General features: G+C 40.3%; 1 protein-coding gene, 1 long non-coding RNA gene and 1 other non-coding gene across 3 annotated transcripts; 1 reads left to right on the top strand and 2 right to left on the bottom strand.

Annotated features, from left to right (window-relative positions):
* Positions 1-26,591: 26,591 nt before the first annotated feature.
* GHR (growth hormone receptor) lies at positions 26,592-117,570 on the top strand (the record flags this gene model as incomplete). Its single annotated transcript, NM_001310347.1, is given in 9 exon segments — positions 26,592-26,676; positions 47,181-47,260; positions 101,795-101,924; positions 104,368-104,528; positions 105,599-105,777; positions 110,745-110,916; positions 113,088-113,178; positions 115,796-115,865; positions 116,139-117,570. Coding segments are annotated over 8 exon segments (1,836 nt in total). The 3' UTR covers positions 117,102-117,570.
* Positions 57,600-60,713, bottom strand: LOC140000831 (uncharacterized). Its single transcript, XR_011806063.1, has 3 exons — positions 58,890-60,713; positions 58,494-58,535; positions 57,600-57,870 (listed from the first exon to the last, which is right to left on the bottom strand). It is a non-coding gene; the product is annotated as an uncharacterized lncRNA (long non-coding RNA).
* A 6,738-nt stretch (positions 117,571-124,308) lies between the features above and the next one.
* On the bottom strand, positions 124,309-124,390 carry TRNAS-AGA (transfer RNA serine (anticodon AGA)). Its single transcript has one exon. It is a non-coding gene; the product is annotated as a tRNA-Ser (tRNA).
* Positions 124,391-133,556: the final 9,166 nt, after the last annotated feature.

Consider the following 133,556-nt stretch of genomic DNA (forward strand, 5'->3'; position numbering starts at 1 on the left):
ATTATTTTTTCTAAATCCTGGCCCTGGAGGTTGGCATGGCTAAGAAGTGTTGTGTAAGGTGTCCTGCAATATCATCCGGATTGCTGCTCGGTGTATCTTGCTCATGTACGTAACATTAAGGTTAGATTGATGAGAGGACTATTTAATTAAGAATGAGGAGTTGGCTGCTGTTATTATAGCCAGTGATCATCTGGGCATTTTCAACTAATACCTAATTTTCTCTCTATTTTTGCAATTCTTTTTCTTGGTGAAAGTAAAAAAAAAAAAATCTTAAAAACAAACAAACAAAAAAAAGGACAGTGTGCCTTCAATCTCATCTGTACTATTCCTGTTGATTAAGTTAAAAAATTGAAGTTTTAAAATCCTGCCCAGATTTATTCTGCAGCAATCTTCAATACCCTGCACAACAAACATATTTTTCTTTAATGAAAGACAGCATTGTTCAGTGTACTTTTAAAATATATTTCCATTTGCAAGGAGATCATAAAGAATGTGATTATGACACAAGAAGTTCCCTTTTTGGAGTAGAAGTACTTGAATACCTGCAGTTTTTTAAGTCAGTTGTTATACAACAATTTCCTAATCACACAAAACTACTCTTTTTAATGTCTTTCCAATAGAGAAATCACCAAAGATTTTATTTATTCATGTATTTGTTTTGGTGCATATTATACTGTGTAATTGGTTTCTGGTAGTATCAAGCCAGTCAAAAATATAATGTAACAGTAACATAATTAATCCCTAAATGTTACAATTCAAGTTTAGCAAGATCAGCTTTTATTGAATCTCATATGTAACAACAGTATGCTGTGAATTGTGTGCTCTCTTTGGTAGTGTGCTGTAGTTTTGCCACTCAGTGCAGCAGAATCACAGAATCATTTAGGTTGGATAAGATCTCTAAGATCAAGTCCAACTCTTACCCTGGCACTCCCAAGTTTACCACTAAACCATGTCCTTAAGCACCACATCTATATGGCTTCTGAGTACCTCCAGGAATGGTGACTCAAGCGCTTCCCTGGGCAGCCTGTCCCAATGCCTCATAACTCTTTCGGTGGAGACATTTTTTCTAATATTCAACCTAAACCTCCCCTCACACAACTTGAGGCCATTTCCCCTTGTCTTACCACTTAGTGCTTGGGAGAAGAGACCGACCCCCAGCTCCCCACACCTTCCTTTCAGGCAGTTGTAGAGAGCAATAAGGTCTCCCCTGAGCCTGCTCTTCTCCAGCCTAAACAACCCCAGGTACCTCAGCTGTCCCTCGTAAGACTTGTTCTCTAGACCCTTCATCAGCTTCATTGCCCTTCTCTGGACACGCACCAGGGCCTCCATGTCCTTCTTGTAGTGAGGGGCCCAAAACTGAACACAGTACTCGAGGTGCGGCCTCACCAGGGCTGAGTACAGGGGGACAATCACTTCCCTAGTGCTGCTGGCCGTACTATTTCTGATCCAAGCCAGGGTGCTCTTGGCCTTCTTGGCCTTGTGATCACACTGTTGGTTCATATTGAGCCAACTATTGACCAATACCCTCAGATCCGTTTCCACCGGGCAGCTTTCCAGCCACTCTTCTCCTAGGCTGTAGCATTGCATGGGGTCGTTGTGCCCAAAGTGCAGGACCCGGCACTGAGGCTTATTGAACCTCGTACAGTTGGCCTTGACCCATCAGTCTAGCCCATCCAGATCCCTCTCTAGAGCCTTCCTACCCTTGAGCAGATCAACACTCGTGCCTAATTTGGTGTCATCTGCAAACTTACTGAGTGTGTACTTGCTCCCTTTGTCTAGATTACTGAGAAAAATACTAAAGAACACTGTCCTCAGTACTGAGCACAGGGAGACACTACTGGTGACCTACCTCCAACTGGATTTAATTCCATTCACTGCAGCTCTTTGGGCTCAGCCACTCAGCCAGTTTTTTACCAAGTGAAGTGTACACCCTGCCAAGCCTGGCGCAGCCAGTTTATCCAGGAGAATGCTGTGGGAAACACTGTCGAAAGTGTTTACTAATGTCTAGTTTACTAATGTCTAGTTAGACAACATCCACGGACTTTCCCTCATCCACTAAGAGGGTCACCTTTTTTGTAGAAGGGGATCAGGTCAATCAAGCAGGCCCTGCATTTCATAAATCCAATGCAGACTGGGCCTGATCACCTGTTTGTCCTATATGTGCCACACAATGGCACTCAAGATGATCTGCTCCATAAACTTGCCTGGCACTGAGGTCAGACTGACAGACCTGTATTGCCGTGAGCCCCCCTTCTTGCAGATGGATGTCACATTTGCTACTGGCCAGTAAACTGGGATAACTGATGGAAAGCAGCTTGGTGAGCACTTCCAACAGCTCCCTCAGTACCCTTGGGTGGATCCCAGTGATGGATTCAAATTGGAATGTGTAGTGCTTGCATCACTTTCATTTTGGTTTTCAGCACTGTGTCATTGGACAGTATTTACATGTAGAGTTACGTATCATAACTGTACCCAAAAGCTTATATAAGTACATAGCAGCTTCCTCAGAAGATTTGTGGTGGTCCAACTTATATTAATGATTAAATAGCATCTAACCATTACTGAGATATTTTTTTTTTAATTAAAAAAAAAAATAAGATATTGTTTAGATATTAGGAAGAAATTCTTTCCTTTGAGGGAAGTGAGGCACTGGAACAGGCTGCCCAGAGAAGCTGTGGATACACAAAGCCAGGCTGGATGGGGCTTTGGGCAACCTGATCTGGTGGGAGGTGTCCCTGTCCATGGCAGGGGGATTGGAATTAGATGATCTTTAAGATCCCTTCCAACCCAAATCATTCTGTGATTTCAGTGTGTGAGCTTTTGTGTCTATAATTGGTTGCTTGCATGTCATATCAGTTACTAGTAATAGAAGAGATTTGTGTAGTATTTATATGTAGAAACTTTTATGTATGTTGAATTTAACAGGATGCTCCTTAAAACATCATGGCTGCATTAAGTGTGAGTTGTATTCAGCAGCCTGAATGTACAAAGGAAAAATACCTGAAATCAAGTTTTGGAAGCAGACGTATCAAAACTCATTGGAAAATTGGGAAGAAAACTTACTGCGACTTACATTCTTATATGCTGTTTGTAGGCCACTTACTGTGGAAGTTGCTGCACTCTTGATGTCTTCTGGCACTTGATGCAAGTGCTATCCCTGCACCCAGAGGAAAGAGACAGTGCAGCTACCAAATTTTGATCCTAAATAATTTGGAGGATGGAGCAAAAATAAAGAAATTGTGCAGTTCATATTCAGTTCATTCAAGTTCATTCAAGACCAGTAATTATAATTTGGTGATAAATCTCTGGCTTTCACTAAACCAGTTCAAGTTTTGCAAAAGGTAAACACAAGATATGGAAGTCTTGAATGTATTCATGCTAAAGACCCATACTTAAAGAACAATTCTCAGTTTAAATAGAAAGGGCTTTTGTCATTGTTTAGCTCTGTTGAATTGTAAATTAATAGGCAATTTGCTGTAAGCAGCAAACCTTTCTTAAGCTGGCAACTGGCATGTAAATCACTTTCAAAGCAGGTTGGCCGACCTGAAAAGGACTGTCTAAATAAAAGAAGCCAATTTACATTAATGTAATCCTGAAATACCAGGATTTTTGAGGGAACAGAATACACCTGAAAATAACTGTGGCTGTTATTAAACCAGAGGATAACCATTTGCACCTCTGTGGAACTAGAGTAGTTCTGGTGCTAGAAATAACTAGCCCAAAAAATGCTCCAAGAATTTTAAGTATTGCTTTAGAAAACCGCTCATAGTTCCATGAATGTGAAACCTTTGCCTCCAGAACACTAAAAAGGGTCCTTCCTGGCCATACTTCTGTGGAGTGAGAGGTTTGTTTTTTACTTGTCAGGCTCTTCAGAGATGTACCTAAATTGTATAATGCGTAACAGTTGTGAGACATTCTCGTTCTCAATATTACATGCTATTATTTTTATTTAAATACTGTCTAAGGAGATTGTGGATCTCCAGTGCTCTCAGTCAGATTTTAAATATTTTTAAATATATTATTATATTTTTAAATATATCATGGGTATACAAGAATAAGAAAAGGGTAACTCAGGTTGTGCACCTTATGGCCTGATGCTGTTCCTTTTAAGCCAATGGAAATTCTGACGTTTCCTTTATCTTAAACCACTGTGACTCTGAGCTTCAGCCTTCCACATGTCTCATTAATGGAAAAACAAACTCCATTTTCTAGCTAATAAGGGGACAGTGATGATTCAACAGTGGGATTATAGATTACCTCAACCTCATTGAAAGTTCATTACAATGATGGAATTGCTTAACTATCTATTAATGCAGAAACATAATGTAAAATTTGCGCTCATTCGTGTTATCTGATTTGCTTCCAGTGCATAATATTCTGTCTATGCCATTGCTGACAAGTCTTAGAAGCTGCTATGGTTATGCAGAAGAGTTTGAATTAATGGCACTGTATAATGAGGGATGTTTTTCATGGTTGTGCTAGACCTTTTGAATCTGGAATTATTGCAATGCACTCTGACCCCCCTTCAAAGCACGGGCTAGAGAAACTTAACCCTGGGGCATTCACATCGTGATATTGATGTGTTACAGCTGCCGTGTGTTATGCACTGCACATGCAGAGTCAGAGACAGCAAGCCCCAGCACACTTGGTCCAAATAGGACAGACCAGACACAGGAGGAGGATGAGGTGCAGATGAGGGGACTGATAACTCAGTATCACACAACAGATAAAGGCGGATTCAGTGCACAGATGAGCTGATGCCTGGTCTGGTGAACAGTCAGTATGGTACACTGCTGAAGGCAAACATTGAACATTTTGGGTCTGAAATGAATTTCTGATAAGATGCTGACCACTTATGATACTCAAATTAAGTATTAGTCTGTATTGTTTTCTCCTTAATGTAGAACAGTTTTATTGTATAATTTTTCAGACTTCACCCCTCCTAGACAAAAACATCCACAACCAAGAAACAAGTGTCTTGTGTTAGTATTAATATTTTTCTTGGGATCATATTTAATTTGGTTCTGTGTCACACAGTAGCTTGGCATGTATAAAACCAAATCCCAACTCAGTGACATTTAGTTTCAATGTGTTTTTTAAATGTATGTGATATTTGATTTCAAGTTTAACATTCATTATAAAAATAGAGAGGTAAATTTATGTGACAAATAGTGGCTCTGCAGGATTCTACTCAGATTTTTCTGGTTTTTAGGAATTGAATTTTTATTGATTTTTTTTTCTTTAAAAATATTTTACTTTTCAGTGAGAATAATGGTGTCTACCATGGGATTAGACTTCTAGAACCAATTAAGCACTTCTGGAAAGGAAAGCGAGAAAAAAATGTCTACCTGTGCAATAATACAGGTGTTTTTTTTTTAATACGGAGGGGAGGGCCATAGCTCATGAGCTACTTCACTTACATTTCACTTTCTGCTATTATATTGAAATAAATGTTCATTTTTGAGTGCACCCTTTTGCTTGTTTGGTTTTTGTACTGGGTTTGGACATAATTTCTGCAGGCATGAACAATTTTTCTGTGTTCTGTAAAACATCTGGCATGCTTGTGACTACCATGACTTACTGTGACTTACCTCAGCTTCTGCTGAGGTCAGTGAAAGTAATCAAAGGTACTATTGAGACAAATCCTTTGAAAATATTTCCCACCTGCAAGCAGTGATGATACACTTTGAGGAAGGTTGTGTCTCTTGCCACATATAAGCCTGCCTTTGAGTGATGGGAGTACTACAACCTTGTCTTTGGTGCCTACAGACCAAAGTTCCCCCCTCTTCCAAGCTTTTTGCCCACCAGTCTTCTGGACTAAGCACTACAGTGGGAGTAGTTACTTCCTTGGCCCTCTAGATCTGGTTCTTAGTGGAGATGTGATATGGCTTTGTAGTGTAAGTCAGTTTTTAAAGTGCTCCTTACCCAAGGCAAATGCATATATAAAAGCTATATGGTTCTCTGCAGTGTCTAAGATTAAGGTTCTTCCATTAAAGTGTAGTGAAATGCGGCTAGTCATTTTTCTCATTGTAAAAGTATCCTTGATATTTTAGTCAGTAACCAAAGGCATAATGTGTGTCTAATAACTTATTATTAACTATTGGAGTCATTCAGGCACGTCTCAAAATCCATGTCTTGATATCATCAATTTTTTTTCACCACTGCATTGACTGATGATAATATTTAACAATTTCTGCAAGTACAGTCATTTTATAAGAAACTGATGAGTTTTTTTTATGTTTTTAATGACTTGTCCATAGTAATTGTGTTTTTATTTAATTTATTAGAAAATTGTATCACTATATTGTTCAATTTTAAATACCATTATTCTATAATTGAGTTGTCCTGCAGCTATCTTTTTTCGTTTCGTACCAGCATTTATAGATATGTCTCCATTTTCTGTAGCTTTTTGTAGTCATCCCATAGTTATGGCTCCAGGTAATTACATACTGATATAAATAGAGTCTGACTGTGAAGCTAACCTTTTTTCATGTAGCTTTGTATCTAACCCACTGCTAGACTGCTTATTTTAGAATACTGCAGAGCCACCATATAGTTTTAATGGGAAAAAAATAATTAGAATGACAAGCTTCCAGTAATGTGAAGATTAAACTTTGAGTCAGGTTAATCTGGGAAACAAAGGGTGGTAATAGGCTCAAAACTGTCCTCATACTTATTTTTTTTTATTGCTTTGAGGACAGATAGCTTCTCAGAGGACTGACATGAGCTATGAACTGAGAGCTGGTTAGAGTTTATATCTTGTGTGTTGTCATTTTATTGCCTTTTCTCCTCTAGTAAGGGTAGTAGCAAACAAAAAGTGTTGTAGTAGGACTACTGAGTCCAAGGACTCAAATACTGGTTCCAGGTCTATTGCAGTACTCCTGCTGTAATAGGACTCAGTATTGTGAAATTTGTCAAGTTACTAGGTAGACACAATGTTTCTACAGGTAATTTTCCTGTTTGATTAATAGCTGGAAAAATAGAATGTAACAATATTACAAGAATCTATGAAAATTGAAATATGTTCCGAGGTGTTTGTAGTAAAAAGAAGGTATCATGACTGAATTAAGGCTTTTCTTATTACATCCTAGTTCTTATAACTTCCTACGTTAGAATTTGTACTTCTCTGTTATAAGTAGATTTTATGAGCAATTAAACTCATTTGTGATAATGGAAAGAAAACCCATGTGTATCCATGGCCAAGTGACCATCCTGGCATTTCTTTTCTGAAGCAGAAGTGTAAGGTGTATGTTCATCTTCTGTTATATATTTCAACTTTAGAGAAATTAAGGAAATTCACTTCATTTCTTTTACATAGTAAAGCCAGCTAGGTTTGTATGATGATGTATGACTCTATTATAAACTCAAGTGAGTACAGATCTGGTCACAGCACATTTGTCCTCTAGCTTAGCCAGAACACTTCCAGGCTGCTAGCGAAGTTAAGACCAGATTCAGTATCCATTGATGCTTTGAAAGATACAAACGCATTATATTTTTGGCAAATCCTAGGTGGTTTGTACTTTAGTATAAATAATGTGATGCTGCATTGTATTATTTCAAGTACACTTAACACCATACACTTGGAGTTAGGATGATTCGGGGAGACCATCTCCAGAAATAGCTTTTGAAGTCTGAAGGTGTTATTTTCCATCAGATGTGATTGTTTGAAGTCTGTGTGTTTTTTTTCTTTGTTTTTCTTTGTTGAGCAGGATGCTTTTCTATGTGTTTTACAGAATCAGCGTGATCCAGGATTAGCGTAGTCTAGTGTTGTCTTTATATAGGGACTGTGAGAGGCTAAGATGCAGCCTGAGGTACAATTCAGGGATGTCCCTATTAGTCAGTCATGAGATACTAAAAACACATTAGGATCTACACGAGTACATATAGCTTGTACAACTGCAGGTTGGGGTTTTTTAATGGTTGGCAAGCAGTGTATTGCACACCAGGGTGAGCTGATTGTCCTTTGTATGTAGTTGGAGGGATGAGAAAGGCTTTGTCTCATCTTTATTGTCCTCACAGGTTACTTTTTCGTAATTGCTGCTGAGGTTCATATTTCCTGTAGATTAATGGATGCTCGGGTTGGAGCGAAACACGGCCGGCCTTCAGCATTCATCAGTTTGTAAGTAGCCTGTGTCTTTTTACACACAGTAATAACTGTCAAACCACTGGATCTTGATGAATAAGCTGTAGGATTTTTTTCTGTTGGTGCCCAGCTTGGAGCCCATGAAGATCGGTGGGGCCTTTCTGCCGATTTATCATTTGGATGAGGCCTCATGTAACCAGTGGGAAAGACAGAGGAATTATAAAACCATCAGGAATAATCCCGAGGAGAATTCCTACCACCACCCAGCCAGGGGCTGCCCCAGCCTGGGCATTGGGCACCTCTCTGGGGACAGGATGGGACACAGGCCCATGCGTGAGCCCAGCTCACCAGGGCCGGGCTGTGGGGAGCGGGCAGTCAGCCCTGCTGCGGCCATGCTGGGGTAGGGGGGCTGATGTCCCTAGGGCTGATACAGGGTGATCCCTGGGGTGTTCACAGGTCTCTGTGCATTAAGTAGTGAACTTAAAATTAATTAAAAGATTTTATTTCTTCACACTGTGTTCTATCATTTTTCCAGAGTTTTTCTGGGCCTTTTCTTGCCGTTGTCTTAAGAACTTGGAAGGCAAGAGCCTTCGTCTCTGTTGAACATCTCCATTGTTAATAAATCACCTGCTCATTACTTAGAAACAGCATTATTTCATTCCCTGCTAAACGTACTTGAAATAGTTTTATTATTTACTGTAGCTTTTAGTTCAACCTGTTGAGTCCCCCACCTGTTATCAGTATTTGCTCTTACTCTACATACAGTCTCATTCCTGTTCTTATTATTCAGCTAAAGACGTGTTAGGCTGTCCATGCACACCAGTATTGAATGTGATTATTTCATTGGCTCTTTAGATGAACGCCTTTACCATTTCTGTTCAATTCCTCCAGTTTTGTATATGGCAGGCACAGGCATGAGCAGGAGCAGGTATGCTTCACACCACTAGCTGATGCTCTTTCTGTGTTCACACTGTGATTAGCACTGGGGAGGCATGTTGTTACCTTCTCATGGCAGCAGGGTAACTGGTCATGAGTGCTTGTAGTCTAACTAGAAGGCAAATTTTTAAGAATTACAGTAGCAGTTGCATTTAGGTGGTAGCTAATAGTGACACTGCTTCCTTACTGCAAGACATGCTTCAGCAACTGCAGTTGCCTACAGACTGGTTATCTTGGGCTGTCTCCTTACCACTTTAGGCAGACCTAACTCCGGAGTAAGGAGAGCTAGCCACAGGGATCACTGGATAAAATCTCGAGCCCAGAGTAAACAAGTAGCAAATATACCTGTGAGGAGTCAGTACCTCTCCAAGGTCAGGACTAACCTGATTGTGAAGCTAAGATCTGAGAACAGTGAGGGAGGATCTAGATACAACATCCAGCTCATTTTTCATCCACAGCAGCACAGAACAGAATGTGAACACAGCTGATACCTGCTGATGTTGTCATTTCATTTAGGGTTCCCCTCACGTAGATAGGATTTCACTGAAGTATTAACATCATTCACTGCCTATTTGAAATTCTTAAATCTGTGTTTCATTAAACATCCAAATTCCTTAGTAAAAATACCAGAGGATGCTGTTTTTTTTTTCGTTTTTTTTCCATTAAGTTATTTGAAGAGTAAATACAGCTAGGCTGCCCGCTTGGTGTGATTCATCTTTTATCTCAAGGTTGTGTATAAAGAAAGCTTTTTTCATCCCTCTTGCTGTAATATCACAGTGCACAGAAGTCAAGTGATGTTTGTCATTATGTTCTGTATACTTCACAGCTGCATGTTAGTCATGTGGAGCTAACTTGTTAATGTTGGTGACAAATCTCTCCACAAAAGTGAATGTAAGATAGGTGTACAAAAAGAATGACCTTTTATAGTTCTCTCTGATGTGTCACACTTGCCTATAAAGGACTCCTACCATAATTCACAAGCCTAACTTGGGAAACAAGTGTGCATGTAGCTGGCTGGTATTAGTTTTGGCAATAGGTGTCTTTGTAGCCTAGAGTATTAATTAAAGTTCTAAGGGCCCTAGGGATTATTTAAACATCCATGTGATTATCTTAGTGTTCAGGAATTTTATATGTTTATTTTTAAAGACCATCCCTCCTTCATTTTGATTCCAGGAGTTGGATGAGAAAGATCAGAATGCCATAAAAGTTTCTGAAGTCTATTTCTGCATTAAATATGTATTATGATAAAAGGCTTATCACTGATGCTCAGATTAGGAATTATATTCAGAATATTGTTCCTGTTGTGATTCCCTGCTGAATTTCTCCATCTGGTAATGTTACTACTTAGGAAGTGATAACATATGCATGTAACAAGTTAATTGTAAAAGCTCAGAATGGATAATTTGATTGTGCTACTAAAACAATAGTAGTGAAGCATTCTGGTCTGTGGTTGCCAGCATTAAATTACCATGATTGTTATAAATCATACAAGAGGATTGTGGGAAATAGAGCTTTCAGCTTTTCATTACAAATCCCCCATTTTCTGTCCAGTGATCTGAAGGGGAACAGCGCTCAGCCATCTGTCTAATAGGCTGCGGTGGCACTTTACAGACCATTACTCTCAGTGCTCTGGGGGAATGAGAGTGGGAAGAGGCAACATGCGTGAATAATGTAGTATCCTTAGGATCACAGTGCTTCTTGCTCTGCAGATTCATAGCAAAGAATTGAGTGTCTGTACAACTGCTGTACAGGGGGGCCCTGGCACGTTTCCACGTCAGACTGTGCATATGTTAAACAACCACAATTCAGAAAATGTGGGGGATGAATAGGAATTACTAGGAAATGTGCATATTTATTATGTTGCAAATTATAAATAATAATATGGTTATTTCTGAGATAGTGAAAAATTTGCCTGGCAAATATAAATGCTGTCATGGGCAGTTTCTTTAGCAGGCCTATTTCTCAAAAGCCTGTAACAACAGATAGCTGAACAGTTTATATAGGTTACTAATAGGAACAGTTGGGCAAATCCTAAATAAAAATTCATTAAAGCTGGTAGAAGTGCATGTCACTGTGATTTAAAATCACTTCAGATGCCCATACACTTGAAGATTGGCTAAGGTCAGGCTGAAAGGGTAAAGAAGACCTTGGTAAAAGGGTTTGGGCCAGAAGGCTTCTTGGCCGTTCCTTCTGAAGTTAAGCCAGCAGAAGAGGCAGACTGATATAAATGGGCTGCCATTCCCCCTGTTTTCTCAAACTATGAGGTTCATTTTCATACCATTGGGCCTTTATTGTACTCAACATGGATGACAGTTTGACCAGACAGACTCAGATGATACATCCACGTTGCCACTGATGATGACTCCATGTCCTGCTAAAGCTTGGAGGATGTCTACTATGTGAGATTTGTTTCAGCCCTATCTTTTGCGTCCTTAATCTTTACCATCTTCTAGCACTAACAGTGCAGATTCCCCAAGGCTCAGAGGTGACATCTAGGCTGACACAGCTGAGGTGCTGTTTGGGCTGTAGGATGGAGTGGTGAGGCACAGCTTGCGTCCCTATGGGCACCCTCTGCCCTGGGGTGGCCACGTTCACACCCTCTATTGACAGCAGCTGTGGAGCCCCATGCCAGGGCATGGGCAGTGGCTGGGGCTTTGCTGGTTATTGACCATTGTGTAAGGATGATAGATGCCAAGAATTGGGCCCATTCCCTGGTTCTTTTCAGTTTACTAGTAAAAACATAGTCAAAATGTTACAAAGGCCATGTGATGCTTCTGGCATTTTTTAGCGTAAAAATAGCTAGTCAGCACCAGGAACAAGTTGTATTTTATATACGCTTTTCTCTTCTGTATGAGGAAAGTTTCTCCTTTTTGCTTTTAAAAAACAGAATCCAATTCCAACATACGTCAACTAATGTATTCTCCACCCTTTTGTAAGTACAAATGCTCACGTAGGGGAAAATAATTGTTAATTTAAAACCGAAGCTTTAATACATTCAAACTTTTTGTCTTATGTCTTCAGAATCTTCATTTGATGTTACCCATGGGACTGGGACCGGGATGCAGGCTCTTGACTCTGAGCCCTGGTCCGGCTGTGGATATTCTGCGCTTGGTCTGCAGCAACAATGGGGGTTCACACTGCCTCTCAGGGCTCATTTTTTTCCCATGGTGTTTAACAGACCGGCACTAAAAGACAATTAGTTCTTGATTAATGAGTTGTGAACTCAGAAAAGGGAGGAATTTAGCTGGTAAATGAGTGTGTTGCTTGCTCAACGTATAGCCCTACTATATTGTTTTCCCTATCCAAAAATCACAGAATCACAGAACTGTAGGGGTTGGAAGGGACCTTGAAAGATCATCAGGTCCAACCCCCCTGCCGAAAATGAGTGAAGAGTACAGGAGCAATGACAAAATCACTATTCGTGTGGCCTGAGGGCATGGTATTTGGGTTAGTGTCTCTTGCCAGTTATGAGACATACCTAACGCTTAGCTCTGCCTGATCCTTCTGGTGACGTTGTACTATAACTGCATATCATATGGCCATGATGCGTGTATGAGCATCGATATTTCTGAGATGCCAGTATTCGCATCTGTTGCAAATATGTGGAAAGTCCATGAGTTCCTAGTCTCTTGTTTCTGCCTGCCACACTTTACTGTCACTTCATGCCACACATATTTTTTTCCTAAAATAATAATAATTAAAAAAAAAAAGAAGAAAATCCAGGTTAAAATAGTACTATACAGAAACTGTTGTCTACTTGAGTACATAATATAGGAATATTTAGAGGTTGGACTCGATGATCTTGAGGTCTCTTCCAACCTAGAAATTCTGTGATTCTGTGAATATGTCCATCTCTATCAGACAAGAAATAACGACAGATATTCTTAAAGTAAATGTAAATTATTACTAAAACAAGACAATTGTGATCTTATTCATAAATGTGTATTTGGAAATTACATCCAAAGAAACTATAACTCAGTTCACTAAGCAAAACAGAGTCTGATGTATTTTAATTAATCAGAAGTCAGTGTGATTTTGTTCTTACTGTGGGCAAGGCATTAAAAAGCATTAGCTATTTATGCTCAATCAAAAGATAAGTAGTGGTGGTGGAATCACTTCCAATTGACTTTACTTACTATTATTTTGGCATCAAATAAAAGTAACATGATACTTTCAATATAGTATTCCTGATTTCAGATAGAGACTATTCAAATTGATAGTGCCTGTGATGCGATGCCAACCAAATTTGCCTTGGTGTTCTTTTGTGTTGGCATGGTAATAAAAAAAAAACAACAACACTTATTTGCTTCAATTTTATGAAATCTTTTGCTAAAATGATAGGTGGATTATGAACTCTTATATCTGAAGGCTGTTTGCTTTGAATAACTTCAAGAACTGTTCCAGTAATTTACTTATCAATCTAGTGAGAATTTTAAAACAGAATTGCATGAACAAAATGGCTGAATTGCATGAAAGAAATACAAAAGAAAAAAAAAAAAGGTTTGAAAAAAAGGTTTGATTAATATTTTCTTTGGTCTTTACAAGTTGTCTCACCTAACTTTTTGAACCTTCTACCTTTTAAATTTAGATTCAGGTGAGATTTTAAAGATAAAACGCTCTTTCAGCAAAACATTTTCTTGTGTAACACTGAATTGGGTACTAACTTAAGGAAAGAAAAGCTTTTGAAAATTTTGCATCTCATTTCTGTGAAATTCAGTTTGAATTTACAGCTGTTTACAAGTTATCCCAGACTGTGTTTTTCACTGGGACAAGAGAAATGGACTTGGAGCAAAAGGTAGAAGGAGTATTCTCAGAGGATTTTATGTGTCATTTAAGTTGTTGTTTTGGTTTGAGGTTTCCTGAAGATACAGGGGAAGGAGAGAGCATGGTGAATGGAGGAATGAGAAGCTCTATAGAAGCCATCAAGTGAGGCAGGATTAGATATCAGTAGTATGGTCAGAAGAATAAATGAAGGAGACTGATGGTGGGATCAGATTCTGACTTTTGTTCAAAAACAGATCCTGGGATGCTGTGTAAAAGAATGTGGACTTGAGAGTTTGAAACTCAAAGTGGAGTTTGAAACCCAGAGTGGAAGATGAGTCCTCCAGACAGTGACTGAAAGAACTGTGTTTTAGTTTGAGACAAAAAATGGGTGGAAAGACACATAATGCTTCTAGTTTAAGGAGGCAGAGGGTTGTTGTGTTGTTGTTTGTTTTGTGTTTGTTTGTTTTTTCAAAGATGAGAAATACTGAATACAATTCTAACATGGGAGAGGTGGCATATAGTGAAAAGTTAGAGGAAAGCTTGAAGGAGAGGAAGAGAGGAACAGTAGGACAGAGTGCAAGAGGAGAAAGCCAGAGGAGTTAGAGTAGGCAAAAAAAAACAAAATTGATGCTCACTGGGGAGCAATCTTCAGATTGTTTCAGCATTAATTCACCCCTTTCTTCCTTACTAAAAAATAAAAGTAAGCAAAGGGGAAAAGTCACACAAGAATCCCTCTGTCTGGGGACCTTGTGGCTGTGTCGAGGCAGTTGCTGTTACTGAGAACTTGATAGGCAACTGCCTAATATCTGTTACGCATGCTCCTTGGAGATCTCTGGGTTAACAGAAGATTGATTTGGCCTGTAATTACCTCTTTTCCTGGATTCATGCCTTGGAATAGCTTGAATGTTTGGACATAAAAGTGAAAATGAAGTTAATTCAGTTCTCTCGATGTAATCTCAGTGTTATCTGCCTAATGTTCCCTAAGCACATTTTGGATACCTGGAAAAGCAGCTGGGCCTCTTACAGGCTGGTCTGGCAAAGGAGGTTTCCATGCTTTTTGGCAAAGCAATGCTACCCATTCTATCTGAATGATGCCACCCGTTAGTCATTGCTTTTATCAGCAGAGCCAACCTGTGGGTGGGTGCGGAGGCAGGTTGTTGGTCGGCATAGGATGTGCTGTCCTGGGAGCTTTTCTGTTCTGCTTTGGGCCTTTCTTTGTTAGTTTGAAATTTTGCCTCAGACTGTCTCCTGGCTTGTGGTGAATGAGATGTGGGTAACTGAGATACAACCTTCTCATCATTGTTTCTACCCTACCAGGCTTTTCTTGTCTTCCCTCTTGCCCTGACTGCACAGTTGTTCTCGTCTCTTTGAACTAGATGTACGTAGTGACTAATGCTTTATTAATCTCCAATTTCTCATTTCTTGTTTCATTTCAGCCTCTTCCTGAGCTGTTTTAGACCTCCACTTACATTTTTTTCTGAAGCATAGTGAGCTCATTCTTTCACTGTCACAATTCAGTATGTATCTGTGCTCAGCCAAGTATGTCTTTTTTAATGCACCGCTTTCTTAGCGACAGGTGTATTTCTTGGAAATACGATAGGTCCCAACCCGCAAAAGTCATATTTATCCAGCAGCTGAAAGATGATCAGAAGCCATTCATCAGCAGTGTGAACTCCTCTTGAAGATAGGGCTGAAGGGCATGACATTCAGCTATACCTGACGTATCAGATAATCATTGTGGCAGCTAGGACATATCGAAGTAGGGTATCTGCATCTGATTCAGTAAAAAGATGATGGGCTTTTAGACGGGTACTTGAAAACTGCTTGCCTATGTAAATTATCAAAAGGAATTCAGTTCTTTGTTGGGGTGAAACTCTTCTGATTTCTCCCAGCGGTCCTCTTTTAAGCCTTGGCTACAGAAATGGATTGCTAGTAGCAGGAAAAGCTTGTGCAGGAGAAGTACAATAGATTCATGACACAGTAACTATAGCTTGCTTTGGTCTTTGAGTCTGACTCTATGTGATAATTTTCATACAAAATGCATGAGGTGTTTGGAGAAAAGCACTTACGCGGTGAGAAGCACTCTATTTCTCACATCTCTATTGCAACCTGAGTCACTGGGAACAGTTTCTTTCTTTTTTAGGTCTCTGAGTAATCAGCTACCAAAGTAAGAAATATTTCATAAAAGGGCCAAATCATGGACCACTTAGAGAAGCCCAAAAGTTACGGGTCATAAAGTCATCAAAACAATCCAACATTGGCAAATCATCTAAGGACTAACTGTTACCTGGTTTTAGAAGAAAACAAAGCATGATGCACATTGCATAAATCTTATCTGCACAATTTTATTTTATTTTTTACAGATTTGTGAACAAATACTAAAAAGATACTTGTCTCTTATTTATATAGGCATTGTATTTTTCAGTCTGAAGATGATACCTAATGTATAATTTGTGCTGCTCTGGCAGTCTAACTGCTGTCCACTGTTCTGATACATTCTTTTTGTGAAAGCAAAGTAATGTCCATCAGAGTTACAGAGAACAAGTTCAACTGAATTTTGTTTGATTTTTTTTTTTTTAAGCAATGTTTCTTTTCAATATGGTGCTTTTTTTTCTGTAAAGATCATTTCAAGTTTGGTATTTTATTTATGAAAGTTGTGTTGTGGTTTTGTTTCTGGAAAACTGACTTTGTTTTTCTTTATGCTCTCAGTATAGAACTGCTTAGAAATAACTGCTTGTCAGTAATCTTTTCAGAAACTTACAGTATAACAAAATGAAACCCTTGATCCCTTAGTTGAGCTTCTTAAACACTGACAAGATAAATTAGAGCTTCATTAAATTAATGATTTGATAATTAAAAAGGACGACTCAAAGGAATGGCTTAGAAAAATGGATAAAGTATAAATGAACTCTGCATTAAAGTTACCATTAAATGAAAGAACAATGAATCATAAATTGCATCTGTATAAATGCACATGCTTTCTGTGGGGAGACAGTAATTATTATGCCCAGGAGCATTCTCTGTAACGTCTCCCACTCAGCTACTGTCAGCCTCAATTATTCCATTATGATGAAAATTTCTGAAATGATCTGAGGTTAAAGAAAAATAATAATAATTAAAAAAATCAAATCTCTTCGCTTTAGTTTTTCTCCTGTTTTAAAAAGTTTCAAGGCATTGATAACTTTGAGTTCTTTATGCAGGGGTAATTAAATTTACAAACACACTGGTAAACATACCTCAGAAATGCAAGAAAATTGCAAGTCACATTCACTTTTTAATGACGTCATTTACCAACAAGTTGTAAGTGTTTCATGAGGAAGTTATTAAGGATTATCTGATTTGGCACACAGTGGTGTCTTCAGGGATCCCTTTTGATATCTGCACACTGAAATGGGAGGAAGAAGCACTCTTCATTTCTTTTCATTGAAAGTGCTAAGGGAATTTTGCCATTACTCGGTATTTTTGTCATGTAGTGTATAACCAAATCTGAGAGAACCACTGAAATGTAACTATGTTACAAAAGCGTGTATATGTAAATACATAAGTACATTTGTATTCCTAATATAGTCTCATACTGGCTACAGGCTGGAAGCTGTCTGAATACTGCCATCAATGGTGCGCCTGCCAAGCCCTGAAAATAGGCCTCTTTGAATTCCTGAGTCTGATTTAAGATTGTTGATTTAATATTTTTAGAAGAGAAAACAAGCCTAAATCAGTGGAGAAATAATTGGCTGAATATGTGAATTGCACAAGATTCAAGTTCTCACTTGGTGCCTCAGAGAAAACACTCTTTGAAGGAATTCTCCACACCAGTCTCCGGTGTTGTGACACACAGAGAAACACCCAAAACATCCCGCTGCAGATACTTTCTGTTCCCTAGTTAGCCACACGTAAAGAAAGCTTAATTTGAGATAGGGATGCTCTTATAGTTGGACTTTGCTTTGCGTCAGATAGGGAGCACATTGTTTGCATCTCTGCTGAGATGTACCAAAAAGACCAAAACTAAAGAGGCATTTACTGAGCTTTTACTGAGGCATCTGGTGAATCCACAGTGAGTCCACACAAGTGAGCTAGACTGTCTCAGCTGCAGGTTTGCTTTGTGATTTTAACTAAAACTACCCACGTTTTTAGAGACAGAAAATGGTGGAGTATCATAAAGCCATCAAAATTCACTGCTTAGAGTAAGGTAATTTCTGTGATCTGCTGCAGTTTGGTCACTAATGTGGTGTGCTGCTTTGGTTTATTAGATGACATTCCTGTGCCTTAGGTCATCTATTAAAACTGAATAATGAAGAATTTATATTAAAATTAGGTGTAGGACTTACAGTGAATATTTAAGAGTAAGTAAAATCTGAGACAAGAACTCACGACAAAAAACGATGTGTGATGTAAACCTATCATATGCAAAAATCATATAATTTAAATATATACATGTATACAAACCTGTGCAGTATCACAGAAGATGGATGAATAGGTATGGACTCAGATTCCCCAGATGTTTCACAGTGGTTGATTTGTAAGGAGGTATTCTAGAGGTGTGTCCTTCTGTTATTGATTTAAGATTAACAAAAAACAAATGAGGACTGCTTTTAAAGTAGAGCTGAAGAAATATGTACAGTATCATTGCTGTATAGGGGCCAAAGTTTGTGACACCAGAAATCTCTTCTGGTTCTCTGTCACTGTGAATATTACAAGCCCGTAATTCTGTGTATAATCTTAATTGAGAGTACGGGCTGAATTTGAGATCTTCCCAAATGAAATATTTGACTCTGAAATAAAATGCTGAGTGCCTTCAGCTGGGAGCTTTAGAAGAGGGTGTGTTTGCTGATGTAGTACGATTTTTCTTATTGGGTCGTCCTCTATATTCAGCTCTTAGAAATGTGAATGTTTGGAAGTGTGAACAAAAGGAGCATAAAATCAATGAGAAATGTTTCTTCTCGAGTAATCTATAGTGTTTGGAAAAACACTGGTAAGAGTTGTTTGGACTCGCATAGAGCTCCCACGGCTTTGCTAAACAGACAGTTCTTTAATATGAGGCCTCTTTGTTACCTGAAATTATGGAGCAAGGCAGACGAAAAGTACATTTAGAGTATGAAAAGAAACAAAGTACGTATAGCTTGCAAATAAATCATCCAGGAAATGGAAGGTAATAGTAAAAACCACAACTAAAATGTAAATCCAGTTAGACACCATGCCTTTTTTTTGCTTATTTTTATGAAAGTAGTGATTGTTGATGAACAAAAGTGCCTGATATTAGTAAAATGTTTATTTTTAGAGTGATTATTACAATTATTCTAGCACTATTTGAAGCCACAGGTACCTCAGCACATTGCAGGAACAGCTGAGGACTTTAGGATCCTATCTAAAGGAAGAGCCCATGGCTGAGGGTGTAGAGTGGATAAAAGGGCCAGTTTTAGGGCTTCAGCCCTACATGCATAGGTACCTCCCAGCTGCACTTTTCACTCCTGGCTGACTTCAGCTTCTTTCTGCATAGCAACTGACTTCTGCAAATCCTTTCTTTAATGCTTTATCTATTCACTTACTTTCTGTTGTTGGCACCAGTGATGTTGACCTTGGAGCTGTACACTTGGAATTGCATATAACTCCATTGGTTCTAGGCATTACTTTGCACAGCCCAGCAAAGTCCTGATTTCTTCACTTTACAAAAGGGCTGAAGAAGTACAGTTCAGGACTCCAAAGCTTGGAAATTCATGTGTTAAGAAAATTATGGAGAGATGAGAAGTTCAGTCTCTTGCTTCATAATTTTGAGTGCTCATCAACAGTTGTTTTCTTCTTGTATTGAGGAAACCTGATCCCTGCTGAGCTGAAAGTGAACCTATACAATGATAAATGTTAGTTTTTCTGGAAGAAAAAGCAATGGAGCAGAAACCGGGCAGTGAGCGGGGCTCTGAGGCAGAAAATGAAATAGCTGTTTTGAAATAACAATGTGGACTCTTTGAATTTTTTGTTGAGAGAAGGTTGAAACAAAATGGCCACCATCTTAGTTTATGGGTAACACTTCATTTGAATTACAGCCATCTGAGGAACTCATAAAGCCAGTCATTTGTAAATGAAGATATATAATAGTACTTAGAATAGCAGCTGCAACACTTCATGACCAAATTAAATTCAAATGTAAGTTGAATTAAATTCAGTTTAGGTTGTGTCAACAAATTTACCTCATCTCCTTCCTTTATCCTCAAGAACACTCTCCTAAAGTGTGGATTACCCAACTTCCAAAAGTAGAAAGGAAATGAGAGCCACAGAGGTTTTAACTTTGCCCAAGTTACATACTGAGACACCAATAAGCTTAAAATAAAATTCGTATTTCTCCATTTTAAGTCCTGTAGTTTTAAGCACTAAACTGTTCACCACCTTTGCTGATTAGTCATGAGCATTTTTGATCCTGTAAATTTTGTTTGTTTCTGTATTAACAGTTTGCCAAATGTTCCCATATGCTATGTTTTTTCATAGATCAATGAAGACTTTGGCATCATGCATTTAAGAGGTGATTTTCTTAATATTTTATATTTCCTTTTGGAAAAATGTTTTCTTGTACCTTCTTACAATCCTACAGTCCCTTACAGTTTTACAGTCCATAAACCACTTCTTTTTATCCTTGCATTAATTTTAGTCTTCAGTTAAAATTAACAGCTTTGTTTTCCTATATCTTTTTATATTCTATTTGCATATTTAGAAATGTTTAATCAAAAAGGAGTGGGAGATGATCAGAGGACAGGGAATCATATTATTCAGAAGACAAGCTTTCCAGTTTTGCAAAAAATTATCTGGAGCTGGCTGATCATGAGTCAACAGTGCCATTCTGTTACAAAAACATAGATATAGTAAGATGTATAAAGCTAAAAGAGAACTACATGAGGTAATCCTTTCAGTTTGTCTTTGGTAAAATATCAGATAGGCTGCTATTTCAGACTTTGGTTAGCTGGAGAGAGTCTAGAGGAAAGCTCTGGGAACAACCAGCAGTCCGGAAAACTTGTTTGAAAGAAATGGTTTTGTTTTATCCAGGGAGGGAGAGGAGAGAAGTGTAATGGTCCTCAGGTAGGCAAAGAACTATGATGACAAGTAAAAAAAAGTAGAGGGACTGAAATACTTAAAGACTTGCAGTGCCCTTCCTAGTAGCATGGATACTCATGCACTAGCATGGATTCCTTGGGGACGTTGCAAAATCTTTGCAAGTCCTTTGAAAAATGCATGCCTTTGTCAGTCTTTTGAAAAATCTAGTAGACAGGCTTGAGAGTAAAGAAAGAATTAATTGATCTGACTGTGAAGAATGGGAATAGACTAGCTGATGTCTGGCAGTCTTTTCCAATGCTATCTTCTGTAGGTCTGTTATACCTACAGTCATTCTTTCTAAATTTGTTTTAAAGTAATTTGTTCAAATCCAACCAAATCCTGGGATACATCAAAAGCAGTGTGGCCAGCAGGTCAAGGGAGGGGATTGTCCCCCTCTGCTCTGCTCTCATGAGACCCCACCTGGGGTGCTGCACCCAGTTTTGGGGCCCCCAGCGTAAGAAGTACATGGATCTATTAGAGTCCAGAGGAGGGCCATGAGGATGATCAGAGGGCTGCAGCACCTCTCCTATGGAGACAGGCTGAGAGAATTGGCTCAGCCAACTGAGGGGTCATTCAGCCTGGAGAAGAGAAGGTGCTGGGCAGACCTTACAGTGGCCTTACAGTACCTGAAGGGATCCTGCTGGGGAGGGACTCTGTCAGGGAGTGGAGTAATAGAACATAGAGTAATGGCTTTAAACTAAAAGAGGGGAGATTCCAATTAGATATAAGGAAGAAATTCTTTACTCAGAGGATGGTGAGGCACTGACACAGATTGCCCAGAGAAGCTGAGAATCCCCATCCCTGGAGGTGTTCAAGGCCAGGCTGGATGGGGCTGTGGGCAATCTGGGCTGGTGTCCCTGCCCTTGGCAGGGGGGTTGGAACTAGATGAGCCTTAAGATCCCTTCCAACCCAAATAATTCTGTGATTCTGTGATATTCAGGCTTGAAAAGTAAGCTTTAGTAATGGAGATTTTTTTTTTTTTAAATTCAGTTTGTGGTAAATTCCAGTTTTCACTTCATTTCAGCCTTGTAAAATATTTTTTTCTATATATGTGCTCTTGATTCCTCGGTATCTGTTTAAGTTTGTTAGTGTCTTAAGTGTGGACATGAGAACTGGCTACCATAATACAGCTTTCTTCTCAGCTTGTACTTGGTATGTCCCGGTTAATTTATCATGGAAGTTTCCCTTTTAAGTTACTGATACATCAGCAACAGTTTCATCTAGTAGAGTTCTGTATTTCAAGCTGCCCGGATCTCCAAATATTTTGCATAAACATTGACTGAACAGTTCTTCATAAAATTCCTCAAGTTCAACTTCATAATTAACTGTCGCTGGGAATATGACATGCTTCACTCGTGGAATACAGCCTGAATTCTGCTTTCATAAGGCAGCACAACATCTATCTTGTGTGTCAAGTGAAATTTTAATATCTACTTAAGAAGTTTAGACCTCTTGTCTGTTTACATACTTTACAACGCTGATGGCTTCTTTTACATCCCAAAGAGGTGTACTAATTCCTATTACTTGTCCCTGGGCTGCAGTGCTAAACTCCTGAGCTCTCCTGTGCACAAGCTATACTTGTGTAAGTGTAATGCAGTATAAAATATATATTCGCCTTTCATCCCTACTGTGAGTGCCAAAACAAATATCAATTGTTACTTAGCTTAGTGCTGCTAAGAAGATGTTCCGGTTATTGTTATGTCAAAGAGACAAAGGCTGCCAAATCTGTAAGAACAGAAATGTGGTTCAGTGAAGTATGTAAAATATGAAGGACAAGATTTATTCCTAGAGCCCTAAGGGGTTGAAGGGAGCAGGGAATAAAGGCTCTGTTTGGAACAAGAATGTGATCCCTCATAAAGGGAATGCTGATGGGACAAGTGGAAGGGTTAAAGGAGGAAAGATTTAAAAAAAAAAACACAAACAAACCACTGGCTGTCTGTACGGATGGTTATAGGGGAAAGATGGTAAAAGATTCTGATGTATTTTGTTAGTGTTTCTTTGAAAGAATTTAGGGAATCCCCACGCAGAGAAAAAGTTGATGAGAGAATTTAGGGATTTGGGTTCACAGTGGTAAAAAGGTTGTAGAGCTGGGGGTGTGAAACCTTAATGTATTAAAGAAATAATTTGAAGCAGTAAGAAGTTTGAAATTAAGAAGGACGGAATGACTTAATAGTGCATGAAAGTTTATTTGAACAGAATATTTGCTACAGGTGGCTCACAAAAAAAATGTCCTTACAGTGACATTGATCATGTTCCTCAATGTTCATATGTGCATCCCTTTAGGTCCCATACACACATATATATTTGTGGCTCATTACAAGGATTCAGATGTAGTTTTTCTAACTAAAGAGGAGGGGTATACACATGCCTTCTCTGAATCTGAGCAATAAGCTGGTTTTGCTTTTTCAAGGTTTTATGTGCATATGTATGTAAGTGTGCTGTACCTAAGTCACTCTGAAAATATTTCAAGTCAAGTCTCTGTCAAGTGCTCTGGAGAATTCAAGTGACCACAAGTTAATGCTGGGCTACAGCCACAGTAACCGTGTGCATTTTCAGCCCAGAGTCACTAGATCATTCGTCTTACTTTTTAGACTTAATTTTGGTGGATGTGTCAAGTGTCCACCTGAGGTATAGCCTTAGGATGTTTAATTTAAATGAATACTGTAACATATTGTCAGCACGATTGTATAAGCATGTATATATGCCCATATCTGTAAAAAGCAGGTATGTCACCTTGTGGTGCATATAGAAATGAAGTGACAGTGCTTGGTATTTGTCTAGTCCCAGGCCACTGTCCCTTCCATTTCCTTTGTTGGGAGATCACGCACAGTGGAGTAAGGCAGTTGCAGTGAACATAAAATTACATGCTTGTATGTTACTATATGTACCTTAGCCATTCGGTTTCTGAAGATGAAACAGCCTTGATCAAGTCAACGACTAATGGGAAAGTTTGAGCCTGCCCTGCTGCAGCATTTCCCTTCTGTCCAATGACTTCCAAGTCACAATGTAGAGTTAATGCCATCTCAGCAGCTTTGCATTGGAGCAACTCACTTGAGTTACAAGGTAAACATCGAGCTGTATACACAGTAAAATGTCTACCTTCCTTCCAGAAAGTGGCTGAGATCTCCTGGGAGATCTCATACACTTCCCAGGCATTCTCTTCAAGCACTAACTTAATTCCGTCTAGCTCTCTCTCTCTCTGTGCAGTTCGGTATGCAGTTCCGGGCACCACAGTACAAAAAGGACATGAAACTACTGGAGAGTGTCCGGTGAAGTGCTGCTAAGATGCTGAAGGGCCTAAAGGGGAAGACGTATGAGGAGCAGCTGAGGTCAATGGGCCTGTTCAGCCTGGAAAAGAGGAGGCTGAGGGGAGACCTCACTGCAGCCTACAGCTTCCTCACAACGGGGATTGGAGGGGACGACCTATTCTCGTTAGTTGCCAGTGATAGGACCCAAGGGAATGGTGTCAAGCTGCAACAGGGGAGGTTCAGGCTGGACATCAGGAAGAGGTTCTTCACTGAGAGGGTGGTTGCACACTGGAATAGGCTCTCCAGGGACACAGTCACTGCACTATGCCTGTCGGAGTTTAAGAAGCATTTGGACTGTGCACTTAGTCACATGGTCTGAATTTTTTGGGTAGACCTGTGTGGTGCCAGGAGTTGGATTCGATGATCCTTGTGTGTCCCTTCCAAGTTGGGATATTCTGTGATTCCGTGGTTCTCTCCCTGGGGAAGAGGTTCCTGCCTGCATACCCAGTGCAGCACCTTGTCCTGCCTGCCTTGAGATCTGCCTTTCAGATACTACCTGAAAACACCATGAATAGTTTTGCAAAGATGGGACTTTTTCCCAGCACTAGGTCATCATTTGAATACTGTTTTGTAGAACTTTTGACATGTTTGGTCCGTCTCATCCTCTTCAGTTTTTTACTTTTTATTATGTGTGTGGGGGAGGTACTGAGGAGGTGAAATGGACACAGATCATGACATCCCAATTAAGAGTTGCATCTGATCTTTGTTTGGAAGCAAAGAAGTCTTGGACGGGCTCTATCTTATAATTCAGTGTTGTAATCCTTTCATTTGCCACAGAGGTTAGAGTAAACAAGTTTGTTTCTGAAAAGAACTTATCTCTGGAAAAAAAAAAAAAAAAAGCCTCACCTATACAGTTTATTCCTGTGAATCTATGTTCTCCTTTTGCTGAAGTTGACATGTTTCCAAGAATCATTGCAAATGTGGCTGCTTGCCATTTCAACATCCAGCTCGTTACCTTGTGTGTGGTACTGCCTCTTTTTCACACGTAATGAAGCGTCAGAGCCAAGTGCAGAGATAACTGGCTTCGTGCTTGTGTGGCTTGTTCTCAACTACAGCGTTGCAGATAAACAGTGTCGCTGCATGGAGTCTGTGCTATCAGCACTTGCTACCAAGAGTGAAACAAAATGTTCTGAGTACAATTAGGTAATCAGAAATTAGGACATTTCCCTCGTGTTGCCCATAAAGTAGCTGAGATCTTTTCTACTGTTGAGCAGGATTTCAAAATATTTTGGAAAGACTACTGGAATAATTTCCCCTTTGCTTTTGTAGTAGGATTCTGACTTTGTCACATGGAGATGATTTCCACTTGCTAATATCCTACCAAGTGTTTGGAAAGAGGAATTTGTCAGTAGTCCTTGTTAGCTCATTTCAGTCAACAGCTGCCTTAGACTTTACAGCTTTGTTTCAGTCTAAGCTGTCCCTTTATTTTTGAAAAACACAATTGTGGCTCACAGGTCAATTAGTCTCTGTGAAATTAAGAGATCTTTTGAAAATTCACAATTAAATCACCTTAGGACTCCTTATTGAATTACATAAAAGTGTAACCTCATAAAATGTGAGCAGGCTGTTTCTGAAAAGTGGGTTATAAGAACTTGATTGTGTATATTATGGGGTAAAAAGTAAAGCCTTACCATGTATGAACCTCTCCACTAATTTTGTTCCATGGTATATATCAATGGAACTAATTGAAGATTTCACTTCAGCTAACAATATATAGAAGGATTTTTTAAGCCTAATTAGTATTTCATGTAATTCTTGTTTTGCAAGGAAAATTCCTTCATTTATTGTCAAATGTTAGTTTAATTTTGCTCTATATTCAGTTTAAGGATTTTCTCATCTGGTATTTTTTTGTTATTGTTGCTTTTTTTTTTTTAACATAGTTACAGAGGTGTCAGCCTTTTACACATTGCACTGTCCTTTTAATGAAAAAGGCAGTGTTACTTTCTTAAAACTAGCAGTTTATGAGTTTCTACACTGTAGTTTATTCGCTAATATATTAGGAGTGAGATACTACTCATCCAAACCCTGTTTGTGATAATTCTGATTTTCCTTCAAGGCTGGCTGATTTACACTGAAATGTACATTGAAAATGAGTCTTGATCAGTCTTCCTGACTTCCTTTTGCCATTTGAATCTGTGTTCATCTGCTTTAATGTCAAGGTTAGCATAGGGTGCTGCTGCTTGGCAAGCCCCCAGTGACAAAGGGGGTTTCAGGCAGCCGTCGCTGTTTGAGTGAGAAGCCCAGGTGCACCTCGCAGTGCCATTGTGGAGGCTGCCCAGCTGGTGGCCTTTCCCAAGACCGCCTTCCATAAAGAAGGACAGTGCCAAGGCAACTATACTTAAAATTATGTTATGTCATCTCCCCACCACTGTGACCTTCATCGTTCCAGAGCTCATGGTTTCTCTGTTTCCCCTTATTTTGCATAGGTGCTGGGATGGCTGGAGAAGGTCGCACTTCGCAGCTGAGCTGAGGGAGGCGTGAAGCATCATCCATCCCCTGCTGACATTTGAGGTAGTGTGCTAACTTTTATCTTAACTGCAGGAGACTTCATGGTGAATGTTGGGTAAGCAGAGTGATCAATAGAGCCCTGTAGTGCTCTGCAGGCAATCCTCACAATTTCTCTATTTCATTCCTACAGAGGACAATAATGCTGTAAGAATTCTGAATGAGATTCCAATCATTATCTTATGGCATACCCCCCAAAACAGAAATATTTGAATTAAGGCTATCAAATTCCATCCAGCTGTAAGTTGATGGCTTCATTTTTTGCTGAACTCCAGTGGCCGGCATTTGAGACAAAGGGCTTAGTAACTGATAGAAGCACTTCAAAGCCATTTTTCCATGTCAGAGAAAAATTATTTTACTGTGTTTTCATGAAACACTTTTCATTCATGAAGTTAACTAAAATATTAGTTGCTTAGTTTTTTGAATGCAGAATATTAAAACTAATGGGATAACATTCTGTGTTTTTCCAGGGAGAGTGAGCTTGGAAATGCATATTGGAATATAGTAGATAGAAAGTCTTAGTTTAAATGACTCTTAAATGGGATCCAGAATGAATTCAAGTAGTTATTCTTGTTCATATCTGGAGTGCATGTCTGGCAATTTGATCAAATTACAGTAGGGGTAAATCTGAATCAAACGTCATAAAAATACACTGTGGGTACAGGTTCCAGGCTCATGATTGCTTAGGCTGTGGAATTGGAAAGCTGTTATCTAGAGTTAAATGATTACATACTGCTTTACTGCTGCTATCTGTGTGCAATAACAGTTTTATGAGGCTTAATTGGTTATTCCTGTGTAAGTGTACACAAATGTAATGTTACTAAAAAGAATAGAAATTCTTTGGCTGTGATACACTAGGTAGAACTTGCCACACTATGTCCATATTTTTAATGTTTCTAAAATTAGATGGTTGAACTCTAGATGCCTTCATTGTACCATGAATCTGTGCTTAAGAGACTTTTCTAAGGTTATACTAAAAAAGTAAAAAGGTCAGAATAGTGAAAAGTTGTTTGTGAAAATGTAACATGGGCATAATTTACCATCATAAGGAACCTCCGCAAACCAAACCTTCCTTGTGGTGGTTACTGTGCCTTCTCCTATTAAGATGAGCACCCTTGAAAGTCATTTATGAATGACTTCTCTCATTTTACAGCTGAAGCATGGCAATACAACCATACAGAAAGCTGTTCTCTGCTCTTTTTCTGGCTTTTTGTGCTGAGCAAGCTGGTTGTTCCCTAGCTAAGCTGCCTGGTCTTTGTTCCCCTACAAGCAGCAGTACAAGGAGTGTGTCTCGCTCTTGGAGTGCCCAGCTTGGACACAGTCTCTGGACTCACTTCTGAGCACCACCACTGGCTCACTCTGTGGTTCTGCCACCTTGTTTAACCTCGTTGTGTTTCTGTTTCCTATTTGTAAATGGAGGCTAATAAGCCTTAACTTTCAGGAAGGACCAAAGCACACTGATCCTCAGGAAACGCTGTTACTCACACAGCGTGTATCGCATTTGATCCAATATTAACACCACGTTACCAAGGGAGAGTTCAAACCATTTGCATTTAAGTGTGACCGTGCGCTTGGAAATTTATAGTGGATCCTTGGGTGGTAAAAATCATTTCTGTGGCGCTTTCTCGCTTGGTATTTTCCACTAACTAGTCTAGTCTAACTAGACAGAAAACATTTTGGCACAGGGAACGGGAACTAGCTTACTCCAAGGATAAGGGAGGGGAGATTATGCTGGCCAGATATCTTGAAAATTGCATACCTGTAATTTATACTATCTATGCCAAGTTAGTTTTAGATTAAGAATTGAAATGTGATAGCTGTTCTCATGTAGATCAAATAAGAGCCAAATCTTTATATATTTACTTTGTAATACGGATTTGACAGTACCAGCTCAATTATCTGGAGGCAAGTTTACTTCTCAGCTCTTGGTGAAATTGAGACATTTAATGCATTATGCACAGTGGGAAATGTTCATCTGCACATTTTCTAGACTGAGATTAATAAAGTGTTCTGCTCTGAATAAGGATTTTGTTTATCCTAAATGAATGTGTTGCATTCTTTCCTAAAAATTAAAAATTAAACAGATGCCTTGTTATTTCAAGTCTGGGATACTGAAAGTGACCCATAGATGTGGCGAGAGTAAGTTGTGCCTCATTGACATTTACAGCCCCAATGGAAGATAACACGAGGCACAGCTTTAAATAGATTTTGAGAGTGCTGGTAGTTCTGCTGAATATGCTGGAAAAAATTTTAATATCTGGCCAAAGGTAGCAGAGATGTTTGTAAAATAACTGCTCTAAAATATTCCAGTAAGTGGCATTTCTTTAGCTATTAACACTTACCAGCAACCAGGTCAGCACACTTCTGTCTTTTAAACAAAGCTCTGCTAAGTTGCTTGCATACAACTTAGGGAGTAGGAAACCATTCATGGTGCCATGAGTGCCTGAGAAAAGCTAAGGGTATGGAAATAAAATTGGCTGTTCTGTGCCTCCACAGTCTGGAAAAACTTACAGGCATACAGGGCTTCTCCTTGTCAATGGCCTTTTAACTGCAGGGAAGAGCTTGCCTAAGCTGAGAATGTCAGTTTGTGCATGTTATGTTGACAACAAGTGTATCCAGCAGTTTAATACCAACAAGATGTAATACTTTGCTAATCAGGCAACTTATCTGGTGACGTTAGGCTGCCACAAACTAGCCACCATCTGTGGATCATGTCTGCTAGTTTTTGACTGGGATCAAACCCAGATCAGAAGTGTTATTAGTAGACAAAAAATACATACATGCTTAATTACAGAAAAGGAAAACCATCTTATTGTTTAGCTTTATGGTTATTCTTCATACCTTCGCTTTATCAGTTCATCATACAATCTGAAGTGTTTGCTTTTTACCAGTTAGTGATACAGTCATCAGTAGGACAATTTAATTTGATGTTAAATAAATTGAATTAAGTTCTGCTGCTGTTGAGTCATGTGGTACTGCAGATCTGAAATCAAAGTTAAGATTCAGTTTGAATAAGTCTGGCAAAGTCAAGCATTATATCCTGGCAAATGGCTACAGGCAGTCATATTTCATTGACTAATATGCCTAAAATAGAAAGGAAAGTAAGAATGTAAGTATGAAAATATACTGCACAAAATATTTACTTGTTGTTGTTGTTTTAGTAAAGAGAATACTCTGCACTCCTTGGTAGCCACTTTTATTCTGACTCGTGGCTGCTCAGATTGAATTCTGGGTACAATATCTCATACATACGCCATTTAGGAATTATTTGTGAAAAGCAGATTATCCAGGCTAAATGTGCTACACTGAACCAGTGAGAAGAATCAGGTAAATCTGTGGAAACCTATTCTCCCAGACACTACTTTGTGTGCTTTAAAAATACACACCAGCAAATCGGGTCTTACCCTTTAGATACCACTCTAGGGTTTATTATGTATGACTAGTAAAAATACATCAGTATGGTCCAATCTTTGCTGAAGCATTTTGTAAGCATGGATTTTGGAAAGGCTAGTCTCAATATTGCCTTTTAGCTGCAGCTGATCTCCTGTTAGCTGAGCAGCAGCAGACTGTTCTGCCCCATCCACCCTCTGTGCCCCTCTCCCACGGGAGGCAACTATTCCCTTTCACCACACTTTTAAGCAATTCTCCTCCTTCCATGTTTTTCCTTAATGAAGGCAGTTGTCCTTCTTTTTCCATTGCCAGCAGAGGTCAAGAAATAGGATAAAGGAAAAGAGGGGAGCAAGGGGCTGCTCCTGGAAAAGCAGCAGCTCCTGGTATCTCCCTGCAGCTATGACAGAAAAAACAGGGGGGTTGGTGCAGCCTTCATGGCTTTAAAAAACATTTCTCATCTCTTCCAGGCACAGGTGGCAAAAGCTGAATAGCATCTTTACTTGGGCAAGACCTGCTTTATTAACTACACACCATAAATAAAAACCTACTTAGAGAATCCAATTTTCCATACAGAAGGAAAAGCTAGTCCTCGTTTTCAGATGTACCACCATCTCCATTAATTTGTGCTACAGCCTAGTAACATCTGCTTGTTACCATATCAGATGACTTTCAGTCACACCAGTAAATTAAATGTACTATTCCCATCAGGACAGATTCTTCTTGGAAAAAGAAAAATAGCTTTCAGGTTGTTTCAAATAAGCTAGTTGCTTAAAAAAATCACACACCACGTTACAAGTTTCCTACCGCTATGATACTTCATATGGCATGATACTTCAACAGTTCAGTCTCAAATCTGTTCTTTAGATCTTTTATCAAATATGCTTACAAGTATACCTAGCACCATTGATAGCAAGATGTAGAATAAGTATCCGTATCACTGAATGTGAGCCCTGTGCATATTTGAATTATTTGAGACTTGAAATCTAACAAAACCGTTTTCTCTAATATGGAGAAAAAAAGACACAGAGAAATTAAAACACAATTACAAGCTCTTCACAACTTCTACATTCTGAGGACATTCCTATTCTGTAAGGGTACAGCTGTTGGATACCTCCCTACCAGCTGAACTATTCAGGGGAAACCTGGCTGACCCACAGTGTGTGCTTTTCTGTGAGATTTGTCTGAGATTGGAGGAAAGCCTGCTTGCCAAGGGAAAAATAAACTCAGTTCCAAGCCAGCCAAAAGCAGGCCCTTCTTAGCCAAGAAACTAATTTATAGACCACCGAGTAATCCTGCAATTAATTGTTCTCTGCAACCCATAGAACAGCTGACATCTGGATTCACTTTCTAAGCTCTGAAAGGACCACAGAATTTGAGGGGCTTGGGACTTCAACATGTGGTTAAAGCACCCAGTACCAATTTATATTCAGAGCTGGCTGAGAATATGGCTGATAAGCTCTCCAAAATCTTTGCAGGCTATCGCTTATACAATCTGTGAAAGCAGGAGCAGGAAAATATCTTATTTGAATGAACTATACTGAGTCATTATTCTTTATAGGATACAAGTCTAGTCACCTGTTCGCAGTTCTGGTTGCTGAAGAGAAACTTGTGTGCAGTAAGTGAACGAAAAATCAGCACTGATTTATACATCATGGCAATTCAAAACTTGAAGCTCCATCCACTGCAGTATTCTTCAGTATTAGTAATGTTGGCAAAATGATCATCTATGGAAGTGTGACTTACCTAAGGCCACGCTGTAGTGTGTAGTAGTACCTATGAGCAGTCAGTCAGACTCATAATGCTCGTTGTGATTGCTGTTGCTTCCATGTGATTCAGGTGTGATTGCTAAGTGTCATACGTACTTTGGGAGCAGATGCTATCTTTAATGATTTCTAAACAAACAGAAAGGATCTATGAGCTTACATGGTAAGGTGTTTCTAAAATGGAAGCCTTTTATTGCTCAAAATTAAGTTCTCTGTGATATCGAGAACCACAAAAGGGACCGTCAAACTCTTTCCCTTCCATGCAGGAGGTTTCCACACATGATCATGCTGGTGAGACTAAAAGCTGCAGCTTAGTCTGCAGGGCCAGCAGTTGAGTACGGTGGTTCCTGATCCGCTGATTAAAAGGGAGACCCAGTTGCTTGGACTTCCGTTGACCATCTCATGTGAATGCACTCTCACTGCCTGTTTCAGCGTGGCAGTGGCTACAGAGGCATGGCTGCTGTTCAGACTTCAGATGAGTTAATTGCCATCTTAGGCCAGGAGGGTGCCCAGTAGGATTGTACAAAGCTCTTTGTGGATACAGTGCAATGTCCTCACCCGTAGTCTGCTCATTTTTATTGTACTATGTGTGTAACGTGAGTCCAGAGATCTAGCTTGGTGTGGGATTTATTTTTGTGGATAGCCCTCATGAAATAGGTATGAGCATGAGCAGTAGTTCTGGTAGTAGCGGATGAAGGATCTGGCTCTCAGTAGCCCCTCGAGGCAGGTATCTCCCAAAGCCTGTCTGTGAACACCTATTTCTTTCTGGTCCTTTGTAAAATAACAATAACTGGAATGCAGAAAGGTGAATACTCTTCTCTGTTTTCTTTAAAAAAAATAATTAAAAAAAAAGTTGTATCTGCTCCAAAGTTTCACTTTCTTAATGACAGTTTGTACCGTGTTGGTCTTCCTGCAGGGGAGGTGGGGAGTCTTCACGTCAGTGAAAACAGACATGCTCTCATGTGCCAGCCAGCTTGCCTTGCAGAGTATCCCTTTTTAGCTGATGAGTGCAGAGTTCGTCTCTTTTATCTGTGATGTCCAAAAACAAAGGTTACAGTGCAGAGCTGTGACTATTAATCACTGACATTTGAGAAGTGGTAAACATGGAGGGGGAGGTTTACATCAACTGCACTCTTCAATGCACTCTGGCAGGTAAATCATTGCACACGGCTGCAGTCCATGCCTTACTCTGCTGCAGGACTGTGGTTTAGATGCAGGCAAGCCACTTCTCCCAGTGTCTCCATTCCCCTGTCTATAGACGCATCATGACCCTGACCCCCACTGTAGACTGTGTATGGAGAACACTGTCTGAAAGCACTGAAAGATCTCTTTACAAATAGATACAGTAAATTGGCTTAAAAATTGGTATCCCTATTTCTATTGCTTATTTGCAGACATGCCTTAAATTTTTTATTAATTGAGTTTTCTTAGAGAAAATGTTGGGCATTGGCTCTGACTCAGCTCTTTCAGTTTCAAATGTGAATTTTTAGTTGCAAGCTGCCATCATCCACTTCTGTCATATTCGCCTTCCATGTAGCACTGTGCTAGCTGCAGGTTGCCACTTAGAAGATTAACTGAATGAATTCCATTCACTAAACCAGTGACTGTTAAGTGGGTTGCTAAATAGAGATTATCAGGCATGGCTGTTCAGTTTATTGCCCTTAAATGTCATGCTGACATGCTCCCTGCCTCAGCAATCCACTTGTCTCCACTTTCTTAATAATACTGTCATCCCAAACTCACTCTCCAACCTGTGCTGGTCCCCGGTCACAAATCCTCTGACTTCTCCAAAGGAGGGGGACAAAAAATTTTCTTCAAGGCTTCCCATACTTCTTTCTCATCCAGTCTTTTTGTCTTCTACTCACCTTCTTCCTGCAGTGGAACCTCCCCTCATCATGAGGTGGCAAGTAATCAGCTGAAAAAACATTTTCAAATTTCAGCTGAGCAAAACGCAAGTATGTCTGTGTGCATATGTGTATATTCAGTGTATGCAAGTGCACACGTAGACACAAAACCACATACACATACATACAAACTCTTCTGTTCCTTATAAGGAATTATTTCATGTCCTGTGCTAATGAAAATGCCTCAAATAATGCCAGTGATAAAATTGAAAATATGATCTAGAATAAAAGTTGGTTGAAGTTCTTAGAAGATTACAGGACCCAGTACGTCCTGTACACTGACTTGAGTAAATTCACATAATGATATGAGCTGATTTCACTCTCTGCTTTGAAATACTGGATGCACTGATCTTGGAAAAATCTCCAATTAAGTATACAGTGATTTAACAGCATACATCCTAAGTTCTTGGTTTAAAAGGTGTCTTTGATAGCTGTATCATAAAAATGTGTATCAGAAGTGTTTGATTTGTTATAAAAGTTCTAGACATCCTGTTTGGATGTATGTTTGGTTGTAAATAAAAATGGATGTGTTTGTAAACCATTGATGATGGACATGGTCTGTTTTGGTATGTGAGATGCTTCATCAAAGCATACTTTAAACTTCATAGTCAGATTTTATAATTTCCAGATCTTACCACTGGAATTGGAGGGAGAATTTAATTGGCTTTTTAAAACTTTATAAAAGGTTTGGACAGCAATTCACCAGTTATTACTTAACTAATTAAAATTTGTTTGACAATGCTGCATGTAAAAATACAAAATAGTCTTTTCCCCATGCTGGTATCATTTAGTCTCTCATAACTATGCGTTGACTTAGACAATTAAGAATTAAGGATCTAGCTCAAGATTTTCTATACGGCTATGCAAAGTGTTCTGTGTGTGTGTGTGTGTGTGTGTGTGTGTGTTCAATGCAGTAAGCTGGTTTTTGGTGAATACACACAGGTTATGTGTTCAGATTTGTGTGCCCCTGAAGCACCACATCTGTGGAGAATAGTCGCACAACAGTATTGATATGATCTTAGACATGAGACATGGAAAGCAGTTGCAGTCATGGTGGTTCTCATTACAAGAAAACTTCTTAAACAGAGAATTTTACTTTATATTGTTCTGAAGAATAGTTTTGTTGAAAAGATGCAAATTGATTTTCTAACTCAACATCAGCTTAAACCATAGTTAAAGTAAATGTAAATTAAATCAATATAAACCATACTTTAAACTGATACGAACTTCAGGACACACAAAGCTGCACCAGTTTAAATGCACTGCTTATTGCTATGCCTTCAGTCGAGTTTATTAATCTTTACATGTTCACCAATGATTTGTAGAGAAAGTTGTTGGCAGTGTGTGAGGTGTGAAAGTTCTCCTGCTCGTTTCAGCAGATAACCAATGTGAATATGTGAGTACTTTTGCATCATGAGTGGTCACCCAGAAATCCTGTTCATGTCCTTTGTCTGTCTTTTACCAGCTTCCATTTAATCCAGTATTTAAATCAAAGACTTCCTTAATGCCTTACAGGCTTTGTTATGTAGTCTTTAATCTGATTAGCAGTACATGAATAATTTAGCATGCAACTGAACCATGTAATTCATTTGTCCCATAGTAATGAACTGTTAAGTAGTTCCATTAGTCTAGGATAAATACCAGAGTCTTTAACTTAAATTTTACAGCTTTTTGAAAATGTTTTCCTTGAATGAGAAACATTTTTGTATAAATACAATTAAAATTGAACTCGTTGCTCCCAGATGTCCTGAAATTACTCTTTGACATCTGAAAGGCAAGTTTGGATTCAAGATGATTAACACAAACTGAGGATGCTTGCTTGGCTATAACCAAACCCCATTTCACCTAAGGTCAGCAGGAGCTGCATTGTGTATATCAGTTTCTCTTACAGCACCCGTCTCTGTCCGTGATCAGTTGATCCTGTTACAGAAAAGTGCAAGAGATGAGATATGTATTTCTAACAAGTGTGCTGAAGCTGGCTTTAGTAACTGGCTGTAATTGCCCAGATGTTAGCTACTACGCTTATCGTTTAATGCAAATACTAGCATGCAGAAGAGGGCTTGCAAGAAAATACTAACTAGAACAGTGTAATTGGCCTGCTGTATGGTGACAATCAGTAGCACATACAAGAAAGTGCTTTAATATTAAGCATGTAAATAATCCTGTCAATTCCAACCCAAACTCCCAGTAATGCCACATGGGTTGCTTGCCAGCATCATTCCCATGTTCACAGTCTTCATCATTTCTGCAAAGTGCTAAGAGCTCTGGTTGCATTAGGGAAATCACTTAGCCATGTTCTTGTGTTAAATATATATATTTACCTGCTTAAAATCAGATGTCTATAACTGCTTTGCTGGATTGGGTCTAGACTACTGCGCCCTGCTGGGATTTAAACTTTACTGATAGCTGAAAAGCTCATAGCTGACACTGAAAAGCTACTTGTTTTTTGTACACTAGCACAAAATTGTTTTACAGCACTGGGAATATCATTTAATTTCTTTATGTAAATTGAGAATAATTACCTTAGTCAAATGTTTTTCTTTCAGAAGAGGCAATTTTTTAGCACAGATTTCTAGGGGGTTGGTTCTAGATGCAGATTCAGACATTTCTTTTCCTTTCTTGTTACAATATTTGACATTAAGTTGATGTGATACATTTCTTTAAACAAACAATATACTTTTTGCTCAGAAAAAAAAATTTATTTCCTTTTGCAATTGTACAAATATATATTAAAAAAGGCAAAAAAAAAACCCTGAACTTTGTGTTTTGGTTGTCTGCTATCTTAATAAATAATAATAATAAAACAAAGCCACAGGAAAATTACTGCTGTTGTGGAGGAGAGTGTTTATATAGCCTGAAAAAACTACCACCTTCATACACAGGCTGGGGTGCTCTTCCTTAGTGATACAAGAGCGTGTAAAGCTGGATATCAACTCAAGAATTCACATCAGCATGAATGCAGCTAGATGTCATTTCATTCAGCTGATATGCATCTACTTTGCTGCTTTGTTTTCATTTGGGGGATAAAAAGCAAACAAAGCAGCTTAGACTTGTCCAAGTTGAAAAGTTTCTTTATGTGTGGTAGACAGAAATTTGATTGTATTGGTTCTCTTTCAGCAGATGTCTTCCAAAGGAGGTGACCTACTAGGCTTCAGGTTAATATCCACCCTGTATGTACCTGGTCCATCAGGTTACTGTTGTCAAAGCATAACAGACTGTGTTGTAAATAAAGAATTGATATGCCATATACCACAGCCATCCTGGGACTTCATAGCCCTGTTCTTAGAGTATCCCTTTAGAGCTGCTTTAACCTAAAAGAGCTTTCAGTGCAATCCCAGCACAATGGCTAAACTGCAGATTCATTGAAGGTCTCCTTAACAACATGTAAGAATTGATTATCATTTGGCCTGTTACCAGTTTAATTTTGGTTTAAATCAGAGTAATTATCTGACACATGTGTCCACGAGAAAAAGAAATCAGCTCTGATCAAAGTATTGAAGTTGTCCATTACAATAGAGATATAAGTAAATTAAATCAGGACTTGTTGAAATATATCAAATGTGGTCTTGAAATGGAGCTCTCATATAGTCTGTATTCCAAAACGAAGTTTGTTTAGGTGAAAAAAAAAAAAAAAAAAGGATTTTGGAAATGTGAGCAGTTTTTTTCATAGATTCCATTTCCAACTTGAATACTTCAAAATCTTATAAATGATTTGACTTATGTAGAGCTCTAATTAATAACACAAAATTGCCTCTTTTCCATTCTTTTACTTTTTTAAGGAGATTTACCTCTTAATATTCATCAAATTTGCATGAAGCCATGCATAGTTATTGTAGCCGTGTTCCAGTCCCTCATTCTTTCCCAGCCTTCTGTTTATTTCCTCAGAAATGCACCCCTTATGGGATTTTTATTATTATTATTATCTGTAGTTCATAATTTCTGTTTCTGTGGTGTTATTCCATGTCCTTTTCATATCCTGGCTTACCACACACGCTGGGTGAACGGTGTGTTGTTCATCCCAGCAGAGACGGTTTGTTATTTCTGTTTGTTAACATAGAATCATAGAATCATAGAATATCCTGAGTTGGAAGGGACCCTTAAGGATCATCAAGTCCAACTCTTGACACCGCACAGGTCTACCCAAAAGTTCAGACCATGTGACTAAGTGCACAGTCCAATCTCTTCTTAAATTCAGACAGGCTCGGTGCAGTGACCACTTCCCTGGGGAGCCTGTTCCAGTGTGCAACCACTCTCTCTGTGAAGAACCCCCTCCTGATGTCAAGCCTAAACTTCCCCTGCCTCAGCTTAACCCCGTTCCCGCGGGTCCTGTCGCTGGTGTTAATGGAGAAAAGGTCTCCTGCCTCTCGACACCCCCTTACGAGGAAGTTGTAGACTGCGATGAGGTCTCCCCTCAGCCTCCTCTTCTCCAGGCTGAACAGGCCCAGTGCCCTCAGCCATTCCTCGTACGTCTTCCCCTCCAGGCCTTTCACCATCTTCGTAGCCCTCCTCTGGACACTCTCCAACAGTTTCATGTCCTTTTTATACTGTGGTGCCCAGAACTGCACACAGTACTCGAGGTGAGGCCGCACCAGCGCAGAGTAGAGCGGGACAATCACCTCCCTTGACCTACTAGCGATGCCGTGCTTGATGCACCCCAGGACACGGTTGGCCCTCCTGGCTGCCAGGGCACACTGCTGGCTCATATTCAACTTGCTGTCTACCACGACCCCCAGATCCCTCTCTTCAAGGCTGCTCTCCAGCGTCTCATCGCCCAGTCTGTACGTGCAGCCGGGGTTTCCCCGTCCCAGGTGCAGGACCCGGCACTTGCTCTTATTGAACTTCATGTGGTTGGTGATCGCACAGCTCTCCAACCTATCCAGATCCCTCTGCAAGGCCTTTCCACCCTCATTCGAGTCCACAACTCCTCCAAGTTTGGTGTCATCAGCAAACTTGCTCAAAATACCTTCTATTCCTACATCCAGATCGTTTATAAAAATATTGAAAAGTACCGGCCCTAAAATGGAGCTTTGAGGGACCCCACTGGTGACCGCCCGCCAGCCTGATGCAGCCCCATTCACCATAACCCTTTGGGCCCTGCCCGTTAGCCAATTGCTCACCCATCGTATGATGTTTTTATTTAGCTGTATGGTGGACATTTTGTCCAGTAGGATCCTATGGGAAACCGTGTCAAAAGCCTTGCTGAAGTCCAAAAAAATCACATCCGCTGGTTTCCCTTGGTCCACCATATGGGTGATCTTATCATAAAAGGAAATCAGGTTAGTTAGGCAGGACCTACCCTTCACAAACCCATGCTGGCTGGGACCAATGACTGCTTTGTCCCCCAGGTGCGCCTCAATAAGTTCGAGAACCATCTTCTCCATGATTTTACCAGGCACTGACGTGAGACTGACAGGCCTTTAATTGCTAGGGTCTTCTTTCTGACCCTTCTTGAAAATCGGCACAACATTTGCCAGCTTCCAGTCTACCGGGACCTCTCCAGATTCCCAGGATCGTTGAAAAATAATTGAGAGAGGTTCCGCGATGACGTCCGCCAGCTCTTTCAGCACCCGGGGATGAATCCCATCCGGACCCATGGACTTGTAGGGATCCAGGTGGAGTAGCAAATCCCGCACACGTTCAGGGTCAGTTGGGAGTCTGTCATCCCCACCGTCCCGGTCCTCCAGCTCAGGGCACCCTGGGTCCCGAAGCCCATCATCGGCATTGAAGACAGAGGCAAAGAAGGCGTTAAGCGTCTCTGCTTTGCCTATGTCATTGTCTGTGAGGAGACCTTCCCTATGAAGGAGTGGCCCTATGTATTCTTTAGTCCTCCTTTTTCCATTCACATATCTAAAAAAACCCTTTTTATTTTCTCTCACAGACACAGCCAGCTTCAACTCTAGGTGTGCTTTAGCCACACGAATTTTCTTCCTACAAACACAAACAGCATCCCTGTATTCTTTCCATGACACCTGGCCCTCCTTCCAGTAGCGAAACACTTTCTGTTTCCGCCTAATCTCCATTAGAATGTTCCTGGTCAGCCACGCCGGCCTCCTGCCCCGCCTGCCTGACTTGCGATATTTAGGAATTGCCTGATCTTGTGCTTCTAGGAGGCATCGCTTAAAGAATGACCAGCACTGGTGGACATCGAGACCTTCAAGAGCAGTTTCCCAGGGGACCTTGCTGACTAGTTCCCTGAGCAGCCTGAAGTCCGCTTTCCCCATATCTAGGGATGAGGTTTTGGTGGCACTTTTCCTTCTGTCATCGTAAATTTTGAACTCAACCACTTCATGGTCGCTATGACCGAGGCGGCTACCGATCACCACATCTCCCACCAGACCCTCTCTGTTTTCTAGCAACAGGTCTAGGAGGGCCCCTTTCCTAGTTGGCTCCGTTAGCACCTGCGCCAAGAAGTTATCATCTAGGTGCTTCATGAACCTCCTGGACTTGCTCTTGTCAGCCGTGTGGCACTCCCAGTTAACGTCTGGCAAGTTGAAGTCCCCCATAAGGACAAGGGGAGTTAATCTCGAGGCCTCTCTTAGTTCTGTAAAGAATAATTTATCGGCGCTATCGTCCTGGCCAGGCGGTCTGTAATAGACTCCCACAATGACATCCCCTTTATTCGTTCGTCCCTTGATCCTTACCCAGAGGCTCTCAACTTTGCCATCGCCGACCTGAAGTTCCACACAGTCCAGCCCCTGCTTCACATACATCGCCACCCCACCACCTCGCCTACCCTTCCTGTCCCTCCTGAAGAGCCTGTAACCATCTATCGCAACACCCCAGTCACAGGACTCATCCCACCAGGTTTCACTTATGCCGATGATGTCGTAGTTGCGGGACTGGGCCAGTATCACAGAATCACAGAATTTCTAGGTTGGAAGAGACCTCAAGATCATCGAGTCCAACCTCTAACCTAACACTAACAGTCCCCACTAAACCATATCCCTAAGCTCTACATCTAAACGTCTTTTGAAGACTTCCAGGGATGGTGACTCCACCACCTCCCTGGGCAGCCTGTTCCAATGCCTCACAACCCTTTCAGTAAAGAAGCTCTTCCTAACATCTAACCTAAAACTCCCCTGGCGCAACTTTAGCCCATTCCCCCTCGTCCTGTCACCAGGCACGTGGGAGAACAGGCCAACCCCCACCTCTCTACAGCCTCCTTTAAGGTATCTGTAGAGAGCGGTAAGGTCGCCCCTGAGCCTCCTCTTCTCCATGGTACTTCTAGCTCATCCATTTTATTCCTCATACTCCGTGCGTTCGTGTAGAAGCATTTCAGGTGCATCTCCTTACACTCAGCACCTTATGGATCTAACCGAAGGACCTCACTGGCACACAGCCCCTCTGATTCTAGCGTACCATCCCTTAGGTCTTCACCGGCGTGCCTGGTTTTAGCCCCTTCCCCCTTCGACTCTAGTTTAAAGCCCTATCTATCAGCCCTGCCAACTCCTGACCAAAGATCCTTACCCCTCTCCGAGAGAGGCGCATCCCATCCGGTGCCATCAGGCCTGGTGTAGCATAGACCTTCCCGTGATCAAAGAACCCAAAGTTCTGCCGGTCACACCAGTCTCGAAGCCACGAGTTTATGTGAACAGCACACCTTTCAGCTTCAATCCCCCCTATCGGAAGGACAGAGGCAAACACAACCTGCGCCCCTGATCCTCTAAGTAGTCGCCCCAAATCCCTAAAGTCTCTTTTGATTGCCTTCGGACTTCTCGTTGCTACTTCATCGCTACCAGCCTGAAAGACCAGTAGCGGGTAGTAGTCAGTGGGCCGTACCAGGCGCTTGACTTTCTTGGCAAAGTCTCTCACCCGAGCCCCAGGGAGGCAGCAGACTTCCCTACGGGTAGGGTCAGGCCGACAAATAGGGCCCTCTGTTCCCCTAAGGATAGAGTCTCCCACAACAATCACCCTCCTGTCTTTCTTGGTGGAGGCAGTCCTGAGGAGTGGAGTCGACCTCCTCGCCCTAGGCATCCTCCTGGGAACACTTGCTACCTCTTCCTCAGTTGCTGGTCTCTCAAGCTCCAGGGCCTCAAACCTGTTTCGTAAGGGCACCTGGGAAGGTGGGGCTGGAAGGGGAGGGCATCGCCTGCCGTGTCGAGCAGGGACCTGTCTCCATTCCTCCTCAACTCCCAGGTCCCCTCCCTCTGCCCGACGGTGACAGGGCAGGGGGTCCACCCCCATTTGGAGTGTCTCACGTCAATACCTCTCCTTGAGGCCCTGCAGGGAGTTACTCCACAAGTCTATCTCCCGCTCACACTCCCTGATGGCCCTCAACCTCTCCACCTCCTCCTTGAGCTCCGCCACCATGCGGATCAGGTCATCCACCTGCTCGCACCTCACGCACGCAGTGTCTCTGCCTCCCACCGATGGCAGCAGCAGGCTCTGACACTCCCTGCATCCGGTGACCTGAACCGCTGCATTCTTTAACGGGCAGTCGGTCTGGGTGTATACCGACCTCCTGGAGAGCGCACCGTGCCTGGTGGACACCATTATCGCCTAGCTAACGGCTGTCAAGAGGTGTTCGTGTGGGCAGGCGGTTGCTCTCCGCCCTTCCTGCGCGAACTGACGTGCCACGCCCTGGTCGCCGCGCTCCTGGTCGCTCGCGCTCCCTAGGGGCTGCTTTTGAACGGCTGGGGAGGGGGTGGCTGCGCCTTCGCCTCGTCAGGCTCCCTCACGAGGGCTGCCGGGTCCTGGCGGCTCCCTGAAGTAGGCTTGATGCCGGAAAATTAGCCCTGCCTGGCCCGATCCCAACATGGACGAGTATATAGCACTGACAAGGACTCTATAAAAAACAGGCATTCATCCAAGTGCTGCTGATGACTCAATCAAGCTGTAATATCAGCAAGCAAGCAAAGAAGTCTTTAGGTCTGTGGCAGCTTTAGATTGTGCTGATTTGAAAGGCTATAACTCATTTCATCTGCAGAATGACTCTGTCCTGTTGGCATTTAGTGAAATGAGGGTAAGCAGGCAAAGTGATTTCAGCTATGCATATTGAGCCAAACCTGTGTGAAATATGTTATGCAAGCACAGAAAGATTTTCTCTTTGTGTCACTGATCTTGCCATGAGATAGCTTGTAAGGAATGTACACGCTGCAAAAAAAGAAAGGTTCTTCCCCAAAAAAATTCTGCAAGGGTATGTACATACATATTTTGTATTTGATTAAACATGCTTTAGAGTGGTGCAGAGCTTGAGAGGCTGGACTTGCATGCCCTTCTCCTCAGCACTCATTCCTACTTGATGATGGCTGTATTTATGTGCGTTTGCATGCGCTGCAAGCTCTTGTGTCCTTGCCTGTTTGTGATTGATGGAATGATGAAAGGTAGAAATATAAAGAAAAAAAATATTACATCTTCTCGGATTAGTCCTTCACTCAGTAATGTTGTTCAGTTTGCAGCAGAGAAGCCACCTTTGGTTCTGGAATAGTTGCACATGTGTTATTTGGCAAGCAAAGTGAAACTGAAGGAGGTTACAGGGGAAAAAAAAAATCTCATGTTTGGAGTACTTGGAGTCCAGTGAGTTAATGGAGATGGCAAAAGCAAGAATTCCTTCTTAGGCATAATTTAATGAAGTGTAATATCCTTCTCTTTCCTTCAGGTCCTGTCAGGTTCAGGACCCATCTAAATGTAAAGATCTCGCTTCAAACAACAGTTTTGTTTATAAGCAAAACTCTTTATGATTTGCTTCGAGTGTCAACATAGTTGTTTGTCCAGAGTAGATGCAAACCACTCAGTAGGCTGTAACTAAACAATTTATTTTTTCATGGGTTTTCTTAGCCTGGTTTCCCCTGTCTGTGCTGACTGTGTTCACGTCCCACTGGAGAGATGTGTTTAAATTCACTTGTGATTGACCTTACTCCAACACTGCTATAGAAAAGGGCCAGGAATTTTTCTATCCTTTTATAACTCCTGGCTCCCTTTCTCCACTGAAGCAATTAGCCTGAGCTGACCTCTAGCCAAATGTTCCTGTGGTCAAGTTTCAGCTGCCTTGAGGACAGTCAGCTGTTGTAATTATTTTTCTGGTTTTAGCTCTCTTCGTTCTTACGAACTGCAGGAGTTGGGCAAGACACAGACTATTATTCTTTAGAATAGCAGGTATTAAAGACACTGAAACGTCTTGTTCTGCTCGATAACGGGAACTTTATTAGTGGTATTTGTCTTTCATACAGATGCAGGGAGGCAGAGATTACTAGATTGTGAAAGGTCAGGTTTATCCTAAAGCAGATCAGAGGAGAAAAGCTGTCTCTCACTAGGTTAACACTGCAGCCTCTGAACAATGCTGTTCTTGTGAGCTTGCACAAGTGTTACAGAGGAACAAGAGCAGGCTGTTGCAAACCACACATGTGAGAACTTCGTGCAAGGTGGTCGTCTAATGGTGAAGCAGATGGTGCTCCAGAGGAATCTTCTGTCTGAAATTTTGTTCTGTACCGCCAAAATCAGTATCATGGTGGGGCAGCTCCTGTTGTGCTGCAGATTTTCTCCCACGAGCCTACAGCTGTGGGAGCTCTTTGTAAATGTGCTGGGTGCAGAGAGGCGACAGAGACCCTGGTGCTTCACACAGCATGCAGAGCTCCTTCTGCCTTGGGTGGGGGGGGGGACCTTGAGCACGAGCCCTGTCCCACGGGCTCTGGGTTTGAGCTCCAAGGGAAGAAGCACAGTTTGCCTTTTCCAGGTCCTGTTGTACAAAGTGGGCAGTGTGGCCCTTCTGTATTTTCACATGAGAGCAGCCACCATGTTTGACGTCAGTCTTGTCTGTACTGGGTATGTTCAGACTACACCTGTTGGCTTTTTCTGTTACAATTTATTACAATTATTTGTTAAAATAAATGTTTATGCATTGATTTCAACTGGAACAATTTCCTGATGGCGTTCGCTGCAGCAGGTATGTAAACAAGACCGCCAGCACACGAGGAAGAGCAGTGCTGGAGCAGGATTGTTTTTATCTGCAGCAGCAAGGCCATACTGAGGTTTAACGTGATAGTTGACCTCTGGGATATATTTCCAGACTCCTGGGTTAGTGCTCCATCTGTCAAACCACTTCTCCTTGCAGGAAGCTGAGATAAGTGCTCGTCCCAGCACACGAAGGGGACTGCCCTGCCTGTGGTGGCTGCGCCTGGGAGACGATCCCGTTCTCAGCACGGTGCTGCTCGGCGCGGTGTGCTTGTAACAACCTCTGCTCACAGATGTGCTGTGAATGACCGACTGTGCTGATCATTTTGCATGGAGAACTCCCAGGAGGGTTGTGTTACTTTTTTTTCATGTCATGTCATTAAGCAGGAAGAGGTAGGAAAGTTTGGAGAAGAGCAAAATGAGCAGAGGTTGATGGACAGGAGAGAGCAGGCAGGTGTGATCAGAGGCAAGCATGGGATGTCTGGGTGTTAACAGCGCAGAGGGCAGAGCAGAGTTGTAAATAGTGATGTGCTCAGGGCTGTGAAAGAGAGAACAAAACTTCAGGGAGAAAGTGGAGAGGCTGTAAGGGGTGGGGGATGTCTGATAGGGCATGAGCTGTCTAAGAGGAGGGGAACTGGCAAGTACAGTGAAGCATTTCTGTAGAAGATTTATTAATAAGAAACAATAAGAATCCTCTAAACATAAGTACAGACAGAGTTGGGGGAACAATTGAGCTAGCTGAAAACATCACTGTTCTGGGATGAACCTCATGCTGTGCCAGTGTAGCTCCTCTCTACGAACAGGATCACTGCCCTGTAGTTGCTTTGTAAACTTCTTCCCAGCTCTGTGCTGCTCTCCAGCAGCTGCAGCCTTTCGCTGCTCCTCGGTTCTGCTCCGCAGGCTCCCACACCAGCCCTAATCCTTCACGAGCACACATCCAGCCCTGCCATACAGCTCCCTTCCTCCCTGCCCACAGGAGGACAGGCTGCTGCCTTCGGGCAGAGCCACGTCTGCTCGCACAGGGTGAGTGCTGCAGCCAGGCAGCCCTGCAGCAGCCCCTCTCCAGTGGGAAGCATCCTGGGTTAGGCTCCGCAGGGTGGTCCGGATACATCCTCCCTGTGCTGGGCATGAAACTGAAGAATTACTGAGCGGTTGTGTTAATGAGGATGTGAGAAATATCTTCAGATTTTCAAGTTTTATTCTAAACTGCGTGAATGAGGAATCTGGAGTTTGTAATAATTGTGGTGTGGTTTTTTTTGAAGCGAGTCAATCTGTTCTCTTGGTGAGAAAATTAAGAGGGAAATATCTTTTAAGTTTAATGTTAAGTTTTCCATATTCAGCCTGCTTGTGTTTTACAGTTGCTGACTAAATTCACACCTTTTTGTGAATTTGTTCACAAAATTCGCAAAAAATGTGAATTTTTTTGCTCGCTCAAGGAGGACTGTTTCAATAGCCAGATTTTTCAGCATTGGTCATGTTAATCGGTAGCACCCACTTAAGAGGTTGTTGCTCTGTAGTGGGTTAGGTGGCTTGGACACTGCTGATATATTCTGTCAGATGGAGACAGAAAATGTCCAACTGAAAGCACTTCAGTGTAGAATCAAGGTTTGCTGTACCCCTTTACAGTCATATGTAAAAGTGCTACCCTAGCACATATCCCAGGTCCTGCCCTTCCCCACTGTCTCCAGATGCTAATGGTAACAGCACAAGCAACATAGCATCCCTCACACAGGGTTGCAGGTTGTGATGAGGTTGAGGCACAGGTAAATTAGGGAGAAGGAGGAACGTGCTTTCTGGGGAGGTTGCAAAGGCTTGTTGGGTTGAGGACTGTCCGTGTGGTGTGCTGCATGGACATGCCTGAAGGTGCCTTCTCAGCAGTGAAACGCTGACAGATTTTCAGCACCAGACATCTCCCGTGGCAGACTCCTAAGCACAGCGCTGCAGAGCAGGGCACCAAAGCACGTGCTTGCAGCTGTGTGGGAAGCCAGGAGGAATAGACCAGAGAATTAGCCTGGGTTACTTGTTGCCTACAGCTGCTGCAGCATTTATCCTCTGCTCGCTCCTCCCGTTTTTACTGCATGTAGTTGTAGACTCAGAAAGCATTGTACATGTCCTGCAAAGACGAGCACAGCTTCAGGAATATGCAAGCTGGAAAGGCAGTCATCGTGTCTTTGTTCCCTAAGAGAGAGGTTTTTCTTTCCTACTTTCACATTTAAACTAGGCTAGTCATTGGGATCCACTCCCCACAGGCTGCTTTGGAGGGGAGTGTGGTTACTTGGTTACTTCCTGGAAGCAAGCTAGAAATTGACAATACTGATTTTTTTCCTCTGTATTAAATGAACTAGAGATCCCTGAGCTAGTCTTCGTATAAAAATACTACACGCTATCTGTCCCAGGCAGCAGAATGATGATGTGACTATATGAGGCAATAAACCGTAAACTAAATATGCTTCTAGTTTAAATTTAATCAGAAGTTCAATAAAAATAGATAATAGTTTGTGTCGTGTACCTGTAATAATGTTAGTTTATAAATAAAGTCTCTTGTTGTCCTTTATTATTACAGAATTAGAGTTATGGATCTTCGGCATCTGCTGTTTACTTTGGCGCTGGTCTGTGCAAATGACTCACTTTCTTCAAGTGATGGTAAGTTTTATGGTAACCTTTCTGTGCCTTTGTATGTGTATAGCTTTATATAAGGAGTATTTTTATATTATATGCGTCAGGACTGTTGAAAGGTCCTTGATTGTGGTAAGATAGGTGCAAAATGTGAAAAATATGTCAGCTAGTCTTACTGTGAAGAGAGTGGATAATGTTGAGGCTATATGTTGCAGAATAAATGTGAGTTTTGTAGACTGCATTGTGTGCGTGGTATGTAATCAGACCAGATCAATGCTGGTGTTAAATGTTGAGATGCACTCCTCTAAGGTACCAAAGTTATGAAAGAATTGCATGAGGTTAATTTTTTGTGGAAACTTTTCCTTTCCTTAATGAGTCTATTTAGTATATTTCTATGGTAAATGTAGAACTATTTGGAAGTATAAAGGAAGGACTTCAGGGCTTCACATACTTGGTCTGAGGCCAGTATGAATAAGTTTCATAAGAAATACACTTAGAAATTCTTAAGTAGAGGTTATAAAAGGGATTTGAAAAGAACATGTAACCTCAGACAGCCAGATGGCTGTGGGTAGCCAGCAGAAAACCTCTTAGCTAGGCGAAGCTCTGTTCAGGGTTTGCATCCACTGAATGTGCCTTTGGCTTTCCACAGTTCATCCCCTTCTCATCCTAATTCACCTCAATTTTTCCACTTGTAAATTAAATGTAGGGCTGGAAATTACTCCCTCTAGCTGAGCTTTCTCTGATGCTTTCTGTTTCTGCAACCAGCAATGATCCAGAGACATTTCTGTGTCACCCAGAGGCCTGCCTTGACCCTGTTTGGTCCTTTGGGATGGGTCTTTTACTCATTTAGAACAAAAAGTTCCTGTTAACTTCATTGGGAGTTTTATGTTGTGTCAGACAGATCCGCTTACACGGATTATGATCTGCTCCTGTAAACAAATACAAAACCTAGTCTGCTCAGTCTTATTCTGGCTTTTGGAGAGAACAGTGAGTTTTCCATAATTACTAATCTTACACAAACGTGTTGCCTCTTCTCCCAGGACTGCAGAGCAGCATCACTAGAGTGGTTCCTGAAGCAGGTGCCCCTCCTGACCTTCTGACCAAAACCAATGCAAGCAGGGAAAGTCACAGAGGGCAGCTGGCTGAGTGATTTGGAAAAAAGTGGGGTGGAAACAGCTTCCACAGAATGCTGTAAACAGACTGATAAAATTTTCAGTGAAAATTTCTCACGTCTCAGTTTATTTTTTTTCTTCACTCAGTGGCTCCAGTCCTACCTAAGTAGGACAAAATGCAAATTAAATACATACAGAGTTGCAAGGCGTACTTTGTGAGCCCTTCTGCTGTTAACTTTGGAATATGATGCTAAATCAAAGGTCTATGACGTAGTTACCTGTAATCATAACTATCCTACAGTTTAACGGTGTAGTAATCCTCCATCTCCCTGATGGAGTTTAGACACCCATATTTGCAAAATGAATGGAGAAATACAAGGGCTATTACCTTGTTGTTAACGAAAACATTACGCTGAAATAAGATATAATTAGAACTCAGATGATCAGTTTTCAGAGAATTCTTCCATAAAGTTTGTTTTATTTATTAAAAAGAACACCAGTGTCTTTATTTACTTCTATGTTTGTGAGATTCTTGTCCTCCGCATTATCAGGCCACGGATCATCTGTGAGATTCTCTTCTCCCTTGCTAATTCAGGCATTTTCTGTAACATTTACCAAATTTCATCTGAGTTCCTGATGTATCTGGCTGTTGAAGGCAATGCATGAGTCCAGTTTTCACTTTTGTTCCCTGCTTTTAATTCCTTCTTAGAGCAATACTTTCATTCTGCTACATGCACGTCCCATGGGAAAAGAGTTTGCCTGTTTAAGAAATGCATAAGGAAGTATGGTGTAGTGAAGTGTTTGTTTTCATATTAAAATTGTGTGGCTGAAACAATGTGGGGCTTTTATATAATCTATTCTACATCCTTCTCTGTTTTCTGATTTGGTTAAAAGTATAGATAAGTTTATGATAGGAATCTGCTCGGTAAAGCTGTACACTGTTTTTCCCTGTTGCATACCGCTCCCTTTCATTAGACGTGAACTGAAATAAAATTTGGAAATTCCTCCTTGGTTCTGCTGAAATGTGGAAAGTCAGTGTTCCTCAGTGAAATCTGATACATGTACCAGCTTCTATTCACTGTCTCTTTCAAAATGGCCAGTAGAACAGAAATGAATGTGTCCTGATTTGATCCTTTCCCCACTGTGTCTGCATGTTACAGTAAATTCATTAAATGGACCAAAATAATTCCTGCTCAGATGCTGCAGTCTACTGGACCATCTGATTTCCCTCTCAGTGTTTAAGGGCACATAATGATTTTTAAATCCCTTCCAGATGAGGTGTGGTCCACATGTCCTACGTAAAAATCACGATACAAATAAAACTTAGCTGCAGTGTCACCTTTTATCTGGTGACTTTATCTATACTGATGAAATAGTAACCTCTATTAGTTAACCTCCAGAATCAAAAAAGAAGTATTTTAGTTGTGGTCCTATGCTTAAAGCTAGGACACAGTGCTATAAACCTATATGTGTCCTGATGTGCAGTATTACTACTACAGGATTGTGTATATGAAATAAACAGAGCTTTGTCATCCCCAAAATAAATTTTGAATCACTAAACTGCTTTTAAGGTTGTAGCACTTCTGTTTTGAGGGTGGGGGAGATGGTCAACTGAAGAAGTCCAACAAGGAAATAAAACTTGAACAATAATCTTTGAGATAACATGGGAGAACATCCATGTGTCATTCTTGAGTAATACAGATGAAGTAATAATAATACAGTTTTTAGCCAGCCAGTGCTGTTTTGTTCTACTTTTTTGTTTTTCCATGTGAGTGTGCCTGCATCTGCAAATGCTTCTCATGAGCATACGGCCCCTCTCTTAGCTTATTGCTAGGTGATGAATCCTGAAAATCTTACAGAGAGCTCTGCCCAGCACAGTCTTGCTGAGGCCTTCCTATAAACTTAGTTAGATATACTCCATACCTGATATGTTGCTACAGGGGTTGATCTGCGGTGTCAGAGCTCCTGAAGAAATCCACTGCAGTAATTGTAATTTTCATCGTAGCACAACAAAAAAAAGGACACAAATTTGCTAGTCTTACACCAAATCACACTGCTGACACAGTGTAATATTGACTCGTATGTAGAGTGATTCACAGAAGAACAGCATGTTTTTACGTCTTGAAAGTAAAGCTTATATTCAGCTGTACAAGCGCCTGTGCTTCGAGCTGGCTCTGAGCAGTGGGGTCAGATCCACCCTTGGCACACAGTTAAATCCCATACGTGTTTCCTCCTGGCAGGGAAAAGGGTGTGAGGCCAGCAGCTGGCCGGAGAACTGCACAGCATTCAAGACCAGATCTTGGACATTTAGTCACATGTTTGCTGTCTGCTCGTTCTGCTGGAGGCTTTCCACTGATTTAGTTTTTGTGCTCTGCTTTTGCTAAGAGCCCAGCTTGCCAGCTCCTCAAGCAGAGGCTTTCGCTGGAGTGTGAAGTCACCGGGCTGCCCACCATCACTGAGATGGGGGAGCTGAATGGGACCAAGTTATGTCTGCTGCATTGGGCTTGGCAGGGAGCTCGGAGCCACGCAGGTCTGGGACGTGCAGCCTCCTGCCAGCTGGATGCTGAGCCGCACACTGCCCGCGTCCCGGAGGTGCTGCACAGCAGGGAGTACCCGGCACTGCAGAGCCAGTGGCAGACAGAAAACGTAAAGGCCACCACAGTGGGAAAGTAATTTCTGAGAGGTGTGTAACTGGCATAGGTGGATGGGCCTTGTGCCACAGAGATTTAAAAGCAGAAGGCCCATTTTCACAGCTCTGAAGGCATTTTTGTCAAGTCAGCAGAACTAAGGCTCCTGAGAATTTCAGTTGCTTTGAAGATGAGGGATTATGTGCTTTTGAAAATCACACAGCTTTGTTTATAGGTAATGTGGCACGTGAACAAGAGGCAGGAGTGATTCATGAGTATCTCATCTACTTCAGTGCAATAGTAATCATGTTTCAAGGAAAAATAAGAACTTATGTTCAAATGCACATAAGCAATTTGTGTTTGAGATTAATGTAACCATGGTGCTTCAAATATGTCTCTAAGCATATATGTGGGTATTATGTTTTAATATACCAGCTGACATCAAAAGTGGCTGAATAACTCCAGGCACGGGTTGCAAAATGTTTAGGAAGCAAAGTAAGTTTTGTCCACTTTTTCCTTCTTTACAAGTGATCAGTGTAGGTCACGTAAGGACACAGAGGAATAAACAGGGAATTAGACCCAGTTAATAAAACAATACTTAAGCTCAAGCAGTTCCAAAACTAATTTCTTCCCAGTGAAAGAAGTAGGAAATGTCTTTTATCATTTTTGATACTAAATCAACAGTTATTTTAGAACGTTACAGCTATGTTAATTCATTCTCTGAAGCAGGTTTAGGGAGATATTTGTATTTAATGACACAACAGTGAAAATATTTTTGAATGAACTGTTTTTGTATGATAATTTTAGGAGCTACAAGTCTGAATTTACTGTTCCTTTTATCTAATCTGATTTCAGAAAATACTTGAATCATAAGTTTTTGTGTGTGCGTGGTTGTGGTTTTTTTTTACATTGTTGTGTGAAACTTATGTTCAAATGCTCAGTTTTCTTCATTTTTATAGAAGTATGATTAATTATTTTCCCTTCTGACATACATCAAGTCTAGTTTTGACTTGCATCAAAATGTCCCTCTGTTGTGCTGGTATGTGTTCCCTTGCTGTACTTGGATGCTTTGTATGCATTCCATATCCAGATTAAACCATCTAAGTTTAGGTGTGCAGTAGGTGTCAAATCTGCCAATTACAGATCTAGGGTTTGAATCCATCAGCCATGACTAAAACCCTATGGTTTTAGTGTCATTAGACACTCCCAAGCACCTCAGGTACCTGCACAAGACTCAGAGGTGGCACAGAACATGTAGGATGTCTGCATCCTCTTGGAATGGCCAGAAGCTTTTTGAGCTGTATAAAAAAGCTTGAGGCCAGGCAGCTCAAATGTCCCTGTACATCTGTTTTCAGGCAACTAAATCAACTCCATCAGTTGTTCTTTGTTCCAGGGACTGTACTGAGTCTCTCTCCACTGGTTTCATGGGACCTTGGACACCTCAGGATGATGCTCATCCGTGTATCAATTGTGGAGAATCACTAGGTACCCAAAATAACAGCATGAGACTTATAGATAAAACATAAAACCAGTAGGAGCTCTGTGCATTTTGAATCAGAGGCTGGAAGGCAGGCAGCTTGAGACAGCTAGAGATGTTAAGCTACTGGTTTTTGCCCTACCTCGCACAAAGAGAGTTGAATGTAGGTGTCTGTGTTTTGAACTGAGTCTCAGCCGTACAGCTACAGCTGCCTTGTTTGGGTATGCATAATTCTGTGTGCTTTCTGCTGGGCAGCGGTGTAGCTACTCAACCACATTGCCAGCCAAGGTGAGGGGTTTGAAAGAATAACAAAGGGCTTCTTACTGTCAGCGTGAAGTTAGGTAGAAGACCGATGTTGTCTAAAGTCATAGATTTGATTTTTGTGACAAATAGAAGAATTCTTAGTCTAAGCAGTGAGGTGCTGTTGAATTGCAGCATGTTTTCTGCTGAGGAAAGGAAATTTGTCCATTTGTTCCTGGAGGTGGAAGATAGCAGAGACTTTGTTGTCTGGTTTGAAATACTCAGAAAGATCAACGGCATTGTGGAGTTTTGGCTGAAAACACGTTTTGTGATTTAGACAAACTCAAATGTTACAGGTTGCAGTCAGTGCAGTGACAAACTATTTCTCATACATGAGGAACAGTCTTTTATTTTTAATGACTTCTTTGGTGATTTGGAATATTTGCATGAATAACTATCCTAAGCTTGTTAGGAGTGGCAAAAGATAATAAGAAAGGGCAAAGTCTTTCCCTAACTTAAGCTGCAAACTCTCTTTCTTCCTCTTGGTGAATAATAGTACCATAATATGTTTGGTAGTCATCTGTTCATTGTGTTCATTTTCTTTTCACTAATTCTTTCAGCTGGTTTATTTTTGCTTGTATTTTTTTTTTCTCTGTGTTACCTACTTTTTCAATTATCTGCAGGCATATAATCAGGGGATACAAACCAAAGCAGAGCTGGCAGTGAAAACTGGAAAGTTCAACATTGCTACCAGCTTGGTGAATCCTATTTTACATAGACAGCAGCAGAATAGTTAAGAAAGCATATTTAAAAATTACAAGTTTTAAAACAGACTTAAAGCAGACAAAGTCTTTAGAATAATTGCCTCATTTCCAGAAATTTAAGTATCTCTGAGCAAGAAAAATGTTCCATTATGTAGTAGAAATTGCCACAGAAGCCATTCCAGGAGCCAAGATCAGGAAGCTTGGCACAAGTGAACGTTAAGTTACACCACTCTGATCCTGCTAAGCCATTCTTGCTGGAGGGAACATTCATTTTGGCAGAGAGCAAAGTAGTATTTCCATCATCACTTTCCATTGTGATTAGGCATGGCTTTGATGGCTAGCAGAAAATTTTGAAGGAGGGCCTTGAGTCTGTGCACTTGGAGTTACTTTCACTGCTCCTGCTTCCTGGCAAGTAGTATGCATTTCAGATAAGCCATTTTTCTGTGACCATATGACAGTATCTATGCTGTCCCATGGAGAAGAAAGGATTTTACCTTCCCTTTTTTCTATAACAGGTAGCATACGTGGTATTTTAACAGGAAGGGATTTGGGATTTCTAAGAGTGGAAGATACATTCTGGAAATGAATTGTAGACAGGCATATCCTTTATAAGAAAACAGAAAACAAAAACATAGTCCTGGAATTTTGAGGGATAGTAGCCTTAAATTATGCCCCTAAAATCCATATTTAGGCTTGTAACTGAGTACATCCAATAGTTCAGATGTTAACTGGGACTGCAAGATGCTTGTCTCTTTTGTCCCTTCCTCCAAACCACATCAGTGACTCCAGTGAAGATTTAGTGAAGAGCCTTTGCATATCTTCACTCACAAGCCTGCCAAAAAAACACATCATGAACAATCAGCTTCACTCAGACACCCTGCAGAGTAACGTACATGCCAGTTTTCCTATCCAGTTATCTGAGTTATATGTAGCTGTTGTGTAGATTTCCTTCATTGTTCCTTAGTTGCCATCACATTTTCTTCTCTTTCAAACACAACCTCACCAATCTGCTGTCCTCTGATTGCTGGGTTTTGAGATCATATGCACAAAGGAGCTGCACATCTGTAGTTGATGTCAGGAATAGTGAGAGGGAAAAGTTAAGCTGTCAGCTGCAAGGCTTGTAATGCCAATGTACATCTCTTTCCCAAGCAGCCAAGCCGCCAACATACACACTGGTCCTCTTATGAAATGGAATTGCTTCTCCTTTACCTCCTTTACCAGGGATGAGCTGCACCCAAAACTGCTCACTAGCAGTGGTCACTTGTGGCTCACTTTTGAGAAGCAGTGCAGCTAGTCTGAAACAAGAACTTCTGCCTGTACATGCATTGATGTGTATGAATTTAAGGAGAAAGATCAGACAATGGAGACAGCAAAAAACATTCACAGCACTTTGTACAGTTATCTAAGAATATAAGTATGAAAATTCATAGTTAGCTTTTAACTTCTCTTTTGGTATTTGAAATGTAATTGTATATTTCATGTGAATTACTAGAATGGTTTGCACTGTACTAGCCAAATGCAACTCACTTAATAAACTGCATAAGGGAAAGGAAGAGGAGTTCAGGCAAGTAATCACTAAACCATATTATGGAAGCATATTGCATGAGTTATGATGAATCATCCCATGCAGAGGTATATACAGAGCAAATTCTTTCAGTGTTACTCATCTGTAACCAGAAAAAGAAATTGTTGTCACTGCACATTCACTACATATAATGAAATGACCATGGGAAACTGTAAATTTTTTTCATGAATGTAAGCAATGATACCGTTATCATTGTGTAGTAATGTACACTGCCTGATTCAAACTACAATGGACTTTCAGAACCAAGAGACTGTCTGCAGTGTTGCACCTTTTTGTTGCGTGCTGTGGGCTTCAGAAGTGATAGGATCCAGTAGGAAACAGAATAAAATCATGACTGGTAACTGGAGAAGCAACCTTACACTGAACTGGTTCATACCATTGTACGTGAGGGAGCATTGTTTGGCACCTCAGCAGTATTTTGGCACATCAGTGCTCTCTCTTCCAAAGGACAGAAGCAACAGAGGAACAATTGAGAGCAGGAGTTCGTTCGCAAGATGCCGTCCCTGAGTTGCATGGAATGACTGAAAGCTTCGTGCAGGTAACCACCCTCAGCAGGACAACAATTTTCAGGGATGCAGCAGCACTTCCACCATCATTAGGTACTTCATGAACTGGCGCTGCCATTTGGAGGAACGCTTGGTCCAGCCTAGCAGTCAAATTCTTGGAAAAATTGACTGCAACAGTCCCTCGGATGTTTGTTGCAAGCATTGGCCGTTCCACCAGTCTTCCACGGTACTCTCTGTAGCAGTATTACTGGTTACTGGGTGATGGAAAGGGAAAAGGGGATTTTGATAATACTGTGCCCTAGCAAGGTTCTCCTTGGGGAATCAAAATACCAGGCCTGGGCTGTTTCCCTTCCCTGTTACTGGAAAGGAGCTAAGAAGAATAGCCCAAGAATGGTGCTGTACGTGGCAGGCAGAGCTACAGACTATGGGTATGGACTCTTTATAGCTTCTGATTCTGGAGGAAGTTCTGGTATTTAACAAGACAGAACTTTATAACTTTGCTTTTTCTTCTTCTTGCTCATTACAGAAACATGCTGTAAAATGAAGTAGTGACAGCACTGGTTAGTTTTCTGCAGAACTTTGAACCCCCTGATAGAGATTTTGAATTCTCCTAGCTTAATGCAGTGAACTTTTTTTTTCCTGAAGCACGAAGTGATGGCATTTGTGTTTGTTTCTTTTTAACAGATTATTTTACAAAGTAATTCCATGCTAAGGAACATAGAATTGCTATAAGATAGGCTCATAGTGTTGGTATATCATTTGCAGAGCCATGTGTAATTTCTGTTCGCTTCTACCATTTATCCTCACTAAATCGGTTAGTTCCCTGGGAGTTCCAAGGAATGCGATAGGAAACTATTAAATATTAAGTGTGATTGGGAATTTATGTATTTATCACTTATATCAGCCTTGGCACCAAAGAAATGTTACGTAGCAGACCTGACACCAATTTTAAAAAGACTCAAGGAAATTGCACACCAGAAAGCTTGTCTTCAGAGCAAGGCAAATTTGAAGACACTTGAAAAAAGCATAGATTGGTAAAGACATGGAAAAATGTTATATATTTTGGAGTTGGTATAAGCCCTATTTCTTTCAAAAAGCACTTTGTGTTTGCAGCCATAGCTACTGACTCAAAGATTTCAACAAGCACACTGAAAGTGGTTGTTCAGTCCCTATAGTAGTGATGTTCAGAGAGCCTTTGTGCAAGACTCTAGCAAAGGTTCTTTCTTTGAAAATTGTCAGGGGATAAAACCGAAGGGTGTCCATGGATTAAAAATTAATCAGAAGGGGAAATAAAGGAATACATTATCAGCTCCCACAGCAGAAACATCTAAAGATGTTTCTCTTCCACAGTTAATACAAAGAGAAATTAAATAGACAAGAACTTTTCCGCTTGGAAAGCTCCGCGGTGGGACGTGACAGAAATCTGTGCGATCCTGCGTGGCGCCAAGGGAGTGAAAGGGAAGGGTGTGAGCATGCAGCAGCCATCGGGGGCCTCCTGGATTCCTGCACGTGCCTGTGCAAACACTGCAGAGCTGCACTGCCAAGGTGATGGACTGCAGTCGGGCTGGGGAAAGGCAGAGAGATCCACCCAGCCTGAGAAGCATGTCTTCTCTGGGCTGTCCCTGGCTATCACCCGGAATATATTCAGGGAACCATAATGAAAGGAAATATATTTATTCTTCCTCTGGTCTGGGATTGTTTGTTTATCATTCCCCTAGCAATGTGTAGTCTTGGCATTAGAGGCAGGGCTGACGCAGAAAATTTAGAAGCAAATCTGAACTCACTTGGATCAAGAGTTTGTATTTGAATCCATATAAGCTAGAACCCCGTGTTTATTGCTCTGTAAAGACAAAATAACCAGAACAATAACATGCCTGGCTGGCAAACCCCATGTGCGTCATGTTTCTTTTAAAAGGCACTGCTTGCCACGTATGCCCACAGTAAAACAGGAAGAACGATATTATCATTTAAAAAATGCTAAATTTTAAACAACAACATACATGTATACAAAGTAAAATAACATCATTATACCCTTTGAATTTCTTTTCTGTCTTTTCAGCACTGAAGCACAACACAAAGACTAATGTAATAATTTGCCTTTGAACAGGAATTTGCAAGTGTTAGCGAAGTGAATGTAGGTAATAATTGTAAATGCTAACACTGTCTATTTATTATTTACTGGTTATGATTAAATAGTTAATACTCATAATTATTTCAATGAAAATGCTGATGACAACTGTAGTTACTGTTGTATAGGATTTAATTCAAACCATCTGTTTTCATCCACTTGTATATATCCGTGCTTGCAGTGAAGTGAAGTGTTTTTCTGGAAGTTAAAAGTGATTATTAAGGGAATGGAAATTATTAATGGTCCATGGCTTGGCAAGGAAAAGCTTTTTGAAGTTCCTAGTGTCTATATTCAAGGGCTTCTGCAACAGAAATGGTTGAGGGCAGAATGTAATGCAGAAGTGTTTTCTGCCATAGGCTATGCATTGATATTTGGGGTTGGTCTGAGTAAGGTGTTAGGAGGTAGAAGTCACTGGTCTGACTTCTACACCACTTAACTAAACCCATTTATTCCATAGGGCAAGGGAAATATGAGTAATGTATTACAAAGAAGGTATGTGATACTGGTCAACAATATGGAAAAGTGCTGGTGTATACATAGACAATATAATTTATCCTCCAGCAAACTGTTTCATTCCCTCATTTATTCTTCATTGGATTTGTAGTGGATGGTTGTTCATGCTAACTAGCTTAGTTAGCTTTGAACGTAACTGCCTCATCTGTTTTAGTCAGAAACTGCCCTGTTATCCAAGGATGCCTCCACTTGGCTCCAGAGCCCAGCACTTCCCACTGTGAAGATCTATTAAACCACTTCACAGCAAAAACACTTACATCTACTTCTACTCTACAAGTAATGAAATGAATATGAGGTCAATAACTTACTGTCTTTCTTTTCCCAATCCGTAGCATTGGCACAATAGGAAGCTGTAGAGATAATCAGAAAAACCCAGGGTATCTCCTGTTACTCATGACACATGCTTTTCAACACACCTAGAGCCTTTCAGAATTAAATTAAAGTCTTGGCTGGACTGTGTCATGTTTTGTAGAGGTAGAAGGCAAGAAGACTTTGCAGCCCTCTGGGGAATCCAGCTGTCACAGCTGAGACTGTTCAACCGCACATTCCCGGCCCAGCTAATTAAATGGTTACATACATTTCTACAGAGATACTTGCACGAGTATTGCAGAACCCTCCAGAATGAGACTTCACCTTAAGAGAGGTAGCAAACACCAAAATGGTGGAATTCACTGCAGTTGCCCCAGATATCAAAGAGCTGTTACCTGTCAGCTTTCCCTGCTCCATGAACACTGCTCGTTGTTCGAAGCAGGTTTTTCTCTGGGTTGCTCTTTCTTTGCCCCACCAGTTGAGAAGCGTTTGTTTTTTACCCGGAGGAGCACACTTTACAGAATCTGGCCTCCTGGGCACGTTTGCCTGTGGCGCAATCTTGTGAGTGTTTTGTTGAGATAAGTGGGTGACAGCTTCCAGTTAGTGTTCAGCAGGAGGGGAGGGCTTCTTTCCAAAAGTGCTGACCACCTCAGCATAACTACATCCTTTTTGCAGAGGTCTCAACCTGACGTGTTATCTTATCCCCCCAGAACAGCAGCCTTGACAGCCTGCTGCACCTTTTTATCTAGCTGGTAGACTTGCAGAGCAGTTCTAGTTACAGGAAAGAACTGTGCAAGGATTACATCTATCAGGGTTACTGTTTGGTCTGTGTTGTCCAACATACTGTAACAGAAGGCTTGATTGTAAGTTATTGTTAAATGCTGTTTTTCAGTTATGGTATCTTGTTACTGTTGGAGTTAAACATGTTTTTTCTTTCCATTTGTTCAGCCAAAAGTGCAGTTTGTCTTAAGAGAGTTAGGCTCTGTTTTCTTCCTGTTTAGAGAAGTGTCAGCAGTTAATGTCTTGCCTTTTAACTCTGTTATACTCCCTTGAAATCCCTTAAGAAACATGAGATTATGACCATGACAAAACTTTGCCCTTCCATGTGTTTTACATCTCAACAACTTGCAAAGATGTGTGAAATACAATTAAGATCTCAAAGATGCCTTTGTGTACACACTGGCTTCCTAGAAAAAGAGCACTATTTTTTGCAAAGTCATAGCTATCCCTTAAAAAAAAAAGAAAAAAAAAAAAAAGTATTAGACTTAGGATGTGTTTGATGTGTTTGTTTAACCCCCTTTAAGAAAATAAGTGGGGATCAAAAAAAAAAAAAAAAAAAAAAAAAGTGTTACATTGATAGAGCTTGTGGTTTTAAACAGAGATGGTCTCTGTTATTCTAGTTGCCTATGGAAATCCCATTGTGCAGTTAATTATATTTACGAAAAGCCACTATTAATCTCCTAACAAATTACTTTTACAAGATCCCTGGATATTTCTCATTTACTAGAGTTAACCTTCCCTGTCTTCTTAAATGGGTGAGGAGGTCCCACAGCATTTCCTTATTGTTAGCTTAGTACACCATAGCTTTTTAATTGCCAAATGTTAGAAAGATGTGAATTTTAGAAGAATGCATACGAAGTTCTCTTTCCTTTAAATCAGAGCAAGGCCTGTTCTTAGGTAAGGAATAAAAATTCCTAACTCCGTATCTGGGATGTCTGCAGCACAGATGTATCCCTTGTAGGAACAGAGCTGGCCTAATCAAATCCTTGCAGCCCAGCATGTGGGAGATTTCCAGAAAGACTCTGTGCAGAGCACTGAAGCTATCGTGAGTTCTCATGTGGAGTTTAGTTCAGTGCTAAGGCATGAGTGAGATTTGTTTTACTGATTAAGTCTTTTTTTTTGTTTGTTTGTTTTTTGTTTATGATTAGTATTTAGCTTATACACGATGTATGAAATTACCATTTTCGTTGTAACTGCTTTCTGGAGGGAATATACCCCAACTACCTGAGTTGTCCCTATCAACCGTACCCGTCATCTGTGTCAGCAGAAAGACAAAAGGGTTGCAATAACCTGAGCCCTTCAGATGAGGCTGGGGCATTTTTACAGGAATGGATGATCTTCCTAAGCCACTTATTTATCCAATAGTAGACAAAATCCCTGTGACTCTAGGAAGAGTAATAGCTTTGTAATAGAGACATTGGTCTGAAACAAGCTTTCAACATCTGGCTTTGCCACAGAAATTCTTCTGTGTCCGTTGCAAATTGATTAATATCTGTGTCCCAGCTCCCCAGCTATAAAGTAAGAAGGCACTTGGAGAATAAATTCCTTAATCTGCTCGAGTTGATCAGATATTTTGGTGATGAAATTGCTGGAGTTATGCAATACTGCCTGTCAACAGCATTGCATTTATTGTGCAGAGGAAAACAACAGAAAAATATATGTAGTCTTCCAACACTGACAAAGCTGGCAGGCTGCCTCCTCTGCCAAGGCAGGAGAAGGCAGCTGTCTGTTTCTCAGTAGGTAGGGGACAGCAGTATCAAACAGAGAAAACGCTGACGTTTCTCCCACTGCATATTTGATTTCTGCATAAATCTGCATACTTGCAGGAACTCTGCTTTTCTTCCAACAGGCAAGGACTTGTACTACTGTGAGCCCATAACTAATTGTTACCATGGGAAACTATGAAATGGCCACCCACACTTTCGTATCTGAATAGAGCTTGTGTTCAGACACACTCTTCAATCAGTGTGTGGAGATGTACACAGTGTATATGTGTGTTTCTTCCCCATGTAGCATGGGCAAGTTGAAATACAAAAGGTTACTTTTAATGTAAAAGATTTTGGCAGCATCAGCAACACCTGGAACACTTTGTCTGTGGAGATGCTCAGGTAGGAGAGGTACAGAGTGCTGCTCAGTGTTGCTTCAATTCATGGACACATGAATTGAGCACACAGCAAGACACAGCCACTCGCATGACATTTTCCCTTTTCTTGCTTTACTTGTTGCCCAGTGTGACCCTCCAGACCTTCTCCCCACTGAATAATGTGATCCAAAAACAAAAATTGAAATGGAACTTTTCAAAGTAGACAGCATTTTGACTAAAATTATGAACCTATTTTTCTCTTTTGCCTGTTCACTGGAAAGGCTGAATTACCCTGCGTGAAGTTCTCTAAAACTGTCATGAGACGTGTACCTGATTAGAAGATCTCCACTCGAGTGAGTGGAGCTGGGAGATGTCCTGAGTGACCCAAACAGCACGGTGGCAGGCAGCGACCAAGGGGTCTCTGCTAGGACAGGAGCTGGGGGTGCTGCTGGCCTGTGGCTTCTCCTAGCCAGCAGCTGCTTGAGGAGGAAGCACGTACAAGCAGGTGCTTGTATCAACATCTAGATTTAACCTTTAACAGGTTAGAATTGACTGTTTTCAAGCTGCTTAGTTTTTGAAAGCTTTTAGATGTGCTATTGAAGGCAGGCTGCTTGCTAGCAAGCTGCATTGGAAAATCATTAGGGTCAAGAGATGTAATTGTTTCGCTATTTGTGTGTCAGCAGAGCAGACCAAGGGCTTCTGTGACTGTAGAGAGGATTGCTGTGAAGCAGGTTAAAACATATTGAAATGTTGTGGAAAAGGCTGCATTGTCACTGGCTTAACTGCACGTTTGCTTTGGACTGTGGATTTGGCAGTGTTTTGTGAGACAAAAGAACCACCAGCACTAGAGTACAATGCTTGGCTTCCTCCCTGTCTTCAAAACAGCCTGATCTGCCAAATTCTTGTGTGTACAAAATACTGACTGGATTAATATCAATGTCAATTATAACATCGTTTGGGACAGCAAGCAAGCACTTGTTCCTTCCTGACGTTTCGGTGGTGTGTGTGAGCACCTTTAGCACCAGCAGGTCCCGTCCTAAATAAAGGACCGGGCTGCACATGTCACACAAGCATGGACCTTAGTGATCTTTTAACTTTGTGTCTTCTGTCACGTTGGTTCCCTGCTCTCCTCCCTTTTTTGTTTTTGGGGTATGTCTAATCTGAAAAGATAGGCACTGTGGATATTATTAATCTAATTTAATTATGATGGAAGTGCTACTGTGTAGCCTTGGAATTTCAAGGATGAGAAGATGACTGCAGACACCTAGATTCTTGATAGGAGCTGGAAAAACAATAGGCATCTAATTGCCATATTGTTTGTTTCCTCTTATTTCCTTAAGTTACAACTTTAAACAAAGAGATCTCATGTCAAACTAAAATCTTTTACCACTTGCGAAATTAACAACTAAAAATGTTGAAAGTGAAAGTAGCAAATAAACATCTCCAGAAGCATACTGTTGTGCAGTACCGAGTGTTCCTGTTCTGAGCAATTCCCTACTAGAGAAGAGACATGACTAAAAGCATGCGAATATAAAACCTGTATTATTAAAGTTTTACTCTTTTACTTATTCTCAGAATTTTAAGAATTAGCTAAATGAAATTGTTTAAATACAGGCAGAGCATGGTTCAAGCTACAACAGATTTTAATGATCTGAGAAAATATGTTTCTCAGTGAAATATCAATATTGCAAATTTAAAGAAGAATATTTTTAATTGTTTTTCTGCCGTGAGAGTAGCTTGTCTAGCTGTTTATCTGTATTTTTGATGAGTTACCTTAATATTTCGTAAGTGCTATGTTGGCCACTTAAAACGTTTTTGTTTTTATAGATCCCTTAGTAGATACATTGCTGGTTTCAATTCTTTCAAATTACATAAAAGTATCCAGATATTTGTCATATGATAGTTGTGATTGTAGAGCAGTAGGAACAATGGGAGTTTCTAATTGACTGCATTTTTCTTTCACTTTCTAAAATACCTTACTGAAGGGGATGGATTCCTAGGAGAATGCTTTACTTTAAAGTGTAAAGTGTAGTACCTAAGAACATATTCTAGATGTCATATTTAATTCCGTTGCCAAAGTAATCTTTTGAAACATGAAGAAAAAATTGTAATAGACCAGTATTATTTTAAATAACTCAGGGAAAAATTGCACTTAGTTGCATTTTCAACAACAAAATTCTGCTATTTAAAAGGGCTGCAAAAGTGTTTTGAATTTTTTTATTGTATTTTCTTCTGATTTTTTTTTTTCATCCATTACTGTGAACTTTCATCATGTTGAGCTTAGCCCAAAGGTTTCCTGTGTTCCAGCTTTTTAAGGTACCCAACCTGTGTAAATACATTAGGATAGTTCTAAACCATTAAAAACAAGAGGAGATAAATGTGTTCAAAGTTCAAATGTGTTCTGCTGGCTTTTATCATCAGTGTGAATCATGTCGCAATTTAGATGCTTAAAATAGTTTGTTGTTCATAAAACACAGCAAAATACAGCAAATGAAATCTCTTTAGAGGAGGCAGAAATCCATAGTGGGCATTTCAGTTTGGTACTGTGGGAGGTTTCTTACGGGAAGGGGCTAGTTTTTTTTCCATTTGGGTAGTTCAGTCTTTATTTTAAATTATTGTTGGTGTACTTGGAATGTTATGTGTTTCAAAAGTTGTGGAAACTGAAATCCTTTTTTTTTTTTTTTGTCCTTAAAAATGAAACAGTATAGGAAGTTTGTGTTTCTAGGATAGCACTAGATCACAACCATTTCAATAAACCAAATTCAGTCATCCTGGTGAATCAGATTCTTACCTCTTTCTGTTATTTCCCAAGACCTCCAGCTTAATTGCACACAGCTTGCAGAATCAGTGAACAAATGTTCTTTTAAAAATGTAAAAGCCTGAAAGATGACATTTCTTGGGCCAGATACTGTGATGCTCCTGTCTCTGGACTGACGCTGACAGCTCATCCTTAAATCCAGCAGGCACAGTGTGCCAAACCAACAAAGCCATGTGGGAGAGTAAAACTGTTCAGGATTATCTTTTTTCCATCTTGCATTATCATTAGTGCGCTGACATAAAACAGCAGGTATTTAAGAAGGGAATACAGTAGGAAGGAGCTCGTCTCAGTCTGTATAAGGAAAAGCCAACCGTTTGGATGTACAAGGGCAGCAGCTTTTGCAAGGATGGGAACCAGAGAGCTTGAGTCAGGGAAGGGAGGTGACTAGTGAAGTTGCTCAAGTGTCTGTGTTGAGACCTGTTCTTGTCTACATGCTCATAACCAACTCAGAAAAGGAGGGAAACACTGAGGTAGAAGTTTGCTGATGCTCTGCGAGGTTACTTAGAACTGTAAATCGGTGGGTCAGCCAAAGAGCTGCAGAGAGACCTTACAGGGCAAGCGTCCAGGTAATGAATCAGCAAATTAAAGCCAGTGTAGATAAATGTGAAGTGATGCATGTAAGCAAGATGCAGTCCTCGTTTTGCATATAAATTCAGGGGCTCCAAACTGTATGACTCAGCCATGGGATTTTGCAGCTATGATTGCTCCCTGAGGCCAGCTCACTGCTCATCATGTGCAGTTCCACTCTTCCCAACCAAAACAATGTAAGGCAGAGCTGGAAAAATGCAGAGAAGGGCACCAGGGATGGACAACACTATGGAACAGACTCAGTGCCGAGAACAGCTATGGTCATACTCTTCAGTTTAGAAAGGAGGGAGAAGGAAATCTAAGAAGTGTCTATAAAAGTGATTAATGACAGAGGGAGTAGTTTGAGGATTGCTGTCTGCCCTAGCAGAAAAAAAAAAAAAAAAAAAAAAAAAACAGGAGTTACCAAACTAGGAGAAGGGACACACAGAACATTTTAAAAGTTGGTTTTTCATGTAATCCATGGTTAGGCTGTCACTCTCCAGAGCCATGGATCCTTAACGCAGGTCAGTTTACACCTCTGGGTGTGGCTTATTTTACACTGTGTTTCAGTGCGTGCAGGATAATGAAAGTAATGCTTATTGGGTCTAGTCCACACTAATTACTGCGGCTGATACTGCTTTTGGAGTAACGTGTCAAAAAATACTGTTAATTGAGAAAAATACTTCACAGACAGTATTTAGACTGCAAAAGGTTGCCCAGAGAAGCTGTGGATGCCCCATCCCTGGAGGTGTTCAAGGCCAGGCTGGATGGGGCTTTGGGCAACCTGGTCTGGTGGGAGGTGTCCCTGCCCATGGCAGCGGGGTTGGAATGAGATGAGCTTTAAGGTCACTTCCAACCCAAACCATGCTATGGTTCTGGGATTAAAAGCAGTAGAAGAGTAAGGGTCTCTAAAGTCCATTGGCTTTTCCACAGAAGTTTCCTTTTTCTGCCAACCTTATGCTAGAGTTTAAAGACATTATGTCTGAGGGAAAACTGTGTTACTGCTCAAAAGGAGTAGAAATAGCGCAGAATCTGTGCAGTTCCTGTGTTGGTGTGTCCTTCATCTTGGTAGTTGTGGTATTTCCACAGCAAATACTAGAAATAGTGAAGTCACTAGTCAGCTTCAGGGAGTCCTTGGCTCCTTCTCTGCTTTTGGTATGAAGTGTCATTCCAGTTACAGTGTTTTGTTTTTTTTGTTTTTTTTTCTTAAAAAAAAAAAAAAAAAAAAAGAGGGGGAAAAAAAAATCAGAAGAAAAACTTAAGAACATTTCAGAACAAGGATGGGCAGTACTCAGAGTCTCTTTTGGAAACGCCTTCTGCAGCCAGAGTTTTTCAGCTGAGGAGGCTTTATCCCTCCCCAGGATCTGCAGCTATGTCCAAGAACACATGCTCTTGGCAGCAGACTGCTGCTGTCTGATGTAGCTGGGGAACTGAAAATAACTGTTCTAAGGGAAAAACTTTAGACGTAAAAGACTTCAGTTATCTAATGTTGTTTGGTTTTAGTATATTTTGGGTGATAAGAGAATTGGAGGGTTTGGGATTCTTTTTTTTGCTTTCCTCTCAGAAATCATCAGCTAAGCAGTTTGCACACAAAGATAATACAGGACATAGTGAAGTGTGTTAAACCTCCTTTCACTTGTGTAATCAGAATTCTCTCTCCGCCTTTTTAAATGATGTGGAAAAAATTTAGTGACTGAAATCAATATTCTGTCTTTGTTTTATACTCTTTCGTAAGTGCAGTTTGGTTTATTTTCCAATTTCATCATTTGTGTTAAAGGCAAAGTTGTCCTGCTACCCATAACGTTGGGTAAATAGTTACCAATAAAACCTTAGTGCATTTGGTGAAAAAGGATTTAAAAAAAAAAAAAAAAGAGTTGTTCTTGTATCAGCTCACTGTTTTAACAGGGTGTGCTGCTTTCAAATAACTGTTTATAGTGCCTGTTAATTTAAAACAATCTCACCAGCAACAGCTGTGGGAGGATTACGACCCATCAAAGGTAAGATGCAATGTAATTTAGAATCAATAAATCCCTAGCCTATTGTGGTGTTAGAATTCAATTTGAAATAAGTGAAATACATTATTATTATAACTAGCATAGCATATTTTGATACATTATCTTTAAAAGCAGTCTATGTCTTTATATAAAGTGCAGATTTTGCAGCAGAACCATATACATAGACCAAAACTTACACTTCTAAAGGACCTTGCACTTGTGACTATCAAAATAGTTAGTAAATTAATAGAGATTTAATACAGAAACACAATAACATATTTCCCAAATACTATTTTTGCTTAGCAAATGAGGGAAACAGAGATACAGAGAAATAATAATTTTCCAGAAATCTTAAGGGGAATGCAATGGTTAAGTGTGTCATGGCTTGACAGAGAAAAAACTTAGAAGAGAGAGTCAGGTTTCTCATTTTACTGGGCTTCACGTTTTTCTCTTACATTAGTAATAAAGGTGATGTTTTTAAGTATTGAACTGTACTGATAGATTATGAATCAGTAATACAATGAACAATTTTTTTTTACTTTAATTTACTAAAACAGAAGATTAATAGACCTTTATGTACCTTTAGTGCACAGGTCAAATCTGGTGTTTGGGAAGAGGGTGAAAGAAAATAACCCTTTTGCTTATTTTTATTTTATACTTTTTTTTTCTTCAGATACTATACCCCTCACTGAAGGCTTGAAGTAGAGAGATTTTGTTTATAATGCCTGTATAACTCTTTGGGTTCTATTAGCTCTTAGTCTGCTGATATAAAAAAAATTCTTGGCAAGTAATATCTTGATAGTTTCACTTACTTACCGTATATCATTTACAAGAATACTTTGGCTTTCTGAAACAGAGATTTGTTTATGCAATGATGTCCAAAACCTGAAAAAAAAAAAGCAAAATGTGCAAAGAAAACATTGTTATGGTACTTCCCATGCTGTTTGACAACAGTGAACTTATGATGACAACAGTGAACTTATGAAGGTGTGCTCCTTACAAATCCTTCCCACTTGGGTCCTTTTCGAAAGATTGTTCAATGCCACGTGAAAGAGGAGAGAAGAGTTGAATGCATGAGATTAAGGCTAACCACGTAGAGGACTGTGTTGTGGAAAGTGTAGCAAGCAGGTCAGGGGAAAGGACCATTCCCCCTGTTCAGCATCGGTGTCTTGTGTCCTGTTTTCTTACTGTGTGGAACTTCCCAGCAGAAGACTATCAACAGAAGACAATACCACTATATGGATGGAGGGCTGAGCACACAAGAAGATAAATAAACTAGGCTTTTTTAACCTGAAGAAAGGGTGTCTGATTTCCTACGACCATTAGCACAGCAAGGGCAGTTATGTGTCAGATGGAGCCGGTTTCTTCTCAGAGGTACACAAAAAAAGAACAAGGGGCAATGGTCACAAGCTGCAACAACAACCATCCACTTGGACATAAAGACATTTTTTTTCCACTGCAAGCATTTAAATACTGGAGAATTTTTTGCCAGAGAAGCTGCAGCATCTATCTTCAGAGATACTCACCATGGGCCTTTTGTCTAGCTTTGAAGTTGGCCTTGCTTTGAAGCAGAACTAGATAATCACCAAAGAGATTTCAAGTTTATATTACTTTGTAATTCTGTGATCCCTAATGGGCTGAGACAGTGGCTAGTCAGACGTGCCTGTATAAAGGGCCTGACACCCAAGTACTTGCAAAATGGAGAGCAAACCCTCTCCAAAGTGCAAGTTGTATGTAGATATGTCCACGCATGTAATACTCTTTTAGTAAGGGTTAATTACAGTTATATCACTTCAATACTTATTAAACTCGAAGGTAGGAACAGCATGTCTACATTCTGAATGAACAACACACAGATTTTATTGATTTCGAGTTGCATTAGTATTTAAATACTGCTAGGAGCAAATTTTCAGAAGTGCTCTGTATTACAGTTTATAGTCCTATAAAGATAATTTATTAATATCTGTCTGAACATTTAGCTTTCAAAAGATTAAATACAGCTGTTGGTCCCTAATTTAATTCTGTAAGGAGCTGAGAACCCTTTGTACCCAACAACACTCGAAATTAAAGGTTCTTCCTGGATTTATTTTACCCCTTTGGGGAAAATTTGCTGGAATTGTTAAATGATTTGGGGAAGCTAACACTAGCAAATTGTTGTAAACTGTGCTGAAGGATGTCAGTTCTGCAGTACCCATGGCTCTGAGTGGTCACTGAGCAAAACATGGAATTGCAAATGATAAAAGCACAGGAAGACCAGAGCAATTAAGAAAGGTGAACCGAGTATGAGAGTTTCTGGAAAAGGACAAATGAAGAAGGCTGATACTGCTTTTACCTTAATATCCATGCAGAATGGATTCCAGCAAAAATGTATTCTAGTTTTTACTTCTCTGGAGAAAAAAAAAAAAAAAAGGATTTGTAACAATTGCATACTCTTAGCATAAACAGCATAGGCAAGCAGTATTTTTAGCTGATGAAAATCCAATGCTCTATATGTGAGCTGTATACATACCACAGTCATCCACAGAATTCAGTAGAAACCTATCTCTGTGCTTCTAAAATCTGGGTTCCAAGACACAAAATGTATTAATGCTTTGAGTTAGACTGGCTCCAGAAACGTAGTTTATGTTTAGGAAATGGGAAGAGCCTCACCAATCTGAGTGAGTAGTTTGACCTTCCTGCTTGCTGTCACAAGCTGGACAGCCTTGTTTATGCTTTCAATAATGATTAAGGATCTTTATTGAGGTGATTCTCTAAAAAGTAGATAAGTACCACCCTGGAAACAAATCATTACCTACATCCATCAAGCTCATGTAGTATCTTACGGACAGACAAAACTGGAATCTACCTACAGTATTGTCATGGAAGTTTGAGATGTTTGTTTCTGTGTCAGAATAGCGAGACCTAAATCTCTTCCTGTCATAACCGATTGTTGATTTATGACATTCATCCTGGATGTGATAAGCTGTTCCATATGTTAACAGGACTTAGAGTTCTCACAATCTCTTTCCTACTTAATGACTAGCACTATTTTTTACTGACAACCACTAGAGTTTAAAATAATGTTTTTCAGATTTGTTTTCTTTTGTGAGGACTAGTAAGAGGTTCCAGGGAGACATTAAGATTTATTGTTGGAAATACTCTTGGTGGGTTTAGAGATGTGGAACTATCATTTTCCTAGTCTTGCTGCCAAATGTCCAAGAAGACTGTTTCCAAATGTTATTATGGTGACAAACCTGCAGTGAATCAGCAGAATTTCATACATTGTTCTACAAATAACCATCTTCTAGTTCTGTTTTGAGCTTCTCATTGGAAGAGGACAAAAACAGGACCCTCATGTAGGGAAAAAGATTAGGAAAAAATAAACATCATTTGGCCACTAAATGTAAACAGAAGTAACAAGTGCGCATACATGGATGTTAACTATATGTTTTTCCATATTTACCTGAATATGTTAATATCTTATCTTCACATGAATACAGGGAGAATAAATAAAATAATTTTTAATATTAAAGTTGGAGTCAAGAATGAACTGGACAGCTGGGTGTGGTTGGAGTGGATTAAAAATGCATAAAAGAGACGTGAAGTAAAAAGGAGAAGGGTAAGAATACCAAAACAAAGGAAATCAAACTTGTGGAAGCTTTAAAAAACGCTGGGAACCAGGACAGCAATATGATGCTGGTTCTTCAAGAGGTGCAAAGCCTATAAGAATATCTTGTCTCTCTCTCTTTTTTATTATTTTTTTTTTAATCATGTGTTGTTAGACATTACCACTTTTTGTTCCATTGCAGCAACAGGGAAGAAATCATCTTGAGACTTTGAAGGTGGAAGGTTATTTTCCGGGCTGAAGGTTATTTTCTGTGAGGAAAAGTTGCTTTTGAAAGGCCTTAGAAGTTCTCACTACATCTCCAAATATTAGATTTTATCCAAAGTTGAGTCTCTGAGTCTCATGTAATTTAAATGAAGAATCACAGTCTGCTTAGTTAGCATTTAAGCAAATATTTTGCATGATCTCTACTGAATTATGGAATCAGTCAGTCACATAATAATTTCAGTTAGAAGAAAACTCTTCAGGCCTCATCCAACCTCCTTCTGGAAGCAGAGCTGATTTTGAAGTTATATTAGGTTGCTCAGGGCTTTAAGTTTTAAATGTCCCCAGCACTGGAGGTCCCACAAATTCTCTGGCACACCTGTTCCCTTACCTTTAGGTCACACCAGAATTTCATAGAATCATAAAATATCCCAGATTGGAGCACCCAAAAATCAGACCAAGTGTCTGAGAGCACTGTCCAAACACTTCCTGAACTCCGGCAGGCTCAGTGCCGTGCCCACTGCCCTGGGGAGCCTGTCCCAGTGCCCGACTACGCTCTGGGTGCAGACCCTTTCCCTAACCCCCAGCCTGACCCTCCCCTGTCCCAGCTCCATGCCATTCCCTCGGGTCCTGTCGCTGTCCCCAGAGAGCAGAGCTCAGCATCTGCCCCTCCGCTCCCCTCGTGAGGGAGCTGCAGGCCACCATGAGGCCTCCCCTCAGCCTGCTCTGCTCGGGACTGAACAAGCCAAGGGGCCTCAGCCGCAGGCATCTTGCCCTTCAGACCCTTCACCTTCTCCATAGCCCTCCTTTGGACACTCTCTAATGGTTTTATATCCTTTTTATACCATGGTGTCCAAGACTGCACAATATTGCCTCCACCAGTTTTTCAGCCCTCATGGACACCACAACCAAAGCTGGTGTAGATCTTCTTATTTAGAGAATCCAAGAATACTTGGAAGGGACTTCTGGAGGTCTTCTGTTCCAACCCCCTGCTCAAGCAGGACCACCTAGGACTGGTTGCCCAGGACTGCACCTGGGCACCTTTTGAAGATCTCCAAGGAGAGAGACTCCACAACTACTCTGGGCAACCAGTGCAAAGGTTCCATCACCCCCATAGCACAGAAGTGCTTCCTGATGCTCAGAGCCTCTTATGTTATAGTTGTGCCCATCGTCTCTTGTCCAGGCACTGGGCTCCACTGAAAAGAACCTGACTCTGTCTTCTTTGCACCCTCCCTTCTGCTATTTATAGATACTGATAAGGTCCACCTAAGTCTCCTCATCCCCAGGCTGAACAGTCCAAGCTCTCAACCTCTCTTTACAGGAGAGGTGCTCCAGTCCCTGATGATCATGGTAGCCCTCCTGTGGACTCTCCCCGGTATGTCCATGTCTCTCTCATACTGGGGAGCCCAGAAGTGGACACAAGACTCCAGGTGCAGCGTCAGCAACACAAAGCAGAGGGGAAGGATCACCTCTGCTAACCTGCTGACAATATTTTGCCTAATGCAGCCAAGAACATCATTAGCCTTCTTAGCAGAAAGGACACATTGCTGACTCACCTTCAACTTGGTGTCCACTAGGATTTCCATGTCCTTTTCTGAAATCCTGCTTTCCATGTATATGGCTGTTCCACTCCAGGTGCAGCATCTTTCACTTCTTGTTTTACTTCATGAGACTGATATCAGCCCATTTCTCCAGCCTATCAAGGTCCGTCAGGATGGCAGCATGTCCCTCCAGTAAATTGGAGGGACATGAGTAAATTCCCTTAGTTTTGCCTTCCCTCGGTTTTGTGTCATCTGCAAATTTACTGAGGGTGTGTTATATCCCATCGTCCAGATTGGTAATGAAGATGCTAAACAGGACTGAACCCAGTATTGAACTCAGAGGTAATGCTCTAGTTAGTGGACTGCAATTCTCTACCAGCTCTTCCTGAAGTGCAGGTGCTGCAGAACATTTCCCTCAGTTGGCCTGTCCAGTGTCTGCGGAAAAAAAAATCACTGAGGGTCTCAAATCTCTTAGGTTTGGAAAGGTATTATTTCTTATATAACGTTTCTGTGCACCTGTAGCTAGAGATGCTTTGGAAGATTAGATGACAATAACACAAGAATAGCAGGTGCTGTTTAACCATGATTTGTTTTATTATAAGTAGGTGTTCCAAAAGCATTTTATGAATTGTACCTCTTTCTCTCCGGTGAATATTAGGCTGCTGACTCTGCTGTGTACTGAATCTCACCTTTGCAAACTCTTACATATATGACCAGGTCTTCCTGTTGCTTGTGGATATGGGAATCCATTCTGTAAATCAGAGTACAAACTTAGTGAATGTTATATATGCTATATTTTGTAGTACCTATCCTTTAGGAGAATTGTGGTATTAACAGCAACATATTTACCAACAAGAATGTAGTTTCATTTAGAGTAAAATTTTATTGGCACTGAATATCCTACTCATTTGCTCCAAAACATTTGCAATCTCTAACATAAAGCCTTCTCATTTGTTGTGCACATTTGCTGAGTGTTGATAACTTTTTCTGCTGTTTTTATTCCACAGTGATATATCACAGTGTTTGGCTGTATTAGGTAGCATGAATTTGTTGTTCAGTCTCTGCAAGCCTAGACAGTTTTAACAACTTGGTAGAAAAGGTCTGTTATGGACAGGTATGTGGAAAAATGCCAGCCTGACTGAGAGTTCAAAGGAAAAAAAAACAAAAAAAAAAAATAGCTTTCCAGCATCTTGGAAAGACACCTGAATATGTTTGCACAGATACGCTGGCATTCTGGAGAATATTCAGAGGTTCTTTTCCTTCTGTTTCAGCATGTATACAAATTAATAGAAGTGGAGGAAGAAGGTGTTTTTAACTTGCAGCCTTCCTTTCCCTGCTGAAAAGCCTCATACTCAAACCAAGCTAAATATCCCTCCCTAATTAGTAGCAGATGCAGCAGTACGTGCACAAGCATGTGTCAAGAGGACATTTGGAAATCAGAGCAGAAGGTACGGTGCCAGATAGGAAAGGAACATGTGAAGCTGTAGCAGGGAGTTGTTAGGAGAGTTCAACAGTTGTTTTATAAAGATAGGGAGGCACAGGGGACAGATGTTACTGGGTTTTAGGTAAGACTACAAGTCAAGCACATGACCCTTGCTGATCTTCAGTGGAGGTCTTCAACAATTATTTAGATGTGTCAGAACACATCAATTAAAAGAGACACCTCCATAATTGATCTTCAAAAATCTATTTAAAACATTTACATATTCTTTCTGCTGTCCCCAAATCCATAAGCTTTTCAGCAGCATAATGTACACATTTTCATTTTCTGTTTTTTAATCTTGCTATCATGTTGCTGTGTAAAAGAGCCAAACCAACTGCAGAAGCCATTAATTGACTGTATACCAAGACAGCAAAACTGCTTCCTAAAAAGAAGAGAAAGAGAAAATTAAAATGAAAATACTTTTCTGTCACTGCATTTAGCAATGCTGCTACTATAATGTTATTATTTTTATTACTTGTAATGATATTAAAATACACTGATGGGTAGTATATGATTAAATGTAAGTTTAGAGTTATTACTGGGAATCTAAATGTACTTGCCCCAGTCTCAACACACTTATCCCTTCAATTTAACGTACATGATAATGCTAAATCCCAAAATATGTTTTGTTTATTATTTTAAAACAAACAGTACTGCTGATAAATATTTGGAATTAACATTGCAAGCTTTCTTTCAGTCTCACTCCACACGATGCCTACATTCCTTTATCTACCTGGTAGATTGTGATATACAAATATTGAAGCTTTCAGTGCATTGTGTTTTGTTTTGTGTTTTTTTTTTTTACCAGCCTTTGTAAACTAATCCAAAGTAGTTTAATTTTATTATCAAAAAAAATGAGATTAAAAATCCCTTTTTCTGGCTCATGAATGAACATAGGAGTGCAGAGCTGTGAGCAGGCACTCAATCCACAATGGCATGACCAGGCAGATAGAGTAGCACTCGTCAAGTAGCATCAGATGGTATTGAAGTGTTGTGAAAAATTCTACCTTTACTTTTTTTCCATTCTTGTGTCTGATCTCATTTTCTCCTGCCTGTGGTGTGGAAGTTTCTCCTCTCAAGGTTACCTGATGAAACTATCTACTGTAGCAAAGCGATGCCTTCAGCTTTCTGTAGTTCCAGTTACGGTCAGTCCTCCAGCAGTGTTCCTCTCCACATAGCACACTTTCAGACATGTTTCTTCTGCTCATTCCTGTTCTGAAATGCTCCGTGGAGGAAGGATGCTTCCAGGAAACCTTGTGTTACATTTCCCAAAGCCACTAACACAGTTTTTGGTGTTAAGAATGTGGGAATGAGGTTGGCAGCTCTGCTACTTGCAGTTGCTAGCATTGTCAGGAACACATCAGTTTTCATTTGGGAAGATCATAACTGCTCCCATATGGTCCCTGCTTTCCCCATTGTTTTGCTGCATAATAAAGAGAGAGGAGACAGCTTTCACGAGGGCAAGGAGAACTCAACTGTAGCCTAGCAAATCCACAAAACCCTCTGTGAGGGTTACAAAATAAAGCCATAAGAAAACATAGCAGCCCTCACTGTGTGGGAGGATCTCTCTTCAGTTGCCGTTTCCAGAGGGGGTTCTGGATAATTCAGAGAGCTCCTCGGTGGACACAAGTTCAGACAAACGGACCAGTGTTCAGTCACAAGGAGTGTTTCTAATTCTGTAGTGTAGAAAATGATTAATAAGACCTTTATTTTCCCCTGAAATATTTTTCAGAAGTTCATCAAAATGATCTCAGTTCACAGAAAAATGTGGCTTTGATATAAGTGAAATATTCTAACAGAAAGGAATTTCAAATGAAAATTTGTAGCCTGTATTCACACCAAACATGCTTTCAGTTACTTCTTTTTTTAGAGTTATCAAGCTCCTCAGGACATTTTCTACCCAATATTTATATTCTTACATAAGCTTTATTTTTTAACCTTATTGCAGAACATGCCTGCAGAAACTGTCGTGTACTCTGCTGTAATTACTGCCCAGATCTACCACTTTGCTAGCAGTCATCTTTAATGAATCATGAAGGATCAGTAAAATGTATTCATAATATTTATTTTGCTGTTGTTAAGCCAGTGTGTTCTTTTGGGATTGTGTAATCTAGAGAGTTTTAAAAATAATTACAAATATTATTGACAACCTGGAGGCCATCCAGCAGGGGGCCACTAGGCTGGTTAGAGGGTGGGAGCAATGGTATACAAGGAGGAGCTGAAAAAAATGGGTCTGTTTTCCATTACCTGCAGGAATATTCATGGATACGCCTATTCCTTCTCAGAGGTATGTGCAAAAGACCAAGTGACAATGGGCAGGTGGAGTGGCCACAGGATATCTCCCATTACTGATAACTCAAAACAGGACAGGGCAAGGTCTGGCAGACTTACCTAACTTCAGAGATAGCTCAACTTGGACTGAGTCTGGACTAGATAACACCCACATGTCCCTCCTAACCTAAGTTACTCTGATATTTTCATAAATAAATCTTTCTGCATTGTTTTTGTGTTTCAAGCCTGAAACCCAAATGTCATGTACAAATGCCCTTTGTAGCTGGGAAGCCTTCCTGCACTGGCCTCAGCTCCGTGCCCTGCCTCTCAAACCTTCCCTTGCTGTGCTGGGGGAAAGGATGGGTGAGAGCAGACTGAAAAAAAAAAAAAAATAGTTCCTTTTACTTTGCCCTTCTTTAGTTCCTGTTCTTCTATATTTGATGATTTATAGGACAGAAGCCATATCTACCTTTTAAATATATATATATATATTTCTATTTTAGAAGTAGTAACGTTCATTTATGATGTCTGACAATGCAATTAGATCACTTCTTCCAGAAGTAACGGGATACTGAACATTCTTTTTTGACAGCGTTAGGGATCCTGAAGTGCTTATTGCAGTCATGTACAGGCTGAACTTTTCCTGTGGCCGTGCTTTCTAATTATTTGACAGTGTGTTCCAATAAGATAGAAATCTTGCTAAACATATTTTCAGGCCTTACTGTCTATACACTTCTAACAAGGAAATTATCTTTGTTCTTCTAAGAAATTCTCTAAGAATTACACCGAGTGTAGTACGATCACATTTACAATAGCTGATGTAGTAATCACAAGATAACCAGTTTTCTTCGTTCACCTGCTCCTCTAGATTTGTCCAGTTGTGGTCTCTTCTGATGTTTAAACATATGGTGCTGGACAAATCCCTGCTTTTGTTTAAGATTAATAATAAATAGAAAAATTGGCTAGTATTTTCCTTTACAAAGGTTGTCAGACATGAGAAGTAATTGTATACATAATGGCATGATGTTTGTGCCACCCTTGATAAAATGGTCGGGTCAATTCTTCTCTCTCAGGGTCTGGGGCTCTGTTCTTAAATAACTACCACTTGAAAGAAATGGGCAGATCCATAGATTTTTCATGTTTTCCGTGACATAGACATGGAGGCTTCATGTGTAACAGAGTTTCTATGCAGAATGTATGGATGGTGGAGCTTGCAGAGTTAAGAGAACTGTGCTCTGGACTGGTTGTTCTTGCACCCAAAGACCAACTTTGCATGCTGCTCGGCATTTCCAGGCTCGCTGATGCTAGGAGGGATATAGGAAGTGCTGCTAACATTTTATGTGACTGAGATTGCCTAACTCTTCCTACTAAAATGTTCTCAGTTGCTTCTGGCTCACTGGGGAATTGTCTTTTATTGTGTCTATGAGATCAGGCTTTGATGGTCCTGTTGAGAATTCTCAATTTTGTGTGCATGCACTAAGTAGAAATTTCCTTGCACTTAGTAACTAAAATTTCCAAAGCCTCTGACATCACGCCTTGCTTAGGCTCTCCTAGCAATTAGCACTGATGAGCCTGATGTGTTGCCTTTGGAGGGTCTCTGATCGTGCTCTGTCCCAGGGCTGCAGAGACAAAGCTGAGTTTCTCTCAGCGGCCACAGCCAGCTGCTGCGGGCTGGGATGTGGCCAAGCCCTGGAAATGAGAGCAGGAAGCCTGTCTCTTGTGTGCATTCAGTGACCCTCTTATTGGTGCCAAGACAGTGTGGAGGAGGGAATAGGTTCAAATTCAGTGGGGACAAGAACTGAACTGGGGGAAAGGGATATGGGCAAGGGTTGCATTTATGCTGCCGTGTGGGCCAAACCTGAAGTAGCCTCAGTGGCCCAGTAGCTGCCTATCTACATTACTAACCTGCTTGATGCCTGTCTACATTGCTTACCTGCTTACGTGCCACTTTGGGGCTCCTTCCTGGAGCAAACCTCTCCACATTCCAGGAGAAACTTCCCAGAAGTATCAAAACTTTGCTTGGATAGCCCTCCAGAATGAGCTCCCCTGCGGTGCGGTGGGGTCCAGCTCCCTGTGCAGCCTCTGCCTGTGTTACCTGCTGCTGTTTTGGTAACACGGTGCAGGTAATGCCTAAAGGTGGCCTGGCATGGTGTGACGCCCAGGCTGATGAGGTAAGGAGTGGCCAGAGTTGGTGTTCAGCTGATGGCAGGAGGTCTGCAGCCCTGCATCCAGGGGCGTGCTGTGGTGCAGGGCCCCACGTGTGATGGATGTGCAGCACGAGGAGCTGTGTCGGGCTGGTTTGGACTGGATGGAAGATAAGGAAACAGCAAAGCAGCTTGCTCCTCATTTAAGGACTGCTGAGGCAAGCAGAGAAAAGATCAGGGTTGCCTGAATGGAAAAAGCAGGACTGAGCACAGAAGATGATCCAGTGGTAATAACAAGAAGTCAGAAGCAAATAAGAACAGGTTCACAGTACTAAGACACAAGGGATCGCAATGGCAAAGAAACGTGCAGAAAAGCCTTGTGTAAAATCTACAGCCTACTCTCCTCCAGAGCCTGAATTAGAACTGGATTCCTTACCCTCATCGGTCTGCTGCTTCGTACTGGATAGATGCAGATCTCACTGGCAACGTGCATGTCCAAGCCAGCTGCTGAGTGCCAGCAGATGAGCCTTTCCCACCCAGGCAGTGTTGCTGGAGTTGGCATTCAGTCAGTTTGGCCCATATTTATTACATATTTTCTTCCTCTATACATGTCTTTTTTATTATTTTTTTTTCCTACTGGGCACCAGAGCTGCAGAAAGAAAACAAAAATCTGCCGCTGACCGAGAGTCACCTAGGCACTGTGCAAGAAGTGCTCCAAAGTTTGGTCTCATTAGATGCAGCAGATTATCATTTTAGTGTGTTAAAAAGGGAACATTTTATTGCATTTCTTTTCTCAATTTAATCTGAAAGGGCCTGTAGTACATATTGCAGAAAGGTCCCATGGGTGCCTTAGCTAGGTACACCCTGTTCAGAATGAGTAAGTGTGGTAGATCCAGTCCCACCCTCTGTTCATTTCATAATGAATTTGTGTCTTTTCAGTGAGAGTGATAGGACTTAAATTGCTCAGGAGACACGGTGATCCTGACATTTTTAATTTATATCCCAGCTTTCCAAAAAGCTGTTGAAATGTTAATGTCTATTCAGTGCATCTTTGATGTGAACTTAAAACATGTTTTTCATAGAAGAAATTGCCATTGTCTGTGTCAACAAGAGGTTTCTCACCGGGATGTCTATGACAGAAAGTAAATCCATTTATAAACTGTGTAACAAATGGCTAAATGCTGCAGTGGCTTCAATATACAAGGCTTTTAAAAAGGTTGAGGAGGATTCTGTGGCAGCAGTTCAGAGGGAGCTTTGTCATGTTTAAGGACTTAATACCTTCTCATCTGTAAGACCTGCAAAGTGTATTTGCTGTGTTTTTGTTGCAGTCCCTAAACATGCTTCAGTAATGCTCAGGGTCACACAACGTAGTTGTAATTCTCATGAGCCTTTTTGGATTTCAAGTTGTGAAACAAAATTCATACAAATGTTTGCCAAAATGTGCTTTCTGGCCTTTTAGGTAGTCGAGTTCTGTTGTCTCGATAGCAAAAGCATAGTGTTCCCTACGGAGCAGGCAGCACAATTGTCGGATGAACCCTAATTATACTACTACAAGATGCCAGTGTAGATCCCTTAGCAAACTTTTTTTTTTTTTTTTCTGGGTTGAACTGAAGGAGCTGTTTTCCCCCCTCCTGCCTCACAAGGTTAACTGGGAACTTCTGGCCCAAAACAGCAAACAAAGCTGCGTCCTGGGGCCGTGTTTGGATCTGTCACTGCAGCAGCCCCAGCAAGCAGCCACCTCTCATGGGCATTCAGCAGCAGCATGCCGCACACCCCGCCTTCGCTCCTCAGGGGTGTTGAAAATCATCTCAGAACAGCAGAGCTCAGAGCTGCAGCAACGAAGGGTGAGGTGTCAAAGGCAAAAGGAAAGACAACAAGTGTAGGGGGCAAGTACCTTGAGAAAAGAGAAAGGAAGGCAGAGAACTCATCGGTGGGAACAAAGAGGATGATGTTACAGGGGAAAAAGAAGTAAAACTGAAGTTCAGATTTCTGTCACTAGTTTAAGTGATAAAATCTGAGATCCTCAGTGCTCTCACAGAACTTGAAAGGGAATTTGTTCTCTGGTCTTCCCATCACATGAATTCTCTTTTGGCAAAGCAGATATAAAATCCCAATGTTGCCTTTTTTCTTTTTTTTTTTTTCGACTCCTGCTCTCCTAGGAGCATAGCACCACATGTTCTCTGTTCCCACTGGAATGAATGTGTGTAAGTTGATTGTGCTCTTGGAGTCAATTATTTCACTAACCAGAGCTTGAAAATGAGAGATGTCTTTGGCTCTTAGTCTTTGGTCTCTTACAGACCTGCAAGTGCCACCGTCATCACTTCCCTTTGAGGAGCCCTCAATTTCTGCTTGCAAGCCGATTGTGTTATCAGCAGCTCATTCCCAAAATGTATGCATCCTCTGCCTTATTTTCGTGGGTGGTGTAGAAGTCACACAGAGAGTTAATGCTGCATGAATGCTCCGCAAAATTTACAACGGAGGAAAAAAAGACCGTAACGTGTGAGTGTCTGTAGGAGGTCTCTCAACAAATAAATCTTTTTCTATCTGTCCCCGGGTACAATCTCAGCAACAGAATAAGTACATGGCAAAAGTTCAGGGAATATTCTGTCCTTTCAGTTCTTCAAGTCACTGTTGCCTTTCCCAGCTATGCCTGGGAAGCAAGCTAAAAGTCATCATGAATGCTGAATGCATTCTGGTAACTGAGAAATAAGTAGAGGCATTCTGTACACAAGATCAGGCATATTGGTTTTATTGATGCTAAATGAGTACATGTTGAAGGATGTAATTAAGCTGCCTTTCCTAGCAGTTTGGTGTATCCTCCCTTACAGCATTTCTGCCTTCTTTCAAAAAAAAAAAAAAAATCACTTTACTCATACACCAAACAGGTAATGTAAGTGAGATTATCCCATTCTTCTTGGCTACGCTCTCAGTGTCATATAGTGACATGCAGGTGAGCCTGAGAGGGTGTCATTTACAGACTTAGTGTCAAGTTCAGGGAAGAGCACAGGACTTCACAGCTTTGTAAACCATGAGTTTAATGCTATTCTTGCTATAGTCCTCTTTCTGAGCTTTCCATATGTACAGTGCACACAGCTCAGGTTTCCTTGCAGCAGTTAAATGGAATAGCAATTACTGGCACAGAGCTAGGAACTGGAATGAGCTCACCAAGTATCTTTTGACTAAAAGTAGAAGAGAAAGTTTGTTTCATATTTGTGTTGCATAGCAAGTCTTATTAAGTTTGTCACTTACTGACCATTGACAAAACTGGGCAGATAAAATAAAGTGAGGTGGAAAAAGTATTTTAAAACACCATTGTTTGATATTCATATCTATCTCCCTTGCAGGCTTCTCATTTCAAAAGCATTGTAAAACAGTAATAATTGTGCCAAGGAAGACCTAAAATTCCTTAATTCCTTTAGCCTGGCATCCTATCTCTGAAATGTTTGTTTACCAAATGTGTGGTAAAAAGCAAAGAAACAGTGAGCACTAAATATTCTGCCTTCCTTCAGCAATGGAAATGGGGGGGGGGGGGGTTGAAGCCAGAGGCAGTGCCTTGATATTTGTTACTTTTGAATATTTTTTTTCCTGTAAAATTGACAACTGTCCTCTTGAGCATACATATGTGTAAAAGTTTAGGATCCTACATGCTGTGTAATAGGGATGCTCACAACTCAGATACAGGTTGTTCCTCTGAACCTGCTACTTGCTAGCTGCATTAGCTGCCCCCTTGTTTCTGTATTGCCAGAGGCAGTGAATAACCAGTCACAGTTTATCTTTTCTGTCCTTTCTGATTTTGTAGATCTCTCTACTAAGCTGTCTCTTTTCCAGGCTGGAAAGTTCTAGCTTATTTAATCATAAAAAATCTGTTCGTTAGCTCTCTCAATAGCCTTGCCTGAAAACAATTTATGATAGGAAATCTGCTTCCTTTCCAACTCCACTGAAGGGGGAAGAGGAGACGTGTATGTGTGTCCATGATGTGTACATAGGCTCCTGACTTCTGCACCGTGCTGATTTCAGCCTTGGAGGTTAACTCTGCTGCCCGGCTTGCACCGTGCAGCTGGGTCAGGGCAGAGCTGGGCACAGGGAGCCCCACCATGTAAATCTGCTGCTGCCAAATGTAACAACAGCTGTTTGAAAAAAGTTTTCCAGGCTTTCTGCACTGTTAGTGGGTAATGCCTCTGTGCCTTACCTTCTGCAAGGTAGCGTTAGAAATGCTCCTCTGCTCCTCTGAGCACTTCAAAGGTCCTGTCTTTCAGAAGCAACTGATACCTTAATCTGCTCCTCAGTTAACACCGGTTTGAAAAGGGCTTGGCAGTTTTATGAGAAAAAGGATCCTGATTTGAGTTCAAAATATTTGCTGAGTGATTTCTAAAAGAAGAAAACTTGTAAAAACATATTTGATTTATGGTTTGGTGAGACATAGCAGGCACTTTCCGGGGCCAGGTGTAGATTAATCTGTCAGCATTTTGCCACTGTCATAGGAATTTCCAACATGTGCCACCATGTTACGTGCCCGCAGGATTCAAAAGGGATCACAACTGGTTTTGGTTTCCCAGCTCAGATAGCAGCATGAACGTTTTGCCAAGAGACCAAGACCTACTCTGACCTGCAATGGCATTATATAAGCAGTCACTGTGATAGAAGTGGTAGGTCTATCTGTGCACCACGTGATAAAATTTTGCCCAATGCAAGGGGGGCATAAAAAAAATCAGGCACAATTTTGCCGACAGTGTAGTGCATAATGCAATTAGGGCAGATGACCACCAGAAAATGATGTGTTCTTAATTGAAAAACTGTTTTTGAAATGAAGAACAGCAGAGTCCTTAGCGTGAGCAAACTTGTTTTCTGCAACCTTCTGTGAAAAGCTGAGCTGTTTTGGCTGGTGCTTTTCATGAGAGACCAGCACCTAACGCTGGGATATACACCCCGAATGAATAAATTATAGCAAAGCATCATGCAATTGAATACCAGGTTTTGTAGTGGGCTCTCTAAAGGAAGGCTTAGCAGATGGCATTGTTAGTTCTGCTACTGGTGTATGGTTTATTTTGACATGTTTCTGGCATCTTTTATCTCTGTTCGTCATGCTAACACTCTTGTCTACCCGCTCTCACTCCTCTTTCCAACAGTTTTTCTGCTCTTATGCTAAGATAATGTCCCAGAAACTACTGAAGATTTTGAGTTTGCTTTTTCACTTAACACTGTAACTTTTCTTCTTTCTCTTTTAAGATGTGGTGATTTAAGTTGGATGATTAACTCGAGCTTAATCAACCAGAAATGAACATGAAAATTTTACAAGGTGTACAGCAGTACTTTCTGTATTCCTTAGTTGCTGTTTTTGGGCACAATACATAGTTTGAAACTCATCTTTTTAATGATAATTTGACATTTCCATTTCTTCTTCCTGGTAGCACTGAAAAGGTTAGAGAAAGAATAAGTAAAATATGGGAGTGAAAAAAATGTCTTCAATTGTTCAAACTTTGAACAAAGCGAAGCTGGGTGCTAAGGTTGTATAAAACTTCACACTATTCTTATTTCCTAAACTGGCTTGCGTATTCCTCACTAAAGCATGAGTATCTCATAGTTGGAGATGGTTATATTGTCGGCACAGAGATGCTATCCAAAATTTCAGATTCATTTTATCAGTATAAACTCCTCTCTGTAAATCCACGTGTGACAGGTGCAAATCCTAGGAGCTAGTTTGTGTTGTCTTTTATCCTTGTCCCTGCTGCAGGAGTCACATCACGAGTCATGACAAGGGACTGGCTCAGGACTTCTTCTTGAGCCTCTTACTCTGTGCTGTGTCCCCACATCATTTTTATGCTTGCAGAATCACAGGCACTCAATTTCAGGCACCTTGTAAGGGGAAAGGTTTTTTTTTATTAAATAAGCGCTTTATTGCCATGGAAATAATGAGGCTCATCGTGCCTCATGCTCATCCCCAAACCTTCCCTGTTTCTCACGCGGGCTGGCACAAGCCTATCTGCTGTCATGCATGAAACTGGTTTGAGGAGCTGATGTGGCTGGAAAGTAATCCTGTTTTTTTTCACCAGTGTTAGCTTGCAGCCGCCTCCCTTCCCCAGCCCAGCATGCTGCATGATCATACTGGTGCAGGAGGGAGCAAGTGGCCTGGGAGCCTGCTTCTTGCAGCAGCAGTGCTGCTGGAGCACCACCCAGAGGAGCTGAGCTCCCTGGACTGCAGTCAGCGAGGTGAGATCAGTGTCTCCAGGCAGCCCTTGGGAGCACCTTTGCTCCTTCCTTAGGGGCATCATTGAAGCTCTCTAAGTCATAAGGCAAGAATCCACAGCCTTGTGCCCATACAGCATGCCAGGCAGCCCAGGGAAAAGAAAAGTGGGAGAGCCCACCCCAAACAAGGAAGGCTTCAGGGCAATGTGGCACGTGTCCATAGCAGCCTGGGAAACGCTCGCTGGGGAAGCTTTGACAACACTGTGTTGGGGTTGTTGGAGAACACATGCCAAGGTTACTTGTAGAGATTAGACAAAACAGCAAAGATTTCCTGTGCTCCCTTGTTTTGATATTAGAAGAGAATGCACAAAGAATACCCAACCTGTAGCTACCATGTGTCCTGTTTAATGCAAATACGTTATTTTAGCACATGGTTTCATTTACTGTTTTGGTTTCTTAGCTCTATCTTGATATGTTCAAGGAAAACTGAAATGTGTGATAGCATTGGATCCTTCATGGGCAACGAAGGGACCAAAACTCCTGGGTAATGTCAATGTAAATGATGTTCTTGGGAGCCTGACATACAATAAAACTGCATCAGGTGCTTGTAACAAAACTCATTGCTGGTGTTGTAAGTGTGAATAAGGGTTCTGCAAGCTGTGGAATGTACTTGTGCCATCGATTTTCTGTTTGCATTCCCTGAGAGCAGCAGTGTTTGCTGAGAAAGCCCTTGCAGAGCTGTTCCTCACCGCAGTGCACTGCAGCACTGGGAACAGGACTGAGGTATTTCCCAGCATGAGTCGGTTGGGTGTCCTCTATTCTCACAATTGTTCCCATTCATCTTTCACTGTAACATCTGGAGACTTTTACCAAGACAAAGCGTATGAAGAGTGTGTCTTCTCTTTCCTCCAAGTCCATAAGTCATAGTATCTTTTGGCTGACTGGTGAGACAGAAAGAAGGGAGAGAAGTTGTAAAATACGGAGGGAATCTTCTGTGTCAGCAGTGGGGCAGTCGCTCATTTTTTATATGACTCTTCTATCTCAGGGAAGAAGGATGAGCTTAGATATTGCAAACTTTATATCTAGGACCTTTCCTGGATACATAAATTAGGTGATTTATTCATTTTTTTAACTAAGCTGATAGGTATTTCAGCTTTCTGTTGTTTCTGTGAAGATTAATTTGTTAAAGAAAGCAGGAGAGCCATGTAATTGCCTGTCCACTGCCAGGTGCGATCCACGTTTTGCCCACCTTTTCAAAGGAAACAGTTCTAGGAGCTCCTGGAGAGAAGAAAGATCTTCACATTTCTTAAACTACTGTCAGTTTTGCTACTTTGAGATAAAACGGTCTGCATTATTTGATTGTTTATTGTCTTGGGCCTGATTCTGTGCTGTGCTAGGTATACCCTTAATAGCTAGTCATACATACATCCTAACACCATATCCTGTGCAAGCATAGCAGAAGTTACGTTCATTTTACTCCTGCAGTAACCATGAGAATATGATGATGTGTGTCATTCCACATAATGTGTCTTGGTCACTGACACAAACCAGGTGACAGAAACAGTGAAGTTCACCACAAGCTCTGCACTTGGCTGAAGCTTCCACTGCTGGTCTGAGCATGAGATGGCCCCCGTGCAGTCTGCCTGTTCCCTCTGCAGATCGATGTGCTTGGTATGGCAACGCAGTGTTGAGTGTTTCAAAGTTAGATGGAAGCAAGTGAGATAACCTCCTCAGGCATAATTGTTTTCTCCAAAGCACAGTACGATTAATAGCATGGCACTTCAGACTGTCAGCCCTTCTGCCTTCTGCCAGATAAGCCTTACTGTCTGTTTGGCTTATGTGAGTTAATCAAATCTGCGGTCTCTGGGATGAGACAGCTTGTGTACTAACCAAAACATGGGAATAGTTACAAGCCAAATCTAACCAGCCAGCACATAACAGGATGTGCTGGATGGTGGTGACCATTAAATATAGCTTGGCCAGTTCAAGGAGAGGTGGGTCACTCTCTTCTGACGTTACAACCCACTGGACTCTCACACTTTCTGTGTGGTACCCTGCTGTCTGTAAGCCGTTCCTCCTACAGAGACCATAGGGAAGAGAGGAATGCTCAACAGATTTTCCTTCTTAATTTTCAGTTTAAGCAAAATCTTTACTGGAGAATGTGAAATAAATAAATAAATAAAAACCATTATGAGACCATTGTAGCATGACTTTTAGCCTGGCTATAAAAGGAGGGTGCTGAAAGTCACAGGAGAGGGCGTGCTGAGAGACTTCCCAGTCAGATTTGCAGGCCATAGGTCATGTTCTGTTCTTCACAACACAATACTTGCCTTGCTAAAGCCAGCATGATTGCAAGTTGAAGAAGAATTTGTCTCTAGAGATGCAAACAAGCATCCAAGCTTGAAGTGCTGAACTAAGCTTTCAGATATCCTGAGGCCAGTCTAATCCTGTTACCAGTATTCAGCGCTAATGAATGTCTGCTGAGGAGGTGCTTTTTGGTGGAAATAGTGTTGTTTTGATATAGTCTTCTCTGAAAACATTTTAGGATTCCAAGCCATGTGTTTTTGCAGTCTGCAAGGTTAAAAAGGTTAAACTTCAGCAGTTTATGTAGACCTGTCAAGCTATTGAGGATAGTTCTGGTCTTGAGATCAGTGATGAAAGGCAAATACTATGGGCCTTTATTGATGAATTTGCTTCTTAGACATTCCAGTGAGTGCAAGTAAGTCTGAAATGTTGCAACATACTCTGCAGACTGCTTGTTTGCTTTTCACAACCAGTCTTTTTTCCTCTCTCATGAGCTTACTGACATCTTTTGCCTTAGCTTTTGCTTTTCTGTTGTGCTTCTTGAATGTCAAGCCTCCACAGAAAAAAAATGTTCTTTATCTGTTTTCATAATTACATAATTTTGTAGCTCCCCAGAATCACGAGTAAGGAATCTTCTGAAAGAACCAGCATTTGTTTCAGATTAATTTTTTTGTGTTATTCACAGCTTGTGCACGATCCTAGGCTGATTCTTAAGGCAAGTGCCAATTTGTGTAGGTTTTACTTTCTGACTACTTTGAAAACCAGAATAAATACTACACGTGGCTGTAACACAAAAGAATTGGTATAACATATTTCAGTTCAATAACACGGGTCTCATTGTGCCTATAGCGTAGGCTATCCGTTCGTAGGCAGGCATTTACTGCCAAAATCTTACCTTCCCATTTACAAATGTTTGGTCAGACTCCTTCTATACCTTCTGGCCTCTCTCACAATCGCTCAAGTGCTCATTTCACCAAGTAAGGCAGTGGTAACAGCTGGCATCCCTGGTTCAGTCTATTTTGTGTGCGCGCTCTGCTGTGAGCTGTGAGGCCGTCTCTCAGTCCAGACTTGGAAGCAGCTTTGAATCTCCGACACTTGAGATCAGCTTGGCACTGAGCAGCGATTCCTCACTGGCTTGGAAACAGCTCACAGTCTCGCTCCGCTTCTTTGTTTGGTATGAGATGACAATAAAAAAACACTGCAGAAGCTTTTGCAGGGTGTCCCCCACTGCGGTGGCTGGAGTGGAGCACGGGGCAGCAGCCCCTGTCTGACAAGCAGATGGATGGTGCAGGGGCACCTCAGCCTGTGTCGGGCATCCAACACATGTCCAGTGCAGGGACGAGTGACACTGGGCCAGACATTGCTAAAAAATCAACAGGATGGAGGCATTCAGATACAGACCAACCCGTTTGTCTTGGAAAATAATCAAAATATTGTTGACACCTAAAACTGTGACTTAAAAACAATACATATGTTCAAATCTACCCCTTTCAGTTTAAAACCATTACCCCTACTGGGTAATGCACATTTCTGGTTCATGTTGAGCGCCTCATCAGCCAACACCCCCTGGTCCTTCTCCTCAGGGCTGTTCTCCATCCACACATGGCACAGCCTGTAGTGGTGCTTGGGATTGTACCTGAGAGAAAGAAAAGGAGAAGGACCTGGGGGCTCTGGTGGACAAAAAGCTCGACACGAGCCAGCAGTGTGTGCCTGCAGCCCAGAGGTCCAACTGCGTCCTGGGCTGCAGCAACAGAGGGGTGGGCAGCAGGTGGAGGGAGGGGATTGTGCCCCTCTGCTCTGCCCTTGTGAGGCCCCACCGGGAGTGCTGCATCCAGGGCTGGGGCCCCCAGCACAAGAGGGGTGTTTGATCTGCTAGAACGGGTCCAGAGGAGAGCCACAAAGATGATCAAGGGACTGGAACACCTCTCCTATGAAGAAAGGCTGAGAGAGCTGGGGATGTTGCCTGGAGAAGAGAAGGCTCCAGGCAGACCTCATTGCAGCTTTTCAGTACTTAAAGGGTGCTTATAAAAAAGATGGAGAGCAACTTTTTACTCTGGCAGATAATGATTAGGAGAAGGGAGAATGGTTTTAAACTAAAAGAGGGGAGATTAGATTCATTGTCAGAAGGAAATTCTTCACACAGAGGGTGGTGAGGCACTCTAACAGGTTGCCCAGAGAAGCGGGCCCCACTGTCCATGTCACTGACAAAGATATTAAATAGTGCCAGTCCCAGTACTGACCCCTGAGGAGCGCCACTCATCACTGATCTCCACTTGGACATTGAGCTGTTGACCGCAACTCTTTGAGTGTGACCATCCAGCCTATTACTTACCACTGAGTGGTCCATCCATCAAATCCACGTCTCCGATTTAGAGACGTCTCAAATCTCCTGTCCCCGGTAAATCACTGCTGTCCATTCTCCATTTGCTATTTACAGCCAGGTTTCTCAGCCTCTCATTGTAAATAAAGCTCTGTGGTATACAGAGGATCAGAAATTTAAGTTTAGTTTTAGTGTCCTTTTAGTAGTAGCAGCTTTCTATAGCATGAGTTTAAAAAGAAGCTCCATCCAAGTGTAATTACAATTTATATACAAATATATATATATATATATATATCACAGAATCACTGGCTTAGTTTCTTTTGTTTGTCTTCTGTTTTTCTTTTCTTTTCATTCTTTTCTTTTCATTCTTTTCTTTTCTTTTCTTTTCTTTTCTTTTCTTTTCTTTTCTTTTCTTTTCTTTTCTTTTCTTTTCTTTTCTTTTCTTTTCTTTTCTTTTCTTTTCTTTTCTTTTCTTTCTGGGTGCCTTTTTTTGCTTTTTTTTTCTTCTGCCTGTTTCCCCCTACTCATTGTGGGCTGCATACTGGTCAGCATAACATCTGAAGTGACTGAAAATACAGGCATATTTAAAGGTTAGTGTGTAGTTCAGCACTCTAACTCTCCAGGTAGAGAGTTTGATACCCTGTCTGACAACTCCTGTTGAAACGCAGACTGCAATGTATAATTCATCTCACTTTTACAAATTCTCACTGGCGCTGAAGGGCCATCATGATTTAGCATTTGCCTAAATAAACTGAGACAATATGATTTAGTGTATAATCAAGAATTAGATCTAAGTAAAAAAGGTGACATTTCACAAGGTCGCTCGTGTTCATGTAACAAAAGCAGCTGTCTATACTGCAAAAGAATGGCAATAATTAAGAAGACTTTCTGAACCCAATTAGAATTGTAATTAAGAAACATCGTATACTAGAGGAAATATGCTAGATTAGTTGTCTTGAATGTTGGTTTTTCTCTCTTCAGACATTACTTTGTCATTGAAATGTGATCAAACAAGTAATTTGTCTTTTATTTTAGCTGATTCAGTTAAGTACATCAAAGCTGGTTAGTTTTCATAGCATTTTCTTTTCATCATATGGATGTTGTACACTGGCTGCTTTAACTCTGGTGATTGCATTTATTTTATGCCCTTATGTGTTCTAATTCTAGTTTTACCATACAGTCTCTCTCTCATAGTTTCTTAATTGACATGGCTGAGAAAATAATAGCCATAACATTTTAAACTCAAGAGAGCTGCCAATGAGCATATTTTATCACCCCAAAAAAATCACAACTATCTAAATCTAACAAACTATTTCTACATATTACTGCTGGGGCTTCCATGAGCAACACAAACATTTACGGTTGATATCTGTCCGTAGGTATTAGGATGTGACCTTTGTGTCATGGGAAACTCCACATTTGGTATGACGGTAAAAGCCTGCACTGCAGCAATGCAGGAGTTTAAATTTCCAAATAAACTGCTGTTCTAGTAACAATGAGTGTTTTATGTACCCAGTAAGACTGAAGACATTGATAAAAGTATCTGTACTGTAAGTATGCAGAAATTAAATGAACATTTAGACTAACTGTGCTTTGATTATCCTTTTATCATAAAACTACTTAAATATAATTTTAAAAATCCAAAGGTCCTTCAGAAATGGCCTGATAAAAATGAACATAAACTTACTGTAGTTAAGTAAAATTTTGCCCCTTAAAAATCATAAAATATTGCTGATAAAAAAGAAGATAACATCCTTGTTTTTGGAGGTCCAGTGCATTAGGACTAATGCAAAATACCAGTGGCTATGTGTCATCATGATTACACCTATAATACATCCTTAAAGACACATTCTTGGGTCAATTTCTTAGATAGATTTAAATATTCTGAGCCAAATTCTTAAAACCGCATAGGATGTGATACAAAGCTGCCAAAATTATATGCATACAGGAAATAAGGGAATAATACTCTTCCCAAAGCTAAACTGCATCTTAGTTCTCTCTTAAACTTGTTTAAATCCACTTTTCCTGGTGATGTTGATTCATAGTAAAAACAGCATCAGTTAGAGATGAGTTTTTCACTGAAGTGGAATGATTTCCTGAAGTAAAACTTACAATCAACCTGTGACTCAGGGATGTTCTCATGTTAATTTCTATTCTTGTTGCTATTTCTATTTATTATTAAGAAAGTACCTCCAAAGATTAAGCTTCCTGCATTCATCCTGTTTTTCTGCTCACCTGTAGAGGCAGTGAATGAATCACTTAATTCCATGAGCTTTAGTGTTCCATAAATGTAGTTTTGGTCATTCTGTATAATTGCATTTTACGGTTGTTGCTCAGAAAATGGTGTAATTATAACATTATTCTTGAGACCTGTCTGAGTAGAAGACTCTCTCTTTGTGCAGGGGTATAGATGGAATCACAGTTACTGAGGCTGTGGTCAAGATATATAAGTTTAGCTAAATGCAATCAATTGATCTTTGGGCTCTTCTATGCTGTGTTCCATTGCTAAAGCAATAGAGCAAAATCAACAGAATGATTGCTGGCTTAAATTTTGTATTTGTTGATTCCTACAAAATAGCCGAATGATAATGGGATAAAAATGGAGAGAACAAGAAAAGCTGGGCCAGAAGCAAGGAGACAAATGATCGCTGTTGGAGATGAGTTCTACGGTTAGAGGGTCTTCAGAACAGGGAAGGTGTATCTCACAGTAATACCTAGCACGTACATCAGTGATTAATACATGCATTTAGAAACATAAGTGTCAGTTGAGCTTCTTAACTGGCAATACAGCATCTGACACATTAAAGCAAGTTCTTGATGCCAGGGTTTTCTGAGCAACCATTTTGGCTTTGACAGCTGTTCCCCCTTCCCACTTCTCAGGATTATTTGGGGTTCATGTACTGAACCTTTCTTCATCCCGTTTTCTTTAAGCAAACAGCAGAGAAATGCATATGTCACAATCATTTAGGGGGATTATGTGCCTTTGCTTGGATGACAACTTGAATGAGCTGATGTCCAAAGCACTTAATGTGTCGTGTGTTTAATGTCCAGAGCCTGCTGACTTTAAGTGCCTGTTGGAAAGCGACTATAGGAATAGTGAGTACCACTGTAGATGAATCGTAAGAGCATTTTTTGACTGACTTCACATGTTCTTTGATTGTTTTAAAGATTCACTCGGTATGCACTTACTGATATTGCCTATTAATTTTTCATTAATCTAAGCCAATCGTGAAAACTGTATTGCTTATGTATTAATGTCATTCAGGGGAATGAATAACTCCTTGGCATAGTATACTAAAAGTCCATGATTTTGTCAGAAGTGGAGTCTTCTTAGGCAAGCTAAAGGCTAATACAGCAGCAATTCTAGAGATTCAGTTTGGTCTTCAGTTAACTTTAATGCTTGCTCTGTGTTTTGTCCAGTCAGGAAATGGCTCTGTTTTCAAATTAAAAAATAATAAAAATAAATAAACAAAAAATCATGGCTTCCCTTTAATGTCCTCCTGTGTTTATCTGAAAAGACTAGTTTATGAAAAGATGTTGGAGGAAGATGGGAAACAAGCCAAGCACAAATGGCCTGTTTTTCAATAGTGGTCAGTCTTCACCTCTTGTAAGCCCAGTGGTCTTTAGTTCCATGACTTCCGTTCCATGACAACTAGATCTGTGGAACCTGTATTTCAAATACTAAGAAGAGAAAGCCCCAACACCTCTCCCTGTGATTTTTACCCAGCTAAGCTCTGAAGCACAGGACTGACAGCGATGGGTCCTTCCAAAGAGGGAGTGAATGGTAGAGAAAGTTCAACAGAGGATACATAAAACTTTAATAATTTTTGGCAGTCTATCAGAAAGAAAGGAGAAAAAAAAAAAAAAAAGAGAGAGAGAGAGAGAGAGATTTCCTTTATAAATATGTCCACTGTGCTTTTGAATGTGATTGTTTTGTCCAAATCTGTTCTGCACATGAATCACTAAATGCACTAGTAAAATCAGGGTGAATCTGGAAGCTTACTTCAGGCCACTCAACACTACACAGATGATCAGATTCTTTTAGGCTCATAGCCGTATCACAGAAGTAAAAGCTGAAGGAAAATATGTATTATTCTGTTAACATTCAGTTCTCATCCGAGTCATGAATATTACCCACTTGTGTTTTCTCTAGTGCATTGTTCAGCCTAGTGTTGAATCTCAAATACCTTGGGAGGTTGGGGAGTTGTTGTTTTTCCACTGTTAATTTAATTCCATCAGTCTAATATTATTGGCATGTTTTTTTCTCTCTTCTGGTGTTTACATCATCCCGAATTTCAGAATAAGTTAAAATGTATCCAGCTCAGCAACTTTTCCATTTTGGGAAGAACTTCAGATACTCCATGCTTATAAATTTAAATGTGTCACATGGATTTCCTTTCATGTGCAAGAGTTCAGCTGGGATCCAATGCCCATGTATCTGGGCATGGCCTTGAGAACTACTTGATAGTCTGGTTGTTTTGTTATTCTTTTTTAAAGAAAGCTTGTTTGTTAATTTATCGGTATTTGTACATGACACATTGGCTTCATTACTGTCCGCTAAGAGTGCAGATTGTTGGTTTATAAATGCCTTTAAAAGGACAGTGCTCGTAGGTCAACAAGAACTCCACATAAATGAGGGACAAAACTTTCATCACAGTAATTTTCCTTTTGAAGTCTACTAAAATGAATGTTCTTATAAGAAAACTGCAAAACTTCAAAGATTCAGGTTCTTACTAAGTTTGAAAATAAACTAAGCAGAAAATGCTTTTATTCTTCTCTAGTTTGTTTTTAAAATTTCATTGGATCTTCTTTGACATTAGTAACTCATAGTTTGTGATTCATTGCAATAATAAAGCTCTGAATTACTGAACAAGTAAACATCCTGGCTACAGTAATAAAACAGACACTCCAAAAAGCACAGGAGTAATACTGCATGCCAGAAAGTTTTAAAATACATTGATTCAGTCATCTTTATTGCCCAAGAAAAGATGTCACGGTCCAGATGTGCAAAAAGAGTGAGACTATCATATTAAGCCCTTGTATTCTTCTCAGTCTCTGTAAAGATTAAATTGGGTAGTTTTCATCACGAAGAATTGTGAAGAATCAGCATGACTTTCAGTCTTAAGATACTCAAAGCAATATGTAATTTTCGGTTGTCAGTGATCAGAGTGCAAAAAGTAGCTCCTCGGGTTGCTTGGAGACCTCTTCCGTTGTTTGGTGCATGTGCCCCTGTTGTGTGATGTGGGTCTTGTAGGACTTCTCAGGGGAACTGCTAAATGACAGCTCAGTGATCTCTCTTGGAGTTTCACTCCGGGTGTGGAAGGTAACAAATAATTCTCTTAGTACCAGCTCCTTAATTTTTGTGTTGATATATGTGGACTGTAACAGGGAGCTTATCTCTGTACTGAAAAACAACACTTATGGGGCTTTCCTTCAAATACATTCAGATAGTTGTTCGGTGGATAAAAAGTGGCATTTTTCCTTCATTTACTTCACTTAAAAAACACACCAAATTCTGCTATTTCAAATGTATGTGGTTGTTCTTTTGTACCGCATGAAAATCTCTGTGGAGTACAATGAAGGATTTTTCTGTCTAATATGTACAAGCGTTATCCCACATAAATCATATCAATAATTATCTTGAAGACTGGCTAAAATCTGCAGAAGCCAGAAGTAGCTTGGAAGTTCAACAATGGCAGGTTCAAGAATTTACAGCTTGAATCCAGTCTTCCAAAAGCAATGTGAATTAAAAGGAGCAAACGTCAAGAGCAAGGACAGGCTGAGGGAGGGTATCTTCCTGAGTTACTTCATTCAAAAGTAGCGAGGGTGGGGAGAGGGAATAAATAACAAGAAACATCAGGATGAACTTGTATATAACAAGTACTGCTGCAGTGATGAAACACCAAGTTTAGGACATAGTGTCATTTGTAATTGATAATACACAGCTGTGTGTCTAATGAAACCTGGCAAATCCATGCCCCTGCTTTTATGGAGCACTGATTGTGGTGAGCCTAAAGACTGAAAACTTAATTAGATCTGAGAGGAAGACTTCAGTTGTTTGCCGAGTTGTCCTTACCACATGTTCTTAAACAGAGCTGCACTGTGACATTTCTTCGTTCCTCAGCCTTACCACCCACACTGTCCTTAGAGCTGCCTGCTTTTTTCTCCTCTCTCCTAGTATCTTTTCTGGGTGATCTCCAATAAGTTCTTCTCTGCTCTGTCAGGATACATGCATGCCAGACCAAGAAATTCTCATCTTTACTATTAAAACACACATCCCATTCATGTTCTCTCGTGCTTTTCTTTCCAAATATATCTTCTTCTCTCATCCTTTCTGCCTCCTGTGTCTTTGTCCATCTTTATCTCATGTCCCCAGCGTTTGCTCCCGTAATCCACTCCCACCACAGATGTGAGCTATGCCGTGACTTCTGCTTCGTGAAAACACTCCCCGTGTTGTTCTCGCATTGGCACACGTGTTGTTTGCTTTTCTAACGCAACTGTGCAACCGTCTGCTGCCACCTCACGCAGCCATGCGAGCACTGCATCCGCCGTGCCTGGCTGCGGGGCTCTGCTCACGCACTGGGTGCTCCTGCCCGACCCTCTGCTGCTGCTCGTGGTGCTGTCACCCACCCCGCGTCCTGAGGTCAGACCAGGACGTCCTTAGCATGTGTGTGTGAGTACTCGCTGCACGCCTGCTGAAGTTCTCCCTTCCACACAGCACGTCCTGTTCGTCGGAAACGAGCAGGTGTTGAAACACGGAAAATAAGTTGTCAGATTCATCATGATGTACCCTTGCATGACTGTTACGTGGAGGTAATTGTGAAGTTGCAGCTCTTGACTTGGGATCACAGCCTAACAGCTTCACTCCCCAGACCCTGCGAGTATTTTCCTCATAGGATTTGGGGAGACAAAAGAGTTTTGGTCAGCCTGGAACCCAGTCTGTGAATGTCAGATTATACTTCAGCTGGTCTTCCTGGGAACGTAGCAGTCCTGGCTCTGAGCACTCATCTGTGGCAGGAGGGTGGCAGCTAGTGCAGCAGCAGGAGAAGGAAGGATGTTGGAGGTGACCGTCAGCAGCGTAGACGTTGCTTGCTTTAAGAAGGGCATGGAAACCTCTCAGGATATTTGTTTGCTGCACTGCTGTTTGCTGGTGCCAACTCATCTGTGCTTCCAGGGAGAATGCACCTTGTCTCATATGCCTTACCACGTCACATTAGTCATTGCTGAACATCTACAGCAATGGCAGGAACAGATGAAACCATTGTTCATCATTATTCTTATGGATGCTTACTTGAAAATGTAATTTCAATTTGAGTTACAACTATATGAGCAATTATGAGATAATTGGAAATTGGTTTTGTTACATTAACTGCCTTTCATTTACAAATACTGTGCCCTCTGTCTCTACTTCCCTTTATACTTTACACACGTAGGCATGCAAGTTCATGTGGCTTGCCTGTAGCAGAAATTGTGGTTCTACCACTGCACATAGGAGGGTGTGATGTGGAAAGCAAATGCCAAAACACATGGAACATGGCACACATCCACATCCTCGCTCATCTCTGTAGTGTCTCATGGCCCATAGTACTGAGTAATGCTGCGTGATTGTTCTGCCCACAGTGCTGGGCTTTATTTACTTAATTTTCTGCTGTACCCAAGTAACACAGCACGGACAACACATCTGTGAGCCACGTCAGCTCCTGTGCTGTGGAGGTTGAGCAGCACAGAGAGTGTGGGAAGATACACTCATTGGGCTGTGATGCTATGGAAAAGCTCTGCTTCTGCAAGGCTTTTATTCTTTTAACCGTATCTATCTCACTTGACAAAAAGAGGCAGAAGTCTGTCCCGAAGAGGCGTCCAATACCTCTTCATTCTGTGTTTTAAAACTTCGGAACTGGTCTTTGATTTTTTTTGCTCATTGACTATGTCGCAAACTTGCTAAAAATGCCTTCGGCCATTCCCCAAAACACTGTGCATGTCTCCCATCTGTTAGCAGGAATGCCTGTGTGTTATTGCTCAAAGCAGTGGTCACCAAATTAGTCTTCAATGTAAGGCTGAAAACATATTTCCGTTCCCTGATCCTCAGCAAAACATTGTTATTTACTGTTACAATATTTACACTTACTCCATGGGCAAAAATCTCTCTTGTGCAGCATTTCCCTTCACTGCAATGTTTTATCCATTATAGTGTTGTTAAACTTGGCTTTCTTTCTGCTGAGTGGAAAGGATCTCATTCAATGCTGATATGAAAGAAATTACCTTCTTTTCCCCAAAATGTTGTACCAGAACTTTGTTCCTGGCCCTTCATGGATAAGTTGTACCTAGAGTAAAGGCTGAGTCAGATTGGCAAGCAACCTGATTATTAGGAAGTGACCTTGTTGTTGTCTCTGCTTTCTGCATCCCACTTTCCATATATGTGGTGTCTGTTAATTTATTAGTACTAGACAGTACTATTTAAAATATCATCCACTGTCTGCAAATGTTGATCATTTTGCTGTGCAATTTGAAAGAACCAGAATTTCCTGGTACCAGAGAAATCACCCTACCTCTGTTAAAGTAAATTGCCCAACATTTGTTGAGCTCGGTGGATTCAGGAACAGAGCCTAATTGATAGAGCATTCACTTTCAATGTTCAAAGTTGAGATACAGTAAATAAAACTCCAGGTCTTCATAACTGTTTCCAATTTTAAATATATTTAATTCCCCTGTTTGTCTCCATTGTTTTCTTCTATGCTTTAGCAATAACACAGTGTGTATGCTTCGAGTGGGTTATATGAAGATAGGTACTGTTTCATAAGGTTTGTTCTGTTGTCAGTTTACAGGTAGGAGTGCATTTGCTCTAAGTTTGATAGGTATCAGATGTTCTGATAACTGATAATTCTGCATGAACCTTTTAAAATTACCACAAGAAGTACTTTAGCTTGTTCAGCAAAAATATGCCCTCCTTTTCCATTTACTGCTTAGTTAGCTTGATTTTCATGTGACAGTCACATCCTCGTGGTTATTTCACCTGCCTAAGCACGTGCTAGTAAGACATGTTGTTTCTGTACAGCTCACGCAATGCTCCACCTGCAGAGCTGCTAGAGCTCTGGTGGCAGCAGGACTGTCCCTCAGGTGAGGATAAGTTGCTTTGCTAGACCCCAGTTGTAAACTTCAGTTCCTATTGGTATTCAGTGACTACTCTTCTGCACTCAAGGCCAGCTCCCTTTAAAATTAAATTTTATTAGAAGGACTTCTAGACAAAAAAATAAAAATAAAAAAATAATAAAAAAATAAAACCCACATGGAAATTTGATTTCTACAGGAATTAGCCTCCTGACAGCTCTAGATTGTCTTTAAGCCTTCTTTTGTTTCGAGGCCTTTCCATATGTAACTCTCAGTAAGCTGTTCCTGTATCACACTCCCTTTTAAATCATTAAAGTGTACATAGCATTGGAACTACACTAAATGTAAAAATGCCATCTGGTGACCTATAAAGAAATGTAAGTAGAAGAGATGGCACATCTGCATTCCTGATTCTTTCCATAAACCACACTACTGTTTCAGCTTCTGTTTTGGCACAGTTTCTTCTAGCTGAGCCAGAGTTTATACCATGGCTAATCTGTGGTCATAACAGAGTGAAAGCAGAATGCAAAGAGATTTTATTTTACTCTTCCACAGCTCAGCTCTGGTAGCTGAACATTTCGGCTAAACCTTGGGACAGGACTAGGAATTTTTGTACCAAACTTCCTTTGTAGTCACAGTGGAAGCCACAGATTTACTAGCTTTTTTCCATGTTTTCCGCTGCTGAGCATATGTATTTAGTCAAGTCATTATTTTGAATGAGGTGAGTGGTTTTATTCATGACAATTTGACCATAACTTTTCAGAGCAGGTATGAAAAGAGCAAGTATGTTCCCATGTTATATTTTGCTTTCCTAGTCTATTTTAAGTCTCAGAGTTTGACATCCTTTACTTTCAGTAGCCTGCTGCCTTTATGCCTAAATGCATTCAGCTGAGCTATTGTGTTCATTTATCACAGTCTGGTACAGTTTGTTCAGGAGATGGAGCTCACACAGGGTCCTGTACAATGTTGATCATAAAAACAAGAAATTCAGGAGATGTACCCCAAGAGTGCCAAGCATTACACGAGAAAGTATTAAAAGGTTTTCATCAGTCAGGCTGATGAAAAAATGTGGCTTTGAAGGATGGAAACTCGACACAGAAATTGGAAATGATCAATCAGAAGATCATTTTTGTTACAAATGAAACTGGCCATAAGGGAACAAAAATAGGAATTACAGTCCAGTAAACCAGTAGTATATGAATCCTAAACAAACCTGTTCAGCGCTCACAAATTCTTGTGCATGTTGAAGGAACACTTGCAAGATAAAGTATCAAATCCTGTCACAAGGGAGTGGAATAGAAAGTGGGGCCTTAAGAATTCATTCCTCTGAATTTAGGGTATAAGAGACCAAGTCTTAATCTGAATTCTGTGTGCATTGCTACTCCTGTCCATCATAACCAACAGCACTTCTAGCTGCATTATTACCCATTTTCCTAGAAGAGCTTGTATGCCTCGTAGTCTTTAATTTAGCTTCTCTGTAAAGATGGTAAATAGAACAGAATTCAGTATTAAGATATAGCAGCACCTCTACGAAGATCCTGGTGGACGTCTCAAAATGTTTTGACTCCGTTAAATTATTTGGTCATGTTAGGAAGTTACTGTGTGACTTTTTTTACCCCTGTCCTGGAGATGAGGACATGGTCTGCATGAGCTTTAAATATGGTTAAGTTCTAGTTATAAATAAGTGCAGGCATCAACAGAAATATTCTAACTTAGGAGGGTTTTCCAGTATATCATTTTCTTAAATTCTTTCACCTGTTTCAGTGAAACTAGCTATATTTGTTCTTAATTCACATAGCTGAGGATAGAAACAGGAAAAGCCATAGCATGTACTTCCTTGCACACTGTTTATAGAAAGAGGGAGAGACGTGTCTTGTTGATTATAGGCATTATGCAACTGAGGCAATTTTACTCGTGTCTCTGAAGCAGATGCACAAAATTACATTTATTTTTCTTTGTTGTTTTTTTAACAGTGACTTGAGTTTTCACTGTTACAGAAAAAATACCAAATTTAATGTAAGTTAAGTTAAAGTTCAAAAGTTGAAACTATGATGAATTAAAGAAAATATAAATACAGTAGTTTTCTTGAATCTCTAATTCTATTTTATTTTAGATCTATGTTATAATAGTTTGCAATGTCATGGTCATGGGTTAATGAGGATTTCTGCCAGGTGAATATTGTTTGGTGAATGATGTGAAACTGTCTAAAAATTCAGATCAAGGTTAGACAAAAGCATTCTGGGATATATGCCAAAGCCATCAAGTACAGAATGCCATACCATGAAAAACCAGGTGCCATGCCTGAATGTTTAATTTCAATATTTTCTGAAAAATGTTTGATTTTTTTCCTTTTGCTGCAACGTTTCATTTGAAAATGTCTTTCAACTTAAAAAATTAAATTTCTTTGAAATTCACTAAAATGGAACATGCTGACTAAGGAAAAAACATTTCTATTTAAATCTCTTGAATCAAACAGCAGTTATTTTAGGTTGGCAAGAAGAATTTCAAATTGGGGGGGAAAGGGGGAGGATAGGTCAATATAGACTTATGAAACCTCTTATTTACATTCATGAGTTCAGGCCTTGTTCAATGTCCAAAGTGTGAAATGAGGCAATGGTATGGGGTGAGGAAAACAGAAATGCGTAATATTCATGTATTAGTTACTGCCTGATATGGATGCTCATCAGTGCAGAATGTAGAGGACATGATTTAAACCAATAAGCCAAAGAAATACAAATTACTTTGGCATTCAGTGTCTGCGTCTATCTGAGCTGTAAATAAAGGAGCTAACATTCAAGAAGACTACAAAATCCCCGTGCGTAGGAGGATGCATCTGCTGGATATCTGTACCTTAGTGCTTTCTCAGCTTTGAGTATAAATCTTTCATAGCAAATATTTACAGCTGTGATGCTGCAAAAATATTTCTGCAGAGCTTCCCATGCAGGCTCCAGTAGCATCACGTTGTTCCCTGGCCAGGGGTCATTTCACCGGTCATAAATACCTGAATAACACACAAATTTTAGGTGCACAGTGAAGAAATTTTCTCAAATAGATTATCATATTTCCCAGATAGTAAGTGAAGAGAGGTAGACACCTCCATATGCATCTCCCTCTGGAAAGCTCTGCAGGCCAAGTAGGAAATGCTGGCATTTTAGAGTGACAGCTTGATTAGACCCTGAAAAATCAGGAAAGAAGTTACATACTTACTTTGTAAGCAGCGAATCATACCCATAACTTCTGTTTTTAGTTTTTTTATGGGGCTGACAAGGCTGACTAATTGCACTAGTCATTTCATGGATCTTCATCACTTCAGTTTTGACAAAGAATAGAAATGATGAGTATCAAAACAGCATGTGGCAGAACAGGCACATGCTTAGAGCTGCCCTTATCTCTGTCAGGCCAAGGTTATATCTACACAACATAACATACACAAACCTTAACTCAGTTCAAGGTAGCAATTCTAATGTTAGCACTACAGGCCCTGACACGTTGCAAAACTGCTCAGCTGGGTAAATACAGAGCTGCGGTTAGTCTAATACTGAGCTCTGCAGTACCACAGTTTCATTAAAAAAGTGCAGGGCTAATTCAGGTGTATCTGCACTGAACTACAGCTCCAGCATTGGCAATTCCCCACTCCGGGTGTCAGGCTGTGGAAATAACATCTTCACACATAGAAAAGTGAACTTGACCCATCTTTCAAATTTGGCTTTTTACAGGTATAGTCACCTGGATATATGCATGTAAGAGGAATTTAAATCTTGCCTCATTGTACATCAGCAATTGAAAGAAAAGTTAATTACATATGAAAAAATGCTGAATTTCATTTTAACAGTATGTTAGTCTGGCTTGTGGATTTCTTTATTTTGTCTCATTCTGTCTCCTGCGATTTTTCTTGACAGATCTTCTACGATGGCCACAAATCAGCAAGTGCAGATCACCTGAACTGGAGACATTTTCATGTTATTGGACTGATGGAAATTTGTATAACCTCACTGCTCCAGGAACAATACAACTGTTGTACATGAAAAGGTAATACTGTGGAAACAATGGAAGAAAGAGGAAAAGATAAAGAAGTCATATACTCTTGTATTCCTGTTACCTCATTGCTGAGATGTGATATGATATGAACCAGAATATTTTTAAGGGCATAAAACCATGTTGTAAGTGCGTATTTTTCAATGTCACATTTGTTTGCTAATTATCAAGCATTACGCAGTCACAAGTATTACTTGGGAGACAAAATTTATAACACATTCCTACCAAATATAGGTCCAGATTTCAGAATCTGAAGTTGAACACTGTAGGGCTTTGGAAAGGGTTTTTTAATGGAGAACTTCGGTTTATTCCTTATCAATTTAATAGCAGCTGTGAGATTCATTATGTGTGTGTACAGAAGAAGAGTTTGAATACAAGCCCCTTTGAATTGTTAGTAAAGTTACATAAAACAGTAATTGATCAATTGCTAGATTGAAGGCTGAATGTGCAGGTCCAGATAAAAAGCCTGCTCAGAGGCTGGGGATTATGTTTCATTGAGACCTGCTGAATTCAGTTTCATATTTCACTTAAGCTTTTGTAATTTTCAGGTTGTTAGAATGATTAGATGAAAAGAGAACATGCACATTACCATGTTACCCAGTAATGGCTATTTAGGAAACAAAAGCCTTTTGTTCACAGGAATAGGAGGAGAATGTGCGTGCCTGTTACATCTAATGTACTGGTTTTCAACCTTTTTGATCTACAGACACTTCTACAGGTGATGATACATTTGCTTAGGAAACAAGCTTAATGGCTAGGCGTGTTTTCCAACCACTTTTCCCAGAGTGCTCAGAAATACAGGGATCCAAGTTAAAACGACTATTTAAATGTACACGTTGAGCTGTCACTTGTTAGTGGCATGCACCAAGAGTACAAACTTCAAAAATTAAACGTACAACAAAGTACCACATACATTGAACAGATCATGTATTTCATCTTGGTCTAGGAAAAATCAGTATACTGCAATAACAGATGTGAACTGAACAACCACATAAAAGTTAGTTCTGTTTTAATGTGCAAGCAATATTTAAGGCTCAAGATTGAACTACATCAGCTAACACAGTCTCCTGCTTAACACAAGTCATAGTATCTGACCTCATACACCTTTATCAAGTCCTGACTTTGCCAGGAGCATTTCCTTTAGGAACGTGTCTGGTCTCATCAGCTAAATACAAGACCCTTGCCTATTGGCAGAAATGCTCCTCGTTCCATTTATGCAGCATCTGCCGTTTTTACTTCTTAAGCACCCACTCCAGCATTGAAGGATGCACTTGGAATAATTGTTTTAGCCTAATCCCTCTTCTCTGTAGTTTGAACAGCTCTTAGTAAGAAAAGGCATTTACATGATATTTTTAGCAAACCAAGACTGTAATTTCTGAAAAGATCCCTACTCAGAACAGAAGATCTGTTCACTATGAGATTTGTTTTCCTAAAATGACTTCAGAAATACTGAATATCTGAATACTCCAGAAATGCTGAATATCTGATGCTTTTTGTGTAGAATATTTCTAATAGTATGGTTGTTCCTGTTTTTCTTTAAATAAATAATTCTGGGGGTTTAGACCTGCTAGTTTCTTTCCGTTTGGTTGTATGACCCTACACAAGGATCTGTGTTTTGCAGTCTGAGAATTCATCCCACTCTATATAGATCTGCTGTTTCCTCTTTGTTTAAGAGATGAAATGAAATATGCAAATGTTACATTTTCTGCTGCAATTCTTCTATTTACAGAGAACATTTTTAAATGTTTGAATTCAGAATGGAAAAACATAAGTGGCTTCATTGCTAGTACTTCCAACCCTGTGTTTTAGAAGTTCCTTATCCCAAGAAATTTAGCCCTTCCTCACTCCCAGCACTGTATTTCTCTTCCCTTCTTTCACATCCCGCAGTTCTGGATTGTTTTGTGCCAGGTCTCCTCCATGGGAGTAGTCAGTCCCCCAGTGCCTACATTCCCTTTTGGTTCCCCTGCAGAGGTTCCCTCTCCTTAGCCTTGCAAGTGTTGCAGCACAGACTGCCTTAAGGACTGGCTTTCAGTGTTTCAGATCTCATCATTTAGATGGGCTTCTTACTGCAATTTAATTTTGCCTGAAGAAAAGTTGCTTAAATACATATTAAATTGACTAAAGTTCATGCTTGCTGGCAGTCATTAACATGTGGCCTCTGACTGGTCTTACAGAAATGCCATGCAAAGCATAGAAATGTCACTAACAGTACCTCTGAGAACCTAAATACATCTATGTAGCTTGTTTGGGTGGTTATTTCTCTTCAAATCACAGTATTATCACAGTACTGTAAATCACAGAAAATATTGGCATGTATTTCTCATTTCCATAGAAGATGTGACTTATCAACATTGTGTCTTGTAACATCTATAATTTCTACTTTGTAAAATCCATAAATCTCTCTCTCACGTATCTTATACTTTTGTTGTCATTCTAGGAATGATGAAGACTGGAAAGAATGTCCTGATTATATCACTGCAGGAGAAAATAGCTGTTATTTCAACACATCCTACACCTCTATATGGATACCATACTGTGTTAAGCTTGCCAATAAAGATGAAGTATTTGATGAAAAATGTTTCAGTGTTGATGAAATAGGTATGCTTCTATTATGCATTTTACCTCTGTATTTTTATACTGCAATAGATGTGATTCTATAAGCTTTCACATAATTCATATTGTATTTAAATTCCCCCCCTCAGAAAATTTACTTTGCAAAAAAAATACAATACATGGGAGGGGATTTGGATTTGAAAAATATGTAATGTGATCTACACCTAGAAAATAGTGCCACTGTTGAAAGCAAGCTAAAAGGATAAAAGCAAGTGTGTATTTTGGTTCTTTTTTCTTTATGAAGACCAGTGCTCTCTCAAATGTGTGGAGATGTTTTTGCTTTTGCTGTCACTCTGAGCCCTTTCAAATGGATGCTGTGTAGCCTTGGTCAGTTTGAGCAAGGATGGTGTTAATATCTTGTTTCTGCAAAATTCTGGAACCGAGTAGGTTTTTGTTCCTCAGTCAACAAATGTGCAGAATCAGGACATTTAGCATTTCCAAGCTACACTTTATATTTATTGCAATATGAACTGTGACTGTCTGGACTTTCCAGACATTATTGCTTGTCCAGATCAGTGATATATGGACATGCAGTTAACACTTTATTCCTGCAAGTGACTAGAATATTCACTGTACCCTTTTCTTCAGTGCAGTAAAATACAAATCACTTTTCAGATACGATCATTTTTCAGTGTATTTCTGCATTATTTTTGAAGTCGTTACTGAATATTTATAGTTCTGTGTTACTTCAATTATAGTTTTTATTTACCGAGAGAACTCTAAATATAAATTTTTATGGAGAGTTACTTATGCCGCAGTGTTTTATAAGCTTCTATTGGAAAATATATTTTAATAGGTAGCTTGTTCTTAGTCTTAGTCTGTTCTTAGTTATTAACTGTTCAGGTAAAATTAATGGAGAGCATGTTGGTAGCAGGGTGCCTTCTTGTTATCAGGCTTCCAGTGACTTTGCCATTGACTCATAGGTTTTGACTTTAATCAGCAGATATGTGATTAATATGTTTTTTTAGTCCTGGAATCATTTACAAGTGTGTAGTAAGAATGGTCATATCGCATTGAAAACTGGCTGTTTCATTCCAAATACTCTGTTTAAACAGTACTACCTGATCCCCCTGTCCACCTTAACTGGACTCTGCTAAATACTAGTCAAACTGGGATCCATGGGGATATCCAAGTAAGATGGGATCCACCACCAACAGCAGATGTTCAGAAGGGATGGATTACTCTGGAGTATGAGTTGCAGTACAAAGAAGTTAATGAGACAAAATGGAAGGAGGTATGGAGCAAATATTTATTATACAATAGTCATAGTACAGTGCAGGCTTGTTCTATCCTCTTTTATGCTCTTTTGAAAAGCAACAGGTTTGTAAATGCTAATTAGACAATATCTTAAATCTTAAACAATGTACCTGTATTCTTTTCAAGTTTTCTCACAAACGTTGTAACATTACATGTCAAGAAAGCTGGCACACAGGATGACAGTGAGACCCTGAAATCCCGGAGTTAGATTAGAAAGTGCAGCAGTAGTCAAATATATACACATTTTTCAATAATAAAATATTTCTGTATTGTTTTCATAAACCTCATTTATTTGAAAAAGTGCATGGAATTTTAGTAGTTATAACAGGAATTTTTTGCTTGGAAAACGTCACTACGTTGGTCCAGATTCTTCAGGGTACTTATAAAGTTCTGGTGTTTATAAATATTGTTTCAGTGGATTAAAAAATAAGTAAAAGATTGAATTATAATTTAAAATTTGATACAATAAACAAAATCAATGCAACACAGGTAAGAGATACAGATTTCATGCAAGAGAGCAAGGTGAAATTTGTGACTGTAGGGGTAATCCATGAAAATGTATACTATGAAGTGTTTATGCCTCAATTTTTTTAAATTTTCATTTGAAAATCACTGATTTATCATGTAGTTAGTTTTCCTGTTACAGGTAAAAATTGTGCCCAACTTACCTAAATGTATAGGCTAACTGCCAATATGTCACAGAATATTTGCATATGGAGACTTCTCTCTGAATACATGCTCAATGCAGTAAGAACATCTTTTCAGAGCAGAACCCTTTCTTTGTTTTCTTATTAATATGAACTGAGTTAAATGACAGAAGGAAAGCAGATAGTACTTTTAAGAATTTGTCTAAATTTACAAAAAGCAAGTTTACCAGCTGAAACATGGTCAAGTTGGTTTGTTGGCCTTCATCCATGAAAGACCTTGGAGCCCTTCTCACCTCTGATCCTCTTCAATTTATTTTTCAATTTATTTTTTTCTGTTTATCCTCATCCTTGTTAGTAAGTCTAAAGCCAAACAGGACTTACATTGTCTATATTGTTTTCCTAATAATTTTCTGAATTTTTCTGAATACTTGTTTAAGCTATATATGGGGTTGAAATTAGATGACCTTTAAGGTCCCTTCCAACCCAAACCATTCTGTGATTCTATGATTCTATATCTACTGTATTGCCTCTATATTTTAAGTGAATTGACTTAACTTTAGGGAGTAAATCAGTATTCCTTAAGAACCTGAAAATCTACAGGTGTTTATGAGATTTACAAAAGCAGGTGGTAATACAGGTACTTCTTTAAAAATGTACATTTTGATTTTTTTATAATCCTTTAGATATCAATCATATAAATCCCCTACTAAACCATTGTTCTTGCTCCAGTATCATCAATAATTCCAGTATGCCTTGAGAATGGTTCTCCTCAGGAGAGCAAACCTTGAAGTTCAGTATTTCTTCTTGCAGAAAACAGATACTGCTGAATACTGTACTTACCTCAAGAAAAAACAGTACTAGAGATTATGTTGTAATGGAGCTGTACATATTGTACTGTTATTGTATGTTTCATTTTAAAAGCACGAACATGACATTGAGAACCTATCAATTAGAACACAAAAAAGAAATTTTTGAACAACTTGCTCTGGACAAAGACAGTGGCAAAACTGTTAGTAGTGTAGCAGCAGTTTCACTCTGCATTCATTGCATTCACAAACAGCTTCTAAAGTAAGTGTTGAAGCACTAAAGAGAGACATGTGTGTTAAACTCTTACCAAATTACTAGTTTTATGCACAAAGGATAATCTCACACTGCATAAATATATAATAATGGTTTGTACATATAACTGATCCAAAAATTATATAGTTATGAATTCATAGTGCTTAAATTCTAAGTTACACCCTTGCTGAGATTTACATCTAATTTTGTTAGAGGTTTGGGGATGAACTTGTTTGGTACTTCATACATCATACATTTTTTCAATCAATTTTCTAAATGAAAATAGGTAATGTACATATTGAAAGAGGACTAAGACATTAATTGGTTAACTATTATAACAGTAGATTGCAGTGATAAGAGGATCAAAATTATTTTGAGAACCTTGCTAACAACAATACAATCCCCACCCTTATAGAGTGGCTGGTTTTGAGACAAAGCCAAATTTCATCCTGTTCACAATTTGAAAAACATTCATTGTTGGTACTAGGTCCTGGGTATCATTTTAAAATTCTACTCTTTCATGATGCAGTGTTGTCCACTACAGTCACTAGACTAAAACTGAAGAGGGCTAGACCAGCGAGGGCTCTGCTGGCTCTGCTAAGTTGTTGGATTTTGGATTGGAAAGGTCAATTTCTTAGTGCAGTGCAGTGTGCTTAGGGCAGGGAAGCATGGCATGCTGCCTCCACCGCTGCATCCCCACAGCACTGTGTCTGAGCGGGTTAATCATAGAATCATAGAATATCCTGAGTTGGAAGGGACCCTTAAGGATCATCAAGTCCTGAGAGCTGGGCTTGCTAGTCTGCAGGGTGCTAACTAAACCCTACACTGCCTTGGGTGTGCAACCTACTACCTGCGTGTGGTGTGGGTGTCCCACTTCACACTGTGCCTGCCCTAAGGGTAGTCCCAAACCTCTCCCTGGCCGTGCATCTCCCAGGCCTCACCGCAGGGTCAGCAGCAGCCACCGCCACAGGGCCTGTCAGGCCTGGGCCAGCCTCTGCTACCAGTGCCTCCCATCCACCAGGGACAGGGCTGCTCCGTGGCCTGTTTTAACACCACCTTGCAGACAGGCAGCACCGTCACAGCCCAGCATGGCCGTGGGTTTTCACTTAGCAGAGCACAGCAGGCAGATCGTAGCCCCAGCAACCCAGCAGTCTGCATCTGAAGCTCCCCTTCAGACACTAAATGCTTGTTGTCTGCTGCATGCATTTTTGTTAGTTATCTCTCTCATATGGCTTTTAATTAATTTCATCCATATGAGAAATGCTATTCATCTCTCCAGTTCATGCGCTAACCTCTCTGTTCTCATGTGCAGTTTTGTTAGTCCACAGATGGTCTGGGGGCATCCTGCCCATTAACCAGTTACCTGTTCTGTAGCAACCCTTTCCAATTTCAGGTCATTGCAGTTATACAGCTGCAGCAACTCTACTTCACATCCTTCAGCACTCCATTTTGGCCTGCATACTGCCTTTTCCAAGTGCTGCTCTTATCTGTGATGCATAAAATTTTGTGTGGCCAGCACCCATTTCCTAAGTAACTCCATTAGTTGCTCTAGAAAAAAAAAAAAAGGAAGAAAAAAAAACGCATTGTTACATGCTGTAAAATTGCAGTGTGCTCTGTTTTGTGGCTTCATCACACAAAATTAGTAAACTAGATTAACATAGATCAGATTCCCTTCCCAACACTTTGAAGCTGGATGGGTTTACCATATTATAAACCTCTGTGATGCATAGAGCAATGGTTCTTCAGGATCTTGTGCTCATCCACTAACAGAGAAAAGCAGTCTGCCTGATCACTGCCTTGTCCAAAATCTGACCACTTACCTGTCAGAACACTTGGTGTAGAAGCATCAAGGATCACAAGTACTCCACAGATCACAGCTAACAATAGAATTTGTTTCAAATTTAGATTATGCAGCCATAGTGATTATTGGGTTGGATTAGAATATATAGAATATAGAGTATCCTGAGTTGGAAGGGACCCTTAAGGATCATCAAGTCCAACTCTTGACACCGCACAGGTCTACCCAAAAGTTCAGACCATGTGACTAAGTGCACAGTCCAATCTCTTCTTAAATTCAGTCAGGCTCGGTGCAGGGACCACTTCCCTGGGGAGCCTGTTCCAGTGTGCAACCACCCTCTCTGTGAAGAACCCCCTCCTGATGTCAAGCCTAAATTTCCCCTGCCTCAGCTTAACCCCATTCCCGCGGGTCCTGTCGCTGGTGTTAATGGAGAAAAGGTCTCCTGCCTCTCGACACCCCCTTACGAGGAAGTTGTAGACTGTGATGAGGTCTCCCCTCAGCCTCCTCTTCTCCAGGCTGAACAGGCCCAGTGCCCTCAGCGGATTGTTCATTCTTTTTTGAAATCCCCAATAGGTATTATTTTTCAGGTGTTTTAATTCTTAGCCCACTGTGAGTTTTGCCAGTATCATCCTTCTGAAGTAAAAGTAGAGTACAAAACATCTGCCATGTTGATTTATATTTTGTGCACATTTTCCTTGTTTTTTTTTGTTTGTTTGTTTGTTTTTTTTACTTGTGTTGGGCTGTTGAAGCTCAAATACATATTCTGAGAGAAGCAGTAGAAGAGAGATTTCACATATTAAGACTTACAGTGTGACTTCCAGCATAGTTTGATATGCAGCAGTAAGTAAGAATGTTGTAATTAATATAGAAGTCTCAAAACATACAATGTGATAACAGTTCTACCAAAGTCTCCATACATTATCCCATTTTATATATAGTTGAAGATTTGGAGAGTTATGCAGCCTTGCCTAAATACTTATATTTGTAAGATATAATAAATTTGGTTAGATGACTTTTAAATATTTTTTCATCTTACAATTAATTCCATAGTTTTAAGATATCCACTTTACTTTAGCAAGGTTTTTGGCACTATGAAGTCAATAATGTTGTGTCAACAGTAAGAAGGATTTTCAGCTTGGTAAGATCAGTGGGAGATACTCACACTACCCACTTAGAGCATATAAGTGGGGGCAGCTGCCCTTTTTCACTGTTTATATAGAGACCTTGGATTCTCTTCTGTTTGGTCTTCTGAATCACAACAAGGCCCAGTAGCTAGTAAGTCTGAAGGGAATTATGTGAATTTTCTCTGAACTCTTCAATGTATTCTTGAAGTTCCAGGTAGCAAAAATGCCTTTAAATGTTTGTTTCTGAAATCAAGAAGTAGTGTTAAACTGCAGGTTAAACTCAAACAGATAAATCACAGTCATTCTGTCTTTACAGTTAGAACCCAGGCTCTCAACAATGGTTCCACTGTACTCTCTGAAGATGGGACGAGATTATGAGATACGAGTCCGATCAAGACAACGTACCTCCGAAAAATTTGGGGAGTTCAGTGAAATCCTCTATGTATCTTTTTCTCAAGCAGGCGTTGAATTTGTTCATTGCGCTGAAGGTAAATAAGTGAGGTGCAATGAAGTGTTTTTATAACCATTGCTGTCTTCATGCCTTTTTTTTTTTTCTCCTTCCCTTTGATGTGGTATACTTAAATGGATTGATGATTCAGCCTACCACATGAAAATCATTTGGTGAGATTGAGAATGTGCAAGTTCCATACACAGGTTCAGAATTACATTCAGCAAGACTGTTTCCCAGCTCATCAGAGAACAAAAGTACAGATAGTTTTAAGAAATAATATCAGCTTTTGCAAATGCTATAGAGCCCAAAATAAAGACAGTTAAATCTCATCCTTCATTGTTTAAGCTGAGCACTCCAGCAATGAAGAGGAGAATTTTCACTAATAAGGTGTTTTAATATTTGCTGACTTTGTTATCAGAATGATGTGCTTTCCTGATCTGCCTAGTTCAATCAAGGACAGTGTTTTTCATATTCTTTCTTTTGTGCTTGTAGTTGTTTTTTAAAGTGCTGTTAAAAACAGAAGAAGAAGCAACCATTGAGCACCGCATTTTTTCTGTGAAAGGAATGAGACAGTACTTTTTCATAAAGCATTCTCAGGTCTGAGCTACTAAATTAACTCTTCAAAATATGAAGTCATCAGCAAATTGTTTTAACAAACTGCTTTGCCTCTTTTTCCAAAGTATTAGTTTAGGAGTTAAATCAAACCACTCATAACTCTTATCGTCCTAAGTCTTGACATAGCCCCCTTTTTAACACTTTGCATTACTAATTTTCATTCCTCATTTATATGAATAGCTCATGTTCCATCCACATTGTTCTGTTACCCCAAATCAATCTGCATTACCAAGGTTTTCATATGAGCAAAATTAAAATACTGTGAAAATCGAAGGCCATCATACTAGCACAGTTTTCCTCAGTCACTACAATCCAAATTCATCAAATTGATTCTTTTCTGTACATCTCACATAGCAGAAGTGATCTTATTTGCTGGATCAGTTCTCTTACATGTACAGCACTGCTGAATCAGGATACAAGTTGGAAGTAGACAAGGGAAAACTGAGAAAGCGTAAGATGGGTCTGGCAAAATGTATTCTTCCTTGTTTTGTATTTCACCTTTAGGAACACAGACTTGAAATTTTCTGTGTTAAAAGTTATGTATCTAAACTGAAGTATAGTATGCTAATTTTTTGAAGAAGGTAGACTCTGGTCTTACTGACATTAGAAGAAGTTACTGGTTCTCCATTAAAACAGGGACCTGTCTAACACAGACACGTCTAGATAGAACCTTAAATACTCAGATTTGAAAACATGCAGTCAAAACTTTAAGCTGGGAGCAGATACCTAAAACTGGTGCCTAAAAACATTTTTTTTTCCCCAAAAGGCCATATATTTATGCTCACATATAGAATTCTAAAGCTCCCTGTCCAGTATTTCTTGGCCCAAAAAATGAGTGAAGTTGATATGGAAAACTTAAATTTGGGAATAAATTAAAAGAAACTACGGCTACAGCCAGAATAAAGTTTTCTATACTTTGTATTCTGCAGTGTTGGTGTAAGTATAATGGAATTGACAGTATTTAAAAGCTAAAGCATTACATTTACCAACATTTTCTTTGTTCCTACCACATCACTTCAATTAATGACCTTTTCTTCTTTTTTTTTTTTTGCAACTGATTGATACAGCCCATGACATAATTAATGTTCTGCCTTTAGAAAGAGTGATGTTCTGCCTTTGAAAAGAGTAATATTATGGCTTTTGACACCACCATATTTTAGTTTCTAAGAGAGAGGAATACTTTGTCTATGATTTAGTGGAGTTACATGCTATTAATGATGTTCTCTCAGCTTAGGCAAACAGAACCCATCGCATGCTCTGCAACAAGACTACTGGTAGTGTGTCCCAAGCAGGCAGAATTTTATTCTTGTTTTCTTCCGTTACATATATTGTCAGTGCCAAGATCCTGTTCATATCAAAAAGCTCACTCTGTCTTTGCAAGGAGTCTTGGTAGAGTCATGAATGCAATATGGAAGCTGTTGATACCAAAGGGTATTTTTATTTCTTCTTGCTACAGAACTTTAACATTTATATAACCAAAAATTCTTCTATAAATTTGTAGGACTTTGGAATTCTTTTGGCAGAGAAGGTGGAAGTTAAAGAGGCAACAGAGATGCAGATTCCTGCTAATATGTTTTTGCTCTGTGTTTTCAGAAATTGAGTTTCCATGGTTCCTAGTTGTTATCTTCGGAGCATGTGGGCTGGCTGTAACGGTGATCTTAATCCTGTTGTCTAAACAACCAAGGTAGGGATCTTTGTCCATCAGATTTTATTTACTTGTAGTTTAAAAAAAAGGATGCTTCAACTTTTTCAAATTTGGGGGAGTAGAAATTATTTTGACTGTTGCTGTCCATCCTCTTAAGTTACATGGATGCTGGTATATGTACATGTACATACTGGTCCTTGAGCAGGAGGAATCTGATTATTTTGACAGCTTCCATTCATTTTAGATTGCAGAACATTTTATAATACAGTATTTACTTAGTTAATGTACTTAGGCTTTGAAGTTTTGTTGGGTTTTTTTTGTCCATTCAAATTTTGTAAATGCTGTCTTTACACACTTCCTGTTCAAAAGTTTCACTCAAACATATGGCTTTATATTTGTTTTTGTTCTTGGACTATTCCAGTAATCTGACTAGTTCTTTACTGAGCCAAGGAAAAGAACTTGAGTCATAGGGCAGTATTTGGTATCTGTGGATAGACTGCCGCTCCTATAAATAACAGGAACAAAATAAGACAAAACTCAGGATTGTGTCATTTGTAAAAATGACACGATGGCACATTTATAAGAATGACAGAATGGTCTCAGAGTGAACTCATCCCCTAAAACATGTGTTCAGGGATGGGCTTTGGCAGAACTAATTCACCTTAGATGTCATTACAATACTGTCCTAGACTATGGAGCAGCACCATGGTCCAGCCCCAGTGCACGCAGGCATGTTGTTAGTGGTGTTATATATACACGTGAAAAATGAACACTGAAGTGTTTTGCATTGTACAAGGACAATGTCACTGAAATGAAAACAAGATGGTGCAGTTGGAGCTACCTCTAAAAAAATAATTTAGGCCAGCAGCTCTATGCTTTAGCAGTGTTCAACTTCCAGTAAGCCACTCCCTACAATAGTATCCTGATCCTGGAGTTAAGGTCAAGGTTCCCAACACAATGAATGGCAAAAGCTAGACATGTCAGATTGGTGCAAGGAGATCTCACACACAGGACCAGAAGCTTACCACTCGACACACTGAGCAAGGAGAGGCTTGGTCACAAAAAATCCCAAGGGCTGAAGCATGTCTCTGATCACAGCTCATTTACTTCAGTGCTAATCATGATTACTGGAGAAAACTTTTCTCCACTGAGTACCCTTTATCCAGGATGTACTTCTGGACCTATACGCCTCCCATTCCTTCAATCTGGTGCATATGAATGTTGTGCTGGGAGTGGCAATACCTCCTGCAGAGGAGACAGAGGCTGCACAGATTTCCAGCAATGCAAAATATCCAGGTTGTTTCTTCCTGTATCTGGAAAGATCCAAATTCATACTTCTTCAATCTGATCTGACAAGTTCTGAACTAGGCTCTCTAGGACAGATGCCCCAGGTTTAGGCCATTCTCTTTGAGAGTTGAGAGATGCAGGCTTAAACTACCTTAAGGCTGAGTGTAGTTTTCTCTCCCTGATTATTTCTCGAGGCAGAGAGTGGTAAACTCTGTCAGCTGTTTTGTTAGATGCAGTGCCCAGTCCTGCCAGAATATCTGATTTGTGGATTCAACTGGAAATGCAGATCTTAAACTAGTACACTGACAGCACAGCTAGCACAACCCCTTCAGGGATTAAGTGGAAAATTACAGGATTTCTGGCTCTCATTGAGGCTTTACTGGGCAGAACATTTGAGGGTCTGCCAAAAAACAAAAACAGCTGGGGAATGTGGGCCTTCTGTAGTTAAGCAGAAGGTGCCTAAATTTCTCTCTAGCACTTCTTCAGACTCCTCTGATAATCCCTGGACCTTGCTGAGGTCACTAACATTACAGCAAAATTAATAATTGGATTTGTTTCTACCATTCTCACCATTTACCTTCTAAAATAGGCAAGTAGTCCAGTATAAAAACAACACTGAATTTCTCTTTTGGGGAGTACAGGAAATCTGTTTGCAAAAGAAGCAGGGAGGTAAAATGGAGGAGGATAGGCATCACCCACTGATGCTGGATTTTTATCAATGTTATTTCCCAAATAATTTGAAATTCTTTTTATGAAGGGTTAGAAAAATAACTGTTTTCACAGTGTGTACATGCATAAGCAACTTACTCAGTCTTTGTCTACAAGGATAAAACTTTGCTGTTATTATATATTACTTTTTGCATTAATAATTCAGAAAACACAACAGTCATAGAGATAAAATACTGGCCTGCATTTATGCTGTTGTGTTTCTGTTTTATTTATTAGTTCTAAAGTAATTCATTCTTTTCACCAACTCCCTTTTTCTGTTCCCCTCTTTAAATTTATTGGGCTTATGCAAGACTACTTTATCCCTCAAAAAAAGAACTTTGGGAAATTACATAAAAAGGGAAAGTATTGACAATGCTCTAGGAATTTACTCTCCTTCTATGAGTGTTAAAATAACAGAATGGTGTCAGAATGGAGTCCAGCATAAGTGTATATGATTTCAGCAAGGCAGGCTGCAGAAAGCTTTTTTATTATTTGGAATGAGAGAAAAATAACAATCATTCTTTTCCTAAGCACTACTTTAAATTGAATTTTCAAGCATTTCAATTTTTAAGTAAGTCTAAACACAAAGTAAAGCTCTTTTCTTTCAAGCTTCCTCAGAAAGGACTGCTGTAAATTAAAAACTAACATTTATTTTTTCCAGGTTAAAAATGCTGATTTTTCCTCCTGTGCCAGTTCCAAAGATTAAAGGGATTGACCCAGATCTCCTGAAGGTAATTTTGTGCTTTAAAATCTACAGTGGGAATCCCAGTAACAGGTAACAATTGTTGTCCCTAGCAGAACAAATCTGTATGAAAAAACTGCTACATTTTATGGCAACATGGGGGAGTTGCAACAAATTAGTTTTCAAAAATACAGAAAAAAAAAAAAATGGTACCTTGCAGTTATTAGATCAGCCGCAGTTACTTTTGCTTAAATTGACATCATAAAAAGCACAGACATCGTTATTCTTTTCTTTGCAACATCCCTTTTTTCTTGTTTTATAGAAAGGAAAGCTAGATGAAGTGAACTCCATCTTAGCCAGCCATGACAGCTACAAGACACAGCTATACAATGATGACTTGTGGGTCGAGTTTATTGAGCTGGACATAGACGACTCCGATGAAAAGAACAGAGTCTCAGACACCGACAGGCTCCTGAGTGATGATCGTCTGAAATCACACAGCTGCTTGGGAGCAAAGGATGATGATTCTGGACGGGCCAGTTGTTGCGAACCAGATATTCCAGAGACAGACTTCAGTGCAAGCGACACGTGTGATGCCATCTCTGATATCGATCAGTTCAAAAAGGTAACTGATAAAGAAGAAGATCTCTTGTGCCTTGACAGGAAAGATGATGACGAGTCCCTTCCAACTCTTGCTGACGCAGACGCCCAGCAGCCACATACCAATACGCAGTCTGAACGCAGCGAGTCGTGGCCACCTTTTGCAGACAGCAGCGACTCAGCTAGTCCATCAGTCCATACCCAGCTCAGTAACCAGAATTCCTTGACAAACACTGACTTCTATGCGCAAGTGAGTGATATTACTCCATCAGGCAGTGTTGTACTTTCACCAGGGCAGAAATCCAAGGTGGGGAGAGCACAGTGTGAAGGCTGCACAGAACAAAGCTTTGACATGGACAGTGCCTATTTCTGCGAGGCAGATGTGAAAAAATGTATTGCTGTGACTTCCCAGGAAGAGGATGAGCCGCGTGTGCAGGAGCAAAGCTGTAATGAGGACGCTTACTTCACCACAGAAAGCCTTACCACTACTGGTATCGGTCTTGGGGCTTCAATGGCAGAAACCCCAGGTCTGGAGATGCCTGTCCCAGACTATACTTCTATCCATATAGTTCACTCTCCACAAGGCCTTGTGCTCAATGCAACTGCACTGCCTGTGCCAGAGAAAGAATTCAACATGTCTTGTGGCTATGTGAGCACAGACCAGCTGAACAAAATCATGCCGTAGCTCTCCTTTGACTAGGTGTGTGCAGTATTTCACAGCAGAGAGTCAGCTTGGGCTTGTATGCTGAAACCAAAATGAAGTCTAAACGTTTCTCGTGGTTCTTATAATTTTATCTCAAGTGTTGAAGCATAAAATATTCATCAAAATATTCCTATTGTTCTGTAAATATTATCTATGAATTTGTCTTGAGACTGTTTTACTAGCCGTGACTGTCTTGTTCTCGTGGGTGTTGATTTTTGTGATACTGAACATTGAAATGACTATGTTTAATGTACAGTAAATCATGCTTTTCGATAAAGCTAAAAATCAGGTGGTCTAAAGTCTAAGAATTTAGTAAAAATCAAATGCTGTTGACAGAGATCTTTATATCAATAATTGGGAACTGAGCATAGGTTAAAAAAAAAAAGTAATTTGAATAAAACATTTATTTTGATCTATGTAAATTAATAAAATGTATTTTAATATTTTAGTCAAAAAAGCGTAGATGTTTTATATTATACTACACACTGTAGTTTAATTATGATGACCCATCCAAGGAGCGTAATTGCTGCAATCTTAAAAAGGAGTTTTCTGTTTTATAAAATTTTTGTTTGCAGCAAAAATTAAAAATAGATTTTTACAGAGCCATTTTATACCTCCAGAGGAATCTGTAGAGAAATTTTGAAATATCGTAGGAACTTAGAGCAACTGATCCTATTACTTTCTTATGGTGACTAATATAGAAATATATAGAAAATTTAAAGTTTTATAGAAAACTTTAAACTATACAAATTATTTGGACAAAAGATTCTGTTCTTCGTCGAGTTCTGGTTAATGATAATAATACACTTTTTTATAAGCAAGATTTTGTTGACCACAAAATTAAATAGCATGAAACTACACTTTAATTGAAAAATTTTGAAAACATATGAATAAGCTCTGGTGACTTAACAGCATAATCTTTTTGCTTTTGACCAACTTCTGAAGCCCTCCAACAGCCAAAGCTACCGCTACAGTTATTGTTTGTGCCACATGAAGTATTGATTAAGAAAATAAAACAAGGACTTCAGGATTTGGCCAGCAGTTGATTTTTAAAGCTAAAACCGGGTTGAAAGGCTTCAATGGAACAAGCAAATTGAATACAGTATTGTTCAAATGAGTTTATCTTCTTTGCAGCCTAACAGCATCTCCTGTGACTGCGTTAGGCAGACTTTCTTAGGAAAGGCGAGAAAGCCAAAACTCAGTGGGAATGCTCTCTTTGTTATTAAGTATACTAAGAGCTTGATAGGGCTTTGTAATGAAATGTTATTGCTTCAGAAGTTACCTTGCTAGGCTATAGTTCCGTCATGACGGGGTTCTTCTGAGAAAACAAATGGGGATGTTCATTGCCATTGTCTGACCTGAACAGCGTGTGAAGTGCAGTGAATGCAGGTCTTGCTCATGATGTCTCCCACTGAACTCACTGATGCTCTCTTTGTGACCAAGGGCTACAGGACTGGGCCCAACTATTCAGTGGGATTTTTACGTTTAGCACGTACTTTATGGTAAATGTGCATTAGATATTCTGCTAATTTGCTGCTATATTTTTCTAACAGCTACATTATTTAGTTTCATATAAAATTTCATAGATGATAGACACTAATGCAAGTAATGCCTATGTGTGTGTTTGGAAGAAGTTTCTTACTCTGTTTCTATTGCCAAAAATAGTTAAATACCTCAATCAAACTCAGAATGTCATTTTGGTACTTTACTGGTCACACAAGCCATTATAAGCCGGTCAGAAGATGTGTCTTTCAGTTTCTATTTAACTTTCCTTATGTCAGTGTTTTGTTTGTTTTCCTCAAAGTTTAATAAATGTATTGTCTTTGATCTGTCCTGACACACCGTGTTTTATTTCAGATAATTCAATGTTTATGGAGAAGAGAGATTCTGTCAGGATCACGTATTTCTTACTGAATAAAGTGTAAGGCATCTTTCCTTAGAAGAGAGGCAATACCTGCTGGATTCAGTGTTTTCACTGGCTGATATGTATTTAGTTAAAAATAGAAGTACAGGCCTAAATTTATAGATAGAGATTGGACATGCTGTACCCAGAATTGGCCCAGACATGTGTTACTAATTTAGCAGGCCAGTTTACCTTTGGCTGGAACAGCCTGTGGTTGCAAATAAATAAACTGCATTAGCTCAAGATTTACACCTACAGTTCAATCTACAAATCAGATATTCTGACAGACCTCGATAGTTATTTACAGTTATACCCAAAACCTACCAGTACTGAACTCTGAAAAGTCAGAAACGCCAGATAGTCTGTCTCTATGAAAAATGCCATATTTTGAATGTTTCCCAGTGTGTAATGTAGTAATTTACTACTGCTGGTCTTCTCTATCCAGGAGTAGAGAGGGAGCTGTTGGAATCCAACTGGACACGGGTAAACCCTTTCCTCCCCAAGGAATCACTGTATAGTGATTCTACAGTTTCTTCTACACAGAAGTCCAGTGGCATGTGAGGTATATAATCAGGCTTCCAAGTGCTGATCCAAACAGCACAGGTCTGATGTAGATTGTCTCATCTAAAAGCCAAAAGGATGGTAGACTTACCAGCTGAATTGATCCTCAGTGGACAGAAACGGCTCAAGGAAAGTAAACGTATTTTTGTCAGGTGGGCCTAAATTACCATTTTAGCTAAGAGCCTAACAAGCTACCTAGCTGACCAGATACAGCTGTCTGCTTTAGGTGAGCTGGTGAGAGCTCTCCAGTCTTCATACCTCAAGGGTACCATTGACATTTTGTTCGCACCCAGACACAAAAATATATTTGTTAATTAAGGTGTCTTAATGATTTGCTGAAAGACAAGCAAAGGAGGGCTATTGCTGTTCTCTTATGGTTTATGCTCTGTATAAAAGCTTCAGCTACAGAACCCAATGCAAATAAACTATCATGCTGAGTAAATGTGGCTGCTTATAGCTCCTGCTTGAAGAGGTAAGCTTCAGAAGGCAAAGGAGGTAGGAGCTACAGTGATCTTCCTACAGGAATATCTTTTTTGGCCAGAACATCTTCTGTGTGCAGCTCACTCATATAAGCAAGAGACAGAAGGAGTGAATGGCTCAAGATAGGTGTATGTTTGCAGGGAGATAGTGTAGCCTTGTTTGGTGGTAACTATCTCCAAACAATTTAAAAGGACTGAGGAAAGCCCAGTTGAGTTCCTGCCTGTCTCCATCTGTAGTGTAGCTCAAGTATTTACATGCCTGGTGTTGGTACACTGCGTACAATTCACTTGATCAGAAGACAGATCCAAGTGTCAAGCTTCCAGCTATCTGAACTTTGCATTTTATACTGGCAATTCGCTGTTTTCCTGTGGAACAGAGCAACCTATTATTTCAAGGTATGATGCACTTTTCAGATACAGAAAAGCTTTTATTACACTGCTGCAAAGCAGCTTATTTATTTACTTTCACCTTTTCTTTGAAATGGAGGAAAAAATATACCTGTGCTGTACAGAAAGAGCCTCTGGACCAGTAATTTGTTATTATCTCTCTTATACTGAGAAGTAATGATACATACTGTACAAATGCTGGATGTATAAGTCAATGTAAAAGTGACAGAATTCACTCTTAAAAATGCTGACTAAATTTATACTTAATAAGTTTAATCAATGGCTAAAAGTTCAGGGTGAAAAGAAGCACATTTCATAGGGACACTTTAAACAAGATGTATTTTGATCGTAAATACAGTAATTTTTACTGCATCTAAAGCTTTTGGCATGTAAATGGGCCTTAATTTTTCCCATTCTTGGAGTGACTTTTTGTGGTTGTATATTGTCTGGCAGAGGCTGATCTGTATGGATATCTATATTTGGTAACCATGTTGGTTCTCAAAAAGCAAAAAGGACTTAATTTTCTGTGCTGACTGCCTTTTGTCATCATCAAGAAGCACACCTTAGTCTGATTTTTAGCCATTTTTCTCCATCAAGGAAAATGTGCATTTCCCAGGCTTCCAAATTACTGAAAAAAGACACCACCATCTATACCAGTTTCCACAGAGATAAATCATTTTGTGAAACAAAATAACATACATTTCTGTTCTTTACTACTTGAGTTGAAATATTGTTTTCCTGACTTGTTACACAGTAGATGAGATCAGCAGGTTATGACAGTTGTTCAGTCTTTCTGAATGAAACATTATCAAAGGTATATTCTGTTTTTTCAAAATAGTAAGCATACTAAAGAAGACGTGGGAGGTGTTCTATAGACTTCTGTTTTTGTTGATGCTTCAAGTTTATGAAGGCATTAAATGCTGGGAGCACTCTACTGTCCTTCATAGCGTAGTACCACCACGTAAGAAGACCAGAGGAACAGACAATTCCAAAATGTCAAAGGTCTAGTGGGTGAGAAAGAAAGCCAGCTGGGCTGAGTGGTGATCTTAGTGGTGAGCTTAGTGGTGATCTTAGTGGTGAGTTTAGTCCACCTAAGCTCTAGGCTTAGGTGGACTAAGCAAGTGTATGGGCAGTGGAAGTGAGACTGGGCAAGGTGGGAGGACTGCAGCAACGCTGTTTGCCATTGTAGGGAGAAAATTTGAGCAAAGCTCAATTAGAGTTGAAGCTGACCAGAACTGTGGGGATAATAAAAAGTTGTTTAAACATTTGTTTGTTCATTTGCTTTTTAATATGTTAACAGCAAAAGGAGAATGAGAGATAGCATTGGTCTGTTACTTGGTGAGGGTAGTCACCTCACAAACAGAGATGTAGACAAAGCAGAGACATTTAATGCCTTTTTTGCCTGTCTTCAACACCAGTGATGAGCTGTGGGTCTCCTGGAGACCTGAGTTGAAGGACTATGACTGCAGTAATGATAAACTCCCAGCTGACCCCAAACTTACGTGGAAATTGCTGCTCCAGCTGTATGCATGTAGGCGTATGGGGCCCAAGAGGATTCATCCCAGGGTACTCAAAGAGCTGGCTGATGTCATTGTGACTTCTGTTAATTATTTTTCAATGGTCTTGGGAATCTGGAGAGGTCCCAGTCAATTGGAAGCTTGTTCCAGTTTTCAAGAAGGGCAAGAAAGAAGACCCTGGTAATTACAGACCAGTCAGTCTCAGTTCAGTGCCTGGTGAATTTATGGAGAATATTATTCTGGGAGTTATTGAAAACCTGAAGGACAATGCAGTTTTTGGTCACACCCAACATGGGCTCATGAGGTGGAATCCTCTTTAATGAACTTCATTTAATTTTATGACAATGTTACCCACCCTGTTGACCAAGGGAAAACAGTTGATGTAATCTTTCTGGATTTCAGCAAAGCTTTCAATACTGTTTCTCACGAAATCCTTCTGGACAAAATGTCTAGCATATAACAGGACAAATACATAATGTGATGGGAGAACAGTTGGCTGATGGGTCAAGCTCAAAGGATTGTGGTAAATGGGGTTACGTCAGGCTCGCAGCTGGTCATCTATGGGGTTCCACAGGGCTCCATTTTAGGGCCAGTTCTGTATAATGTTTTCATAAATGACTTGGATGCAGGACTTGAAGTCCTACTGACCAAGTTTAAGGACAACACTAAACTGGGAGGAGCTATTGACTCCCTTGGGGGTAAAGAGGCCTTGTAGACAGATCGTGAAAAATGAGGGTGCTGGGCAATCACCAACAATATGAAGTTTTACAAAAGCAAGTGCCAGATTCATCACCTGGAACAGGCTGGGGGACGAAATGCTGGAGAGCAGCCCCATGGAAAAGGATCTGGGGGCTTTGGTTGACAGCAAGTTGAACACAAGCCAGCAGTGTGCCTTGGCAGCCAAAAGAGCCGAACATATGCTGGCGTGCATCAGGCACAGCAACGCTAGCTGGTCAAGGGAAGTCCTTTGTCAAGGTCAATATCCTGCTCTGCTCTGCGCTGGTGTGGCCTCACCTCCAGTGCTATGTGCAGGTTTGGATACTTCAAAATGAAAACTATTGGAAGGTGTCCAAAGGAGGGCTATGGAGAAGGTGAAGGGTCTGAAGGACAAGACGTATGAGGAGCAGCTGAGGCCCCTTGGTTTGCTCAGCCCCGAGCAGAGCAAGCTGAGGGGAGGCCTCATGGCGGCCTGCAGCTCCCTCACGAGGGGAGTGGAGGGGCAGGCGCTGAGCTCTGCTCTCTGGGGACAGCGACAGGACCCGAGGGAACGGCATGGAGCTGGGACAGGGGAGGGTCAGGCTGGGGGTTAGGGAAAGGGTCTGCACCCAAAGGGTGGTTGGGCACTGGGACAGGCTCCCCAGGGCAGTCAGTGGTCATGGCACTGAGACTGCTGGAGTTCAAGAAGCCTTTGGACAATGCTCTCAGACATGGGGTCTGGTTTCTGGTTTGTGCTTTGTGGAGCCAGGAGTGGGACTCAATGATCCTTGTTGGTCCCTTCCAACTCAGGATATTCTGTGGTTCTATGATTAGCTGATACGACAATGTATGTATCAGTGCAGTTGCAAGTTGTAAATCCATCTGAAATGTAGCCAGAGGCAACCTTTACTTCCCTGCACTGAGGTGTTATCACCAGGGTTTATTACCACACAGCCTGCAAAAAGGAGTGTCTGACACAGGATGCCAGACTATTTTGAGATGAAAAGAGAGAATAAAAAATAAAGCATGTTGTTGTTGTTTGTTTGTTTAATTAAAGAAGCAATGTAGATTTTGCTGGGGAAGTCAGTGCTACCAGGTGGTCAGTGCTACAGAAGATTCCTATTATATTACACGTTTTCCAGTTGTAATTCAGAACATCCTCGTTCACCAAAATGGAGAAATTGGTAATAACCAGTTTTTATATGCAATTGAGTTTGAGGAGAGAACACTGGATGTATTTTTATGCTGGAGTTCCCTCTGTTAAAATCTAATTTCATTGTACAAATTCTGATTTCCGGCTAATCATTGATTGGATGCACAGCCAGTGCTTGAACTACTACAGAAACCATGCCCTTAGGCCAAACAGAAGCAAGATCCAAGTATCATAGAATTGTAGGGGTTGGAAGGGACCTTGAGAGATCATCGGGTCCAACCCCCCTGCCAAAGCAGGTTCCTCAGAGCAGGCTGCCCAGGTAGGTGTCCAGATGGGCCTTGAATATGTCCAGAGAAGGACACTCCACAACCTCCCCTGGGCAGCCTGTCCCACTGCTCTGTCACCCTCACCGTGAAGAAGTTAAGTTCTTTCTAATATTGGTGCCTAACTTCCAGTGATCCATAAAATTGCACAGAGCCTCTTCAGCTCCAGCCGTAGTCGGCAGGATTCGAACCTGCGCGGGGAGACCCCAATGGATTTCTAGTCCATCGCCTTAACCACTCGGCCACGACTACACACAATTTACTACTTAGTGGCAACTACTCAAGACTCACCTTACCTGTTTTGTCTCACACTAACAATTTCACCATCCTTGTTCCTAGGTGCTTATTATTATACTAGACACCTCACCTAGTTTGTTTCCTCCTCACCGTGTGACCTCATCCCACACCTCTCTGGACTCAGATCTAAGCTCTGAGTGTTTCCTCCACCCGCAGGCTCCCAGTCATGCTTTGTGATGCACCTAAGTGCTGCAGTTCTGCCTGCTGAACTCTGGTCTTACTCCTCCACTCCTCTCTGTTCATTCCCTGTTCCTTGTGCTCAGCATTCACTCCCCACCCCAAAAGTAGCCCAAATCCATTTCTATGATTTGTATATTGCTCAAGAACTCTGGAATAACTGTGTTGAGTAAACATTTCCTCACCTTCTCTCATCAGGACTACTAGAAAACGTACTAGAGAAAGTTCAGAAGCAGATAGAAGGGAGGAAACACAATAACAGTGGTGTTTAAGAATCACATCCAACAGAGCAGCAGCCAAAAGGAGTCAGCAACGCACAGGGTAATTAGTTGTAGGTGGAGCTGTAGGAGTGGTGTGGATGACAACTGTAGTCAGTAGTTGAAATGAAAAGCAGATGCAACTTTAAAAATCAATGCATCTGGTAAATTGACAGCATTTTTTACAGGTTTATTTTTTTTTCGTACAGGCTTCAGTATTTCTTTTTCATAATAAAAGCTTCTTAATCCTAATACATGAAATTTAGCAGATTGATTATATATCAGCTTCCTAAAATAGGGAATCCAGAGAATCCTTCCACAGCATGTTTCAAATTGTGAGAGAACATAGATGAACTCCCCTCCTTCCAACTGGAAGGAAAGAAGTCTGCAGAGGCTTATCCTTTGGGAGTGGGAGTAAAAGTGAAGTTGAAGAGCTGACAACTTTCTTTAGCCTCCAGTCACAGATGCTATAAACGACACTTCCACTACCATCTTTGTTCTGCTTTTGAGCTCAAGAAAATAAAATCTGTTCACTAAGAAACACCTGAGGCCTACACATGCCAGGCAACTGCTTCCTCATACTCTTTTTTTTTTTTCAGTACTAAAATTAAGAGAATATATATTTTGCATATTTTTTCACTTGCATTGCATAGGAAGCCTTATGGTATTATACCAGAAAGATATTAAGTGCAGAATCATACAGTGTTGGGTCACTTTCTCATACTAAGAAAGAAATTAAATTTCCTGATCTATTTCACAGCAGCTATCCCTGTAGCACATACAGTGCTACAATCTTGAATTACAAACAAAGGAAATAGCAACCTTGCCCTTCTGAATGGAAAACTTCTTCAGGAACTAATTCTGTGAGCCAACTAAATGTACTTTCCTTGGAAGAATAAGACACAAGCCTGGAAAGCTACCAACATGATTCCTAGCAAAAGTGTGCTACTAAATAAGTGGGTCCAACCCAACAACGGACCGTAAGTTTGATACCCAGAGTTAAGATCATTATCATCACTCTGCCCTCTCTCTGTAGCCTAGCAGTGTGGAATTCCTTAAGTTAAATTTTTGCTTATGTTTTGGAATTCTTTCATGGCTCCCCACACTTTTTTTTTACTTTTTTTTTTTACTTTTTTTTTTTTTACTTTTTTTTTTTTTTACTTTTTTTTATCAGAAAGATTTGCTAGTGCCTTGAAAATGCCATGAAAACTTCTAAGTGAAATTTCCTGAGCCACAGACAAGGGATTTTAATGGAAGAATGTGCAACTCTGGAGAAGCATCTGTATGAACTGCAATTAGATTTGTAAACACAGAGAATTTAAAAATGCAAAATGTTGCTTTTAATCATCTTGGAAAATGGTGTTTTAGATGTATTTAAGAAACTATTCTCCTTGCCAATCTGACCTATACAAACACATCCATGTGGTTCAAACACTCACTACCACCCTGATTTTTTAGGAGTACACGAAAATTAGGCCAGGAGAAGTTCAGTATTACTTTAAAAGAGACCTAGAATCACAAATAAATTATAAAATAATTGTTATGAATGTGCTTAAAATTGTAACAGTTTGGCTCATTGGTATGTCAACAGAAAGATCAATCTTATGTAAATGAGAAAGCAAAGAAATGCAGACTAGGTTAGGGTTTCAGTGGGAAAAAAATATATATTTTTCTTGAATTCATCCTTCTTTCTCTCTTGCTGTTCTCTGTTGCTGTTCAACCCTAAAGTTCATCAGTCTTCTTTGTCATATCCTATTCAAACTGGATAGAATATCTATCTGTTAAATGCTTCCAAGCAAAACTGTCTTTTTCTAAGCTTGCACAGCAGCTTGCAGGAGAGAGCTTTGGCGTGGTTGGAATGCTGACATGGCTGCTGTATCAAAAGTTAAGATCTCTAGACCAAAATAAATAAATAAATAAATAAATAAATAAATAAATAATAAAAAGTAAAGCAATTGTTTTAGTGACTTCAAGTTTTATTTAAAAAAATATTCAGTAAAAAATGTGTTTCTGCTGATTATGTTCTATCAGAAATTGGCTCAAAGCTGATGGTATTGACACAATAATGAAAAACATTTGATTACTGAAGAGCAACTTTTAAGCTCAGTTCAAAAGTATTTGAACCTGTGTACAGATAGACATTTTCTTCCTGGTAGCAGCAATTAAAATTTTGTATTAGTATAATTAAGTCATTCAGTCTCGGTATGTCCTTTCTCTTTGGGTTTTGGTATGTACTTATGTATTTGAGAGAATTTAAACAGAATCTGCATAAATGAGCATCTGTGTCAGACAAAGACCAAAAAGCTGTGCTACAAATTAATGTTTTCAGTCCTGCTTGGGTGATGGTTGAGACTTTTAAAACAAAAACATTGTTCTGACAAGCTAAATGACTATAAAAGTCTCTTAGGCTCTAATGACATGTGAGGGGCTTTTTTCCCCTTGGAAACAGCATGTACCAGTCTGCAGCAAAGTGCTGGAACATGTTGTCTATCTTCAATACCATATGGCTAAATATTTTATTAAAAGTTATGCTGCAGACAAACACTGGCTATTCCAGACTAAGATTTGCAGACAGCATGATACAGTGAGCTGGATTTCCATCCACAGTCACAATCGCTTAGAAAGTTATTTCAGAAGGCAGACTAAAGCCTTTTAAAGTCAAGCATGCGATACCGCTAATAAAAAAGATTGCGTGATTTTATATCTGACCCTAATGTCTCCTTCTGGAGGCTACAAAAACAAGGGTTTTTACAGAGGCACAGAATCATTTCCAGTTCACCTAGTGTTTACCTTTTTCTCTGTCTCTCTTTTTTTTTCATGCATTACCATTATTTTTTCAATGAAGTTATAAAGGAAGGATTAGGTCGTCTGTTGCCAAGTGAAAAGACACAAGTACAAAGGAAAAAAACCACTTTGTGGAAGAACATAGTACCTTATTTTATCTGCTTCTGAACAAAATAATAGCTCCAGAACATGCTGAAACTAAGTGGCCTTTTATGTTATTTGGTGTCTCCAATTATGAGGAAAGATAAGGTCGCATGCATAATCTTTTTTCCCTTTCCTAATAAGTCCCATTCAGGACTTAAGTAGCAAACATGCATGAGTGATGGTAACATAGAATCATAGAAACAGAGAATCATTTAGGTTGGAAAAGACCTCCAAGATCATCTAGTCCAACTACCATTCTGACCTACCAAGTCCCAACCTTGTCCTATAGCACCACATCCACACATCTCTAAAATATCTCCAGGGATGGTGACTCAACCACCACCTCGGGCAGCCTATTCCAATGCCTAACCACCCTTGCCATGAAGAAATCCTTACTGACATCTAATATAAGCCTAACACAACTTGAGATTGTTTCATCACATCCTAACACTTGTCACCTGAGGAAAAAGACTGACACCCACCTTGCTACAGCCCCCTTTCAGGTATCAGTAGAGAGCCATGAGGTCTCTCCTCAGCATCTTTTTCTCCAGACTAAACAGTTTCAGTTCCCCCAGCCACTCCTCACGTCTTGTTTTCTAGTCCTTTCACCAGCTTCATTGTTCTTCTCAGAATGCATTCCAGCAATTCAGTGTCCTTCCTGTGGTTAGAGGATCAAAACTGGAGGTGTGGTCTCACCAGTGCCACATACAGGGGGACAATCACTTCCCTAGCCTTGCTGTCCACACTGCTTCTGATGCAGGACAGGATGCCTTTTGCTTTCTTGGCCACCTGAGCACACTGCTGGCTCATGTTCAGCTGGGTATCAGCCAACACCCCCAGATCCTTTTCTGCTGGGCAGCTTTCCAGCCACTCTTCCCCAGCATACTGCAGCACTGAGCACTTAGCCTTGTTGAATGTCATACAACTGGATATGGCCCATCAATCCGGCCCATACAGGTCCCCTTGCAGAGCCTTCCTACCTTCAAGCAAGTCAACACCCCTGCCTAACTTGGTGTTGTCTACAAATTTAATGAGAGTGCACTCAATTGCCTCATCAAGATCACTGATAAAAACATCAAACAGAACTGCCTTTGATACTGAGCCCTGGGGAACACCAGTTTTGTTGTCAAACAGATTTAACTTCATTTACAACAACCTTTTTGGCCCACCACCCAGCCAGGTTGTTACCCAGCGAATAATACATCCATCCAAGCCATGAGCAGTCAGGTTCTCTAGGAGAGTGCTGTGAGAAACATCATCAAATACCTTGCTAGAGTCCCAGTAACAGCCACAGACTTTCCCTCATCCACTAAACACGTTGTCTTACCACAGAAGGGAATCAGGTCAGCCAAGCAGGACTTGACTTTAATAAACCCACACTGACTGGGCCTCCCTAATAAAGACTGAGGCAAAGAAGGCATTAAGTACCTCAGCCTTTTCCTCATCTCTAATCACCAAGTTTCTCCCATTTCCAATAAAGAATGGAGATTCATCTTGGTCCTCTTTTTGTTCTTTGTTTATTTATAAAAACATTTTTCACTGTCTTTTTCTGCAGTAGCCAAATTAAGATCTAGCTGGGCTTTGGCTCTTCTAATTTTCTCCCTGCATAACTTCACAACATCTCTGCAGTCCTCCTGAGTTGTCTACTCCTTCTTCCAAAGGTCTTAAACTCTCCTTTTCTTCCTGAGTTTCAGAAGAAGCTCTCTGTTCAGCCAGCCTGGTCTTCTTCCCCACTAGCATGGGTTTTGGCACATAGGGATGGCCTGCTGCTGCACCTTCAAGATTTCATTCTTGCGAAACTTTCAGCTTTCCTGCACTCTTTCGCTCTTTAGAACCGTCTCCCAGACGACTTTGTCAACCAGGTCCTGAACCAGACAGAATCTGCCCTCCAAAAATCCAAAGTAGCAGTTCTGCTGACTGCCCTCCTTGCTTCTCCAAGGATAAAGAACTCCACCATATTGTGATTGCTGTGCCCACAACAGCTTCCAACCATCACATCATCTCCCACAATACGTACCCTGTTAACAAAATACAGGTCAAGTAGGCCAAGTGGTGTACCTTGCCTAGTCAGTTCCCTCACCACCTGCATCAAGAAGTTATCATCCACACATTCCAGAAATCTCCTAGTCTGCTTCTTCTCCACTGTATTTTATTTCCAGCAGATGTCTGGGAAGTTGAAGTCTCTGATTAAAAGAAGGGCTAGGGATCGTGACACTTCTCCTGACTGCTTACAAAATATTTCATCTGCTTCTTCATCATGGGTGGTCTATAGCATAATCTTACAACTATATCTCTTTGTTGGCCTTTCCCCTGAGCCTTACCCAGGGACACTCAACCTTTTCATCACCATAACTAAGTTCCAAGCAATCAAGATCTTTCCTACTGTAGAAGGCTACCCCACCTCCTCTCCTTCCCTGCCTATGTCTTCTGATGAGCCTTTAGCCATCCATTTCACTCTGATCATGACAGCCACCCCACCACATCTGAGGCTTATGATACAGTAGCCCTGAGACTGGGCTAAAGACTCCTGTTCCTCTTGCTTATTTCCCATGGTAGGTGCATTGGTGTAGAGGCATTTAGTTTGGTTGACTACTGAAATTGACTTATTCACTGGCATTCCTGTACATTGAGTTATCCATATTTAAATGAGTTCTAGTACCTTAATGCACTAAAGAAATATGTATTTGTCCATATTTGCATGTTTTCATCCTTTGGAGAAACATAGAATATTTGGGAGGACAAAACAGAATTGGGTGCTTCCGTACTAAAAATGAAGCTTGACAGACAGCTTTCACCTAAACTTGAAAAATAAATCCTTATTCCAAGAGTAAAAACAACATAGCAAACAGTATCCTGCTTGCCAAGATACATGATAGTAAAATTTCTGTCTTATTAAGCTACTCTGCAGCTTAATGTTGTAGAACCTGCTCTTCCATGTGCTCTTTCTTCAGCATAAGGGGAATCTTGCAAAGCTTAATTCTGGTAAGCGCTGTCACTGTTGTATTTTAACTGCAGGTGGCACGTTCCTCTGGTATGGCTGAGGTAATAGGGTTGGGTGTTAAAAAAACATGTAATAATAGCATAAAGAACAGTAAAAAAAATCATGTAGGCCTAAACCTGCTAATGGCATCTTAAATGTATACAGATGCTGCTGTTGCTGAGAAATTGAACAGGAAACATGGATGGGACTGTCATGTCTTGGGTCTTTGACACAGAAAAGTTTCTCCTATGGGGATGCTCATGATTGCAGCAAAATGCATTTGTGTTTACCACTACTAGAAACTGTTTGTAGACTGCACTGTATTAATATAGCATGACCCAGCTACCTGATAATTTCTGTCACCAAAAAAAAAAAAAAAAAAAAAATCTCCCTACCTGCCTAATAGGCAGTAGATGTTATACATTTTTCAGTGACCGCCAGACTCTTGAACTTCCTTGCTAGCAAAGTTACTACCCTATGAAAAGGCAAAAAGCAGAATGAACTCTAGACAAACTCATATTTTGGATGTTAGCAATATTAAACTGCTTACTAGTTTAACAGCACTATTTTAAAAGCTAAAACAAAAGAATATTTGCTGTCTTCTAAACTTATTAAAACTTACATGTTTCCCCTCCAACTTATTTTTTTGTTTTGTTTTGTGTATTTCTGTGTCAGGCTTTGTCATCTTTTTTCCCTGAGTCTGTTTTCTGCTTTTCTATCCAGTAATCATCTTCCCAGGGATTCTGTTTGATGGCAAATTAAATAAGACTCAACAGGATGCACGGGCAGACAAAAGGGCCAGCTGTACCCTGGGATGCATCAAACACAGCACTGCTAGCTGGTCGAGGGAAGGGGTTACCCTGCTCTGCTCTGCGCTGGTGCAGCATCACCTCCAGTACTGTGTGAGTTTTGGGTGCCGCAATATAAGAAGGGCATAAAAATATTAGAAGGTGTCCGAAGGAGGGCGATGGAGAAGGTGAAGGATCTGAAGGACAAGATGTATGAGGAACAGCTGAGGTTTCAAGCAGAGCAGGCTGAGGGGAGGCCTCATGGCGGCCTGCAGCTCCCTCACGAGGGGAGCGGAGGGGCAGGCGCTGAGCTCTGCTCTCTGGGGACAGCGACAGGACCCGAGGGGACAGCATGGAGCTGGGACAGGGGAGGGTCAGGCTGGGGGTTAGGGAAAGGTTCTGCACCCAGAGGGTGCTCAGGCACTGGGACAGGCTCCCCGGGGCAGTGGGCACAGCACCGAGCTGCTGGAGGTCAGGAAGCATTTCTGGTTTCTAGTTTGATTTCTGATTTCTGGTTTGTGCTGTGTGGAGCTAGGAGTGGGACACAATGATCCTTGTGGGTCTCTTCCAACTTGGAATGTCCTAATCTGTGATTCTATGATGTTTTCATGTATGGACATACAGAGTCATGTTATTGGAAAAGACCACAGTGTAACATTTTTGCCTTATAATGAGAGTTGGATTTCAGTCTTCATTCCCTGTCTTCCCTTGAATGTGATCGATAAAATAAAACCACCACTAAATAATTAACTCTAAAAACAGACTGTGCAGTACTTCGTGGTTTACTGTGCTTTAAAATCCTCAACACTTAGGACTGTGGGTTGTTTTTTAAAAAATCTTTAGAGCAATCAACAGTGATTCTGCACCTTTTTGCAGGTCTGAGAAGAGCACTTATGGCTTGTGACATTTCACTTTGATTAAAGCATTGATCTAGTCTTCTCAAACGTATAACTTTATTAAACTTGTTTTTTGATTTTTGTTTTTTCTTTAAGTGCCTACTCTTTAGAACAGGCTTTTGAGGGTGCTGCAGTTTTCAAGTACAATGGGAGGTGTATAACAGATTTTGTGGAAATTGGTTGGTGAAGCAGGAAAGGTGAGCTAGAAAGCACAAACATCACAGAAATTCACCGGGAAATGACAGGAGTTCCCCTTTCCGTATCAATACTTGTCATCATGATGCACCTAGAGTTCCAAGTCTAGTCTATGACTATGACGGCACTGCCCTTTACCCTCTTTTATCTATCTCAGCCACAGATCTTCTATGCACAAAAATGATTTTCATCATTTTGGCCATGTGTATACGCCAGTGGACAGCAACCTTCACACACTCTGATCATGTTGTTGCCTACAGATAGTACTTGTGACCATGACTGGTAGGCTGTTACCTCTCTGGATGTTTTCAGACATAAAGGGTTCTGCACACTCCCAGAGCTATCTGAGTTACACAGACAAGCAGTTCTGGTCTTGAGGACAGCATCAACAGGCACCGAAGATGCGATGTCTTTCTTCTCTGATACAAATAAAACCATACCACCTGAGAATTATTTAGCATTTCTGAGAGCAAGTCCACTTATTCTGGTATGCAAATGTATATGGGTACTAAATTTTACAGCATGATGCTGAAAAAATCAAAGCCAATTAAGTAAATTAACAATTACTTCTGTCTAAGTCCAAGCTTCTAAAACAATTTATCTTCAAGAAGCTTAAATCATAAAATAATCTCCTCCTTGAAGATATTCCAAACTGAACTTGATAAGTCATGAGCAATTCCGTCTGGCTTTGAAGCTGGCCCTGCTCAGAGAAGGATTTCGAACCAGGCGAGATCTAGAAGTCCCTTCCAAACTAAATTATTCTGTGAAGACAAATAGTCACCCAGCACTACTAACCCCGAAACCTAGTTGTGATCATTTTAATGACAAGATAGTTAATGTTTTCCTGTGATGCTTTCAGTAAAGGTCTCTAGCTAATGAGCCTGTTCTACAGTTATAACA

The sequence above is a fragment of the Anas platyrhynchos genome, chromosome Z, assembly GCF_047663525.1.
Source record: "Anas platyrhynchos isolate ZD024472 breed Pekin duck chromosome Z, IASCAAS_PekinDuck_T2T, whole genome shotgun sequence".
In the NCBI taxonomy this organism is placed as follows: domain Eukaryota; kingdom Metazoa; phylum Chordata; class Aves; order Anseriformes; family Anatidae; genus Anas; species Anas platyrhynchos.